The 143,306-nt window shown below is 43.1% G+C and overlaps 6 protein-coding genes across 12 annotated transcripts; 5 read left to right on the top strand and 1 right to left on the bottom strand.

Annotated features, from left to right (window-relative positions):
• The first annotated feature begins 2,300 nt into the window (after nt 1-2,300).
• On the top strand, nt 2,301-26,336 carry crfa4 (cytokine receptor family, class I receptor 4). Its single transcript, XM_084347479.1, has 9 exons — nt 2,301-2,445; nt 15,104-15,219; nt 19,707-19,845; nt 20,374-20,543; nt 22,855-23,033; nt 23,323-23,476; nt 23,574-23,661; nt 23,863-23,932; nt 24,206-26,336. Exons 2-9 carry the CDS (start codon nt 15,123-15,125, stop codon nt 24,875-24,877), a joined length of 1,569 nt encoding a protein of 522 aa, XP_084203605.1. The 5' UTR covers nt 2,301-2,445; nt 15,104-15,122; the 3' UTR covers nt 24,878-26,336.
• A 4,248-nt stretch (nt 26,337-30,584) lies between these two features.
• Nucleotides 30,585-39,551, top strand: dusp27 (dual specificity phosphatase 27). 3 transcript variants are annotated; one of them, XM_084347460.1, is made up of 6 exons: nt 30,585-30,626; nt 31,918-32,057; nt 32,922-33,049; nt 34,602-34,833; nt 34,915-35,132; nt 36,386-39,551. In XM_084347460.1, exons 2-6 carry the CDS (start codon nt 31,939-31,941, stop codon nt 39,154-39,156), a joined length of 3,468 nt encoding a protein of 1,155 aa, XP_084203586.1. In that variant the 5' UTR covers nt 30,585-30,626; nt 31,918-31,938; the 3' UTR covers nt 39,157-39,551. The 3 variants fall into 3 exon arrangements, with proteins under 3 accessions (XP_084203586.1, XP_084203587.1, XP_084203585.1); XM_084347461.1 differs by having other exon boundaries at nt 30,586-30,626; nt 31,915-32,057; nt 32,922-33,040; XM_084347459.1 differs by having other exon boundaries at nt 30,586-30,626; nt 31,915-32,057.
• A 7,938-nt stretch (nt 39,552-47,489) lies between these two features.
• On the top strand, nt 47,490-55,573 carry znf513b (zinc finger protein 513b). Its single transcript, XM_084347478.1, has 7 exons — nt 47,490-47,628; nt 47,894-48,120; nt 49,570-49,692; nt 50,392-50,526; nt 50,760-51,248; nt 52,543-52,736; nt 53,046-55,573. The coding sequence occupies exons 2-7, from the start codon at nt 48,081-48,083 to the stop codon at nt 53,658-53,660; spliced, it is 1,596 nt and encodes a 531-aa protein (XP_084203604.1). The 5' UTR covers nt 47,490-47,628; nt 47,894-48,080; the 3' UTR covers nt 53,661-55,573.
• Nucleotides 55,574-56,223: 650 nt separating this feature from the next.
• Nucleotides 56,224-60,528, top strand: plaat1l (phospholipase A and acyltransferase 1-like). Its single transcript, XM_084347505.1, has 5 exons — nt 56,224-56,312; nt 58,526-58,655; nt 59,075-59,163; nt 59,241-59,405; nt 59,813-60,528. The coding sequence occupies exons 1-5, from the start codon at nt 56,304-56,306 to the stop codon at nt 59,876-59,878; spliced, it is 459 nt and encodes a 152-aa protein (XP_084203631.1). The 5' UTR covers nt 56,224-56,303; the 3' UTR covers nt 59,879-60,528.
• Nucleotides 60,529-61,242: 714 nt separating this feature from the next.
• Nucleotides 61,243-70,282, bottom strand: ephx2 (epoxide hydrolase 2, cytoplasmic). Its single transcript, XM_084347477.1, has 18 exons — nt 69,726-70,282; nt 68,601-68,679; nt 68,340-68,502; nt 67,538-67,728; nt 67,339-67,461; nt 66,946-67,017; nt 66,690-66,785; nt 65,763-65,841; nt 64,787-64,821; nt 64,672-64,698; nt 64,499-64,584; nt 64,310-64,421; nt 64,141-64,215; nt 63,977-64,019; nt 62,344-62,446; nt 61,941-62,010; nt 61,734-61,814; nt 61,243-61,650 (listed from the first exon to the last, which is right to left on the bottom strand). Exons 1-18 carry the CDS (start codon nt 69,827-69,829, stop codon nt 61,504-61,506), a joined length of 1,686 nt encoding a protein of 561 aa, XP_084203603.1. The 5' UTR covers nt 69,830-70,282; the 3' UTR covers nt 61,243-61,503.
• Nucleotides 70,283-71,377: 1,095 nt separating this feature from the next.
• LOC311253451 (uncharacterized protein) lies at nt 71,378-135,584 on the top strand. 5 transcript variants are annotated; one of them, XM_084347433.1, is made up of 24 exons: nt 71,379-71,446; nt 74,371-74,397; nt 74,904-74,958; nt 76,265-76,702; nt 76,836-78,474; nt 79,799-80,062; nt 83,421-83,855; nt 90,196-90,624; nt 91,064-91,492; nt 99,089-99,517; nt 99,854-100,288; nt 100,727-101,149; nt 102,599-103,021; nt 103,451-103,870; nt 104,200-104,622; nt 129,227-129,649; nt 129,851-130,114; nt 130,234-130,488; nt 130,594-130,842; nt 130,977-131,234; nt 131,343-131,645; nt 132,096-132,365; nt 132,556-132,639; nt 134,542-135,584. In XM_084347433.1, exons 4-24 carry the CDS (start codon nt 76,312-76,314, stop codon nt 134,606-134,608), a joined length of 8,313 nt encoding a protein of 2,770 aa, XP_084203559.1. In that variant the 5' UTR covers nt 71,379-71,446; nt 74,371-74,397; nt 74,904-74,958; nt 76,265-76,311; the 3' UTR covers nt 134,609-135,584. The 5 variants fall into 5 exon arrangements, with proteins under 5 accessions (XP_084203563.1, XP_084203559.1, XP_084203562.1 ...); XM_084347437.1 differs by lacking the exon at nt 129,851-130,114 and having other exon boundaries at nt 71,378-71,446; XM_084347436.1 differs by lacking the exon at nt 130,977-131,234.
• Nucleotides 135,585-143,306: the final 7,722 nt, after the last annotated feature.

Here is a 143,306-nt window from a genome sequence, read left to right as displayed (position 1 = left end):
TGATTATTTTCGTCTCTGTGGGGCAAAGCTAATACTGATGTGAGCTGACTGCTCTTTCACACGTTGTATAAGGCTGACGGTGCTGCTGCAGGGTCCAGGTTTTCCTAAAAACCACCAGCAACACATAGTGATTCATCTTGAAACAACTTTTAATGTGTCTGACTTGGGCCATTATACGTCATTACAAGTTTCTAACCCCATTAAGGTTTAAAAATAGCCGTATATATGACATTCATTTGCCAGTTTTCTTGGGTCATGTGATTGGCCGAAAGATTCTTTAATGAGAAATGCCATCATTGAAAAACAATATATATTTAAAAAAGGGTATTTTAAAGCAACAATTGTTATTTCCTGAGTTTATTTTGACCTTGAAAACACTGACACCTGAGGAAGAAGTCTCACCACAATCGGTCTATTATTAGTAACCAGTGGTGCCCAGGCCTCCCTGAGGAGATCAGACTGGCAGGCACCAAAACCTCTCCTGAATCCCTCTTTAAAACATATTTGTATCAGTGTGTGTGTATCAGTGTGTGTATCAGTGTGTGTGTATCAGTGTGTGTGTAAGGTTATTAGGTCAGTTATTACCTCCGCCAAGGAGTTTATGTTTTCACCTGTGTCCGTTTGGTCGGTTGGTTGGTTGATATGTTGGTTGGTTGGTTGGTTCATTAGTTGATGTGTTGGTTGGTTGGTTGGTTCATTAGTTGATGTGTTGGTTGGTTGGTTGGTTGGTTGGTTGATGTGTTGGTTGGTTGGTTGGTTGGTTGGTTGGTGCGTCGGTTGGTTGGTTGGTTGGCTCATTGGTTGATGTGTTGGTTGGTTGGTTGGTTAGTTGGTTGGTTGGTTGGTTGGTTGGTTGATGTGTTGGTTGGTTGGTTGGTTGGTTGGTTGGCTCATTGGTTGATGTGTTGGTTGGTTGGTTGGTTGGTTGGTTGATGTGTTGGTTGGTTGGTTGGTTGGTTGGTTGGTTGGCTCATTGGTTGATGTGTTGGTTGGTTGATTGGTTGGTTGGTTGGTTAGGCTTGATTGAGTGGACTGTAGGGCCTTGGGAGAGGTGTGCGTGCTACTGAGTGCCATTCTAGTATCTAATATTGTGTAAGAAATTATTTTATTTTGCTTATTTTACTCATTTTGCTTCATGTTGTAAAACCCTTAAACTTGTTTTTTAATCATTCTCTACAAATGTATTTTGTATATCGAAGCACTTTGGATTATTTATTTAATAGTATTCATTCATTCATTTATTTTGAATATTGGCCACTTCGATGTTCCATATTCTAGGTGAAATGACTGTGACTGTATTAGACAACAACATGTGAACACAAGATTTTAAGAAAAGGAAAACATTCAGCTTTCTAGGAACTGCAGCTGATGAATAAGGCACCACAGTAGTTGTTAAATCTTTCTTAGAAAACCGGACGGACCGGATTTCCCCAGGTTCTTTAATTGGAAACGAAGTGGAGACAACATGACCCCAATTACAAACAAACAGAGGTTAGAAAAATATAGATGCAAACACTAAATTATGAGATATAATATTAAGATTGATTCACTAATTCATAATGACACAATTCTAATTATTATTATTATATAAGTTTTTTCCCCAACATTTTAATTTCATCACTACTATTATTTTGACTTAGAGACAATATTTTGAGATAATGTCGACCTAGTTTATTTTAATATTAATTTAGTGTCATCTTGTGGTGTAGATACTGAACATCTCACCTTCCACTGTGGTGGAAACATGAAAAACACAACAGGCTCTTCTTCTTGTCCCTTCTGGGCTACCGTAGGACGTGGCACAGGCCCTGCTCCCTCTGTAGATATAAAAGGTTCAATCTGAGGTGAGGAAAATGATTCTTGGTGATTTTACGCTCATGAAAACACAATTATTATAATATATTTAATTTCTGCCATTGGATTCCCCTAAAATAAATCCTACACACTGGACCTTTAAAGGTCATAATTTAAGTTTTTTCAATTAAAAAAAAAGATTTTGTAACCAAAGCCAATAGTTTAAAAGCAGGATGAGAATATTTATTTTTGGACTTACATCATGTTTTACATTTTGTTTTTCTTCAGTGTTGATCTTCCATACATTCCTCCTCCAGCAGAGGAGGAGGTTGGCCCGGGGCTCCAGCTGGTGATGACGCGGGACCAGGTGGAGGGAAATCTCCTTACAGAGGAGGAGGAGGAGGAGGAAGAGGAGGAGGAGGAGGTGCATAGAAATAGGCTTCAGCGGCGGCCGTGAACGCAACACTGCGCTGGCAGCGGCTCTACCAGCAGCTCCGTCTCCTTCTCGGGGAGTTCACCCGGACTACCGGCTGCATCCACCGGCTCCCGGCCGGTCCTGGTCCCGGTGTGGGTCTACTGTCGGTGGGTCTGCCTTCAGGAAGCGTTAGCTCGTCTGCAGGTGGATGTCAGAGCGGTTCGTTGACTTCACAGGTAAGATTCATGTTGTATAACCTCACCTGACGGAGCGCTCGTGCGCAGCTGCGCCTCAATTAACCAAACTGCTCATTAAGAACAAGTCAGCGACTACAATAATAATAATAATAATAATAATAATGATAATAATAATAATAATAATGATAATAATAATGCTCATTCAGTTGTTGTTGTTGTTGTTGTTGTTTATTTGGACTGCAGATTTATGATTTGGAGTGAAGTGAAGTCTCCTGAGAACAAACTTAATCTTTAATCTGCTGTTTTGTCTGATCAAGGATCAATGAAAGCAAATCTGGGAACTTTAAAGAGGCCTATCTCCAGAGACTAAAGGGCTTAACGGGACGATTAAAACAAATTAATTGTTGACTAACCTGAGTCTGTCTCCGTGTGGCTTGTACAGTCACCTGTGCACCTTCAGGTTGTTGACTTTATTAACTTTACTGAACCTGAATCAAAGGACAAGTGCTCAGTTTGTCAGCACATCTGCTCAAAGACGTAAACAGACAAAAATAAAGTTATTCCACACCCTGAGGACACAACAAGGACTCATTACCATCGTTTAAAAATACTCTATTACAAGTAAAACCCCTCGATTCTTGAGTATTGAGCTGTGTTGTTCTATTTTCATCACTAACAGAACATTTAATGTCACAGTTTGTCAGTATAAAGTATATATTTACATGCCTTGTGTTCTAATATAGTGTGAAGTCAGTGTAGTGGAGTAAACTGAACCGTTTACATCAGAAATAGGGAATTAAAAATGTGCAAACCAGCAATCAGACGAGCAGCAAAGACATTAAAAAGTGTCTTGTTATAAATTATGAATACATGTTTAAAAACAGCAACAACAAAAACTGTAACTTAATTTTAATTTAATTACAAAAATGTGATTTGTAACTCAAAGATACAGACTGGGATCATATTAAAGCCTCAGTGTGAGTCGGACTTATTAACATCATGTAACTTGATGTTTACTTCATCTGTTCTTCAGCCTCCTCTGATTAAGCATCAAACATTAATCATGTCAGTGGTTAAAATAATTAAGGCAATCAACTCTAGGAATTGCTTAAAATTGGAAATAAAATGGAAGTACTCGAGTAAAGTACAAGTATGTACGCGAGTGAGTTACTTTCCTTCGCTCGATGTTCATAGAGGCTCATTATGACTAGACTCAGTGATGCTAACGCTCTTTTATAATCCGCTACACGCTGAAAATCTAATCATTAAAATGTCATCTAAATAAAGATTGCGATAGGAAACAGTGAAATGTGATTGTGATCTGTGGTTCACGGTGCAGGGCTGCAGAGAAACACTTCTTTTTTATGTTTTGGGGCCAGTTTCTGAGAGAGAAAGTGGTTTAACCCTGCGCTGCTGTGCCGAGGACACAGCCTCTGCTAATGGGGCCCAACACATGGAGCCTGTAGTGAGGACTTTCAGATGTCTTGGAAAGTAAAGTAGTGCTGTTGTCTGTCCTTGAACATGTCTGTGATAATAAGTTGCATGTCATGGTTAGTCTGTACTCTAACCGTCCTCGTCCTTTGTCAGCGGTAACCCCACAATGCCCACATGTGTTGTGACAGATAAGAACGGCGAGTCGTGTAAATGAAACCACACCTAGGACAGAAATAGGACAGACGACACGTCCTCAGTGGCTGTTTCTCTCAAATGCCTCCGTCATTAACTGTCGACGAGATGAAGCCGATGGCAGCGAGGTACAGCTGGAGGAGTGTTGGGTGCAAAGAAACGTGAGCGCACCCTCGGTCCCTGCCGCTGCCGGACTTTGAAGGTTTTCTTGTTTTTCTCTCCGAGCGACGTGCAGCAGCAGCACTTTCACAGCACAGTTGGTGCGTTTGAGTCTGGTGAAGCAGATAAATCATTATCCCGCCGGTGGGTTTCTCTCTCCTCGTCGTCTGCAGGCTAACAACATGCAAAGTGTTTCAGAACCTTTACAGTCAGAGCTCCAGCATGAAAACAAGAAGTGTGACTGCTGCCGATCAGATTGTTTAACCTTGTTATAGAGTCCAGTCACAGGTAAATTAGTTGGTTTAGGGAACAGAAATTCTGCTTTCATGAAGGAGACAGACGGACTGACAGCAGTAGGTTTACTTTCAGCAGTCAGAGCACAAGTAGAAAACTTTACTCGTATAGGTAACTGGGTACGGACAAACTTGAACCTCCCAATGCAAATCTTCATAGAGAAAATGGCTAATTTAACACAGAGAGCAACACTTGTCCTTTTTTTGGGCCAGACAGATTCAATAAACTGATGACTGATTAACTTATGATGCAGACATTTTAACAGCAAGTGTACATAACAATCAGCTGATCTCATGTAACCAAACTACAACCGTTGACCTCGCAATACAAATCTTCATAGAGAAAATGGCTTATTTAGTGCAGCATGCGCATCCTGTCCTTTTTATTTAGGCCACACAGACAGACGGACCAAAACATGTAACAACCGGGTTAAAATGCTGTTTTACTGTGAAGCTCCAGAAGTGTTTTGTGGACTAAGAAACTTCACCTGACTTTCCATCAGCGTGGAGGGAGGAGACGAGGACTGGATGCTTATTTTTGGGTGAACCATGTGGTGAAACAGACCTGATCCTGGTTAAATCAGCTCAGTTCTTGTTAGTTCGTTGCCTCTCGTTATCTTAAAAAACTGCTTTACGTCACTTATGAACCCTGTTTTATGAAGTAAGTAATACATCAGGGTCGAGCGGACAGGAGGAGCTGCAGGGTGTTTCTCTGTGCTGCAGTGTTTAACACTATCAGCGTGGTAGAGTATTTCCTGTCTGCTGTACGCTGGAGTGGATCATTTATTTAAGCATATACACGGAGTACAGTACGGCTGATCGTGTGTCACACGACCTTTAACATGTTCATTATCTGAGCAGAAGGCTTCGGGCCAAATGTTGTCTCTTTACAGGCAGAGATGATTTAATTAATTACACGTTGAAGGGCGAGACGGAGAAGATGAAAGCTGTTCTTGTGTGGCTGCACGTCCAGAGGTCTTTAAAGCGTCTATCCTTCAGATATCAGTGCTGGTCGAGTGGCGACACCTGTGGTTACTGGTGGTAACTGCAGGTGCGTGTTGAAGAGGGTGATTGCGGGACATTTGGAGGATGTTGTTGTCCAAAGAGACACTGAATGACGATAAAAAGCTTTAAAATCTTGGAAATAAAGTCTTAAAGTCAGTAACTTCAGCGACGGTTGTTAAATTAACACAGTGTCCGTTATGTTTCTGAGTGTCGGCATGTTCTCGATATGATTGCTGTCTGTTAATTAGTAACATATCTGCTGGATTATATAAGACTGCTGTGTTAACTCCAAGCTGGCGTCAGTCTGTGACTGCGTGTGTGATTGGGTTTGCATGCAGCGGTGCATGTGACTCCCTGTGGATCGAATGCTGCTGTCTGTTCAGATCTGTGTTTCCATCTGTGCGTGTGTGTGTGTGTGTGTGTGTGTGTGTGTGTTGCCCGAGGCGGTGTGTGAGCTGTGATGGCTGGATGCTCTGACCAGTGCTGGAATGGAGCGACTGGGCAGCAGCAGCACATCCTTCAGATGAGACTTATCTCTGCTCCATCTGCACATGACGGTTGAAGACGAGGCCGCTCAGTCCAACAGTTTGTCTGACGGGAATGTTTTTCTCACCGTCACATGAAAACTGTAACATTTAAGAAAGAAAAGAAATACGATAAAGTCAGATTTTCTATTTTGTTAGTCACATATTCAGCCCATTAGAGATTAGATCAGATTACAGACACTTGTGGCGCATTTGTGGTCGAAGCTAACTGAAGCTCATATTAATATAGTTCACAGACTATTAAAGTTAAAGGTAGAGTCAGTAGGATTTCTCCCAGCTGTTCCTGAACTATAAAAACTTAATTACTGTAATTATACAGAACATTACTGGTTAATAACTGCAGTAAATTCACAGTAGTACTGTAATTATTTTACAAAAGTAAAGATACTAAATCACAGTAATAAATTGTGTTTCCACAGCAGCCTACAGTATGATCATGTAAAAAGAGATTACAATACTGTCATAAGAATCTGTAGTTGCTGTAAATATACAGATTTATAGCAGATTTACTGTAATTTTACAGCAGTATACAGTTATTGTATGTTAACCCGAACATATTGCTTGTTACCTGTTAGCATCTGTACCTTGTTGGACCACTTGTATGCCTGTTAGTTTGTTGTTAGCATGTTAGCCTCTTAGCATGTTGTTTGCCTTTTAGCATGTTAGCATGTGTACCTTGTTGTAAAACTACAATATTTTATTGCCCAATCATGGTGCTGTACCCTAATTACAGTATTTCCTTGTAATGCACAATTTTGTCAACTCATTGTTCGGGATCTTATTCGAGCTGCAACGATTAATTGATTAATAATAATTAATAATAATTCTCTGATGTCAGTTGGTGAAATGTGAATATTCTCTGGTTTCTTTCCTCCTCTGTGACAGTAAACTAAATATCTTTGTGTTGTGGTCAAAACAAGACATCTGAGGACGTCTTCTTGACGTTTCTTAACATTTTCTGACATTGGTAACACGTAGAAGTTGGTCGATATAGTAATAAACTTAACATATCAGTCTGAATTTAACTTGTTTGAAATTAAGCGAAGAAGATCATTGACTGAAAAGACAAAGAAACCAACATCATTTTATTTCATTCATCATCAACAGTTTTCTCTATAAAAGCCACAAAATGGTTCGATAAACAGTCCAGAACCAGAAATACATTCACTTTATATGGATATAAAGCAGATAAAAGCAGATAAATACAGATTTTGTTGAAGTCTAAACCAGAACATTAATTAAAATGATATAATTGATCATCACCTGACAAACCAAGTGGAAAATGTTCCTTTCAGTCTCTAAATCTTCTCGTGTTTTTAAACCAGTGTCTGGTTTTAACTTGTACATGAGATTCTGGATTGTTTCTACGAGACTACGACCACGACGCTGCACGTTGTGGACCAGTTATTACAGTGACACAGTGATATTTTGATTCATTATAAAACGTGTTTTGTTTTGTCAGACTGAATGCAGTAATGAATTCAACTGAATGTCATCTTCCTCCTGTTTTTTAAGTGACTGCGTTCCTATTAAGCCTCTTCTTCCTGTTTGCGTGTCGGGGTTTAATTAGAGTCTTTGTCGTTAAAGGTCAGGGACTCGCCTGCGGGGACAGCGCTCTTTAAATAAGCCTTATCTCTTATTTTAAATAGCTAAATAGATGAGTTTTGCAGACGCGTCGCCTGGGACAGAACTCCATATACAAATCTGGTTGTTTTTAGAGTAAACCAAGATGAGCATTTAATAACAACATTTACAGAAATACGTCAGGTCTGAGTGGACACAGAGGGAACTGACAGGGAACGCTCAATATCTCTAAGTGCCAGCTGACAGGGAAGCTGCTTAAGAGGTCTCACTTGTGGCTCAACTGAGATCTGATCGACTGTGTGTAGGTGTAGATTTAACGTCAGCACTGCGAGGGTTTAATTTCTATTTAGTCAATTACAGCTCCCACAATTTGCTGACCTTTAAGGGACATAAACAGGAAGCATAATGACGCCATGTGGGCTACAGCTTGAGCCCTGAGATATTTATTTACATTTTAGCAGCATTAAAAGTTAGCAGAATGAGCTGTTAGCACTTCCTGTTTGCAGTATACTCATGGTTGTACAGACAACTGTCACTGGGTTACTGTGATACTGAAGAAAACTTAAAAACGTGAAGATTCTAAGGCAAGTTCTGCATGTATGAGGAGCGTCTTTTTATTATGGATTCTAAGTGGATTCTGGGATGTTTTGATGATTTTTTCTCATAATGTTTCAGACATCAATTCATCAGGAAAATAATCATTAGTTACAACTCTACTGTTTACGCTCTGCTACCACCTGCTAGCTGCCAACTGGCTGAACATGTTGGCAAAATCTGCATTAAAAGTTAGCTGAATTAGATGTTAGCACTTCCTGTTTCCAGTGTAAACATGAATGCATAGAAAGCTATCACTGGATTACTTTGATACTTCAGAAAACCTAAAAACTGGATGTTTCTCAGGCAAGTTCTGCATTGGTTTTCCTACCTGTCCCTCTGCTCCTCTGCTTCAACACACACTTTGAACATCTCCACATGAAATGGCCGTTTTGATTGGCACTTAACAGATCAATGAGTAGACATACCCCGTTGAGTGCTCTCATAATGACTTAGATTATCTTCTACATCTGCAAATTATGAAGTAAGCCATCGAAGGCGGTGCCAATTATCTGTCCTTCCCGCTGTGGGTCAACAAACTGGTTAATCAATGATTATTTGTGATATTTGGTCGTTGATGTGTGTCGGTATAGATTAACCTGTCAGCCTCTGGACCGTCACAAACCTGTAGCGCACTGTCATTGATCAGCTGTATTAGTAGGAAGCCGGTCGTCACGGCAACAGGTGAATCACATGTTGTGATTGGCTGTGAGGATCTGACAGGAGGGATGCTGCATTCATGTATCAGATTAACCTTTGCCGAGTGATTATTATTAGAGCTGCCGTTGGGTTTGTGATGGCATTTCCGTTTGGCATTTGTCAGCTGCGGCGCGTTTTCTTTCTCTGTGACGGATGCTTTTGGTTAGTTTGTGGGTTTTTTTGTTGGCTGGTCGGTTGGTTAGTCGATCCGTCAGCTGGTTGGTTCGTGGTCGGTCGGTCAGTCGGACGAGTGGCTGGTAGTTGGTTGGTTTGTCGGCAGGATTTCAGTGAAACTACTGAACAGATTTCTACCAAACTTGGATGAAGCATTACCATACTAACATAACTTCAATCGATTTCATGTCACATTTTTTACATTACATTAAATATAAAATGCAAAATAATATATATACGTCTATGTATGTGTATATGTATGTGTAAATGTATATATATATATATATATATATATTATATATATATTAAATTCGCCGCTGACCTCAGAAAAATGAAATGAAATTACTTTTGACCGGACTCTGCATGTTTGGATCTAATTACAGACAGGAGGTATTTCCTCCTGAATGTTGATGAAACATCATGTGAAGCTACTTGATCTAATTTTTGTTGGAGAAATTATCTACATTTACGATCAGGAAGCCATGCAGGGTCAGACGGGGCTCGATTGAATGAGATTAACTGTTGGTATGATGAATAATCTGTGAGATGTGATATAAGGCCTTTCCATGACTCCCTGAGAGAGACAACAGGCCGGCCTTTGTTGTGCTAAGCTGGATTTAGCCTGAGTTAATGCTGCCAAAAATAGTTTCCAAAACACTGTTTATCAATTCTGGAAAGTTGTCAGAGTGTCAAGAGTGTCAGCCGGTCACAGAAAGGCCGTAAAGCTCTTGAAATTCAAGGTATTAGGTAGAAGGTAGTATGGAGGACTGGAACTGCCAAAATCAGATCAATAAATAAATAAATGGGTGCCATTAAAAGCACCAAAATAACATGAAAATAGATGTAGGTATTAATTATTTTATAAAATGTGAAATCAACTGATGTTTCTGTTTTATTTTACTTTTTTTATTTATTTACCTCTGTGTTATTTCACATATTAATTTACTTTTCCATTTAATTTATTCTTCATTTCAGTTGTTTTAGTATTATTTTCCACTGGTTGGTCAGTTGGTTGGTTGGTTGGTTGGTTGGTTGGTGCGTTGGTTGGTTGGTTGGTTGGTTTGTTTATTGGTTGGTTTATTGGTTGGTTGGTTGGTTGGTCGGTTTGTTTATTGGTTGGTTGGTTGTTGGTTGGTTGGTTGGTGCGTTGGTTGGTTGGTTTGTTGGTTGATTTCCACCAAACTTGGATGGAGGATGGGTCTCAGCCCAGAATAGACCTCATTAACTTTGGGTGCAGATCCAGATAAATCCAGGATTTTTTTCTTACTTTCTTTAACATTGTGATAGAGGCCTTTTCCCCCATTGTTGTTCATTTCTCAGAGAATAATGGATCATGATGTTAACAATCTGGCATATTAAGGTGCATCGTTAACTTGAGTAACATTACAGATTTCTCCCGTTTGAACATTGTTGTAAACATTTGGGATAATGTAAGAACACAAGTCAACAGTGTCATTTTTGGACATTTTAATGCAGAAATCTTCAGCCAAGGATCTGCAGGTTGTCTTCAGCCAAACTAATTATACAGTTTCACTCTGAACACATTTCTGCTCCAGTCCTGAATCATTTCTGTCTCAGTATTACATTGTGTTCTTACCTAAAGGACTTTGAGATGTGCTTGTGATAAAAAGTTGCTTAGATGACTTAATAAAGAGCACACAGTCACCTGCCTATCTTTGAAAGCCATCAGGTGTTAGTAGGTGATAGTTTACCACGTGCACTGTGCAGTCTGTCAATAAGTAATCACCAGTGTAAACAGTCATAATCCAGCTGGATGTAAGTGAAGTTACATCGAGCTTTACTGGGGCAGTACATTGCTGGAGTAAAAGTCTGACTCCAGCTGCTGCATCAGATGCCTTTTTTTGGTATTTCTGCAGCATGAATAAACGGCAGTAGACATTCCTCAGTTTATGTCGTCCCTCTGGGCTGTTGGAGGCTGTTCAGTGTGACCAAAATAAAGAGATGTTTTCTCATGGTCAGAGGAGTCACATGCACAAGACTTTACCCTCGAGTGAGATCGTTTTCTTCAGACAGGAAGTTGTGATGAAGCCGATAACCGGGGGGCGAAGTGTGAAGACTGAAGGGGATCTAACAGCTCATCCCCCTCGTGTCCTCAGTAAAACACATGAGCTGACACGAGGAGAAACGACGACAGCGAGATGAGGCTGCCACCATTTATTTATCCTTTCTTTGTTTTTCACTAACAAATAAGATGTGTCCTCTCTGCTTCGCAAATACAATTTGTTTCCTAACTTAATGTAAAGTTAATCGAGTGTATAGTCATGCCACACATCGCTAGAAAGCTTAAATTGTCTTGATTATATTCATGCAAACCATCTCAAGATAGAAACAAATCAGCAAAGTACACTCAACAAACAATCAAGCTAACAAACTAGCGTGTACAATGTTTCGCCAATTCACTACTGAAGTGTTTGTGTGTTTCAGTCGAGCATCAAACTCTTATTCGCAAATGTCCATTAGATCCATCTCAGTAACATATTTCATCCAGAACACAGTTCTCCATCATTAAATGGTGACGAATGCCCGCCCTAGAGCCTACAGCGGCCAATGAGTGATCGTGTAGACAGGAAACCCACTCTCTCCTCTTCCTCCTCTCTCCTGAGCCACTTACACGCCAGCGTCCGGATGATTGATTCATCATGTAGCCAATGAGATTTCAGATCCAGTAATATATAGTTTAAAGCAGTTTTTAAAGCCCTAAACTTGGAAATAATGCAAGTTCATGTAGTTTTATGCTCTTTGAATTGACGTTTTTTTCCCACCTAATCACTTGTTTTTGATTATTTTATCAGCACAGAGAGTTTTTGCGCCTGTTACTGTCAGACGGGGATTTTGAGGTCACAAAGTGTTCATTCTCAGTGATATTGTTATTAAATTTGAGCTTTGGACCATGTAAGACGATAAGATGTGGGCCCATTGTGTTTTCCAGCTGACAGAGGTCCTTACAGGCCATCTGCAGGCTGATTTTTGCATTTGGTTCAACATCAGCTTTAATTTACTTTAGACTAGACTGGGACAGACGTTTAGGATATTCACTGTTATTTATGCTTTTCCTCTTCTTCTTTTAGGGGATCGATCAAAATCAAATCGTGGCAGATCATGTTGTGATTAAAGTGGTGATTTAAATACTCAAGGATCATGATATTGGTTATACAATCTGTTAAGGTTCAATCTAAGCTCTAGTTTTGACCTTCACCCATAACTTAACGCTTGGCTGTAGGTCAGATGTGTTGGTTCTGGACTGAGGAGGGCGGGACAGCAGATGTTGAAGGATTAAAGACGTGGACCTTGTCTGCGTGTGTCAGGTGATGTGGTTGAGTCACTGCTGTTGGTTTAGACTATGATCTCTCATGTTGTGCTCAGTTTGTAGGATGAGCAGCTTTTTTTCCTGCACTTTTCATCTTGTATCATCGTTGCTCGTGGCCTGTGCTGCGTCAGGGTGAACTGAGGCTTCAGGATAAAGCCCAACAAGACCTTTTTTGTAATCCTCCTGCAAGATCAAGGCAGGAGATTATTCACTCTGATTGTTGTCTTAGCGCTCGCGCTCGCCTGCTGCTGCTGTTTGTATGTCAGCTCTGTTGTCCTTCCCCTCATGAGAGCAGACTTTTAAACCTCTAAGCTCCCATGTGACTTCATTAATGTTCAGTTTGCAGAATCTTGTTGTTTGCATACAAGGATGACGTGTGTTTTTTTTTGTCATGTTTTTTTTATTTCTGGTGTTCTTGACCTTGGACGACAAACTTCATCATCATTTGACACCGACAATGTTGCAAACTTCAGTGTAGTGTACGTTCTTTTCAACTAAATAGTCTTAAGAACGAAGACAATGGTGATTAAGAAACACAAAAGAAAGGAAAACTTTATTTCTGTAAGCTTCCTGACTCGTTTATTGTTTTTTTTTCCACGTCTTCAGGTCTCTGAAAGTCCTTCAAATCAAACGATCCAAGACCAAGAAACTAGTGATAGATGGAAAGATGTACTACAGCGTTTGCTAATTGGGAAAACGTTGGCAATTGTTGACATCTCGCCATCGTCTTCCCGATTAGCAAACGCTCCCCATACTACGTCTTTCCCACGTAACTCACATCAATGTTTGATATTGGGGCTGTTGGTGATATAACACACATTAACCCAAAATGTTAAAAATGTTAAAACTGAGTTTAGATATCAGTCTTTTAATCTGAAAATCGATCTGCACACCACTACTTCCTGATGGCAGTGGTTCCTCAGCAGGAAAACGCACCATACAACACCACAAAAACTGCTCAGGAAGGGCCCGAGAAACGTGAAACTCAAGAGCTCAACGTGTCGACCTGCACACCCCTGATCCCCGTCCGGTCAAGCATCTATGGGATGTACCGGAAGTCCAATCCATGGAGGCCACACCTTGTAACCAACAGGACTGAAAGGATCCAACGCTCTGGTGCCAGACATCACACAACATCCCCAGAGGTCGATGTGTCAGATCCGAGCCACAGTGGGGCCTCCCTGGATCAGACTTGTTCTGGCTCGTTCCACGGATGCTTGATTGGATTGGGATCTGGGCAATTTGGAGGCCGGGGCTTTTCAGTGAGTGAGGATGCACAGTTAAAGTCTCTTTGTGATTTAAGGATCCAAACCCCAAGAAAATTTGACCTACACCAGGAGCAGAGACATCTTACAGCTCAGGGACTACATTTAGACCAGGACTCGGCTAGATCCTGTGGTGGAATTGATCTATTTATATTTGTCAGGTAGTTTCCTGATGTCTGATGCTGTCACAAAGCCCTCAGCTGACGTAGAGACTGGTTGAAGTAAATTTAGACAGAGGTTCCTTGAAGGGCTCGTCAGGTTCTTCCTTGAAAGGTTCCCGAGCTAATTTATGTTTCCTGCAGTCATTTAACAAACAAACCTTACAAACCTTTTTTATTTTCTTTCTACCAATAGGACGACAAGGACAAGTTCAAGTTCAAGTTCAGAAGGTAGCGAATTGTTTCTTCTTAAGAAGGAAACCAGGCAAAGTCAAGGCAAAAAACTAAACACCACCCATTAACCCACGTCGTTTACCGTGTGCTTTAATGGCGTTTCTTTTCATGACCGTCCAGACTCACATGCTCAATCGTCTTGGTCAGAGCGGGTCACCGCACTAAGCTGATCAGACTAATGAGCTTTCAGCAGAACCTGAAAAGCCCAAAGATCTACAACTGTTTAAATAAGATGTGTGTTGTGTGTCTGCGTGATTGGCTGTTAAAATGCTGCGTAACTGTGAGAAATGCTGAAATAATCTCCACAGTGTTTATCTGGTCGAGTTTTGTGTTCATGAGATCATCCCCTTGAAGATAAAACATAAAAACACAACATAATTTATCATTTTGATTCCTGCAAAACAGCTCCTAGAAATCTCCGAGGTTTTGTTTTAAATGCTTTCAGACTGAAAGCGATGAATCGAACACAAATCAAACTTTGTCGACAAACAGTTACAGTGTATCCTAAACCATGATACTGCGAAAAGCTTCTGATGAAATAAAATGGAAATGGTGAAATTTTGCATTTTTAAGTTTATTAGATTTTCCACTTTTAGATAAAAACTGAAAAACAAGATATTTTTCCAACTGAAAAACCAAAATCTTGAAATCTTGAGACCCCGAGAATCAAGTGGAACGACGTCCCAGCAGTAAACTTCTATTATCCACTTGTTTCTTAGAAAATTGATGTTATCATTTTTATGAAATGCAGTCGCTCTTTCGAGGAATTGTGTTGTGCTGCAGCAGAGGAATGATTACGTGATGTCGTCTCATGACTGGAGGATGTGACGCTTCACCGCTGCTGCTCAGTGTTTGGACTCAAAGAGCCGCAGGGCGACTGCGATCATCCTGCTGCCCTTTAAAATATAAACGTCCAGTTGTCTTCGGGTCACATGTTCCTGCTGCTGGACTTGGACACAGAAACTTCCCCACAGTTAGCAGAGCGCTGTGGCGTCTTGACGTGTGTTTTACGCTGCTTGTTCTGCGTTGGCAGGTCGACAGAAGGCGGCAGGATGCTGTGGAGGCTGCTGCTGGTGTGTCTGCTTCCTCAGGTGAGCGGCAGCAGACTCGTCAGCCAGGACGTCGTTTATAAAGGAGCACACGGCCACGGTGAGTCAGAGGGTGTGACTGTTGATTCATTTGTTCACAGTGACTTGATCTTCTGAGCTGAGAGTGAATCAACACGTTAATTCAGTTCTCCTGATGCTTTAAATCAAAACCAAAACACCAGCTCCAGATGTTGCTGCTGAGCCGGCACTGATCCTCCTCCATGCTCGGCTGAGTCTAGACGAGCTTCTGCTTTCTCTCTCGTCTCTTTTACTTCCAAAGCTCTTCGTCCATAATCGAGTTCTCGCTGTTGAATGATTATCAGGAATGCATGTGGTTGTCTTTCACCCAATTTGAATCTTTCAGTTTTAGTTTCATGTCTCTTTGTGGTTGTTTCATGTCTCTTTGTGGTTGTTTCATGTCTCTTTGTGGTTGTTTTGCATCTCTTAATTGTTTTGTGTCTCTTTACATCTCTTTGTAGTCGTTGTTTTGCATGTTTTGTAGTCGCTTTGCATCTGTATCAAGCTATTTGTAGTCATTTTGCGTCTTGTAGTCTTTTTGGATCTTTTTGAAGTTGTTTGCACTTCTACTTTTGTGCGTCTCTTTGTAGTCGCTTGTAGTCTTTTTGCACCTTTTTGTAATCTGTTTTTTTGTCTCTTTGTAGTTGGTTAGCATTTCTTTTTTAAGTTGTTTGTTCCTGTAGTCTTGTTGCATCTTTTTGTAGATGCTTTGCTTTGTTTTTATCAGAAGCACAACGAGCTGTGGTTGTAAGTCATCAGGTCTTCCACGGCCTACGTGTTCGACACCTTATCTATACATCAGGATCGATCGGTGACAACTCACCCAGAATTCACAAAGACAGAAAAATGATGGAAGTTTTTAAACTCTGAAATAATACATGTAAATTGAGCAAGGACTAGAAATTGTCCTTTCAGAGAGTTTTGCGACCATTTACAAATAAATGAGTTGCGTTGCAGCTGTGAACTGTCTGACAGAATCGGGTGCAGGCAGACAGCAGCCAGCTGTGTCGGCTGTTTGATTTCCGCTCAGCTGGACGTGTCGGCAGCTCGTCGATGCCTCCCTGCTGAGCTCACAACGCTGCTTCTCTCGTTTCAGAGATGATTCATTGATCACTTTGATTTCCTTTTTCAATATCAGTTCATTACAACCAGTTCAGACCTGCTCTGTATCAGCCCTGTTCGGCCTTTTGATTAATGTTTTTAAGGGAACATTCGAAGATGATGATCCATTCTTCTGATGTTTTCATCAATGTTCTGATGAATCTGGATCTTAATGAGACTTATCTGGTTTTGTTCCACATAAAAGGTAATTAATGCTTTTGGCAATGACAGTAATTCTGACAGATGTCACAGTGAACATGTGTTTGTTGCTCTCTGTCTCTGTGTGTTTGTTTAATCTGCATCCAATTATACGATGTGCTCGGAGTTTGTAATTGCTTGACACATAATTTCTGTTTGTCTGTCTTGATTTGAAGCGTCTGTCGTCCCTCCAGCTCCACAAACTGCAAAGATACAACAACCTGAACCACACAGCAGGATTTGCTGAATCATAAATGCGACACGTCAGAGTTTGTTCACGCCAACGTCGTCTGACAAAGAGCAGCAGCGTCACATGACTTCATATCTGCCTTTAGTCTTTGTTTTGGTCTCTTCTATCGGTGATTTCCATCATCATCCTATTTGTGAAACAAAAAAGTGGACAAGACAAACGACAGAACCGTCACAGATTTTTAAACTTAATAAACATCCTGTATTATTTTGTCAGAAAATGTTTAGTGTCGAGGGGAAGACTGGATCCACGTGGCCTCTAAAGGGACAGAAAATACACAGATTTATTTTGAAGCTGAGGAAATTAAATCTGCAGTCGCCATCGTGGTCAAAACCACTTCCAGATGTCAACCTCACTCGGCCTTTGCTGATAAGCAACGCATAAAAAAACACACAGCGGTCCAGTTTTATATCTGTTCATGTCTTTTTTATAGTTGTTTCTCTCTCTGTTGTCATTTTGCAGCTTCCTCGTCATTGTTTTGTATCTCTGTGGTTGTTTTGTACGTCTTTGCGTCTCTTTGCAGTTGGTTTGTGTCTCTGTGTTTTTTGTATCTCTTTCTGGTCGTTTTGCATCTTATTGTGGTGTTTTTGAAGCCGTAAGCGTCTTTCTATTTGCTCAGAACGTCTTTTGTAGTCGCTTTTCATCTCTTTGTCGTCTGTTTGCGTCTCTTTGTAGTCTGCATGTCATTGTAGTGTTAGCGTCTCTTTGAAGTGGTTTGAATCTCTCTGTAGTAGTTTTGCGTCCCTTTTGTAGTTGTTTTGTGTCTCTTTGTAGATGTTTTGCTTCTGTTTGTGGTGAGTTTGCGTATCTTTGCATCCCTTCGTGGCTGTTTTAGGTCTGTTTGTTTGAAGTCTTTGGATCGACTGTTCACTTCAGAGGCCCCCTGGACCTGCACATGGCAGGCCCATTCAGTAATCAATCCATGGAGGGTGCCATTTTCTCCTGATAAAGACGACTAAATACCCACTTTTTAGTCAGTCTGGAGTTTAATGATTGAGATAAACATGAGAACTTCCCTCCCTCCTGTTAAACTGTGTCCACTTGGCGCCTTGATGCAATTAAACCCTGACTTGACTCTCTGTGAAAACAAGCTCAGCAGCTCTACAGACTCTGTGCAGCGTCTGCAGTAATTACACTCAGGCCAGTCTCGTTTGCCGCAGGTACGAATTAGTCGAGCTTTATTAGCGCGCAGCGTGCGCCTTTTCTTGCTTTATTTCTGAGAAGTGGAGGTTGTTGACGAGAAAGTTCCTGCAGCGTGGCTCTCTGATCTCCTTAGAACATACACAACGGGCCTTTGTTCCCCTGCTGCCCTCAGACTGCGGCTCCATGCATTCTCTCATGGATTAGTGCTCACCTCCCACTGCTGTGATCTGTGGAGGGCACATGATGTCTCTGCTTCACTGAGGGTTTCTTCTCTTGCATGATCTGGAGAGGGTCTCTGCATTGACACAGATGTCGCCGCAGATCTCACAGAGAAGAGGGAGTTTTGCAATGTGCACTGTGTCGCGGGGTGACGTTTCGGTCCATTCGCACAAACTGAATAATCTTCTGTACAGAAATGTTCAGAGGTCGGTGTCACTCCCACTTCTCTGCCTCGAACCACGTGTTTTTGTTTTTGTGTTGGTCTGGTGGTCAGGACTCTTCTGACCTCCTGCCGTGTAGGGACGCTGATCAATTTTCCACCGCTGGTCTAGATCTCTGTAGTCAGTAGTGTGTTTGTGTGCGTTTGTGTGCGTTTGTGTGTGTTTGTGCGTTTGAGGCAAATCAAATTAGAAAATGGATTTTGTGGAGGTGAGTGAGAGGAGAGATGACTGCTGAGAATCGATTGTTTTACCTGTAGTTCCTGTGTGTGTGTGTGTGTGTGTGTGTGTGTGTGTGTGTGTGTGTGTGTATGTATGTGGCCTAACATTCTGACTGAATGGCCATTTCGTTATCTCTCCATTATTCAGTCCGTCCTCATTAATCGTTTTCTTGTCGGTGGGATTTGATTTTCCTTCCATCACGCGTGTTCACGTTAACGCTGTGTTAGCCAGTGTGCACTGAACTTTTGCATCTCTTTGAGGTCATTTTTGTGTCTCTGTTTTGCACCTTGTGAGTCTTTTCCATCTCTTTGTGGTCGTTTGTTTTTTGTGTTTTTTTGTTTTTCTGTCTTTTTAGGGTTGTTAAGTATCACTTAAGTGGCTTTTTACGGTCGTTAAGTGTCTGCAATCACTTAACTGTCTTGTTACAGTCTCTTAGTGTCTCTTTACGGCTACTTAGTGTCTCTTTACGGCAACTAAGTGTCTCTTTACGGCTGTTAATTGTCTCTTTATGGCCACTAAGTGTCTCTTTCCCAGTGCTAAGTGTCTCTTTACGGCTACTAAGTGTCTCTTTTTGGCCACTAAGTGTCTCTTTACGGCTGCTAAGTGTCTCTTTCCCAGCGCTAAGTGTCTCTTTCCCAGTGCTAAGTGTCTCTTTACGGCTACTAAGTGTCTCTTTTTGGCCACTAAGTGTCTCTTTCCCGGCGCTAAGTGTCTCTTTACGGTTGGTTTGTTTACTCTTTGTGTTCACCTGCAGTCTTTCTACTTAAGTCTGTTATTGCAGGATTGCATTACATGTGTTGAGTTTAAAAATACAGCTGTTGTCTCTTTAGGATGGATGGATATCCAGGGGTTTAGTCGGAAACGTTTAATTATTTCTTTGCTAATTCAAAACAAACAAATCTCATGTGCAGAGCCCAAAAAAATGTCATGTACACCTCGTGATAAACTTAAGAGTGAGGAATAAAGTGTGTGTGTGTGTGTGTGTGTGTGTGTGTGTGTGTGTGTGTGTGTGTCAGCAGCACAAACGTGAGTCTCTCACCTTTAAGTCCACCTGTGTGTGTGTGCGTGTGAACCTGCACATGCATGAAATCGCGTTACTATTCAGCGCTGTTGTCATGGTGACGGGCTCACACTGCCTTGACTGAGTTGTTTTGTTTGGTTTTTTTTTTCTTTTCACAGAAGAGGTTGCCGTGACGACGAGGCCCCACATCTATAACTGCCGCTCGCCCAACATGGAGGTCTTCACCTGCTGGTGGCATCCGCTCGACAACCTGACGGACGACGAGCCGGTCACCTACGTCCTCACCTACTCCAAAGAGTGTGTATACACAACACACACACGCACACACACACACACACGCACACACACACACACACACACACACACACACACACGTTGAAAGAAGAACGGCACAAAGTTGAACACTGTTGGTTAAAAGTCTTAAAGTTCCCCTTTATCAGGAGAAACAGCCCCAGATTAAAGGTCCACTAAAGTTTCTGGATGGTGTGAATAATCCGGTTTGATTTGTCGCGCTCCACTCGGGCGTAAAGCTTTCAACGTGTCGATATGAAGTCCTGAACGCAGCCTGACGTGTCCTCGGGCCGATGCCAGGCTGCACACACGGAGGGAATCTGCCCGCAGTAATCAGAACAAATTGGATTGTGCTTTTGACCCGACCACAGCTCCATCGATTGTTGGAGGACCACTTATGTAAATCTGGGATCGTGTGGTAAAAATGACAACAACAACCTGGAATGAAAGAGTTGTTGAAAAGAGAGTTTACATCCGAGAGATTAGATGTAAAACGATAATAAATCCTCTCTAACTTCTCTCTCATGTTCACAGTAAAGGGCCCAAACACGAATGTCCAGACTACGTGACTGCCGGCTCCAACAGCTGCTTCTTCGACATCAGCCACACGACCGTGTGGAAGATCTACTGCATGAACGTGACCGCCGTCACCTCCCACGCGAACTACACCTCGCAGGAGAAGTGCCTGGATGTGGCAGATATCGGTAAGATATCAGCAGATCTGCTAAAAGGAGATTGATTATTATATTTATTAAGTTTATTATCTGATTTTTTTCACCCACACATTTGGCACCAATCCCAAAAACGTCACTTTTTTCAATGAAGTTTGGTTCAAAATGAAACCAAGGTTTGGTGCAGGTTTCTTTTAATATCAGAGGTTTCTTCTTTTCCCCACAGCTGCAACATCATAAGCACCGATTTGCTCTGATCCTAAAATCGTCACTTTTTTCAATGAAGTTTGGCGCAAAATTAAACAGCAGTGTTCTCATGCAAATCTTCTAATGCCACAGGTTTCCTCTTTTCTTGTTATAAATGATTAATCTGTATTTTTACCAAACCAAATAAAGACAGATCTGTTTGGAGAAATGATCTTTAAAAATCTGTAAACACTAAAATGTAATATATGGTTTCATGGAGCCCAGCAGATCACCTGCCTCTGCTTGTGGCCGAAGACAAGAAGTTCTTTGTTGTGTTTTATGTAAGTCCACGTGGGCGAGTTACTAATACAGCGACTGTTAAACACTCGAGTACCAAACAGTAATAAAACTGTATGAACAGTAAAAAGTAATTCATCCCGACGAGCCACCACTTTATGGAAGATACCAGAATCTGATTTTCACTTGAACACTTGAAACATCCGGAGGACCGAAACTGCCAAAATCAAAAATTAGTTATGTTAAAAAATAAATGAAGGTGGGAAAAATGTATTTATTATTAATTTACATATAGATTTTTTTCCTTTTGTATTTTTTGCGAACTTATTACCTTTGTTTATTTGGTCAGGTGATTTTTTTGGAGGGTTGGACACAGCTACATTTTATTTGTTTATGTTTTGTTTTGTTTTACGGGTCAGGAGTCGGTTGGTTTCTTTTTTTGTTTGTTTTTTTGATATTGTTATTGTTTGTCAGTTTTTATTCTATTTATATTTTTTGAAGGTCAAATGTTAGTGGGGCAGTCAAACTTATGGGTTTTTTGTATTTTATTTGTTTGGTTGATTTGATCTATTTTTGTTTTTTTTTTCGGGGGGAGCTGGCTTTGTTGTTTGTTTTTTTTGGTTGTACATTTGTTTGAATTATGCATATTTGTGTGGGGGGTTGATTTAAAAAAAATTGGTCGTCAATTTTTTGGGGAGGTTGCTGTTTTTTTTCAAAGTTATTATTTATAATTTTTTATTATTATATATAATTTGATCTTGGCAGTTTGAGTCCTCTGTAGAAGCACTCGTTATGACCTGTAAATAATTAAATGTTGGAGATTGTATAAAAGCACTTGAACTATGCTCTTATTTTGGCGGTGATTCTGCGAGTCTCCTGCTCCTTTATCTCATTTATTAGGGACACAGTGTGTGTTATTAACCAGACGCTGCAGATCTGGACTCTACTTCCTGAGCTGCTGTGTGTGTTTTTGTGTGTGTGTGTGTGTCATGTGAAGGAGCACAGGCGTGTGTGTGATGTATCAGAGCTAACATGTGTGTAAAAAAGCCTTGTGTGTGGGTCCATGTGACTTGTGTAGCAATCTTCGTCGGCCTCAGATGTCAGGGACGTCGCTGTTATCTCGCCCCTGCAGGGAGTGCAGACACAGCGCGGCGCAGGGCGGAGGCCTCGCCATTAAACACGCTGCTGCGTGACAGAAGGTCATGAGCTCATTGACAGAGACCGTTTACACTCGAATGTGACGTCGCTGCGACACATTCCTCATGTGTTCATATGAAACGACTGCAGAGCTGCAACTACAGTTTTAGAAATAAGAATAAGAAAAAAATGCATTTTTTTTATGAAGTTTGGTGCAAATTTCTTTAATTGTAACAAGTTTTTGTCTTTTCTTATGATCAGTTCAAAGATCCTCTTTAAACGTGCTTAAATATCATTTCGATGTCACTTCGTCTGATCGCTCAGAGAGCGGATCTGTGTAAGGATGATTAGTATCAGCTTCACAGTGGCACCACGAGTATGCATCAGATTATACACAGATTAAAATTAAAAATGTGGACGTGTATAAAAATCTGTGTAAGATGAATAATAAATGAAGTTCGTGCTGCATGAATAATACAGGACGTTATCTCGTGTTAACAAGCAGAGTCCTGCTGTGTTTGAACCGTTCTGATTAACATGTATGAATTAATAATCATAAAACATGCGACTCAAGTTCACAACTGATTTATTGCGAGCAGGTGATTAGCCCCAGTGCATTGTGGGCCGGAAGACGTTGAGAGTGCCGAGCCCGAGGCAGGAACATTTAAAGGTGTCTTTTGATCTGGAACATTTCTCGTCATGTTTCTGTGTGTGTGGTCCACAGTTCAGACCGAAGCCCCGGTGAACCTGACCCACAGGCTGACGGACGCCGGCGGGGACGAGATGGGTCACAACGTGCTGCTGTCCTGGTCGTACCCGGTGCCCTCGGACCTGCAGTACGGCTGGATCACGCTGCTGTACGAGCTGCAGTACAGACGGGTCAACGAGCCCGACAACTGGAAGGTAAACGCACGGAAATCCAGAAAATACGTTTGTTCACTGCTGAAATGAGCCGTTCTGCAGAAAGATGTTGTTCACTTTGAATACTTCAGGATTGTTGGGATGTTTATTCTTTTTACTTTGGTCAGAGTAAAGATTTGAACGCAGGAATTCAGATGGACGCCACAGAAGTGGTTCATTTTAATTGTCACCTCACTATGAAAGTAAATAATACTTCCATGAAACTCCTCAGAGAACAGTGAAGCGATCAAACACCGGCTCATTATGAATATAAATGATTGGCTGTCCTCAGGTGAAGCTTCCTCTCCGGGAGCCCCACGTGGAGCTGCTCGGCCTCCCTGTCGGCGACTACGTGGTGCGAGTTCGCTGCCGCTCGCACAACTACGGCCTGTGGAGCGAGTGGAGCAACACGCTGCAGATGAGCATCCCCGCCAGGCCGCCTGCAGGTACGCAGCTCGCGGTTGTTGCTGCTCTGTTTTCTTTTCCACAAAAAGCTCCTGTCGACTGACGACTGATGAAATGTCTGTGGTTGAACGCGTGCAGGTAAACTGCTGGTGAGGATTCTGGTGTCGGGAGTCGGCGTCGTGGCGCTGCTGATTATCGCCTTCGGTGTCCTGCCACAGAGCAAGAGGTGAGAAAACAGTCGGCTCGTTAATATCTCAACTTTCTCCTCCTCGCATTTTCAAAACAGGCTCGTTACTTTAGTTTGAAATATGGATTATTTTTAAACCTCAAACCACAAAAAAATGATCTAATGATGTGTAACAGTGTAACAGTCACAGGGGACATTTTACTGCAGTGACCTTCAATGCGTTTATGTTCGTACTTTCAGAATAAAAGACTACTTCCTGCCGCCCATTCCAAAGCCGCGGATCATCGGCATCGACCCGCTGCTCCTGAAGGTAACTCTCATTTCCTCTCTGTTGTTTTCTCTCTTCCTTCTCCTCTGTGATCTCGACTTTCTCTTCCCTCCTTCCTCCTCTGTTGATTTCTCTTCCTCATCTTTTCTCCTCGTTTGCTTGCACTCATTTTCTTCTCTCTTCCTACTCCTTCCCGTCTTTTTACACCTTGCACTGGTTTCTTTCTCTCTTCGACCTTCGGTTGCCTTTTTCTTGCACCGTCCTGATTTATCTTTTTGTTTGTCCTTCTGTCTGTTCCCTTCCTTCCACCTTCAGAAGGGGAACTTGGACGAGATCAACCATCACTTCAGTAACTTCCACAGCTACAGACCTCCGAGCTACACCGAGGAGGTTTGGGATCAGGTCAACGCGGACGCCGTCTATCTCACCACGCCGAGGGCCTGCGGCGTCCCGGCCGGCCCGACGGACAGAGATAAGGACGCCTTGATGGTTCCGTGCGTCCTGACGCCCGTGGCCGCCCATCATCAGTTCACGACCCAAAACCCAACGTCGTACATGCAGAGCCTGTCGCCCTACTGCTCCTCGACTCCTGAAGGCTTCGGCCTGGCGCAGGACATGCAGTCCCCGTGGCCGAGGCCAGAGATCGTGTCGCTGCCGGGGACGGAGTACAGCGTGATGGGACATCCCGGCCTCTCCAACGGCGTCCCCGTTCCTGACGCCAACCGCTCGCCACAGGATTTCTACACCTGCGTCCAGCTCATGAATGAAAGCGGCGAGGTGCATCTGGTGCCGTGCCTGCCGCCGGCGTACTGCCGGGAGTTCCCGCCTCTGCCGAGGGTCGACTTAGACGCAGAGGAGAAGAAGAAGAAGCTGGCCGACTACCACGCCAGGAAGAACGGGATGAAGCGGACGAAAGATAGCGCCGAGGCTGAGAGGAACGAGGCGGCGGACCCTCTGCTGCTGGCTGCTGTCGACAACCAAGGCTGAGCAGAAGAGACATCCACAAACACACAAATACTGTGAAAGCTGAATGTGCTGAAACACGGAGGCTGACGCCGTGAGAAACTGACTTCCTGGAAAACAGGAGTTGAACCTGCAGGACGTCAGCTTTGAAAAGAAGCAAAAGTACGAACCTCACACTGCAAACACGTCACAAACGGATGCTGTTTTTTGTGGACAAACAAAAAAACTATTCAGACTCTATGAAACACAATTCCTGGTGCAGTACACAGCATTGTGTTTCTGTGACAAACTCTTCTTTCGTATGTGTAAATGTTCCTCTGGACGTCGACTTCTTTCTGTGTTTGGTAACCTGCCCAGGAACTGTTGTGTACTTTAGGGAACCAAACCGGTTGTTGTTGTTGTTGTTAAAGCTGCAGGTGACGAGATCTGATTTTAAAAAACACGATATGAAATAACCTGAAGAAAAGCAGGTCCACACGTACGCCGGTGTTCATGGAAGCAGTTCTCTGTCCAGACCAGCGTTTTAGCACCTTTTCACTGATAATCTTCATCCATATTAACACACCTGAAACGCATATCTCTTCACGTGCACTGTGCATGGATGCAGATTGTAAACTTTGTGATTGGTTGCTTAATTACAGAAAATACAGCCCAGCTGCCAGGAACGTTAGCAGTAGACATATTTGCATTACCGTTGCGTTGTGGAGAAAAGAAATCATTTTGACGGGAACTCTTTTTGTGCCGACAAAAAAAGAAGTCAGGCCGCACGCAAGCCGTGTTTTGATTGACAGGAAACAGATGTTTTTTATTTGACTTTGGTTTTCGTGCCCACAAAAAGCTGATATTTTTGACAGGAAGTCAGGCCCCCTACAAGCCGCGTTTTTGTCTACAAAAAAACGTGCATATCTTCGACGGGAAGTCCATTTTTTGTGCCAACAAAAATGTGTATGACAAAAAAAATTGGACATTTCAAACATGAAGTCCGACCACCTGTAAGTCATGTTCTTGTAGACAAAAAATGAATATTTGTGGCAACAACAACACGTTAGATCACCTGCAATCTCTGTTTTCAGCGACCTGTAACACTATATGTGTGAATGAAGAGCCAAAACACTTTGCTTTTAGAAATGCACGTTTATGTGAGGATAGGGCCAACATTTCTGCAATTAAGCACCACATGATTTATGGGCAAGGAAGTGATGAAGGAAGGAGTGCGCAGGTGCTTTGTGCAGCTTTAAATACAACGAACAAGAACAAACTGCAACATAAATACCACATTACCACATGCTGCTCCTCCGCAAAGCTTCACATTCAGGACGTCTTTCTCAGGACAATGCCATTTGATGTCGACGGGTCTGCAAGAGAAAGATTAACTGCTGTTTTTACTTAGCATTCGGACCATCTGTTTGTGTGTTTACATGCACTAATACTCCAGATATTAGCCTTACCTCGTTCTTGTTGAGATAAAGCGTTTCACACGAGACCTAAAGCTTATTTGCACATTCTGCAGTTTTCCTTTTCTTGTCGATGTTCGAGTTTCTACACGACTTTCATATTTATTAAACGGGCTAATGTCATTATTATACATCCAACAATATATATATTTGTGCCAACTCATTAAGGTAATATTTGATTATCCTGAACATGAGTGGAATATTAATCTGCATGTAAAGGCACTGAATCTGAATCTGTCTCATTATCTCCGTCTCACCCTTCAGTACAGTCCGAGCGATGTTTGACCGAGGAGCTTCAGAAGTAGTAACTCGTACAAGTAGAAGTAACTCTCGCACCCTCAGGAAGATGTAAACTGTGAATTTAAGCTCCCGTTTCAGAATATCTGTGGATTTCTGTCCGTCATACTCAGGAGGTTTAATCTCTACCATCGCTCCCAATATATCTCACATGTCGGGCACAGTGTGGCTTTCTGAAAGACATCGTTTGTTCCAGAAAAATAAGAAGAGCTTCAAAACAAGGACCAATATTTAAAAAGTTGTAGTCCTGTTTAACAAATTGACCATGATTACGAAACGTATATATTGTGTATATTTTAGAGACCCTAAATGACCTCAGAGGGTGTTTATTTTGAAAATAGAAGGTATGCATTTTGGATTAAAGAACCAGCACTCAAAATATAACATTCAGCCAACAAACTCAATATCTGTACAACTTATGTGAGAAGATCTGTCCCTGTACTTGGATCTCTGAGGTGTTCATGAGAAGGAGGTGGCAGGATAAGATTTTTAAGGGTAACTCACACCAACATTAATGTAATGACATTAACTGGACGTCTGCCAGTGGCTAGTCTTTGGTGCCATCCATTTTCTGCTGGATCCAGGTCATGGTGGCTGAGAAAGGTAGCCAAGACATCCCTCAGTCCAGCCACATCCTCCAGCTCGTCCTGGACAGATGGGACGGGACTCTGAAACAAAACGGACAGATTCTTCAACCTCTTTCTCCAACTTCCTCCCAACCTGAAGGGTGTAATCCACCATTTTTGGTCTCAGACTTTCCTGAGATCCTAACACTGATCCCAACCCCTCCCAACCCAACGTACTCTGGTGGCCTGAAGTCTTTTAACATGGTGGTTTCTTGTTCCCCGTTTCTCAACTTGTACGGGAAACTGGAAATCTTGACAGCCTCGGTATATCTTGTAGAAACGGTGGTATCTCCAAGCACCAAAGACGAGCCATTGGCAGTTGACCTGTTGGGTACTTCTTTTGGAACATTAGCAGTTGGGCATCACAATAATTTTGGTCTCTTGAGAAAGACTGTAACCGCAGACCCTCAAAAACTAGAACCTCTTTGCCTAAGGTACCAAGTTGCTTCCCACCTGAAGTGAACAATCCATAACGTTTGGTCTAACTGGGACCTTTACCCCAACCCTATGCACATCCAGCTTCCCCAGTGTCCTCTGGTGGCCTAACAGTGACACTCTTCACATCCCCTACCTCTCAGAAGTGGACAGTTATAGTTCATCTTCCTTCCTAAAAGAAGACTTACAAATGGTGGTATCTCCGAGCACCAAAGACGAGCCACTAGCATTTGACCAGTTGGGTGCTTTCTGTTCACCATTAGCATGTGTGCATCACAATCATTTTGGGGTGTTGTAACCACAGTGTTGACGTACCTTCAATGTATTCACTCCCTTGAAGTATTCTTAATATGACTGTCATTCTTTAAGTGTCATGATGCTGTGTGTAGCTGTACCATGTGACCTGTTTATCAAATCGCTCAGAGGTGGATTGTTATAAAAGCAATATTGAAAGAAGTGGACCACTAACTGTAAAACACTTGTCATCTTATGCTGATGTACGCCCACAGCACTTCCTTCCCTCACCTCTGTAACTGGGAAGACAGCTGTTGTTGTGCCGTCACTGTATTTTCCTCATTGTTGTTGCAGTTAGATGTCGTCCTGTTATCTATTTTTGTGCCTGTACGTGCCTTTTTTCTTTTACAGAGCAGTAATTGTTTGCCATTCATGCTCTGTTGTGTTCTCAGCAGATGGCCTCGACCAGCCGACATGCAACTCCTACACACCTTCATGTGAGGAAGAGTAAAGAGTTTAAATGTCTAAGACCAGCTCAGTGTTTGTTAAATTTTCACCTTTTATTGTGGCAAAACCACTAAGCGAGGTTTCATTTCAACGTGAAACTTTGGGACTGTCGGAAAAAAGCACTTTGGATTATATGCAATAAAACGTGAAAAGGCAGCTAAAAGTGTCGTGTTTATCATTTATTACATACGCACCACATCGTGTAAACAATTTGAGTAGATCAAGAAGGTATAACTGATGAAAAATCTGTATTATTGCTCGTTAGCTTGTGGCTAACTGTCCCCTTTGGCTTAAAGGTCAGTCTGGTCTCCCCAAAAATGTCTGTTAGCATTGTTAGCATTTTTTATCTCAACTTAGTTGCTGTGATTATCCACGTTTATTTTAACATACTCGCAGCTTAAAGTGAACAGTGTGAGTTAGACGTTTAAAGACGAGACCAAGACAGTAAAACCGATCAAGAAGTTTGATTTTTGCTTGTTAGCTTGTGGCTAACCGCCTTGTTTGAAGTCAATACTATCATGGAAAAATAGCCAAAAAGGATAACTGGCTAAAAGTTATTTATCTGTTAGCATGTTTGTGATCCACAAAAAAGGCTTGTTAGCATTGATAGCACCTTTATCTTGATTAGCTAGCATTATGTTAAGCCACATGTTACAAGCTTGCCACAAAGAAATGTCAAATTTGTTGTATGTTGCACTAAATGTATATCATATTTACCACAGTATGACGATATAACGTACACAACAAACTAAAAATCATGTTATGGTTTTGCTTGTACACATGAAATTTATAGATGTGGTTTAAATATCAAAAGGCTTTTTAATAATATGTAAAGCTAACTCATCTTACATGTAGGATGCTCAAAAGAGGGATAATTAATATTATTTGGCTTTGGGAGAGAGAGAATACTAGCGTCAGTGGCTAATGTTGCTACTTGTGGATGTTTAAATGGCACCTCAAAGTATGTGTAGACTTGAAGAAGCTCATCAGTCCACCCTCACTGGACTTCATTTTGTAGTCATCTATTACAAATAAACAAAACGCCAAGTGACCTCACATCGGTGAGTGTGTGACTTAAATTAGCTGCATTCTGAGGTTATAAATAGCCGAGACGATTGTCAGCTGACCGTAGATAAACACACGAGCTGCGTTCAAGCTCAGGAGACAAAGTCGTCTCTGTGGCCGTCTGACAAGATCAGCTTTGAAAAGGCAGAAACGTAACTAAAAGTGAAGTGACTGCGTAACCGCTACCGTTTATTTTATAAATCAAATGTGTCCTGAAATGCACGGTGTGTAATTTCTGCCACCCGGAGACTCGATGTCAGTGACGTGGCATCATGGGAGCTGTGGTCTTGATTGTTGGACTACGATCAATACTGATGAAGGAGAACGTTCACTGTAGAGGTAATATTTAAAGGTGCAATAACACTGAGAGCTGGTAATGAGACTCAAAAATCAACTTTTCTTACAAAAAGCACCTTTAAAACTTTTATTCCCGTCATGTTTTGTTTTCCTCCTCATTCTTTGAAACGCAACGTAAGTTGTGGATTTCTCTGGTTTGAAATTTAGGATAATGTCAGTACACAAGTCAACAACATGTAAGAACAAAGGTCACACAGGTCAAACGTTTTAATGCAGAAATGTTGCAAATTATATCTTAAATGTCTCAGTTCAGTTAACTACAAAAATCAGGAAGGCTGCGTACGACACAGAGAAAACATAAGACTTACTTTGCTTCTAAAAATGCAGTTTTTTAATGTTTCATGCAGGAAAAATGAGTCAAAAAAGTGAAAAAAGGACAAAAAGAAGAGTAAAAAACTAAAACAGGAAAAGGAAACAAGGAAAGGTGAAGAAATAAGGAGAAGGAAGGATGGACAGATGGGATGAAGGAAGGAAAGAAGCAAATACACTTTAATAATGAAGGAAAAAGGGAGAAAATCAGATTTGATTTGATGCAAAATGTTTTAAAACAGGACGAAGAAAGAAAAAGAGATACAAGATGAAGATAAAATCCAACATGGAAGATAGAAAAAGGGAAGTGCAGAAGCAGATAACTTCAGAAGTACTCTACTCGAGTAGAAGTACTCAGTTACCTGCAGCCCTGGTGTCGGGTGTCTCCACAGGCCTGGTGGGGGGAGGTGGGTGAGGGACTCTCTCTAACTTTAGTGTCAGTGTGTCCACCGTCAGCGCCAGACTGCGACCGACGGCCTCGACACCGAGGTAAGAGCACACACACACACACACACACACACACACACACACACACAGTTTTATATAACGCTCTCCTGTTTCGGTGAGTTTTCTCACTTCTGATGAGTGTTGATGTTTGTGTGTTTTAAAGCTCGGAGCTGTGAGGCCGTCAGTGCCGCTGATCTCAGGCCTGACAGGCTCTGACGCAGCTGTCGCCCGGGTTAAATATAGAGGAGCTGGAAGGCCTCAGATCACACACACACACACACACACACACACACACACACACAGATTTACAGCAACACTGGTCAGATTTTTTAACACTTTAACTTTAGATTTTGGGAACAAACAACACGAGCGGACAAACAGATTTCTCCAAGTTGAACTTGTTTCTTCAAGGTTTCTCTGAAGACACTCGGGGAGCCACAGTCACTTGTTTGTATCTGAGTTTACTCTGTTTGACACCACCCTCACAGCAGGTTAGCTTAGCTCAAAACCTGATAAACAGCTGGACGTTTGCCATCCAGCTTCTCTAAAGCTTGTTGGATCTCTAAGTGTGAAGATGTTTTATGTGTCGGAGTATTTCTGAGGATCAGATGTTTAAGTGGTTGGTTTTCTACAGACTCAGCAAACGACGCATGAGCATGCTAGCATATCTTGTCAGCTAACGCTCAGAGAGAAAGCAGAGGACTGTACTGCCAGAACATCAAACTGTAAACTATCGACTTGTTTTTGGACCGACTTCTTGTCGTTTTGTCGCATTTTGCTCAAAGAATTGAGCCTCTCGGATAAAAAGATCACTGTGAGAGTGTGTGGAGCTCATTGTTTCATTAAATCCTCCTCTCGTCATCAGGTTATTAGATCACATTGATTTTCTAGATATCACCTTTAGACTCTGGAAGCTGTCCTGTCTCTGAGTGCGACTCACCGAGCTGTGACGCATTTCTCTCCTCTCTCGTGGTCGTATTTCTAAACTGTTACATCCCAGATTTCTGCTGTAAGACCCGTTCTTTACTTGTTTGTTTTGTACTTCCTGTCACTTCTTTGTCTCCTAAAGCTACAATTTGATAGATTTTTAAACTTATTTCTCATGAAGTCAGATTAACTGTCACACGTGGTGAATGTGTTTCATTCTCTTGTTGGATTCTTTGTCTTCAGTCTCATTTTTAATATCCTGCTGTGTAAATTATAATAATTATAGGCAGCAGTCATGTGAATGGTGCATTTTTCCAGCTCAGTATAAAACTCATGTAAACTTTAAGATAAGATTGAGCTTTGTTGTAGTTAATATAAATCAAAGTGATTTTCTTTCTCTCAGCAGGAAGGCAGGACTTTGGTAGCCATGGCGTCGACCAATGAGAGCGGGGAGCCTGGTGATCAGACAGTTCCTGTCGGAGACGAGGAGGACGAGAGGAGCGTCCAAGGAATCCAGTCTCGTTACCTCCGCTGTCCGTCCCCCAGGTAAGAGACCACCTGAACAGGCTTCGGACACAAACGCTCCAGATTCATGTTCAAATGTCCCGACGTCTCGATAGAAATATCCAGTGGTTTCACAACTACAGACATCTCAAACAGCGGCCTCACGCTTCGCAGCCATCTTGTTAAAATGTCCAGCGGCTTCATACTTACTAATGTTGAAAAGCTCCCTAAAACAGTGGTCTCTCACTTGGCAGCCATTTTGTTACAAATATCCAGTGGTTTCAAACTTAAGAGCAGTAACACATTGTCTTGAGTAATGGTATCTCACTCTCACTTGGCAGCTGTCTCGTTAAAACTATCCAGTGGTTTCATTCTTAAAATTGTATATAAAAAGCTGTCTCAGATAGTGGTCTCTCAGTTGGCAGCCATCTTATTAAAAATGTCCAGTGGTTTCACACTTAAGAGTGTTGACATATTGTCTTGAGCAATAGTATCTAGCTTGGCAGCCATCTTGTTAAATCTATCCAGTGGTTTCACTCTTGCAAATGTTTACAAGCTGCCTCTAACAGCGGTCTCTCACTTGGCAGCCATCTTGTTCAAAAATCCTGGGGTTTCAAACTTAAAAATGTTGGCACGCAGCCTGAGCAGTGGTCTCTCACTTGGCAGCTGTCTCATTAAAAAAATTAAATGGTTTCACTCTAAATATTTGTTATAAAGCTTTCTCGAACAGTGGTCTCTCACTTGGCGGCCATCTTGTTAAAAATATTGAGTGGTTTGGCACTTACAAATATTGAAATGCCGCTTCGTAAGGTATTACTGAGCAGCAATATCTGGTTTCTCGAGCAGTGGTCTCTCGCTTAAAACTGATAAGTCTCTCTTTCCTCTGTTCTTCCTTCTCTCTTTCAGTTTCTCCATGGCGTCGGAGTCCAGGTTCTCCATGATCTCAGGCTCGGACGCTGCGAGCATCTTCATGGAGCCCATCCACCTCTCGTCGGCCATCGCCGCGAAGAAGATCATCAATGAGGGTGAGACAGGTGAAGAGGATCCTGTGTTGGTGGCAGCTTTCTCGAAGCTTCATGTCCTTAACGTTGCTGCTGAGATGTTTGTCTTTGTGTTCATTGTGAGAAAGTAGCTGTCCTCAGATACTTTTAATTTAATCAGGCTGTGTCTAATAGGTCGTTTTGTGGCCACATTCTTCAACTGGAAGGACTTAAACACCACTGAGATGTGTTTGTGTGCACGGAGTCTAAAATCCCCCCTTGGTCACTGCTTCTTAATTGTAACTCATTATACAATTTGCACTTAAGTAGCACATGAGTTTAGTTGCATTTCCTGCGATACGTCTTCATCTTGTGACCCCGTCCGTCAGCCTCGAGGTCTGTTTGTTTTGTGTGTTTATTCCTATGAAAAATTGTTGTCTGACTCGCGTCCTCGTTCCTCAGCAGCTGACTGGATCGACTGTCAGCGACTCCCAAAACGAAAAAAAGGACAAAATGATGTCAAAGACTCTCCTGAGAGAGTCTGGACTGTTATCAGACTGATTTTAAGCCGCTAAATGACATTAGTTGACGGGCTTGAACCATTTTGAGATCTTTAAAATGAAATTGGACTAAATTTTAGATCTGCAACTGTTATTTTTATTAGCAATTAGTTAATAATTCTCTATATAATGTCAGATATCCATCAGATCCGTCCTCAGACTGTTTTGTTTGACTGATTGTCAGATCAAGAAGCAGATCTCTCACTGGAGAAGCTGTGAAGGTTTTGTTTTGCTGAGGAATAGATGGGTCAACCCTTCACCGGCTCATTCTCTCTCTACCGACGAACAGATGCAAGAAAACTGAATTTTCTAAAGTCACATAAGTTTTGTCTGAAATTGAGAATATCGAGGCTTCATCTCTCCTGATGGACGACTCAGCGGAGATCTGACTTCTCTTCGGCGCTTCAGCATTTGGAATAATGAGCTCTAAGTCCACATTCAACGGCTCTAATTTGGCAGAATAATCTCCAATTACTGAGAGTCGGCATTTCATTCCCTCGGCTCATTACCGCAGACAGAGATGCTCTTGAGTCGTGCTGATTGAGGAAATGAGCTGGTATGACAAAGATCTGCTCCTGTATCCCACTTCTCCTCCCACATTACATTAACAGCAGCTTAATGGACGATGTATGTTTCATCTGCAGGGCGGACGATGCGGCCGTGACAGCCGCATTAATGAAGTGATTGTTGTAAAGTCTGGTGATCTGTGAAGCTTCACAGCATTCAGAGAGCGATTTCGCTTTAACATGCGTGTCTCAGAGAGTAACCCAGGGAAGATGAGCTCTTCTTTGTGGGGTTTGAAGGAGCAGCTCACCCAAAAAGTCAGAGTCAGTCATCATCTCCTCCCTCCATGTTGATATAAAGTCAGGTGAAGTCTCGTAGTCCACCAAACATTTCTGGACCTTCACAGTAAAACAATTGAAGCAGCTGGAGACTTGATTTAAAATGTAAAACATGCCATTTTCAGCGTGAAGGTCGCTAGCTCGGATAGCAACAACTAAATCTTTCCAAGTCGGTCATAATCGTTGATCTGCTTCCCCCCTCAGAGCTGCCGCCTCGCAGCGTGCGTGCCGAGTCCGTCCCGGAGTCCATGCTGGAAACCGCCGAGCAGCTGATGGTTGAAGACCTCTACAACCGGGTCAGGGACATGATCGATGACCGCAGCCCCTACAACACCCCCTGTGTGCTGGACATCCAGAGGGCCATGGTGCAGGACCGGCTGGAGGCTCCCATCAACCCTGTGGACGAGGTGTGGCCCAACATCTTCATAGCCGAGAAGTGAGTCTGGACATCGATGTGTGAAGATGTTTATACAGGTTTTCTCTTCCTTGTCAGTTTACGTCTGAGTCTCTTCTTCAGATCTGTGGCGGTCAACAAGGCTCGCCTGAAGCGAATGGGCATCACCCACATCCTCAACACCGCCCACGGCACGGGGGTCTACACGGGCGAGTCTTTCTACACCGGCATGAACATCCAGTACATGGGCATCGAGGTGGACGACTTCCCCGACGCTGACATCTCCGCTCACTTTCGTTCCACCGCCGAATTCTTGGACGAGGCTCTGCTGACGCACAAGGGTGAGAAGCGTTTTGTTTTGTCGGTCTCGTGAGTGAGTTCAGTTAAGTTTCAGAAGCCCAGAGAAGCTTCACTGTAGCTGCTGAGCTAAAAGTGTTCGATGAAAGTTTTTGAGGGCACTTCCTCGTTGAATTTAAAGACCAGCGGACCTTCTGTGTTATTTGACTTTGGGCTCGTGATGAAAGCATTTAGATCATCGATTCGATTATTATGATTCTTGATTTCTTCAAATGTAAGTTTCCACCCCAATCTCTAAAAAAACTCATAAAATTATGAAATGAGAGATTTCTTTGTGTACTCTGGTGTCCTGTGGTGTTTCTGCCCTGTCGTTATTTATCCGTTGACTAAACAGACACAATAGACAACTCTTTCATTATGGAGCTGAAAGCACATTTTTCATCCACATGTCCCCCGGGGGTCCACGGTGACACGGTAGAAAGACACCATCGCACTTCCTCGCGGGAAGACGTCTCCGCACTTACACAACATCACAGTTTCTGAGAAGAGTTTTACGGACACACAGAGCAAATCTGTGTTCCTGGAAGAAGAAGATCATGTAACAGTCGCAGTGTTGATCGTCTCTCATTCATCCAGACTGCAGCTGATTCATGAAGCGATGCCAGCGGGCGTCAGCAGCGAGTCTCATCGCTTTGTGTAATGAAATTCTTAAAGCCACATGTCATTTATATTTGATCAGCGCAAATCAACTGTTTTTACTGTTTTCCTAACAGACGATCATGAGATTTAAGTCATTCCCACATGTTTTCACTAATGATGTAATCAAATGTACATCATAAATTTTATTTTTAACTTTCATTGAGAGTTTTGCTTCCTGACTACGGAGAATGTTTCAACTGCAACAAGAGCCGGACAATTTCAATTAATCATTTAACTTCAAACCCCCATATTTAGCATTTAACGTCCGATTATAAACATTTAAGAAATGGATTTTAACACTTTAAAGTAGCTGTAAACACACAGTTAATGAGGGCTTTTTTAAATACATTTTGACAACATTGTGAAGTTAAAAGTCATAAATATGAGATAAAAACTAGATATGACATTCAAAGTCATAATAATGAGAAAAAAAGGTCATAAAAATGATGAGATAAAAGTTTAAATGGTTTAACTGGTGGTATCAGTGGTACAATAACGTGAATATTTGTTGATGTGTTTGTGTAAATTAATGAAATTACTATAAATCCCTTTATTGGACTCACTCGGGCTAAAATCACTGTTTTGTTTATCATTGCAGGAAAGGTTCTCGTGGTTTCCATGATGGGCGTCAGTCGCTCTGCTGTCCTGGTGGCGTCCTACCTGATGATCTTCCAGCACATGAGCATCATGGAGGCGCTGACGTCCATGAGGAAAAAGCGCCCCATCAACCCCAACGAAGGCTTCCTGAAGCAGCTGCGAGAGCTCAACGAGAGCCTGATGGAGGAACGCGACGACGATGATGACACGCTCAGCCAGTGCTCTGTTATCGATGCACGCGCACGTGCTCGCATCTTCGGCGAGGGCGGGGATGATGATGATGATGATGATGATGATACTGATAAAGAGGAAGAGCAGAGTATGATTGGGGTGAAAGCACAGTCCATCATGATGGAGGAGGAGGAGGATGGACAAAGCGTGATGAGCAGCATCGCCTCTTCAGCAGCTGCTGCGGCGCTCAAGAGCGGCACGATCGGAGCGCAGAACAGACGGGACAACCAGGGACCGGCCCACAATCAGGAAGAGATTCTCCTCGAGCGGGAGCGCAGAGAGGATGGCGAGGATGATGACGGTCTCGACAGCATGATCCGCGAGTGGCAGCGGAGGAACGAGAAATATCAGGACGATGACTGGTGGGAGAAGCAGCTGAACAGCGACGGTGAGGATGTAGAATCTCTCGCCGAGGGTCGACCAAAGAAGACGAAGGAAGACACCGATGTGGACAGTGTCACCAGCGAGGACGTCCGAGCTGTGAAAGAGCGACTGAAGCGTCGCAACAGACGTCCCCCCTCAGACGCGATGTCCACCTCCAGCTGCACGAGTTACTCTGATCTTTGGAAGCAGCGCTTGAGAGAAATTGAGGAACAAGCTGCCACTCGCTACCGCAAGAAACAGGACGACGAAGGCAGCGAGAGCACCGCAACGGAAGGTGGCGAAGGACAGAAAAAGAATATTGATGATGAGATGGAGAGCCTCCTCTCTGACACCACCTCCATGTACAACTTCTGCCAGAAGAACAAGGAGAAGATGACGCCTCTGGAGCGTTGGCGCATCAAGAGGATCCAGTTCGGCTGGAACAAGAAAGATCGAGAAGACGGAGAGAAAAGTTCTGTCGGAGACGGAGAGTGTGGTGACGGCGAAGGAGAAGCGAAGACGCCAGCATTCAAAGATGTCAACCTGACGGCGTATCAGTCGTGGAAGCTCAGGCAGCAGAAGCGTTTTGGAGAGGAGAACAAGGATGAGATTTTGGAGATGAGTCGGGGCGAGGACTCTGCAGCGATCAAAAGGAGGCAAAGACGCGAGGAGATCCTGGAGCGTTCGAAGAAAAATTTAGAGGAGAGTCAGTCCATGTGTGGCTGGGAGAACGAAAGCTGCGTCAGCGGAGGGACGATACCTCTGTCCGCCTTCTGGGCTGGAGCTGGAGTGAATGGAGCGCCGAGCGTCGCCAACGATGACAACATGTCCATGCTGAGCGGCAGGTCGTCTGTCATATCCTCAGTTTCACAGCCTCGCAGCATGAGATCAGCGCAATCCTCAGTCCAAGTCAACCCTCCAGTTCCTCCCATCCTCCCAGTTCCTACTGTCCAGGGCCCCGGAGGTGAACCGATGGTAAATCTCTCCAGCATCCAAAACTGGATCGCTAACGTCGTCTCCGAAACGATCAAACAGAAGCAAAGCGAGATGAGCCTGCCTCCTCCGTCACGTGCTGGATCAGAGCTCAGCTACGGCGGTGCAGCGAGCGTGCTTTCAGGTCGCGGCATGGATGACGACAAAGCGTCCTTGATGAGCGGCGCCTGCTATTCCAGTGCCCTGTCTCAGGGTCGTGGCAGGGCAGCGTCAGTCCTCTCAGGCGGCGGGTCGAGCAGCATCTCCGGTCTCACTGGAAGAGGCTCGGCTTTGGGCTCCACTCTTGACTCCACCTTTGGTTCCAGGAAGAACAAGATCACCACCACCAGCGTGCCTCTTTTCAGCCTCTTCCAAGACCAGGTCGACATGGGCAAACTGGACGCCATGGACAAGGAGATCAAGTCGGAGATGAGGGGCAAGATGGCCACTTACGAAAAGAAGAAGATCCTGGAAGACAACAAGCGCAGCACCCTCTACAAGAAAAAGAAACCGAAGGAGGACGAGGATGAGGAGGAGGAGAGGAAGAAGAAAGAGGAGGAGTTTCTTGAGGAGACAAAGAAAAAGGAGAAACCAGCGAGGACTTATGGCCTCTCTGGGTGCCTGAACCTCAACCCTGCCCTGGAGAAAGCGAAGGACACCAGCATCGACGACTGGCTGAAAAGCGTCAGGCCTCCTCCGAGGAAACCGGCCTCTGGAGCCGAAGCTGAGGATCCCTACGACGATCTTGATGCTTCCGCTTCCGAGTTCGACTTTTCAAGCCGCAGGGCCTCGTACGCTGTTGATGAAGAAGAGGAGGAGTCTTACGGCGTAACCTCCAGATACAGATCGAGGTTGCGCGAGGATCTAACGCGCGAAGATGCTGAATATTCCTGCAACGGGTTCCACAGCCGGGCAGGGAGATCGTACGGCGCTTACGGCGACAGCGACGAGGCAACTGAGAGCTACGCCGACCTCTCTACGAAGAGAAAGTCCGCTTATCATTCACGATATGAAAGCAGCGAGACGGAGGGGAGGAGGAGCAGGAGGGAGGAAGCCAACGAGGAGGAGGATGACATCGCGACGTTCATCGCCCAAACCAGGCAGAGGGTCAGAGCTCGGGCCGCCGCTGAGGCCGAAGACGACGAGGTGCTGGTGGCGTGGAGGGCGCAGCAGGAGGCGAAGTCACAGAGCAGGAGCGAATCTTAGAGGAAACTACTGATGCAGAAAATAAGAGTTGAGAAGAATTCATGAAAAGTCAAATCTTTTGTAAAGGTAGATCACGTTTTTTAAATCGTAGACGTCGATAATCGAGAAACAAAGCCAGTTTATATCAGTATCAGTAGGGAGAAAAAGCACTTTTGCCTCATCATGCATCAAAAGCTTTATACAGATGATTGTTTAGAGCCTCGTTATTAACAAAGACTTTAAATAAAAGTAGGTTTAAGGCTTTGGTTGCACTATGGTTGAATGTAATATTCATTTTAACACATTATTTAGCGCCTATTTTCATAAAAGATGACGTGAAACTCCTGAAAAATGAATCAAATCCCATTTGTACTGTTATATTATTTTATTATTACAATAAATGTTCTGAAAAATGATGACATGTGTTTGTTTATTTCATATATATGGAGAAAATAATCACTTAAGCAAATATCTCCAAAAGCTAAATATGTTGCAGGAGAATAATGTGTTTTTACATTTATGTTACATTATATTGTTTTTATTATATTACAATTTATAATCGTGTCTATATAAAGTCATAGGTTATGGACGGAAACACTTCTAAATGGTAGATTTATAATAAACATATGTTAATAATTATTTAACTGCTAACAACAAATAAAATGCTTTACAAGCCATTTTTTAAGGAACTGTAAAGATTTATGAACATCAACTGCAATGTATTTCCTTTATATTGACCATTCAAATAATGTTTATAGATAATATCATATATAATATATAATAAAGTATTATATATTATATATATAATAAAATATAATGTTTAAAGATGAACTACACAGTATTTATGAACATTTACAAAGGTTTATAAACTTGACTTGACACTTGAAAATTGCTTAATTAATTGTAAATAAAGCATTTTATTGTTTGTAAACGGTGAAATAACTGTTAACTAAAGGTGAATTAATTGTAAATCTACCATTTTAATGATACTTGTTGATATTTAGTTAACAGGTATATATTTTATATTATCGATTGACTGACTGTAGAGGCAATAGATTAGACATATTTACAAGAAAATAATAGTTATGTTTATTACACATTTTATTAATTTGTGTCTTTACTGGTTCAGATTTAAATATTTAAATGGAAAACTGACTTTTGAGTAAGCGAAACCACTGAAATACTGTTTTCTGTACACCAGAGCCGGAGATTTTATTTGATGTTTAATGCTTTAAATAATTTAATATATTTATTTTAAAGAATAATTCATGGAGGCAGTTGATGTTCTTTCCCATCTGTCTGGGGCCCCCTAGTGGCAGGAGGCCCGTGATGTGTGTCTACAGCTCAGATTATATCTAAAGTACATAAAATCATAGGGTAATGTAGGAAATGAGCAGGAATATGATGTTTACGAATACATTTTAATTGATCGTTCCTTCTTTTCTGCATTGCAAACGCAGGCAGAGTTGGATCCAACCATGGTTCAACTCGTGTTCACTTGTTTTGTGCAGCAGAAAGCTGAAGAGATCTTAAATCACAGTTCCTTTTATTTGTCCTGTAAAACAAGCCGAGAAGAGCGTTTCCTGGAAAAGTGTCTCATAATTCTGTTAAATTTGGTTGTGAAAGACTGTTTTGTTCTCAGAAACAGGCCGTTTGTGTTGATTTGTGCAAATCCAAGTCTCTCTAATAAAAACTTACACCACCATCTAGTGGACAGTGGCAGCAGTGCTGTTGATATGTTGAGATTTGAAGATGTGAGGGATATTTTCAGAAAACTAATAATTATATAACTAACATAGCTGTGTACCTGTTTGCATAACACCCATACATGTGAGACTTTAACACTCACTGCAGCTTATTGTGAAGCTTTACATACCACGGCTGGATAAACCACTACGGGAATGTTGATCTTCAGCTGAAAGAAGAGTGAGGTAGTTGGTAATTATCAGGCAACATTTTCATCAAACTTCTATGAAAATAACCTCAAATGATCACAATAATGACCTCAAGATGTTTTTACAAATAACTTATTTCATAATAACATTCTGCTATTTTGTAACAAGCAGTTAATAAATAGTTGCTGATATCTTTATTACAGTTTAAGAACAATTTTAACTTGTTTCTGTCTGACTTTTTAAAAAAACATTTACATTTTCACCAATTTTTATCACTCCAGCAGATCAGTCCAACCTCTGGAGCAATGTTCCTGAATGACAATTTTGGTTGGATAGTTGATTGTTTTGTCTGTTGGTTGGTTGATAAGTTGGTTGTTTGGTTGGTTAGTTGATTGTTTCATTGGTTGGTTGGTTGGTTGGTTAGTTAGTTTATTTGTCTGTTGGTTGTTTGGTTGGTTAGTTGATTGTTTCATTGGTTGGTTGGTTGGTTGGTTGGTTGGTTGGTTAGTTAGTTTATTTGTCTGTTGGTTGTTTTGTTGGTTGGTTAGTTTATTTGTCTGTTGGTTGTTTGGTTGGTTAGTTGATTGTTTCATTGGTTGGTTGGTTGGTTGGTTGGTTGGTTGGTTAGTTAGTTTATTTGTCTGTTGGTTGTTTGGTTGGTTAGTTGATTGTTTCATTGGTTGGTTGGTTGGTTGGTTGGTTAGTTTATTTGTCTGTTGGTTGTTTGGTTGGTTAGTTGATTGTTTCATTGGTTGGTTGTTTGGTTGGTTAGTTAGTTTATTTGTCTGTTGGTTGTTTGGTTGGTTAGTTGATTGTTTCATTGGTTGGTTGGTTGGTTGGTTAGTTGATTGTTTCATTGGTTGGTTGGTTGGTTGGTTGGTTGGTTAGTTGATTGTTTCATTGGTTGGTTGGTTGGTTGGTTGGTTGGTTAGTTGATTGTTTCATTGGTTGGTTGGTTGGTTGGTTGGTTGGTTAGTTTATTTGTCTGTTGGTTGTTTTGTTGTTCTCATACGTTTATTTTTAAAGGTTGATGCTTATCGTTGTCATTACTACTACTGTATTTTTTTGGCAAAAGTAAACAGCAGTAGTGTAATCAGTAATGGATTACTGTACACATACAGTAATATTGTAAAGACTCTCATTACTCTCAAATGAAAGTAACTAGTAGTATGTAATACATTACAGTTTGGAAGTAACTTGCCCAGCAGTAGTCAGACCGTTGGCTGACCTCAGGCCTGTGTCATGGTTCTGGACCCCTCTGGACCATAATTCAGGCCCGTTACTGGGCCGGACCAACTCTGCTAATCATCTCATTATGAGTACTTTTACTTTTAATACTTGAAGTGGCTTTCGCTGATTGTATGAGTATACATTTAAAACAAGGACTTTCACTCCCAACAGAGTATTTTTTACATGATACTGCTTCTTTTACTTTCAGTGAGACTCTGATTTCTTCCACAAAACAAAAATGTGCACTTTTATTTTAAGAGTGGAGTGAAGGCGACAGCTCACACATGACAGATTAAAGTATTACAAACCCGAGGCTGAAAACGTGGCCTTCAGGTCACCAGACTGTGGATTGGGAAACGACGTGTGCTGTGTGTCTGCCAGTCGGCATTAATCAAATCCTTTCTGACTGAGTGTGAATGCTTTCATAACATGGACGAGCGGTTGTGAACACGTTCCTCAACAACAGTTTTCTCTCATTTCCAACATCATGGCGAGCTGGTGGACGACTGAAGACATGTTGGACAGCCTGGACCTGGAGGAAAACTCGATAGTGTCGCGGGTTATTCAGGCAGTCGGGCTGTTTGGAGATATTCTGTCGTTAGAGGACACGATGGAGCCGATGATCTCTGAAAACACTGAAGGGACTAAATCAGGCGAGGAGAAACGAGAAGCAGACGACAAAAAGGTAGAAGAAGAAACGATGGAGGAAGACAGAAAGCAAGAGGATGAGGAGCTGCAACAAGGAGAAGACGAAGAAGTGCAGAAAGAAGGTATGAGTGATGGAGATGTTGTAATTGAGAAAACAAGGACAAAAGAGGAAGTGGAGGATGAAGAGGAGGAGACTGAAGGTGAGAAAGAAGAAAAGGCAGACGTGGAGAAAGAGGAAGTGGAGCAAAAGGAGGTGGAAGAAGAGCAAGGAGAGGCAAAGATAGAAGAAGAAAAGGTGGAAGAAGAGGATGAAGAGCGAGAGAAAGGACATAGGGAGGAGGACAAGACTGAGGAAGAAGAGAAAGTGACTGAAAGACAGGATGAAGAAGAGATGGAGAATAAAGAACAAATAAACAAGGAGGAAACAGACGCGGTGGGGAAAGAAGAAAAGGAGATTATAAAAGATGGAAGTGACGATGAAGAAAAGGAGGAAGAGGATGACTCTGAGAAAGAAGCAAAAGATGGTGAGAGAGATGAGGAGCTGAAGACTCAAGAAGAAGAAGAAGAAAAGGAGGTTATAGAGACGAGTCCTGAGGAAGAGGAGGACGAAGAGAGAAAAGAACAATCAGAGGTGAAGGAAGAAGAAGAAGAAAAGGAGACTGTGAGGAAGAGAAGAGAGGATGAAAGAAAAGAGAAAGAAAAGGAGGAGGAAGAGGTAGATGAAGAACGTCACGTCAAGAAAGAAGAAAAGGAGGCCGATAAAGAAGAACGAGAGCAACAGAGTGAGCGTGAAGCAGAAAAGATGGAGGACAACAAAGAAAAGATGGAGGAAGAAAAAGAAGGGATGGAGGACGAAGAAGAAAATGAGGCAGCAACCAAAGAACAAAAGAGTAATGAAAGAGAAGAAAAGATGGAGGACAAGTTGGAGGAAAACAAGGAAAGTACAGAGCAGATGTTGGAGGAAGAAAAAGAAAAGATGGAGGTCAAAGAAGAAATGGTGGAGGAAAGAGAAGAAAAGATGGAGGACAAGTTAGAGGAAAAAGAAAAGATGGAGGAGACGGAGGAAAAGTTGGAGGAAAACGAGGAAAGTACAGAGGAGAGGGAAGAAAAGATGGAGGAAGAAAAAGAAAAGATGGAGGACAAAGAAGAAAAGGTGGAGGACAAGGTAGAGGAAAAAGAAAAGATGGAGGTCAAAGAAGAAAAGGTAGAGGACAAGGTAGAGGAAAAAGACAAGCTAGAGGAGACTGAGGAAAAGATGGAGGAAGAAAAAGAAAAGATGGAGGACAAAGAAGAAAAGGTGGAGGACAAGGTAGAGGAAAAAGAAAAGATGGAGGACAAGTTAGAGGAAAAAGAAAAGATGGAGGTCAAAGAAGAAAAGATGGAGGACAAAGAAGAAAAGGTGGAGGACAAGGTAGAGGAAAAAGAAAAGATGGAGGACAAGTTAGAGGAAAAAGAAAAGATGGAGGTCAAAGAAGAAAAGATGGAGGTCAAAGAAGAAAAGGTGGAGGACAAGGTAGAGGAAAAAGACAAGCTAGAGGAGACTGAGGAAAAGATGGAGGAAGAAAAAGAAAAGCTGGAGGACAAAGAAGAAAAGGAGTCAGTGCCCAAAGAACAAAAGAGTAATGAAAATGAAGAAAAGATGGAGGACAAAGACAAAAAAGAGGCTGATAGAGAGGAACAAGAACAAAATATTATTGGAGAAGCAGAAAAGACGGAGGACAAAGAAGAAAAGGAGGGAGAGAAGGACGAACAAGAACAGATTGAAGAAGAAGACAGAGAAGAAAATGCAGAAGAAGAAAGGTGTGAACCAAACAGTGAGCTGATAAATCCGCTCATCCAATCAGAGTCCCAGAAATCAGCACCTTCATCAGGTGCACAGGAGTCTGAAGTGTGTGAACCGCTGAGTCATGATGAGGCAGAAACAGGAAGTGAAGCTCTCAGAGTCGTCGCAGATGAAGAGAAAGACTCGGCCGCTGCCAACAAGCACAACGAGGACGTTTATCTCACATCACCGAGCAGCGACAAAGAGCCGGAGGCAGCTTCAACCCAAGCTGCTCCTCCAACAGACACAAAGCTGCAGACTGTGGACGCTCGTCTCCTCCTGAGGGATCACACACAGGTGGAGGTACAGCGTCTGGAGGCCGAGACGTCGCCGGCATCACTTCCTGCTCCAGGTGAAGCAGCTGAGGACGACGGTCGAGATATTACAGCTGATCTACAGACAGGTAACCAGACTCTCAAAGTGCTACTGGGTTTGTCTGTTTCTAAAGTTTGCTCATACTGCACTGTAAAAAAACTGAAGCTGTGAGCCTTAAAGGGTGAACTGTTCCTTTAAAGCTGCAATATGTAGGATTTTAGATGAAAACATGAAAAAATGAACAAATGATCAACACAACATAAAGAAATGACTGTTTTGGGTCATTGTGTCTATGTGTTATGTTAGCATGCTAACCAGCTAGCCTGAGCATGAGCTGCACGGCTAACTGAGCTAACTAGCTAACGGCAGCTACAGTTAGCAGCCGTTAGCAGTTACACTAGTAATATGCTGTACCCTTTTTGTGGTGGTAAAATTCTTACATATTGCACTTTTAAGATAGGAAGGGATGGCGGACCCTGCCACTAACAATGTGCGCTGTCATATGGAGGTGAAAATACAGAACGCAGACGATATATGAGATTTGAAAATGAGGTTTGATTTAATTTGAATCATATATGTTTTATTTTAAGATAAAAAATATAACTGAGAAGGCTGCCTCAAACTTTTTAGTGAGTTTAACAATGGGGGGGAAGCCAATTCAATGTTAAAGACAGTTAACAAGAAAATAACTAAGCTTAATGAAGAAATATTCCAATAGTAAGTAATTATAATGATGTATAAAATTAGAATTATGAGAGGAAAAAGTCAAAATTATGAGATAAAACTTAAAAATGTTTTCATGCCACGACATTGACCATGAGAATTTTTTTTAATTAATCAAAGTTTTCATAATTTTTGGTCTTTAACTATCAGAAATGAGCTTCCATAACATCCTCCTCCTCTGAACTGAAGTGTGTGGTGATCAGGTTAAACATGTTTCGTTCATCTTATTTGTATCATTAACATCAATAATACTCATAACATTAAGAAATGCATTATTTGTGATTACAGTAATGGTTGTTGGTAATGTGTAAATGAGTATTTTGCTGTTTTCATGGGAGCTCAGCTGTCTCTGGCTCTCACATAACTTTAACGTATATGCACGAGAGCAAAAAGCTGCTGCAGCTCTAAAACCTCCTGAAGTTATTTGTTGCTGTAAGAGCTTCAGTGTCCTTCTGAAAGTTGTTTGCAGTGCAGAGAGGAGCTTACATAACTGCAGCGATGATTGGCTGGAACACAATTATCCCACAGTGGAGTTAATTCATTCATTAAAATCTAATTAAAATTCCACGAAGATGACACTCGCTCAATAATCAGAAGCAAATGATGATGGAAAAACCTAAACAGAGCCAATAACCTTTAGAAAGCATTTCAATGAAACAAAAAGTCACACTTGGTATTTCCACCTCCAGATCTACAAGCCTCAGATTGCAGGTCAGAGGAGAAAGCGACGTTGATGGATGCAGCGGCTCAGTCGCCTTTAAGGGCCGGACCAGGAAGCGACGAGCCCGGTCCGACCCAGAACTCAACCAGCGAAGCGAAGGAGGACAACGGAGGCAAAGAGGAGGGAGGTGAAAACTCAAACAAGATGAATGGCAAGGCGGAGGCAGCGGACGACAAGAAGGATGCATCCAAGTACAAAAGTGTGTCCTACAGGAAGATCCGAAGAGGAAACACCAGGCTGAGGATTGACGAGTTTGAGTCCATGATGAACTTGTGATTAAGCACAAAATAGAAATTCGAGTAGCTTGCAGATCATATTAACATGGTAAGATATACAGAAAAGTAGTGGAACCAGGATAGAGCCTTGTGGGACACCATACGTTGTGATGAGTATCAATATAATGTATCATCTAGAAAATAAACACAACTGCTATATTTTTAGTGCTATATTTTCTAGTTAATGTAACTTCACAGGCTGATAATCACCATGTGTGTATATTTATAATTGAATTTCATGATATTAAAGGAGCCTCATACAGATTTTTGTTTCGTGTAAGTTTTTTCTCAGGTACCGCTGTATAGACACAGGATTATATTTTTGTTTTTTGTTGTTTTTTACACGATCAGCATGGACGGTAGTAAAAAATGTATGGGTGCCTATTATGTTATATACAGTATATGTGTATATTTAAATAAATAACGAGAAGAAAAAAATACAAATGAGATTATACAATTTTACTGCAAAAAACATTGTATTTAAATCTCTCCTAAATCAGATTGTTATGTAGCCTACAGGACATTATGTAAGCTGTAAACACGTATAAGGACTACAAATCTTTTTGTTTTTATTTTGTCACGTTCACACCATACAGTTCTCTTCAATCAAAATTATAAAACTGAAAAAAAAAATAAGATTCATTTTAAAAGTGAAACAAACCTTGATTAAAGATAAAAACAGTAAAAGACAAACAAAGGACTACAATCCCCACAACCCTCTGCGCCTGTCAGTGACGTCACGCGGAGCCCGGACCCGGCGAACCTGAGCCAGCAGCGGTGTGTGTGCGTTCAGCAACAAAAGACTCGTTGTCAAACAGCTAGCGACGTGTTGTCGACGGCTTTATATTTGTGGATGTATCGCAGGTAGGTTCATCAGCGGCGGGACGCGCACACACGCAGGTTTTACGCTCAGTTTGTAGTTTTAACGGATTAATTTGTCCCGCTGAAGTTGAGCAGCTAGCTAGGTGGCTAACAAGATGGCTCCGTCTTACTGCGGAACAATAACAAAGAACGACTCGCGCAGTGTTAGCTAACTTTAAAGTGGCAGTTGTGTGTTTTACACTGTAAATACGTGTGTGTGTGTTTTACAAAGCCGGTTTAATTGAATTAATTAAACTGTGTTAATCAGCTGCTCGTGATGACACCGCCGCCGCTGCTGTCCGTTGGAGGAAGAGGAAGAGGAAGGAGGTGATGATGATGACATGCAGTTAGCTGGCTGCCTGGCTGGCTGACGGACGGTCGGACGGACTCGAGCCCACGGTGTGTGCGGTGTCGCCCCGCAAACAGAGCAGGATCCGCGGGGACGAGGGGCGAAGATGCCGCGGAGGAAACAATCCAACCCTCAGCCGGTGAAATGTGAGTTTAACGGGTTGTTCCAGATGTTGACGAGCTGCTGCTCCTCAGACCTCAGCAGCAGCCCAGTTCAAGGAAATGCTTCTTTGTTTGTCGCTGTTCACATGAAACACTGTAATTTACCTGTTTTAGGTTTAAAACCGCTCTAACATGTTGTCTTCATCAGGCTCGGCCTCTTCCTCATTGTCTGTGAGAGAGGAAGACTGCCGGAGACATGTTTGTTATCTCATCCTGAGTGTTCACTTCCTCTCTTCCTCCTCTCTGCTTCCTGTCTCCACTTCCTCTTCGTCGACCCGTACCTGACCTCCCCACGCTCCCTCCTCTTCTTCCCGTCTTTCTCCCCCTCGCTTCCTGTTTGACCTTTTCTCTCATTCCCTTCGTTTGGACATCTCGTCTCCTCTCACCAGTTTCCTGAAGGAGAGCTTCTGTCTCACCAGGCAGAAACAGAGACGTCAGTTAAAAGGAAAGCGTCTTGACTGCGGCTCAAACAAACACGAGGTAGCTTCTGTAAGTCACGATATGACACGTGACCGTAAGATTCAAAGACATTCGCACTGCAAGGAGGAAAAAAATCAGGAAGCAGCCTCTTCAATCGCTCCGTTCAAAGTATTTCATCACAGACGTGGTGAATCATCGCGAGGAGAGCGGTGCTCAGTCTCTGACGGTCTTTCTTCAAAACACATTCAGCTCTTAATAGCAAAAGAATAACGAAATTTGTGTGAAAGAACGAAGAGAAGGAAAATCAATCCCAGCACATGTTCACACCTCTACGCTGCTCATGGATAAGATAAGTTCACACGTCAGGATTTGAGCCTGATTTAAGAGGCGCTGACAGCTGAGCGCCGAGGACGTTACAGAAGTCAAAATATGACATAATAACAGAGAGTGGGAGGCGTTTTTCATCCTTAATATCCCCAATTCTCCATCTTTGTGTTGGGAAAGAGCTTTCGATGAAGCATGAGTGGATATCGGTGCGTTTGCTGCTGCTGTGTTGTATTAACCGTCACAAACAGCCATTGAAGTTCATGAAAGTGTCACGTTCTCTCGCCGTTTCTCTTCTTTCACTCCTCTTCCTTTTCCTGACTCAGCCCTCGACTCTTCTTCCTCCTCTGCACTTATCTCATCCTCACTGGTTTCCTTTGCTTGTCTTCTGCTCGCCTCGCTCTCTCGCTTCCTCTCCGCCTCCGTCACTCCTGTCCATCTTCTTCTGTTACTTTTCCTCAGCACAGATCTCGATTATCAATTGTGTCTACAGACACACGTTACACCAGAAAGATAAATACTTCATCCTGCTCTGTGACACGTGCATGTGTACAGAACTCCCTCCACTTTTCAAGGAAATTAAAAACTGTTGTGTAAAGCAGCTGCTCGCCGTGTTTGTCTCGTGTTTAGACGTGTATTTGATGTGTTTTTTTACATTTAATCATAGTAACTGTTTGTGTGTGTGTCCAGTGGAGTCGGAGGATGGGGCGGTGGTGTGTGAGCCGGGCTGCCTCGTCCTGGAGAGCGACTTCCTGCTGAGCGGAGAGCTGGAGTTTGGAGACTCTGAGATCATGGGGCTGGAGAGAGAGGCCGGTCAGTAACACACTACTGATTCTTTACTCCAGTAAAAGTAATAGAGTACAGGCTCTGACATGTACTCAGAGTATCAGAGTAAAACGTCTCCCTCTGAAGGACATTTGTGGTCAAAGCTAACTGAAGCTCACGTCATATTAATATAACTCAAAGACTATTAAAGTTAAAGGTAGAGTCAGTAGGATTTGTCCCAGCTGTTCCTGAACGCACCACAAAGATAGTTGATGGTTGACATCAACATTTTCTGTTTCCAGCCTCTTAAATGTGAGGATTTGCTGCTTTTCTTTGTGATTTGACAGTAAATGAAGAGACTTTGAGTTTTGGACTGTTGGTCGGACAAAAGAAGACATTTAAAGATGTCACTTTGGAAAATTATGATCATATATTGTCATTATGATGAAATTCAGTTGAGCAGAGGTTAAAAAATCTGTTTTTGCTCGTACTGAAAAACATCCACAAGATGAGGTTAATAAAGCTGCTTTTTTCAGAAGTCTGACGTCAAAAAACTCCCATTAAAATGACACATTCAGACGTGAAACATGTTCAGACAGTCATGTTTATTTTTAGGTTAAAAAGAGGAAACACCGCCAACAATCTACATGTATTACTAATAAGGTAAAAACAGGCACACACACAGTGAAAGTAGATGAGTAGAAGAGCAACGATGTGTAAAGACTTTCTCCTTCTGTTCTTCTGCAGGTATGACGGTCTTCTCTCTGAGCGTCGAGGACGACCCGTCGGCACCGACAGACTCCACCTTCCCCGCCTTCCTCTCCTGCAGAGGATGTGGTCAGCTCCTGGGAGACACGCCTCTGGGGGCGGGGTTCGATCTGGGTAACTGCTGCACCATTTCACTTTGGTTTGCTTTAGAAAACATACTTTATTTATTATTATTTATTTCGTGTTAGGAACATCCCTAGATTTAAGACAGCACCTTTCCAAATCTGAACATTTTAGTGTGTGTTAGTAGTGTTTGTTGATCATTTTGTGATCTCCACCGAGCTTTAAAGTGGATCGCTGGTGTGACGGATTAATGACGCTGTGGTTTGTGATTTCCTTCGTGACAGGTGTGGGCCTCGACCTGGGGGCGGAGCTTTATTGTCAGACCTGTGAGGACGGCTTCCAGCACGAAGCCTCCATCGACTCCTCTCAGCTGAACCTAGCAGACAGATCCATCGGCAGCGACTCCGACACGAAGCCTAGAAGTCAGGCGGACGGAGCCGGCGACCTCCCTCCCAAACTGTACTCCTGCTCGCTGTGCGCCTTCACCTCGCGCTACTCCAACCATCTGAAGCGCCACATGAGGACCCACGACGGCCAGAAGCCGTACCGCTGCCCCGTCTGCCCCTACGCCTCGGCCCAGCTCGTCAACCTGCAGCGCCACGCCCGCACCCACACCGGGGAGAAGCCGTACCGCTGCCACCAGTGCAGCTACGCCTGCAGCTCCCTCGGAAACCTGCGGCGACACCAGCGCATGCACACGCAGGAGAGGCCGCAGAGGAGGGAGAAGGAGAAGAGACGAGGGAGGCGGAAAAAGAACGCTGAAAGTGAAGAAGGTAAAAAATTCACACGAGATTTATTATCACCACGAGAGCACTGAAGTAAAGACGTGTTGTTTTATAGAAGAGGTGAGGGACCTCTGTGAAAAATAATGACCAGATGTTTATCAGGTTTGACTTTCTGACTTTGTTTCTGAGAAGTCATCTAGTCATATTTCTGAAGAAAAAACTCGTCCGTAGATTCCCATCGTCGTCCCAAGAAGTTAAAAATTAGATCAGAGTTTCTCCAGTGTCTTCATGAACACAATCAGCTCCTCCCCCTAATGTTTTCAAGGTTTGGAATATGAGTTAGGTCCTGGAAAAGTGCTTGATTTTCCTCAACTTAAACTGGTGTTTGGTCTCCGTTTCGTCATCTTTAAACATTCGACATGAAACAATCCCGTCACCATATTTGTTTGTCTTCTGCCGTTGAAATACACAAGAATTAAATAATCAGAGTGAACATGAGCGGCTGGTCAACAAAGTGACGATGTGCATTGATTTCTGAGGATATGAAGGAATTCTGTAAACTTCTCACATTTGTATTTATAGAAAAGATTTAAATGCGACGATGAAAGGACTTCTTATAACTTCAGCAAACGTTCTACATTAAGTTCTGTCTTTCTTTGTGTTAGAAACATGTTTATTCCTGCTCTGTGTGTGCGTGAGGAGCGGGGAACTAAGATGTGGTCAAAAGCAAACGAGCGTTCGACTGAAAGATCCATGAAATAAATGAAAATATCTCTGAGCGGGAATGTAAATACGCTTGATTCTTGGGGGGTTTATCAATTCCTTTTTGTAGCCCACAGGGGAAAAGGTTATTTTTGGAAGCGCTGAGCAGAAAAGAGGAACCACGAAGTTGAAAATGAGGAAGAGACGTTCTCTCTGGTCGAGTGCTTACAGATCTGCAACAAACCTCCAGTGAATCCACCTGCGTTTTTAAATCAAATCCTGACAATTTACATCATAATTATCGAGAATAACTGAGTGAATCGAGACTCAAACTGATTTACAAACAAGGTGTCAGTCAGAAAGGAAGTCGAACTGAAGAAAACAGAACCAGCAGGGAGTTTTTTTATTCAAATGTTATAAGTAAAAAGAGGAAGTTTGAGATAAGTTTCTTATTATCAGTAAAAACCTGCAGCGCGTCACTTCGAGGACTATTCTTAGTGGGGTTTTCTAACGCTTTTCAGGGTTAAATGAAAGAAAATGCAAAGTAGAGTTTGAAAGATCAGATCGGATATTTTCAGAAAAAAAACCCCAATTTAATTTGAAGAAAACACATTTTAAATGTTGTGTCTTCCTCCTGCAGTCATGTCAGACCTGACCCTGCGAGTGTCCCAGGACTCGGGTTACCTCCAGACGTTAGGAGGCCTCGGGTCTCCCTCCGCCCCGCTGCCCGTCCTCCTCTTCCCCCTGTGCTGCCGGGTGTGCGGCCTCACCCTGGAGGAGGCCGACCTGGAGGGGGAGAAGGCCGAGGGGGATGGGGAGGGAGACGGAGGACAGGTGTGTCTCCCTGAACTCTGGTTCTGTTCTGAATCTGTTGTTTTTCTGTTGATTATTGAGTGAGTGATAAAAATGATTTAAAAACAGATTAAAGCTTTAAAACATTCAGCAACAGACGCTAAATATGAAAAAGATTAAAATAAAATGATACAAATATTTATATAATTACATACAACTAGGTGTTGACTCGCTCTTCACACACGTGGAGAGCAACAACAGCTACAATCTGTGTGTGTCTGTTTGCGTTGCATCAGTCGTCGGTCCGTCAGCAGACTCCCTCCTCTGACGTCCACTCTGTCTGACTTTCAGGTGTGTCGTCGCTGCTCGTTGGACCTGCTGTCTAAAGATGGATCCGGGCCTCCCTGCAGCCCGACCGTGTCTCGTGGATCCCGGCGAGGCCAACGTGGCACCAAGCTGTACCACTGCCCTCACTGCCCCTTCCTGTCCCACTACCCCAACCACCTGGCCCGCCACGCCCACACCCACTCCGAGGAGAAACCCCACCGCTGCCCGCACTGCCCCTACACCTCCTCGCACCTCGACAACCTCAAGCGCCACCTGCGCGTGCACACGGGCGAGAAGCCTTACCAGTGCCCGTCCTGCAGCTACGCCTGCGGAAACCTCGCCAACCTCCGGCGGCACGAGCGCATCCACTCGGGCGCCAAGCCGTTCCACTGCGGCGTGTGCGGCTACTCCTGCAACCAGAGCATGAACCTGAAGAGGCACATGCTGCGGCACACGGGCGAGAAGCCGTACGCTTGCGCCGAGTGCGACTACACCACGGGTCACTGGGACAACTACAAACGCCACCAGAGGAAACACGGACACAACACGGACAGCTGGGACAAACACGCCCCCATCAACGGCCTGAGCTGGGGCCGAGACACTCAGGAGAGCCAGGATCAGGGCCAGGAGCACAGCTAGATACTGTGTGTGTGTGTGTGTGTGTGTGTGTGTGTGTGTGTTGTATACACTGGTGAACCTCCGGCTCAGGTTGGAGCTCGACTCAGGTGCCTTTGACAGACTGAACGACTGTAACGCTGCACTGACTTTATCACGGGGCATTAATATGTGTGTGTGTGTGTGTGTGTGTGTGTGTGTGTCTGCTTCACACACACTTGTCTTCAGTAAATGCAGTCGACAGCCTCAGATGTGCTGATCTCAGTCAGAATGTGACTTTTCTAACTGTGTGCGTCATGAAGCCGATCTGATCCTGATGAATTTGAAATGTTTATTTCTCCTCTACAGATGATCTATATTTTGTAAATGTGGATGGTTTTTTTTTTTCTTTAGCAGCAGGACAGATCATCATCATCTCACAAGCTTTAAAGTTCTGGGCGGGGATTTGAACCCGGACCCGTGCAGTTTTTCAGCGGGGTTCCTGTGCAGCTTCAGTCTCACGTCTCTGATCTCTGTGTTTTTGTAGCATCACACTGGTTCAGACGGGATTTTTTAATTGGATTTTGGATTTTCACAGAAAATAAACACAAGTTTATGAAACTTACACGTTTTGTTCAGTAAGATGATCTTCACAGATCAACACAGATAACATCTCTAGCTAATGTTAGCAGGCCACATCACGGCTCCACTGTACTGTACACATTTTACTATAAACTGACCAGTTTACAGGTTTGAGTCTGAATATTTGCACCTAAAGACGGACTAGTGAGTAGATGAGTCTCTGTGTTTGCTGTGATGTCCGTGACAACCTCTGTAGTCTCATTTAGACACTTGTTAGCAACCGCTAACCGTTTTTAACACACGTAAACGCTTCAGAGTTCACAAGCGGGGTGTTAACTGATGCATTTTATAGACCCTGACCACTGCGATGGAAGTCAAAGATTCCAATATTTATATATCAGCCACAGTTATTGTGGAAAATTATGGGCCGTCCACACCGAAAACTAAACTATAACGATAATTACAAAGATAACAATGTGAACGACAACGTTCAACAGCGCCAAGCACTCGCTGAGCGCTCCAGCTGTGTCAGCAGGTCAGGAAAATGTATATGTAAGGGGACGTCAGTAAAGACTGTAAAGTTCGATTGGTTGATACGTCCGCCGTCCACATCAGTTGGAGCGATGTTCAAAAACATCTACTTCTAGTTGATGTCAGTTATCGCTGTGTAGCTGTACTGAGCATTAAAAGAAAATGATTTAAATCAACATAATGACTGGACATGTTGTTCAAAGTGACGCAAAACACGTTCAGTGCCCTTAAATCGTGACATTCTTAAAGGAGGTTTTGAGTTGGAAATGCACAGGAGCCCTGCTCGACAGTAGAGATCAGATTTCATGCCTTTTTTGTCGCTCTTGCTGAGAATCTTTTAGATCCGTATCCTGAAATTCAAAGACAGACGAGGAGATTTTATGTTATAGCTTGTTTCTCTTGTTTAAGGCCGGATGTTGTGAAAGTCGGCCTTTACCTCTCAGACGTCAACAAATCAGGGAAGACACAGAAAGAACTGCGTCATGGATGAACTCTAATTTTATTAAATCCTGACATTTTCCACCAAACACTGAGACACATGCTCTTTCTTTCAGCTTGTTTTAGTCATTCTTCAGTAAAGTGTGAGACGTCGGGTCAGATTTAACCAGAAGCTCTGTCGGGGATGTGAAGCGCAGTTTTTCAGGCATTATTATTCAAACTTGTGTGTTTTAATAAGCTCTCAAATCAAGTAGCAGTGAATCCAGCGTTGGAGAGCAGCTGCGCCTCAGTGACAGATCTAAATGTCAGAACTGTGAATTTCTCAGGCTGTGCTAGAAATATGATGGAAAATGTGAATGTTTGAACTGGCTCGAGGGATTTGTCACATTAAAGTCAGTAAAATTCAACGTTTCTATAAATCTGCTTATTTGTGTTCTTTCCTAAATGAAACTGTTTCGTGAATTAGAGGAAGTTTTTTTTTTTTTTTGCCGTTTCCATAACTTTTCTAATGCTAAGGATGTTGTTAGCTTAGCTTAGCTTAGCATAAAGACTGGAAGCAGGGGGAAACCGCTAGCCTCTCCCGGTCGAAAGTATTTCTTCAAAGATGACCACCGACACCACAATACTTATTTTATTCTATAAAGAAGTGTGTAAATGAGTGTGGTGGTCACGGTGAGGTTGCCAGGTTTGTTGTTCTCGGCGCCTTCACGTCTGAATAAAACGAGTCAGATCGAAGCTGAATTGAATCCACTTCCTCTTTTAGGCTCTGTGTTTAGGAAACACCTGCTACACACACCCAGAGGTGGCGAGACGAGGTCACCGAGGGAGACATGAGGCTCAAAAAACTGCTGAAATGTCCCTAAAAAATCTCCCCGACCCACAGAAAACACCTGAAGTGAAGCTAAGACGCACAACAACACACAAAAACACAAACACACCAGTTTTAATGGTGTGTAAGTGTGATGAAGGGCGATGGGGGGGTTGGGTCGAGCTCAGTCTTGTGTGACTGTGACAGACTGATGCGCTTGAAAATCTCATATCAGTACGGGCCGTATGTAAAGCAGATGGGGTTCCTGTGTGTGTTGTGGATTTAATTTCACAAGCGACTGAAGAAAGCACCCGTAAAGACCTAAACCCATGGGCCTGGTGAGTACGATGGACACTTTCACATCATTTCATCTTTTATTTCAATGTTTATCTTCGCTTTTGTCGCTGATGGTCGCACAGAAAAAACAGTTTTTACTTTTAAAAGTCCAGATGTTTAGTATCCACCTTTAAATGAGCGTTTTCAGTGTAATCATCTGAACATAAACCATCAATCAAAACAACTTTCAGGGTTGCCGACGTGAGGAATCGGACTCTTGCCTCGTCTTTTTAGCTCTTAAATGAATCAGAGAGACGCTGAACACTTCAGGAAAGTTGTGAAGTATTGCCACTAAATTCCATTAATTAACTTGTTGATTTTAATGCTTGGAAACTATAATTAACTGCTACAAAACAATTAAAAGTAACAGTGACTTCTTACACAGTCTGAAATGACACCTTCTGTCTGAAGTGCACCAACATTGTGGCAATTTTTCTTCAAAAACTCAAAAAAATTCACTAAAAACAGACATTAACAGCTTTTACAACCTCTGCTTCCTCTCAAATTTTGTTTTCATTTCAGATATAATATAATTCTTCATCAAAATGTCTAAAAAGCAACTCGACCTCTTTTATGTGTTTTGCTTTGTTGTATTCTTACATTATCAAAAATATTACCAACAATAACATCAACACGTTTACTCAAGGTAACAGTGCATTTCATGTGGTCGCTTGTCGCTTCAACCTCTGGGGAAGAGAAATCAACGAACAAGACGAAACATCGACAAAACATTATCCCGTCAGACTCGCGCCTTGTTTATCCACTGCAAACGTCAAATTGCACATCAGCGAGTAGAGTCGACCTTCATTCAGATCTCAAAAAATCGTTGAGGGCAAGTCGTCATTTCCAGTGATGTCGAGAGAGCAAATAAAACAGAATAGGAACATAAGAATAATAACCGATAAGAAACAACATGACAGACTACAAATAAAAATAAAAGATAAACAGCAAAGAACCAAAATGTTTAACTCAAGTGTGTGAAGCTCGGGTCGACTCTGACTGAACTCAGCACTCAGCAGAGACTCTGGTTCTCTCTCCTTCCCCCCTCTCCTCTGTAACGTTACGTTCACCTCCGGATCACTGCTGCAGTCAGGTTGATAAACAGGACTGAAGATAAATCCACTTAATCCCACAAGTTAATAAGTAATCTCTGAGCTCTCCTCCCGTCGGATCAGAGCAGAAGCTGATGTGAGTTCAGCTGTTTGTTCATCCAGAAGGTCTGGAGCTCAGCATTGCTTTTGTTTTGTTAGAGAGCCCCCTAGTGGCAGAAGTTACATATTTTAGGTTTAAATTGGAAAATCAAACCTCGATGACATGAAATTCACTTCTGGCGATCCTGAAATTCTAATGTCTACAATGTAACTCGGGGCAGGACCCAGACAAGCTTTAAGAGTAGCCGGCAAAAACTGGCAAGCGATTTTAAAACGTTCATGCACGTGTAAGCCAGTGAAGAGCTGCTGCATTCTGGGTGAGTTGGAGACTTTTGGTTGATTCCTGTCAGGAGGGAGTCGCGAATAAGTTTTTCCAGGATGGAGTCGTGATGGTATCTCTTTGTATACAGTATTCAAGACGGTGATGGTAAAGCAACTTGGCGCGTCTCGGTTTGACTAGTGGAAATATGAATTTTTAAAAATGAGAGATTCTTTGTTCCAGTAAAAAAAAAAGGCTTCCGGTTATTAATTTAATGACTGTAAACATTCAGCAACAACTATTTAAATGAAAACATGTTGCCAAGTTTCCTCAGGGTCTCCTGGATGTTCAGCACAGATTTCAACCCAATCCAGTGAAAAATAAGTGATCGGTGCAGAAATTTAGCTCAGAAGACCAAACTTCAAACATTCATGACGTCTTTGTGGGATCTTCTTCATCTCATGAATTTAAATAAAAGTGAAAAGAAAATCCCTGACATGACCCAGGAGGCCCTCGGTGTCCTGCCACAGGTATTCTTATTAATCGTTAGTTTTGTTTTTCCAGTTTTTGCAGCAATATAAAAGAAATTAAAGCAGATATCAACTTTAAAAATAATAGAAATACAAGGGAATGTTTTAAAGCTGATGTGATGTTTATACAAATGCTTCTCATGTTGTGGCTTCCTGTTCAGAGAACTTCAGGTTTTTCTTGTGGTTAAATTTAAAACACCACCTTCAACCGAACATGGAGGCCGTCGAGCTCACTTCCTGCCTCGTGACTTGATGATCTCTTCGTGTCTCTGCAGAAAAATTCCCACCCCAAGTTGTTCCCGGGGGACATCGTGGAGTATCCCAGGAACAAATACTTCTCTCATTTCGCCATCTACTACGGAGAGAGGGACGGCGTTCCCTACGTTGCTCACCTGACCTGCCGAGGTCGGTGTCTTATCTTTAGTCATGTTTTCTGTTATTTACATATTTAATTATAATGTCTCCGGTCAGGAGATGGAGACTAGGTTAATGTGGGGAGACTTATCTTAATTCTTTAATTTTCTGACTGTGACTGTCCTGTTTATTTACATTTTCAGCAGAGATAATGTGAGAAAGAGGGATTAAAAAGAGGAAATTGTATTTATTCTGCATTTTATCGACAGATTTTATGTTTTTATTTCTATCATGAAGGGTTAGGGGTTAGGGTTAGGGTTATTCTTACTGCATTTTTTTTACGCATTTTAAAGAAAATAAATAACACAAACGACTTGATCGTTTGTGTTATTTGGGTTTTGAGGATTTTACAAATCCAAGACTTTTCCAGCACTCTCCATTATTAAACTGAATTTTTGTTTGTTTGTCAGATTCAGACACCAAGCTGCCGCTGTATGGTCGAGCTCTGAGGTCAGAGGTCAAACTGGATCCACTGGAGATGCTGGGGAAAAAGTACAAGGTAACTCAGAGAAATATGATCAAATCAGGAATTATTGTCGCGATAAACAATGATGACAAACTGATGACGTGTCGCAGGTCAACAACATGTTTGACGAGTCGCTCCCAGCCAGAGACTTCCACAACGTGGTGAAGCCGTCGATCGATGACATGATGGGCCGCGAGGTGACGTTCGACATCCTGTTTCATAACAGCGAGCACCAGGCGACGCTCTTCAGATACGGAGTCAAGAAATCTGAACAGGTAAATTGACAGACGATGTTGTTTCATTGATATCAACTCATTTTCTTGTTGATGTCATTTTTTTTGGTTGTTTCACCGTTTTAAATCATCTCCAGCTGCTTCAGTTGTTTAGCAGAATGCTGCAACTCTGTTTCACTGTGAAGCTCCAGAAATGTTTTGTGGACTATGGAAAACACAAAAGCACATTTTTGATTGGTTTGAGGGTCGGCCAGCAAAGAACAGTCAGAAATAAACATTATGACATAAAACATGAGCAACAGCGAATCAAACGAGAGCTTTTTAAACAATTTTGATTCACAGGAGTCCCACCTGGATCTATCCTCGGTCCACTTCTCTTCAGTTTATATATAAATGACAAGAATTCTCACATATTTAATCATGTAATGACAATTATCTGTGTGTTACAGATAGAGAGGATTTATGCGCACATCATGCCGGCCTGGAAGAAGCTGTTTGATGAGAAAAAACTGTAAAAACTGCTTAATGTTCAGTTCTCATCTCAGCCACTGGAGGGCAACGTCATTCCTCCTGGTCCACTCTCTTTATTACGATGGAGTGTTGTTGTCCCGAAGCAAAAAGGTCGACTCATATAGTCATAATTTGAAAAATAAAGTTTGCATAAAAATGTTGTATTTTATGTTTGGACTAACAGATTTGACACAAACACATTTTATATTTTATTAGTGTTTGATAATGTCAAATTTCATGTACTGCAAAAAATTTAATACAAGTTTGGGGGTTTTAAGTACTTTTGCTAATATTTTAAATCAGGGGATTTAAACAATAACCCAACTAACGACTATTTAATATTTCAGTAATTTTACCAAAATAAGGTCATAATTTAAGGATTATATTTTATATTGTTTTGTTTTTTTTGCATGTTTACTGCATCGTTTATCAAAATGTTTTTAGCTAAAAAATAAAAGCTACCAGCTAAACTCCTGCCAGCTTCACTTATTCCAGTTTTCATGTTTAATTTTATAACATTTTTGTTTATCATTTTATCATCTCGCTGTTTGGCTTTTCTGATCGTTTCATTATTTGTTTGGTTGCTTTAACTTAAATAAACCAGCAGTTCATTGTCACAGAGATCATTTGTCAAATCTTCACTTTATAAATAAAGTTATTTGAAACATACAGTGAGTGAGTCTTTGGTCTGATGACATAAAAATAACCCGAGTCTTTGTTTCAGTTCACAAGATGAATTTTTTAATTCTGCTCAACTTCATCAGGTCGTTTCATCAGTTATCCCTCCTTCCTTCCTTTCCTTCCTTCCTTCCTTCATTCAATCCTTCCTTCATCTGTCGTGTCTCGATTTCTTACTCTTTGTTTGTTCAAAAAGGTTTTTCAGAGTTTCAAAAAGTCACCAATAAAAATGAAATCATCTCCAGGAGTCCTCCAAAGCTAAGAGATCTCACAGACAAAAGCTAATCAAATAAAACCCAAATCCTCAATACAAAATATACTCCTTATATTCACTAAGACGGGGGCTGGGCGCCGTGGTTTATCCAATCCTTGCTCTTTCTTTTGTTTGTGTATCAAATTTTGCTGACTCTGCCCACCCATGCCAACATTTGGTCGAGACAGCCTCCACACCGGGGATACACTTTGAAGTCCCTGTGCAGCTGGTACCCTGGACTTCCCCTGCACGTCTTATCTACTGTGTTGCCACTTTGCGGCCTTGCCTCCGCTGTGCTGCTGCTGTGAGACTGTTTTTCTAACTCTAGGTCTCCTCCATCATGTGTTCCACTGCCCTACTGACTGCATTTCTTTTAATAATAATAATAATAATAATAATAAAAGTGTGGTATGTTTGGTTACATGATTTCACTCCAAGTTAACACAATTCAGTAGTTTAATCATCAGTTCAATCAACAGGTGCATGTTCAACTTCAACTAGTGCAGAGCAGTACATGTTTTTACCATTCATTTATGATTCCTTCACATTTTGATTAGATTCTTTAATATCTCAGTACCTGTTACCAGTAGTCATTAAGCACTAACTACTTACTTGGTTGGTTATATAGTTATATTACACTACACATCCTTCCTCCTTCCCTCCTCCCTCCCCTCCTTCCTTCCTTCCTTCCCTCCTCCCTCACAGTTTGGGGGACACACTAACTCCTCCCTCCTTGTTGTGAGTGTCTTTCAGCCATGATATCAGGATCTTGTTTGTCTCCTCTGGTCTGTCCATCTGAGTCCAGTGTCCACACTCCTCGATGTGTCCTCTGCTCAGTTTCGGGATCTGCGATCAATAGACAGTCACATCAGATTTGTTTCCAATCACCTGTATTGATCAGTCGATCACGCCGCTGCTGGCTTTCTCACCATGTCCTCCATTCCTTTGGAGAAGGCTGGCAGCAGCACCTGGTCTTTACCTGCCGTCACCATCAGTGCAGGCATCAGAAGCTAACACACACACACACACACACACAATGGAAACCCTGTTTTAATGAATTCCAGGTTTTTCCAGGATGTGAAGTTTCTATAACTTTTGTTTCTGTTTCTTCTCTCATGAGGTTTTCTGTAACAAACCTTTGCAGTGGGACGAGAACACATCCACCTCCAGTTCACATCCCCGTTACGGTACCAGTTCAACGGCCTCCTGTGACACGAAACATGAGACGATGACTTACCCACTGGAGGGTTATCAGTATATCAATAATCGTAACGGTACGGAGGCCATACGATATGTTGGCATATAAATACTCTGTCCCAAACCCACTGTCTAATACAGGAAGAGGATTCAGACCACTATAAAAGAAGTTTGGACTCTCAGAAGAAAATGTGCTGCTTCGGCTCCGATGCAGCATGTAATCTATAAAGTAACTAGTAACTAATAAATGTAGTGGAGTAAAAGTATACAGTTAGGAGGAAATGGAAATACTCAAGTACAAGTAACTGTGCTGAAGTTCAGTACGTGAGTAAATATACTCACCTGAAGCCTCGCTCTTTGTACTGGCTGACGTAGTACTGCAGGTCGCCCTGCGTCAGCATGGAGCTGCGGGGAATCTCATCTGGCAGACCCACAAACAGACCACCTGTAACACAAACAGACCACCTGTAACACAAATAGACCTCCTGTAACACAAACAGACCTCCTGTAACACAGACAGACCACCTGTAACACAGTCAGACCTCCTGTAACACAGACAGACCACCTGTAACACAGTCAGACCTCCTGTAACACAGACAGACCACCTGTAACACAGTCAGACCTCCTGTAACACAGACAGACCACCTGTAACACAGACAGACCACCTGTAACACAAACAGACCACCTGTAACACAGACAGACCTCCTGTAACACAGACAGACCACCTGTAACACAGTCAGACCTCCTGTAACACAGACAGACCACCTGTAACACAGTCAGACCTCCTGTAACACAGACAGACCACCTGTAACACAGACAGACCACCTGTAACACAGACAGACCACCTGTAACACAGACAGACCTCCTGTAACACAGACAGACCACCTGTAACACAGACAGACCTCCTGTAACACAGACAGACCACCTGTAACACAGTCAGACCACCTGTAACACAAACAGACCACCTGTAACATAGACGGACCTCCTGTAACACAGACAGACCACCTGTAACACAAACAGACCTCCTGTAACACAGTCAGACCTCCTGTAACACAGACAGACCACCTGTAACACAGACAGACCTCCTGTAACACAGACAGACCACCTGTAACACAGTCAGACCTCCTGTAACACAGACAGACCACCTGTAACACAGTCAGACCTCCTGTAACACAGACAGACCACCTGTAACACAGACAGACCACCTGTAACACAAACAGACCACCTGTAACACAGACAGACCTCCTGTAACACAGACAGACCACCTGTAACACAAACAGACCACCTGTAACACAGACAGACCTCCTGTAACACAGACAGACCTCCTGTAACACAGACAGACCACCTGTAACACAGTCAGACCTCCTGTAACACAGACAGACCACCTGTAACACAGACAGACCACCTGTAACACAAACAGACCACCTGTAACACAGACAGACCTCCTGTAACACAGACAGACCACCTGTAACACAAACAGACCACCTGTAACACAGACAGACCTCCTGTAACACAGACAGACCTCCTGTAACACAGACAGACCACCTGTAACACAGACAGACCTCCTGTAACACAGACAGACCACCTGTAACACAGACAGACCACCTGTAACACAGACAGACCACCTGTAACACAAACAGACCACCTGTAACACAGACAGACCTCCTGTAACACAGACAGACCTCCTGTAACACAGACAGACCACCTGTAACACAAACAGACCACCTGTAACACAGACAGACCACCTGTAACACAGACAGACCACCTGTAACACAAACAGACCTCCTGTAACACAGACAGACCACCTGTAACACAAACAGACCACCTGTAACACAAACAGACCTCCTGTAACACAGACAGACCACCTGTAACACAAACAGACCACCTGTAACACAGACAGACCTCCTGTAACACAGACAGACCTCCTGTAACACAGACAGACCTCCTGTAACACAGACAGGACTGTGACTGTTACCTCGAGCACAGACTCCTGCGGTGCTGATTGCAGGACGCTTCACCTGAGAGAAGAAATACAAACATGTGATCATTATCATTATCATTATGTCATGAAGGTGATTCTCCTGCCTGTACAGGTGTGTTACTGTGTGTGTGTGTGTGTGTGTGTGTGTGTGTCCTCACTGCCTCAGCACTGTTGAAGAAGAAAATCTTGAACGTCCTCTCCAGGTCCTTCTCCAGCTCGGCCTCGGCCACGCCCTGCAGCAGCACACACACACACACAGGACTGACTGGACTTTTCTGTGTTGTATCACCTTGTGTTAGCATGTTAGCATGCTGCAGGCAGACTTACAGGTGTTTGGAAGTAGAGCTGGTAGTCAAATATGGGAATATCCTTCAGTTTCTTTTCAGGAGGAACAGACGGGTCGGCGGGGAACAGAGGAGTGTTCAGAGACGCCACCGCCCTTCATAACAAAACACAAACACACATTGTAGTACAGTTTGAAGTATCTGAGGCGTCGCTGAGTCTGTGTGTGTTCACCTGACTCTCTCGGGGTAAAACTGAGCCATGGTCCAAACCAGAAAGCCGCCCCAGTCGTGACCGATGAGGGTGACCTGAGGGATGGACTGGACAAGAGAATGAGACAACCTCCTGTATCTGCTCAGGTATCTTCATTAAAGAGTGTGTGGCTGAGGGAAGTGTGTGTAGCTCACCATTCTGTCCATAAATGTGATTAAATCCTGGAAATAAAGAGGAAACAGTTTATTTTTATCATGGAGATGGAGCACAATCGTCCTGAACAGCTGAAGTGTGTTTAATAAAATGTACCTCACAGAGCTGCTGCTGAGAATATTCCTCCACGTCTGTCAGACACGAGTTAAAGACAAGTAAACATATTGAGTATCCAGCAGAGGGCGACACAGACCTGCGTACACCAACTACAGACATCCTTTCACAATAAAACAATCTCACACTGCACATTCATTCATTCATTCATGACAACAGCGTTGTGTTCGTGTGTCATCATGTCTCAGTGTGTGAGAGCATGTTGTGTGAACAGCTTCGAATAATATCTGAACAAACAGATTTAATATCTGAGACCGTCAGAGATCTGTAGCTGAGTGATGTCACATTTTTTTGATTCTGTTAAGTTTTTGTGAATTTGATCTCAACGTGTTAATTTATTTGCTTTTATTTTACATCAGTGTTTCCTGAAGAAACAACCTTGTTCTACTTTGCAAGACTTGTGAAGTGGGCACCGTACTGCATATCACCACATATCATGTAACTAAAAAAAATAATAGATTAAAAGAAAATCAAAATGATGAGATAAAAAGTAAAAACAATATGATTTAAAGTCAAATTTATGAGATCAAAAGTTGAAATTATGACAAAAAAATGTAAAAGATGGAGTTAAAAAGTAAAAAATGATGTTATTTTTATTTTATGGTGATACAACAACTACACTAACACTTTGGTCTCCATGTTGACTCCATATTTCCACGATCACCCTGTTGTTGTCTTTGAACGGGACCAGAATGTGGGTCAGTACTGAGCCCACTCTCGCTCACATGTCGTTCATCAGGAGGGGGCGTGGCCTGATCAGAGTTCAGGTGTGAGTCTTTTCACCACCTGCAGCAGAGACACGCTCTCCTACAGCAGCACCAGCCGTGTTTGCTCCTGGACTAAGGTTTGTGTGCTGATGGTGTGTTTGGTGATATATTTTCTGTTTGTGCAAAAAACAGCTGATATAATGTGGCTCCTATAATGTGACACACACACACACACACACACACACACACACCTGTGGGCGCTGTGGACTCTCCGTAGCCCTTCATGTCCAGAGCCAACACCCTGAATCCTGCTGCTGCCACAGCTGGAATCTACAAACACAAGGTTCTTATCAGGTACAAAGTACAATTTCAAGGTACTTATACTTTACTGAAGTGTTTCCATTTGCTGCTTCTTTACACGTCGACTCCACTACATTTGTTTCACAGCTTTAGTTACTAGTTACTTTGCAGATTACATGCTGCAGCAGAGCCGAAGCGGCACATTTTGTATGTACAAATATTTACAACTTACTTCTACTTGATACTTAAGAACACTCAATATCAGATACTTTTACTGCAGACTTTTGTACACAGAGTACATTTGTACAAGTCAAATTTCCAATGCAGGACTTTGACTTGTAACAGAGTATTTCTACAGCGTGGTATTAGTACTTTTACTGCAGTAAAGGATCTGAATACTTCCATCATCTCTGTCTTTTAGTATTAATACATACACATGTACTGAATCCCTGTTGAACTAAACACTTCTGCTCTTTGTTGTTTTGATAAATGTTGGCAGACTTGTGCGAGAACAGGAAGTGAGGATGAAGTTTGACATATGAACATACCTGATGAAAAAAAGTCAAAATTATGAAGTCAAAGGTCGAAATTATGAGATGAAAACGTGGTAATTTAAATGATATCAATTCAAATTGAAGAAAGTATTAAATTAATTAGAAAATTCTCGTAAATTATGAGACGAAATGTCAAAATTATGAATTTTAAGTCAATAAAAACCTGAAAACTTTACATGAAAGGTGAAAATTTTGAGATGGACAGTTAATTATGAGAAGTTATGAGATGAAAAGTTGAAACAATGTCAAATATTTGAGATCAATTATGACAAAAGTTCGAAATTAAGAGATGAAAAGTCATTATGAGATAAAAAGGTTTGTTACCTGGTACCTCCAGGAGAACCAGCTCTCAGGGAAGCCGTGACACAGCAGAACTGGTGGACCTGAGCCCATTTCAACATAATGAGTCGTCACACCAGGCTGACACACACACACACACACACAGACACACACACACACACACAAAATATCATTAACGTGACGAGAAAACAAGATGTCATCTGCGTCTTGTTTCCATAAAGTCCTGCAGAGACCACAGGTGGAGAAACCTGGACTGACTGTGATGCAGGAGACAGATTACCCTGATGGTGACGTATCCATGAGACACTTCATCAGGTCTGCAGGAGGGGGGAGGACTCTCTGCTCCAACAGCCTGAAACACACACACACACACACACATTAACATGTGTGCTACCATGCTAATGCTAACAGATGAGCTGCATCAGGGGAAAAAACATGGTGGAGAGCAAAAGCTGAATGAATGTGAGGGATTCATGGGGGAAAGTTCTGCATCAGAACATCCGGACTCAGAGGCTCAAGTCCAGTTCATGAAGAAGATCATCCTGCTCAACGGCTTCATGTCAGTAGAGCAGGATGGCCTTTTGTATGGAAGCCCATAAAGGTCAAAATTATCATACAAAAATGACAAAATTATAAAAATGAAAAGTTGAGATCAAATCGTTCTGGTCTGAACCTGAACTCCTGTAAAGTCTGCCAGTTTGTTCAGCGCCTCGTCCAGATTGTCCACCAGGATGGCCTTCATCCCTGCGGCCTCTGCTGCCTTCACCCCGTCCTCATCTGCATCCAACCACAGAGCCTGAAACGAGACGGACAGGTGTTTCTACCTGTGTTTCCAGGCCGTACAGTGATATGTACGTGACCGTGTCGTCTACCTGCTGTGACGTCACTCCCAGCTGCTGCAGAGCGCAGCTGAACATGGACGCCTCGGGGACCCTGTGACCTGAGCGACAGGACTGGAGGACCAGGTCAAAATGGCCGCCCAGCAGAGAGAGAAGGCGGGCCGGACCATCTGCAGCCGGACTGTCATCCAGCCAGTGATTGGCCAGCACGGCCGTCAGTAACCCTGATGGGAGGAGAACAACCTCAGACTTCATCTGGTGCCTTCAGGCTTTAATCAACATATTCTGGGATCATGAGCCGTGTGAGGACCTGAGCACTGATGTTTGAGATTATTATTCATGATGCATAATCCTCAAATTCAGTCACATTTTTTAGAGGTTAAAATGCTCAAATGCATCAAAAGCGCTGAAAATGTAGATATTTTATGGTTTTTGTACAAATGGTAAAACGGCTCAATGGCGCCCCCTATGAAATGTCAACGAAGCAGCGCTCATGCTACATTTCACCTGGATGTTTAAACCTGGCAGGCACAGGTAACATCTCAACACGTAAAAACAAGTCTCTTGGTGCCGTGAGCGTAACCAAACAGGAGGTCAGCCATTTTGAATTTAGTGGCCAATTTTAGCTCCTATTGCGCAGTTTTTTCAACAAACTGCTGAGATTCAGGCCGATCACCTTCAGACCTCTGAGAGTGAAAGTTGTTCACATCTTAAGTTTTTGATAAGAGTTCCCGCCTGACGACGTCTACTTGCCAATTTTAAATCACAGTCAGAGCGCCACCTGCTGGCGACAGCAACAGTTTTCTACTTTAATTCCGACGGTCTGCATACAGACCACTGTGTCGCAGGCTGGCAGCTGTCTTCAGCACGGCTGGTCGGACGTCCATCATCGCCTCTCTGAGCTCCTCCAGCAGGAGTCCGAAGGACCAATCGGGCGGCAGAGTCACGGCCTTGACCTGGGCCTCCTGCACACACTCGGCCTCCAACGCTGGGATCATCTGCACACACACAGTTTCATCATCATCATCACCAGTTTCATCATCATCATCATCATCAGTACCAGAAGACAGCAGCCGAGTGAAACAAGCTCGCCCACCTGAGAGAGCGTCGTCTCGCCTCGCTCCGCCCGGCTCATGGCGCCGTCCTTCTGGGACGCCACACTGGACAGGAAACCACTGGAAACCACCGAGAGACAAAGAACCAGATTAAAGACGCTCTCACTGTCAAAACAACACAAGAAGGTGGCCAAAAGTGTGTGGACACTGAGTATATTACATCACATTCACATTCAGCAGACGCTTTTATCTACTGCAGCTTTCATTCACATCATCAGTGTTGGTGGGTGATGAAGATCCTGCAGGCGTGCCAAGAGAGCTCTTTGTATCTCATAATTACGACTTTTATTTCACTATTGTGACTTTTTATCTCATAATAACGACTTTTATTTCATTATTGTGACTTTTTATGTCATAATAATGATGTTTTATGTCATGATTCTGAATTTTTATTTTTATTATTTCGACATTTATCTCATATTTTTGACTTTTTTATCGTAATATTGACTTTTTATTTCATAATTTTTACTTTAAATCTCACATTTTTTACTTTTTATATAATATTTTTGACTTGTATCTCATATGTTTGACTATTTATCTCATAATTATGATGTTTTACCTCATTATTCTGAATTTTTATCTTATTATTTGACTTTCATCTCATATTTTTTACTTTATTTAATAATTTTGACGTTTATCACATCATTTTTACTTTTTTCTCAAATGTAACTTTTTAATTGATAGCTTTAACTTTCTGAAGACTTTCTGAAGACTTTCTGAAGACTGTGTTCAGACAACAAAGTGAACTCTGATCCATGTAACACAGAAACAATCATTCTTTCTTTAACGTGTTAATCTTTTGCATTCTTACACTGCACGTAGTAACGAGGAATATAACAGCGTAGTGCTGAAACTCAGTGTTCATCTGAACTCTTTTGCAAGTCAAATCACGTTTTCACTGCTTCCCAGAAACACTGAACAAAACATGAACCTGGCCTACTTAGATAGATTAAACTCAGATGACCCTCCTGCCTACAGATGATTTCACACGTCTTACACAGTTCAATGACACATGCATGAGAGTATTTCAGAGGAGTAATGCCTCTCATCTGATCTGGACAGAGAACATTGTTTGACAGAGCAGAGGTGGTGTAACAGTCTCTCACCCTGGCAGGTTATGCAACTCCTCCAACTTGTGGAAAACAGCATGAGGTCTGGAAGAGACGGTGACTCCCCACAAGTTGAACAAGACGGCTTTCTTCTGATCCATCTCCTCTGAGTGAGTGAGAGAAGCTGTGATGTTTCTGTCTCTGTGGTCCAACACAGTCTGTCTCTGTGGTCCAACACAGTCTGTCTCTGTGGTCCAACACAAACTGTCTCTGTGGTCCAACACAGTCTGTCTCTGTGCTGCTGCAGACTCACGCAGGAAGTTGACCTGTGTACAGACTGACAGAAGCTCCTCCCACTGTCCCTGCAGGCTCACACTCGACCCAGAGAGACAAAGAGAGCAACAAACTGTGAAAACTGTGAAAGATGAAGTGAAACCTGGAGAGCAAGTTCACATTCAGTGTGACGCTGGGAGAGACCGCTGTGCATCAGTAACACAAACCTGAAGTTACAACTTTATTCTTGAAATGTTTTGAGTTTTTATTGAAAAAAATGTACTCTTTTAACATAATCATGGCTTTTAATCTAATCTTTTAAGAGGAAGTGTCAGCGAGGATGAGGAACAGGATCAGTACCATCCTGGATGTTCCTCTCAGACCGCTCTGTGACACTTTGTCGTAATACAGCTTCTGTGTTTTGTTGACGTTCTGGTTCTTTAACTTTTCGTCCAGCAGTATTTTTCCTGCTGTTCTCAGCTCTTAGATTTGCATTTTGTCACCGTCGGTTAACGAGGTGATTTTTAGTAAATAAAAGTAAAAAAGTTGCCAACTCAGCTCCAGTCTGTGTTGTGAGGAACGTCCCAACACTCATGTTTCTCCTGTTCTGCAGTGGTGGAGAAAGTACTCACATCCTTCACTGAAGTAAAAGCAGAAAAACTGCAATCTGAAAATATAACGAGTCAAAGTTCTGCATTCAAAATGTTACGTAAAAGTCCAGAAGTATCAGGAAAATGTCCTTAAAGTATCAAAAGTAAAAGTACTCGTGCACAATATTATTTAGTACATGTAATATTATTATTATTCAGTTGTTATTACTGACAAATACATTTAATTTCACCCACAAAGAGTCAAACAGAAAGCTTTAAATGTTGAAACAAACCATGTGCCGCTCTGAAACACTGATTCTTTAATGATGTGTTGTATTTTCCAAACTGTTACTTAACATCTGTACACACCTGGCTGCCAGTTATCAGGCAGACCAGCCCCGAGCTGACAGTAATGCAGTGTGATACAGCCGTCCTACAACACAGCGTCCCTTCATCAAGGTCTAATGTTCAGTCATTGTTGAGAGGAAATGATTCAACATGTTGCTGCAGATTGTGCTGCTGTTGCTGCTGGGAGTCGATTATTTTATATAATATTTAGTATCTTGTGATCAGAAGTGAGAATAATTCAAATTGTCATTAGTTTGACCTTCAAAACACAATTATGACTCCAGGATAACTTGTTTCAGACAGAAGTCCTGCTGTCAGGCTGGAGGGCATCCCTCAGTTTGTGATTTGTTGTCCAGCAGTGACATCTGGTGGATGTTAATGCACATTACATTACATTACATTACATTACATACATTACATTAAGAGTTCATACAGGAAGCAAAAGTGAAAGTAAGACACACCGGCAGCAGCAGCAACGTGTCTGAAGCTGTCAGGATTTATACAAACACACAGAGAAACCTGCTGATCTAAACCTCTGGAGGACAAACTGCTGTCTGTGTCACTCAGGTGAGTTTAAGGAAGAAAAAGGTGGATTAAGAAGGAGAGATGAGGAGGACACGTGTTGTACTGGACACGGATCCAGACGAGGCCGACCGTTTTCAGGACTTCTGTCTGGTTTTGTTGTGTATCATGAGGCTCTAGCTCATGTTTGACTGAACATCCCAGACTTCACTCTATGAAAAGTCTTTATTTCTGTTTAAAGAGATTTAAAACTGTCAAATGGCGCCATGCATAGTTTGTCATGTAAAGTCGGCGTATGAAGTTCATCTGGGCGCCATTTTGTCACCTCCTGTCAGAGCGGGCGTGTTTTATTTTGAAAGGACCCGGTCGGATGTGACAGTAGAAGTTCAGTACCAGTAACGGTACCTGACGGAGCTCACGGTGTGTGTGTTGAATGAAGACGGTGTGACAGTTTAACTGGTGTTCATTTTAACTGGCGAGGGTCCCAGATGTGCTGCAGGAGTGGTTTGAGAATCCCGTCTCGAGAGGGGTCCTCGGCCCTGTCCGCTGACCATTTAGATGTCTTGTATAAATGTAAAATCCTTCATCTTTATACTGACAATCTGACGATGATGGTGAGTATCTTGGGGAGCTCTGAGACTCGTATGTAATTGCGAAGTAAATGGGGTCTAATTATAGCTCTTTGATCGCATGTGGCGCGATTACATAAACACACGTACATGTATATAGAATCGGGATGTACATTAAAATGCTTGTGTTTTGACTCAATATTAACGGTATACTTTTTAAATACTCATTTTAATTTTATCACGGATAGTCCACAACCGGCGTTGATGTATGACGTTTCAACTGTGCGACAGCAGTGACGTAATTAACGGCGCCTGATTAGTCAGGTGATCGGAACAGTTGTCGTTGTATGACAGAGTACACAGTTTTTACATCGACTTGGCGTCAGCTTAATAACGATGTATAAACTGGGACCGATGACTTTAGTCGACCATTTGAAATCCCTCAGATTGTCCCACCCACCAGCTGTATGGGAGTACAGACATTCACGACAACCATATAAGACCGACAACATGCACTTTTGAACGATTTATTGACAGTTGCGTTTTTTTGGACAGGCATCGACACAGTCACCTATACTGTCACTGTGTGCTCTGTAGCGCTCGTTGTGAAGTGGCTTGCAGGCATGGATCTAATACATCCATGCTTGCAGGTCGCAGACTCCGGCATCTCCGTGTGGGATAGTGTTGTACAAGCCACGTCAACATTAATACGCATATACATGACTTGGATCAATGAGCAGGGTGATCGGAATGTTCTTCCTGGTCAGCGAACAGGGCCGAGGACCCCTCTCGAGACGGGATTCTCAAACCACACCTCCAGCACATCTTGGACCCTCACCAGTTAAAATGAACACCAGTTAAACCATAGACATATATACGTATGTATATTATGAGTTAAACTGTCACAACTGTGTGCAGAGGTGAGTGTGGCGGTTCTGCCTCTGACAGGATTTATTACACTAACAGGATATTTGTGAGTCTTTAAAGCTGACTGTTATTTGACTGTTAGCTAACTTTGTGTAGCTGTTAGCAAAGTGTGTGTAACTGACGGCGGTTAACGTCAGGTGACTTTTATCTTTCTGCTTTGTAACAAGCTAATTATGACTTATGACAAATTATGACTTTTATGACAAATTACAAAAGAATAACATTGATGAAACATTTATCACATCAACCCTTCAGTTTAGTTTCGCTGTGGACTGGACACAAGTCTGAGTGTTGAGGCAGTTCAGCACTAATTTAACATCACGTTAGCTTCCTTCTTGAAGGCAGCGAGAAGCTAACAGCTTCCTACTCTGTTCTCTTTTCCTTTTGTTTTCTTCACTGCAACATATTTCATATTTTTGACTGTGTATGTGGTAGTCTGTTGTATTTTTCTATACATGGAGAGGGTTTTATTAGGTTTCAGTGCCATTATCAGTCAGATTTTATTCCTTTATTGATTCCTGATCAGTTTTAGTGGAGCTAGCCGCAGCCTGAGAGCTAACAGTCCGTCTGCTATCATGGAAAATGAAATGAAAAAATATCTGTGCAGCATTTGTTGGAAAAAAATCTGCTTGTTTTGGGCTAATGTTATTTTAAACAGGATATTTATCCTCAGTAACGTAACACAAATAAATTCACAATGCACAACTGTCAGAACAACGTGCTGTTCTCAGTAAAAGGAATTGATAAGTTCAGGAGTGACGCCGAGATCGAAAAGTGGCCGTAGGTATGTCAATTGCTGCTCAGCGGCATACCGATCCCTGGAGTGGTGTACCGCTATTATGCCGTTGGTATTCCAACGACACATGGCGATATATGTCACTTGAGACTGTTATGCCATTGAAAGACTATTGGATGGGTACCGTTGACTAATCGATAGCAGAAACTTTGAGCTAACCAACCAAACAATGCTTACTGACAGGTTTTCTTTATTAGGAGAGCACAATAATGCATTACTTCAAATAAAATCTATTTCACGGAACATTAACTATTGTGGCATATTATGTATCATAGTCACTGTACTTTGAATGACCGAAATAAGCCGCTAATAACGAAAAAGGGATATTATATGGGATATTTTCTGACACCTGGTAGTTTTACTGTTTACTGTTTTACTTCTGGCTTATTGTGATAAAAAAGTAGTGATCCAGCATATAAGCCTTCGGGCATCGATATACCAACTGATCCAGCAGTATAAGCCTTCGGTTATTATACAGGCTAAATTTGGTTATACGTCTTTTTAATTGATTCATCTTTTCCTTTATTAGCGGCTTATTCCGGTCATTCAAAGTACAATGAACATTATACATGATATGCCACAATGGTTAATGTTCCATGACATAGATTTTATATGAAGTCATTTTAGATTATTTAGATTACGTATGTTATAACTTTTCTCTTTTTCATCTTTTCCAGAACATAATGAAGAAACAGATGCTTGGGGTAAGTTATCATGATCATTTTTCCAATTAAATGAACAGTAAAGAAAGTAACAAAGTTAAAGTTAATTGTTAAACTGTAAATTGTACTGCCTCCATTACATACTGTATGTATATTATCTATCAGCTGATATATCTGTCTGAATTTTCTTCAGGCTGGACACACTGGCATCAATCGATGCTGCAGCAGTATGTCATCTAGGAATTCAGAGTCTCGCTGAATTGCACCGGCGAGACTACCGGTGAAAAATCCAGTATCTGTGAGGCTCTGCTACAATTTGGATGGATCAGACAATTTATCACTGGTTCTCAACGGTACCTGTTCTCAATACCCATCCCTTGCTCTATTTAAGGGTTAATAAAAGTAAATATTAAATACTAAACCTTTATGGTAGTCAATCTCAGGATGTAGCCCCACCAACTAATCAATCATGCCATCTTTATCTGGGACTCTCTTCTGACTTGATGATATTATGTGACTGTTCTTTGTTCTTTTTTCTTGGTGATCAGGAAAACCTCAAACCAAAGACACTGAATGGAGTCTATCATCAGCAGAGACCTCTGTGTAAGTGTCTCTCTCTGATATACAGTCTGCTTGTGTCTGTGTATGATGTGGTCTCAGCAAATAATCATTTGCTGTCTGTTTTCTTCGTTAATGCACTATGAATGTTGTTCAATCAACCAATCAAACTTTAAATGTATAGAACTTTAACACAGCAAAGTAACACAGTGTTTCACTCTATGAGAACAATAAAAAACAATATCCCTCCATCCCCCACACAGACAGACAGTACAGTACATAGACTAATACACTAACTTGAGCAAGACACAGGACCAAGAGACATTTATTAAGTACTTAGTTTAATGCTATAATTAATACAAAATTATTTCAGTAGAGTCAAAACGTCTGAGACCACCAGTCAGAACACCCCCATCCAGCACATGTCCCAACACCACCCTCTCCACCACAAGCCCAACAATCCAAGCGAGAAGCCAAATCCCCGAGAATTTAAAAAGAAGAACACCAAACTCAAAGACACCACAAAACCCATGCACTCACCCCGAAAGACTCAACCTCTACCCATACCACCATCTGCAATGGAAAAGACAGCATCACATCTGAAACAACTGCAAAACAGAAGCCTCCAGACCAGCGGTCACCGACTCTAATGCTCATTTTCAGGTTCATACTTTTATTTGGGGGTCCTGGTAGAGTAAGTTTTCATACTTAAATCTCCAAAAAACACATTATTTTTCTCACATGGTGCATTGCTTCAGCATCCCTGTACACACAGTTTCACTGAGTCATCTTGACTCTGTTCAGTCTTTGATGAGAGTTGCACATGCGCATTACTTAATGGGCAGGATTATTTTATAGTAAATATATAAAAATATTTATTTTTATATAACGCCTGTTACATATTGACGCACATAAGTTACAGAAGTAAAGGCTCGACTCCAAACCAGGCGTTTCAGGCAGTGCAGGAGTGATTTCTGTGGGAGACAGTAACTCCCTTTGGCCTAGACTTTGGGCTTTTTCACTTTGCAGACCTTTTACATGCACAAAAATAAAGATAACACAATAAAGAAAAGGCAAAAATGCCAAAAAGCAGAATGTGACCTCTTCAAGTAGGTCTATAGTGAAGAGCTGAATAGTTGAGAGAGGTAGACACTGCTGCTGAAAGACAGTCAGTAAGATGATTATGTAGGATGTTTGGGTGGAGTAATACTATTAATGATGTTTAGACAGTCCTGCAAAAACATTACTGGTACTCTGAGAGATTTTAGACATTTAATGCAAAAGTTAATCCATCACAGGAAAAATAATTGTTGTAATTAACATTTTCTTCAATGTGGTTTTTGTTCTCCAGATCATTGAAGTTGGATCTGTGTGCAGAATATACAGACATCAGGACACATGGCTTGTACAACACAGTCTGCCTTAGAGTACGTCAGAAGTGCCAGAGTCCACCTTGTGAGAGAATTAAAGAGTCTCTCAGTGATTGTGGAGAACTTGGTTCAGCAGGAAGTTTTCAATGATGAAGAGGTCAGTGAAATTCAGGCAGAGAGAACTGACTTTAATAAAACCAGGAAAATACTGGACTCAGTCACAAAAAAAGGAGAAGCAGCCTGCTATGAGTTCCTCAGGACTATTGACGTGACGAGGAAGAGGACCTTAGGGAGGCCGTCGCTCCTCCCTGAGAAAAATAGTGCAGCTTCTTCTGAGACCAAGAAGTTTGACCTGCACCGCTGGATCAGCTGCTTTTCTTTCAAGGAAGACACACAACTGGATTCAAACTACTTACAAGGTGTTTTAATTTACATTTTTATTACCTTAATGTGCCAAGTTTATATAATGCAAAAATCTAGCTATTATTTAGAGCAAGGCCACAGGATTTAATTCATGATACATTTATTTACTCATGGTTGTTTGTGTTTTAGGCTCAAGGCTGTGCCACCAATATCAGGCAAAGTTGAAGTCAAAAGCACAAAAATTATCTAACGAGTTTTGGAAATCCAACAAAAATCTGTTTGGAGAAAACAAGCCTGATCTGTTGTACACTTCACTTGTTTTAGACACACAAGGAAGTGTTTCTCCGTATAAAATAAAGAAAATCAAGAGCAAGAAAAGCAGGAAGAGTCGCCCTAAAAAGATGAAGACATACATCCCTGAGGACAGATCAGAAACTTCCCCCAGTGACCTGCTGAAAACAGATAAAAGCATACTCCTGGTCGGTAAACCTGGAATCGGAAAGACAGCGCTCAGTCATGAACTGTTGAAACTCTGGGCAGAAAGAGACTCAGAGGAGCTGGATTGCATGTTTTACTTTGACATGAGAGAAACATCACACATCAAGAAGGACATGAGCTTGGAGGATCTTCTTTTCAATGTGTTCAGTGAACCAGATGAAGGCAAAGAAGAGGTCTTACAGGATATAAAGAAGTATTCTGACAATGTTACAATCATTTTTGATGGCGTCACAGATCTCTCTTCTTCAATGGTGTGGAAACTTGTAAAAAATGATCTTCCTTTTGCCAAGGTCATCGTCACCTGCAGACCAGATGATGAGGACCTTTTTTCTGAGGACTTTCTCAGAGTGGAAGTGAAAGGCTTTAGTGAGCAGACCATAAAAACATACTTATCTCAGTTGCTAGGTGAGGAAAAGGAGAAGGTGTTGAGCAACTTGGAGTTGTTAACTCTTTGCCATGTCCCAATGTATGCACTGATGGTGGCTGCCTGCTTTTCATCTCAGACACCAGAAGACTCTCCACAGCCAAACAGTATAACTGAAATCTACATCCATATCGTTCGTTTCTGTCTTCAGATAAACAGCAACAAAACAGCAAACAAACATCTGAACTCCTTCATCAGCAACAAGAGTGAGGAAATACTGTCTTTGGCTGAGGCGGCTTTTCATGCAGCTGAAGGAAAAACTGTGAACTTGACAGAACTTCACTGTGAAGACAGCTGTGTCCTTTCCTTCCTGAAACCACTTGTTAACAAAGTCGGGCCCACTAAGTCAAAAACCACATATGCATTTCTTCACAACACAATGCAGGAGTTTTTTGCAGCACTGTGGCTCCTGAAGAATCCAGATAAGATCAAGGATGTTTTTCAGCAGTGCCTCACTGAGGAGAAGAAACACATGAAACATCTGATCCCTTTCATGTGTCGGTTGTTGACTGAGAAGAGCCCCAGTTTGATGAAGTGTCTGATTCCAGCTGAGCAGCTCAAGAAAACATCTCAGTGGTTCTTTGAGGAAATGATAAGCACATTTTGTCCTTGTCTGTGTGAGAATGATGAGTCTGATACTGAGGACAGTGGGCTTGATGTGGACATACTGTTCTTATGCCAGTGCTTGTATGAGTCCCAGAGTCCTGAAGCATGCGTCTACTTTTTGGACAAACTGGACTACGATCTTGATCTCAGTGGAGAGATTCTCAGTCCTTACTCCTGCTGTGCTGTGGCCTACGTTGTCAGTCAGTCGAAGGAGAGAAAAGTATCTCTGAACCTCGAGGACGTCTTGGTGTCGGAGCAAGGAATGAGACGACTATCTGGATGCCTCCAAAATGTCCAATGGTATGTGTGAGCACTTGTCAAATTACTTCTGAGGTGTCAACATACACCCATCAGACAAAACATTAATGCCACTGACAGGTGAAGTGATTAACATTGATCATTTTGTTACAATGCAATGTTCTGCTGGGAAAACCTTGGGTCCAGGCTTTGCTTTGGTTGGCACTTCACACACACTGCCCATTCAACACTGTTGCAGGCCAAGTACACCTCCCCATTGCAACTGCACTCCCAAGTGGCATTGGCTGGGCAGCAGGGCAATGTGCCCTCCCACACTGCAAAATCTGATTTGAATGGCCCAAAGACCCTCAGGCCTCTACCTGGTCTCCAAATTTCCTAGGTCCAAGGTTTTCCTGAATGAACATTGCATTGTAACAAGATGATCACTGTTATTCACTTCACCTGTCACCTGTCAGTGACTTTAATGTTTTTGTTAATTGGTGTATCTAGTAGAGCTGAATTGTTCTTCTCCCTTTGAAACAACTTATTTTATTTATGAATCCAAGAAGTAAAGATAAAATAGGATAGGGTCTTGGGGTCACCATGACCCTAATGATGGATGGAAAAATGTTAAGGGAAACTACTTCTAGGGGTGTAACGGTGCATGTATTCTGAACCAATATGGTGTGATGCATGCAGTCACATGACAAACACTTATGTCATATGGTGAGAGTGCATGTCAGTGGGCAAGAGTATAACCGTTCTGATCCACACTCCAATCCAGTAAGTAGTGCTGATGCTCCTGAAAGCTGTTGCCTTTAAACAACAAAGCAGAAGAAGTAGAAGACACAAACAGAAAAAACCTGTCGGCTTCCTTCAAATCAGATGTGTGGGAAGGCTTCAGAGAGCGAGTGATGGATCAGATGATGGTGGTGTGTTGGTGCATTTCCACAGTTCTTTGCAAGTGGAAGCACGTCAACATGTTATATTAGATGCTATCACACAAATCTGTCATCAGAAAGACGCACATAAAGTCCAACACTGTAACCCTGCTGTTTCTAAGCAGCCTCAAGATGTGAAAGCAGACAGGACCAAAAACAGTAAATGATCATCTATATCATATTTATACTTGTTTTTTGATAAGCAGCTGTGTGAATGAAATAAATGAGAAGAACCTTTTTTTCCCCGTTTTACTGAATTGGTACTGAACCATTACTCCTGTACCAAGGTACGTGCTGAACCATGACTTCTGTGTATCGTTACACCTGTAGTACCTCTGCTGTAGCTTCTTTAAACTGAACAGCCTTTTGTTATGAAACTTCACTGTTGCTCTACCCTGCTACTTTTATAATGAGGAAATGTTGTCTCATTGTTGTTTAAACTATAGGTGTGACCCTCTGCGGCTACAGCTGTGGGAGATTTTCCTACTCAGTGAAGGGCAGATGGACCACATCAGCTTACTCGGTCTTGATGGAAATCAGTTGCACCTTCCAGTTGTGGGTAAAAGGCGACTGTTTGAAAGAGCAGTTAAAGTCATGCAGAAGATGGCGTCGAAGGTTAACGTCTGCCTCCACTGGGATAAATCAACTGGCATCTGCCAAAGTCTGTGCGACTCCCTCTTTGAGGCGTTGCCATGCCTCAGCTCACTCAGGTATGTAGCTTTTGTTTTGTGTGATAATGATTCCACATTAATGTTTAAATCCTTCTGTAAAACTGTCAGTGTAGGAATGAGTACCAACCATGTCTTACTCTCTTGTCTAGAAGGTGGCCAAATGGCACTCCACAGTTAGGCTAAACATTGGGGAGGGAAAACCAGAATGTTTACTCACAGTTTCACAGATTCACAACTCATGGCTCGATCAAAGAGCTTGATTGACTGATTGAGCTTGCTGGGTTTGTCATATTGTTCATTCATCAATCAGAGGCTTTAACCCGCCTCCTGACTTTTGATGAAGGAAATTGACAGATCTATTTATTTTGTTGCAGCAAGTTACACAACAGATCAATAAAAGTATGAATACATACACAGACCCTTTCCAAAAAATTAGAATATCATGGAAAAGCTTATTTTCACAATTCCATTCAAAAAGTTAAACTTTCATAGGTTATAGATTCAGGGCCCACAATTTAAACGATTTCAAGTATTTATCAAACAGAGAAGATTCAAGAATCTGGCAGAGATCCAGAAAGAGTGGAATGAGGCGAGTCACAGCTTCAAAAACCACCACATTCAGACGCATCCGGGAGATGGGCTACAATTGTCGGGTTCCTCGGATCAAGCCACTTCTGAGCCTGAGCCAACGTAGGAAGCGTCCCAACTGGGCCAAGGAGAAGAAGGACTGGACTGTTGGCCAGTGGTCCAAGGTCCTCTTTTCCGATGAAAGTAAAGTGTGCCTTTCGTTCGGGAATCAAGGTCCAAGGGTTTGGAGGAAGACGGGTGAGGAACAGAACCCAAGCTGCTTGAGGTCCAGTGTGAAATATCCACAGTCAGTCATGATTTGGGGTGCAATGTCCGGTGCAGGTGTTGGTAAACTCTGCTTTCTTAAATCCAAGGTCACCGCAACAGTCTACCAGAATGTTTTAGAGGACTTCATGATTCCTTCTGCTGAGGATCTGTATGGAGATGCAGATTTCATCTTCCAGCAGGACCTGGCCCCTGCCCATACCACCAGAAGCACCAAAACCTGGTTTGATGCCCATGCCATCACAGTGCCTGACTGGCCAGCCAACTCGCCGGACCTAAACCCCATTGAGAATCTATGGGGTATTATCAAGAGGAAAATGAGGCGCACCAGACCCAAAAACAAAGAAGAGCTGACAGCAAGCATCAAGGAAATCTGGCCTTCCATAACTCCCAGGCAATGCCACAGGCTGATTGCCTCAATGCCACGGCGCATCGAGGCAGTGATTAAGGCAAAGGGATTCCCAACCAAGTATTGAAGATTGACATATCGTTTTGAAAGTACCATATTTTGATTGATTTGATGTGATCCTAATTTCTTTCTTTTTTTTCTGCAAAAACTGAGAAGTAAATGGTGATTTCTTCACAGTATTCTAATTTTTTGAATTCCTGTTTTCGTGGGTTTTATGAGCTGGAAGCACAAATTATGTACAAATAAACAAATAAATACTTTGGCTCCCCTCTCTCACCTGTAATTTAAACAGTGGCTAATACATCAAAGCCTGTTCACTGTTTAACAGTCAGTAGTTAGCAAATATTGCATCTATATAGACACCATAAACCTTAAAGTTAAAATAAATGTCTAAATATTGGTTCCAGTTGTTGACACAGTTATACGTGGATGACACAGTTGTATACACATCTGATTCTGATGTAACTCAGATTTAATGCTCTGTGTAATCAGGATTTTCTTTTGTTCAAAAATGTTTGTTTTTTTTAAACAATCTCATTTTCACTAAGAGGAAGTCTTCTTTGTTCTTAATGAGACATGATCTCAATCATTAATCTGCTGAGTTGGCTATTCATTTTACTGATGTGTGAATTTCCTTTTATGCCTCATATTGATTGTATTAGAAATAAAATATGTGCTACTCTCAACACTATTTTTTATAAATGTATTGTTATACCTAGGGATGCTCCGATCGATCGGCTGCCGATCGTAATTGGCCGATATGGACCCTAAACAGGGTGATCGGTGGGCTCTCAAAGTGCCGATCAGAAAAGCCGATCGCATATAAAAACATGGATTAAAGTTCTCCGTCGCTACGACGGATTTCCGTCATTCAAACTTAACAGAGGCGACTTGTGAGATCACTGTAGATCAGAGGAGAACTGTTGGCTGATGTTTATTGACAGATTGTCACACTGTACAGCCAATGGTATCGTTAACAGCGTGCTCGCCTGACCAATGACAGTGCAGTGACCCACACAGGGCGGGATCTCAACACGGAGCGGCGATAAAGTTTAGCTGCTTAGCTAGCAAGGACTCGTCGCGCTTCTGCGTTATCAGTTGAGTTTAGTCAGCATGTGAGAACTCGTCTGACACGGAGAGTCTCCTGTTGTGTGCTACATGTGTGAAATAACAACTATAGTCTGGACTTTGTCTGCAGTGTATCTGTGTAAACGGCTTCATTCAGCATCTCTCCCTCCCCTCTGGCTCCATTAGTTACCATGGTTACAGGACCGCCCAACTTTATAATGATGATCAATAAGAAGTTTTTGGTTAATTTGACTGTACAGAGTCATGAATGTTGCCTGATTGTAGCTCAATGCTGAAATCTTGTATTATAACATATAGAACAGCCTCAGAGCTTCTTTGATTATTAACAGTCTGTTAGTGATGACAGAAAGGTGATAACTCGCCATCAGACTGACAAGGCTGCAAAAGTTGCTGCTTGTATGATGTATTTTTCTGTTAAACGATAAGAGACTCACTTTAAACAATATTATTATTAATAATAATTAATGATAATGATGAGAAGAAGAAGTAGAAAAATAGTGTACTGAAAAGTTCTGTAGATGGTTGATTATTTGTTTTGTCCGTTTGCAAGACATGCAATGACAATTTAATACAACTAACCTCATCTGCCATTTGAGAACGCGCCAAACAAAAATCCATTCTGTGATCGGTGATCGGTATCGGCACCCAAAAATGCTGATCGGAGCATCCCTAGTTATACCACTGAATCATATCTTCATCCCTTAATGTAGTTGTGGTTTGGGATGGTGGGAGAGCCTTTATGTTCAAGTCTGTGTGGATGTTGCTGTGTTGTTCTATTTTAGGTTTTGTTGTAATTTGCTTGTATAAATGTTTGTTAACTTTTATGTTTTGTTTGTGAGGATGTCCTCCAAAACGAGATGATGCATCTCAGTTTATCCTCTGATTCAATTTTGATATTTATAGACTAGCAGAGTTTCTGTAGTTATGCATTGATTAATCTTTGATCTCTTGCATCACCACCCAGTTTGTTTTCCTTATTTTATTATACAGTCTCAGAAATTCTGCAAAAGAAAACACTGTTTGATTCATCTGTTTGTTATCGTGCAGCTCCAGGATGACCTACAGAGGTCTACGACTACAGGAACAGGACCAATGCCACGAGACACCAGAGAGGGAATCAAAGCAACTGTTACTGGATTTGTGCCTGAAAGCAGCACTTCACAAAGGAGAAAGCTTTCACGATGTAGTGAATACTCTCTTCTCACTGTTTTCTGTTAACACTGACTTAAATAACATCCTTCTGGATTTGTATCAACATGTTGTGAGTGGAGGGTTTTTTAGTGTCATTCCAAAGCTGATGACACTTTTCCAGTCAGCTCCTGCAGTCTGGTCCATAAACCTCTCAGAGAGAAAGAGCTCCATCCTCCTGGAAGTGCTGAAACTCACATCAGAGAAGAAACAAGTGAAGCTGACAGGCTGCTCACATGAAGAGAGTGAAGTGAGGAGTTTCCTACAGTGTCTGCCTCATATCTCACAGCTCAGGTAAGTCACACTAATAATGGACATTTAAAAATATTTCATAGCGACTTCAGAAGAGTTTTCTCTCTTAATAAATCCAGCTCATAATCGCCAGTGATTCAGAAAAGTCTTTATGAATCGTCATTTACAAAACAAGAAGCACGTTGATAATGATGCAAGTATTAGTTACAAGCTAATATTTTCCTGATTGAGTTGACACTTTCTGGGACTTCATAAATATGCAACTGTCGTGACATTTAACAGAGATATGGGGCAGGACTCGTGAAGTCAGATGGAAAGTTAGCATGTTGAGTTTGTGGAACAGGCGGTTGAGCTGCCAAGTAGTAGAACAGCCAGTAAAATATTTTGCTGGGATTTGTGTGTTAACGGTGAATGGGCCAGTGAAGTACTTGATTTATTAGAAGAGTTAAGATTGGAAGAAAAGTACCTCCACAAAGTTAATGTGGAAGTGGAGGAAGCCGGGCTCAATGCTCACAGTCATTGCCTCTGAGCAAGACACAACTAAGAACCTATTGATTTAAGAAAGAGCATCAGTTTGTCTAAAAGTCAGAGATGTGTGGAGTTAAGATGTGGTATATTACCACCGCACATTGAAACAGGAAGATACAGAGGTGTGCCAGAAGATGAAGGACCTGTGAATACTGTGACCTGAATGAGGTGGAGAATGAAATTCATTTTATTTTATATCATGATTTATGACAAATTGTTTAAAGAGATTAATGTTGTGGATGTAGATCTGATAGGTATTGAGGATGGAGCCCTGACTGAAAACCTCTTTGATAATGTTTTTAAATCCTCTGAATGTCTCCAAAGCAGAGGACAGGAGGAGGACAGTCACATACGACAGATATATTCCTCTCTTTGGACTGAAGATGTTTGATTGATGAACTGGATTAACTATACAGGGTTTGACACTAATGGATGCAGATGTAGTTTTAGTTTGTTTAGTTTGCTTCAGTTTGATTTGATTTGTGTTTTGCGTCTGTGTTTCGGGGCTGTGTTTGTGTATCTGTTCTTTTCTTTTCCCTGGAATGATTTTGTTTGTGGAGGTCTGTTGAGTTGGATGATGTCTCTGTTGTGATGTTGATGTCTTGTGCTACGAGATGATGGTGGGTCAACATGCTGGAAAGTTTGACTTGTTGTCAGTTAGTGTGTCCGAATGATTCCCTGAGGGATGAGTCATGTAAATGACCAGACACAGAAATAAAAGATGTATTCATTCAGCTGGTTAGTCCACAACTGTTACTGTACAGAGTTTCATATATGATGCTGTGTTTTTCTCCACACACCCCAATGTATTTATTCCTCATTTACATAGAGTAGATCTACTTTACTGTATTTGAACTATCAATACTGGAGATGACATCTCTTCTCGTTTCTTCGTCCTACTTTGATAATGTAAGGACCAAAACAATCTACCCCTGTTGAGTAGAAAGCCGGCTTAAGTAGCCGGAGTCTGACAGTGGGCAGGTCGGCCATTTTTGACAGCCTCTCGTCCCAGTATCCCAGTAAGAACCCAGTATTTCCGCCGTATTTCAGCAAATACCAGCTCTGCACCTGGATGGTTTAGTTGCCGGTCGAAGGCTTGGATGATTAACTGGGTGACTTTGTGCTTGGGGTCAAGCACCACAGGATGAATGGTATCTGTGTCAAGGGAGGAGGTGTGGCGTAGACGGCCGCCCACACGATTCAGCTGTGCGGCATCATCTAGGACTGGAGACAGTCTGAGGAGACGGCTGTTGCGTGACAGTGGTTTACCTGTCCTTAGCTGTTCAAGGTCCACTGAGAAGCAATCCTGTTGCACCCGCTGTAGGAGGCTGTTTTCTGCTTCACAGTAATCATCTGCCGTGAGTGTTGGTTTTGCTGCCCTGTGTAGGGCCTTTGCAGTGGCTTCAATCAGGTCCTCGTAGGTTTTAAACTGTCTGACATCAGGCGCTAGTGAGCTTGAGAGTGAGGGTACTGTGGTGAGACTACAAAAGGCTGCTGCTTTCCTTTCCTCACCATCAGTGGGAGCTGGTTGTGGGTGTGGTGCTTCCACTGGTCCAAACTATCATGGAGAAAGGATGGTCCTCGACCCCACTGGCTCTGCGGGGTCAGTTCTGAGAGTGGCTTCCCACGTGTAATATCGTCAGCAGGGTTATGGGCTGAGTCCACGTAGCGCCATGACTCTTAGTCAGTGAGTTCCTGAATCTCAGCAACCCGGGTGCCCACAAACACTTTAAATCTGCAGGAGTCTGATTGTAGCCAGCTGAGCACAGTGGTGGAGTCTGTCCATAAGGTGAAGTGATGAATGGGAAGGGTCAGCTCCACACGCAACACTTTAGCCAACAGTGCCCCTGTCAGCGCTGCACACAGCTCCAGGCGGGGGATAGATTGTTGCTTCTTTGGGGCGACCCTGGAACGGGCTGTGAGGAAAGAGACCTCCACTTCTCCGCTGGGACTCTCTGTGCGGAGGTACGCCACTGAACCATATGCCCGCTCTGAGGCATCACAGAAAACATGCACCTCCCTCTGATTGCCTGGGGAGTCCAAGGGCAGATTCTTGGGTGTTGTGCTGGCCCTGTATGATCCACAGCTCCGCACTGTCTGACCGGGCCTCTGATGGTAGGTGAGAGATGACTGTGGGTCGGTTACCTGCCCACTGCCGCAGCTCAAAGCCCTCCTTTGCTAGCACCTGCCGTAGTTGATCAGTAAGGGCCCTTGCCGCCTCCTCTGATGTCAAGCTAAGTAGACAGTTGTCTACATAAAAAACCTTCAGGATTGCCTCCCTTATCGTCTCACCAGGTTGGCTGTGATCTATAATGTGCTTTTGTAGGGCATATGTGGCACAGCAGGGGCTGCTGATTGTACCAAATAGGAGTACTCTCTTTTCATACACTGCTGGAGGTTCATCTCTTTTTAAGTCCCTCCACAGGAAGTGGAGGAGTGGTCTATCTTCTGGAAGGAGTCTCACCTGATGGAACATGCCACGAATATCACTGCTGATGGCCACAGAGTGTTCTCTAAATCTCAGCAACACTGCCAGGAGAGAGAGTCCCAAAGTTGGCCCAGGCAGCAGGCGTTGGTTCAAGCTCTCACCTCTGAATTGGAAAGAACAGTTGAAGACCACTCGGTTCTTTCCATTATGTTGGACCATGTGGTGTGGTATATACCAACTTATTGGTGTGAGTTCACTGCTTGGCTCCAGTTTGACCACATAGCCTGCTTTCTCCAGTCTTTGGATTTCAGCTATGTAGGCCTGGGTCCCTGGCCAGCCTTCTCTCTGTGTTGCGCAGCTGGGGGAGCACTGCCTCCTTTGGGGCCTGTAGCTGTGGGATGTTTTGTGTCCATAGTAGGGGTGTGGCATATCGCTGGACTCCATCTGCTTCCACAGAATGGGTTTTAGTCTCGAGGAGACATACAGCCTCTTTGTCTTGCCGTGAACGGGTGCTGGCCTTTTCATTCTGCCAGGGCAAGACATCCATTTGCCATAGCCTCCCTACCTGCCGATAGAGGTCTTCTGGTGGGGGTAGGGTGGCTATGAAATAACACTGCTGCCTTAGACTGTATGCTGGGCCCTGTAGCGTCCAGCCTAGGCGGGTCTGGTTTGCTGCCTCCTGGTGGCCCTAGGCGCACTGGTTCCACTGGTGTGATCAAGTGGGGGTGATCTGAACAAATGAGTAGGACAGGGCAGGCTCCTTTAAAGGGCAGTAGTGGCAAATCTTTCAGGTGCCTGTATCTTTGCTGGAGGGTCTCCACCGGCTGTGTGTGCTCAGCCAAGCCCAGTTGCTTGGCTGTGAAGGCTCCTTTAATCTGGAATACTCTGTGTGGTTCAGCTGCAGAGGCGATTGAGAAGGAGACCGTAGCACCTCGTAGGACTTGAGGCTCTTGTCTGATTGTTCTGATTGGGAGATATTCAGGCTCACCTTGTAGGCCCAGTTGCTGGGCTGCTGGATGGAGGAGAATGGTACGTTCTGAGCCATCATCTAAGATGGCAAATGTCTCTAGGGCCCTTGTTCCATTCCTCAGTATCACTTTGCAGACTTTCAGCAACACTGTGCGCCCCTCTGGGGGCCTGTCAATATATAAGATTTCTTCTGTTATGTTGAGTACAGAGGTCTTTGAAGGCACCGTATTTGACGTCTGGTATCTTGATTCCCCCTTTTCTGTCTTCTCTTGGGCCCTTTCGTTTATGTCATGTAAGACAAGCAGGTGTCTACTGTTGCATGTTTTGCAGGCCATTTTCAGGTTACATTCAGCCACTCTGTGACCTCTCCCACAGCGCCAGCATCTGTTGTTAGCTTTCATCCAAATTTGTTTCTGTGTTGGGCTGAGCAGTTGGAAAATGAATGTTTAGTGTTATCACAGAAAGGGCAGTATTTCTTGGTTATCTGTATGGAGTCTGGAGCTTGAACCAGTTCACTGGATGAGGTGCTCTCTGTGTTTAGCAGGACTGTGGAGGGCTTAGTGGTCTGTATCCAGCTCTTCCGCTGCTCCTTCACTTTCGCCACTTTAGGTTCTCTCTGTCCTCTGCTGTCAAGGTTGTCCTCTTGAACTTGCATTTCATACTCCAGCCAGTCAGCAAAGTCGAGGAGAGTAGGGATGGGCACTCTGTGGGGGTGTATGAATCGGCGAAAGCTTGATCGCAGATCATGAGGCAGTTTGCTGAGCAATCTGGTCACGTGGGAGCCACACTCCAGTTCAACGTGGCCCTTTCTTCCCAGTTGCTCCAACATGCTAACCAGGGAACGCACCCGCAGAGCCAACATCCTGAATGCTTTCCCATCACCACTGACAACACTGGGGCCATCCATTAGCTCCGCTATTCGCTGTAATGCCAACTGGTGTGGCTGTCCATATTGCTGGTGGAGCGCAGCCATTGTATCCGTAAATGGGTACCTGGAGTGGCAATATGAGTAGACAGTCAGCAGGGCCTCTTCTGATTTGAGATGGTCAACCAAGATTTGGTACTTAAATCTTTCAGACGCATTGTGGGGGACAGGCACGTGCACACATAGGGCCCCCTGCCCTTTTTGCCTCGTATTAAAAAGTGCCCTTTTTGTGTGTTATTAAGGCTTGAAAAAAAAATTGGCACACAGTGCCCTTTTCTGACTTTGAGCCCCTGCCCCTCTATAATCATGTGCACGTCCCTGGTGGGGGAGAAGTTTTTCCAGGGCTATCCGCAGGCGAGAGAACTGTCTTGGACTGGGGTGAGTCATTGCTGTCACAGTAGGCGTGGGCCCCCTGTAGATCCGCTCCTGTCCACCTACTGGGCTTGGCGTTCGGTGCTGGGAGTGACGGTGCTCTGGGGTGAAGTCACGCCATGTGCATGAAAAATCTTGCTCTGTCCTGCGGTGCCTCTCTGCATAGTCGTCCTCGCGTGCTCGGGCATGACGTGGCTGGAATGATTGGGGAGATGTGTAGTGGTGCTCAGGCAGATGGGCTCCATTCCCTACATAGCCATACTTGTGTGGTGAGGCGTGACGGACGTTATATTCTGCACTTGGAGTGTAGTCATATGGCGATGAGGCAGCCTGATACGCCTCACCCCCTGATCTGGTCATCTGCTGCTGCCGTTGGACCAGAGTTGGTGGACTACAGGTGGGAGGTGAGCCGGGTTTCGATGGATTCTGCATGGCGACTCCTAGCAGCTCTATCTGTTTACGCAGCTGGTCCATCTCGAACACACTCTTGCATTTCAACTGCTCCAACCTTAGCTCATTCCTCTTATTTTGCAAACGAAGGGCCTCATTCTGCAGTTTCAACTCCTCCACGGTTGTTAGCAGATCCTCTTGTCTATCCAAGTCGTCCTCAGGGGTTGTCCACTGATCCTTCACCAGCCATTTGTGCATCCTCCTGGCAGCAGGGTGGAGAATTTCCATCTTCCTCCTCACTCTGCATGCATGAGGCAGTTTGTTGTGCTCTGGCTTGGGGCACACTTAGGTCATGGACCTCAGGGGGTGAGGGGAGCGATGGCAACCTCCTGACACTCACATCTAGTTCTTCTGACCTGAACACACTCATACTATGGTGGGCTCCTGATCCGGCTCGAAGGACCATGAACTGAAGGACTAGCTGATGTGGCACACGCACACCGTGCTGTAGAACAAAGGGTTGGCTGTGTGGGTGAGGATCAACTATATAGGGGACAGCAGGTGGACTAATTGGGTGCAGTGCAGGTAACAATGGCCCATCCCCCGGACTATACCATTGTTGTGGCGGAGTCTGAGTGTCTTTTGTACAGTATTATTCTCATCAGCAGGTATCTGAAGACTTTTAGCAGATAAACTCCATATCAGTAATACATGACTGTGTTTTTGTTGTTGACATCAGGTCATAACTAAATGTTCAATTCTTGTTCCAGTGTCTCTGACAGGTTTAAAGGTGAAGTCCAGTTCTTTGTGAATCTGTTCTGTGCAGCAGCAGAGAGAGAACAGCAGACAGGAGAGAAGATACTGGAGCTGTTATCATCAGTGTGCAGATATGAAACATTCCCTTTTGATGATGATGATTATGATGAAGAATATCAGAGTGGTTTCCTGCTGGATCTGTACTCCCACCTGAAGGACTATGAGACTAAAACAGGCCTGAGTGTCCTTCCATCATTACAGTCAGTTTTCCAGTCAGCTCCTGCAGTCTGGTCCATAAACCTCTCAAAGAGAAAGAGCTCCATCCTCCTGGAAGTGCTGAAACTCACATCAGAGAAGAAACAAGTGAAGCTGACAGGCTGCTCACATGAAGAGAGTGAAGTGAGGAGTTTCCTACAGTGGCTGCCTCATATCCCACAGCTCAGGTAACTCACACTAATAATGGACATTTAGAAATATGTTGTAGCGACTTCAGAAGAGTTTTTTTTTTTTCTTTCAATAAATCTAGCTCATAATCAGAGTGATTCATAAAAGAGTTTATTAATTATCATATACAAAATAAAAATCTTGTAGATAATGATGTAATTATTAGTTAGCTGCTAGTATTTTCCAGATTGAGGTAATACTTTCAGCTGGTTAGTCCACAACTGTTACTGTACAGAGTTTTATATATGATGCTGTGTTTTTCTCCACACACCCCAATGTATTTATTCCTCATTTACATAGAGTAGATCTACTTTACTGTATTATTCTCATCAGCAGGTATCTGAAGACTTTTAGCAGACAAACTCCATATCAGTAATACATGACTGTGTTTCTGTTGTTGACATCAGGTCATAACTAAATGTTCAATTCTTGTTCCAGTGTCTCTGACAGGTTTGGAGGTGAAGTTCAGTTCTTTGGGAATCTGTTCTGTGCAGCAGCAGAGAGAGAACAGCAGACAGGAGAGAAGATACTGGAGCTGTTATCATCAGTGTGCAGATATAAAAAGTTCCCCTTTAATGACAGAAACATTCATGAGAAATATCAGTGTGGTTTCCTGCTGGATCTGTACTCCCACCTGAAGGACTATGAGACTGAAACAGGCCTGAGTGTCCTTCCATCATTACAGTCAGTTTTCCAGTCAGCTCCTGCAGTCTGGTCCATAAACCTCTCAGAGAGAAAGAGCTCCATCCTCCTGGAAGTGCTGAAACTCCCATCAGAAAAGAAACAAGTGAAGCTGACAGACTGCTCACATGAAGAGAGTGAAGTGAGGAGTTTCCTACAGTGTCTGCCTCATATCTCACAGCTCAGGTAAGTCACACTAATAATGTACATTTGAAAATATTTTGTAGTGACTTCTTATAATCACAAAAAAAGTGAATTGACTGCCAATTATAAAATACATCAGATGAAGATGTAATTGTTAGTTGGATCTAATATTGTCCTAAAGTAATATGCTCATTTGATCAGCCATGTAATTGTAATATCATATGGTAAATATGTTTATTAATTATAGTAAATATCTTGCTTGTTAGCAGGTATCTGAAGACTTTTAGCAGATAAACTCCATATCAGTGATTCATGAATGTTTCGCTGCTGTTGACATCATGCCATAACAAAATGTTGAATTCTTGAACCAGAAACAAATAATGTATATGTAGAAATATGTTGTAGCGACTTCAGAGGAGTTTTTTTTCCCAATAAATCTCGCTCATAATCAGAGTGATTCATAAAACGATTTATTGATTATCATTCACAAAATAAATATCTAGTAGATAATGATGTAATTATTAGTTAGCTGCTAGTATTTTCCAGATTTAGGTAATACTTTCAGCTGGTTAGTCCACAACTGTTACTGTACAGAGTTTTATATTTTATAGCAACTATCCTGCCCTCCTGTAGTCACTCTGCATGGGAGTGGGAGACTGTTTTTACGTGCTCAATAAATGATTGTCCATGCCTGATCCATGTTTGGGTGAGGTTCCCATTTAATTAACAAACATGATTACTACAAAACATAACTTGATTAATGCAAAAATAAACTAATAAAGTGATGCGGCTGGAAACAAAGGAGTGAGGTGATGTGAGCGTGGCGAGCGGTAAAAACCGCATGATCCTCCACCCCATGCGTCACCTGATTGCCTGCACCCGTGATAATAAAGAAAACGCTACACTGCCACCCGTGGAGACCTGGCTAAAACCCCAAGAGACAAACAAATAAACAGATGTGGCTCCTATACACCGGCCCCTAATAGTGATGATAGAACAATTATGTCAAGCAAAAAAGGAGTCACAAACTAATCTAATCTTCTGTCTTCTTTCTTCTGAGTCAAGATCCTCCAACATGTGTGACTCAACGTTGGGTCATGAACTTTACACTGCTTCTTGAAGCAAGAAGAGCTTGGATATGGGCCGCTCCAAATGCCCTGTCTTTGTCTTCAACTGTACTGCACGTACAAGTCCTTTTTTGTCCGGGTAGGTCTTTGTTACTTTTCCCATAATCCATGAACCACGAATAGCTGTTTGGTCCATAACAATAACAATGTCTCCAATCATGAAACTTCTAAGAGGCTTTGTCCACTTTTGCCGTTCCTGCAGTAGAGGCAAGTATTCCCTTGTCCACCTCTTCCAAAACAGATCTGAAAGGTATTGAACCTGTCTCCATCTTCTCTTGATGTAAACATCCTCCTCTTGAAAGAGGCCAGGAGCAAGAGTGGGTTTACCTTTGAGCAAAAGGATATGATTTGGAGTGAGAGCTTCCAAGTCATTGACATCATCAGAGACCTTGGTTAGGGGGCGGTCATTGAGAATAGCCACTTCACACATGATAGTATGCAGGCTTTCATCATTCAAAGATTGTTGTCGCAGAACCGAAAACAAGACCTTTCTAACCATCCCGATGAGTCGCTCCCACACACCGCCATGATGGGAGGCGGCGGGGGTGTTGAACATCCAATCAATGCCCTTTAGAAAACACCTTTAATCTTGCTGTGGTCTATGGCAGCCAAGGCTTCTCTTAACTCTCATTCTGCTCCCACGAAGTTTGTGCCATTTCCCAACCTCAAACTGGACACTTGACCTCTGTGACACACAAATCTTCGTATGGCATTAATACAGGAGTCTATGTCCAGACAATCTGCAACCTCCAAATGTACGGCGCTGCTTGCCATGCAGGTGAATATTACTCCATACCTCTTGACCATAGCACGTCCTCTCTTGACCTGAATAGGCCCGAAGTAATCCACTCCTACGTTGGTGAAAGGAGGCAGGTCTGGAATAATTCTCTCCCTTGGCATGTCGGCCATTTTCTGCTCACTTGGCTGTCCTCGATACCGTCGACAAACCACACATTCAGATATTATTTTTCGACAGGCAGAGTTAGCATTTGTGATCCAATACTTTCGTCGCAAGGTTGAGAGCATGTGATTTCTCCCAGCATGGCCAAGTTGTTGATGAACATGTCGCAGAATGAGATTGGATACATGATGATTTTTGGACAGTATTACAGGATGTTTCAGCTCCTCAGGTAAAGCTGACCTACTGAGCCTTCCACCCACTCTCAATAAACCATCCTGCAACACAGGATCCAGCCTGTAGATGTCACTGGTTTTCTTTACACCTGCTCCTCCACTCCCCAATGAAGTGATTTCCTCCATAAATGCTGCCCGCTGACAGAAGCCTAGAATGGCAGACTCTGCTCTGGAGAGGTCACTCACAGAGAGTGATTGACCTTCAATAGCATCTCTGGCCTTTCTCATCTCCTCTTCAATAGGTTGTCCGGGCGAGCCAGCAAAATATGCAACAATTTCCTTCCTTTTTCTCTTAAGCTCCAGGAGAATAGTTTTGAGCTTGAGGAGCCAGGCAACTGAGGTCTTGAGCTTAGTCCACACAGAAAAGTGATGAATAAGTTTTGTGGTGGCATCCTCCGAGCCAGAGATGATGACATTTGCCCTTAGGTCCCTTTGACCTCTGGATCCTCTGTCGAAACAGGCTGTGGAGCAAAAGGTTGTGGCCCACTTCTGGCTTTCGAAGGAGCACCTCATCAGCAGGATTGCTCTTTGAGCTGACGTACCTCCACTGAACCACTTTTGTTGCTTCTCTTATAGAGGCCACTCTATTTGCCACAAAGGTGTGAAATCTTTTGGTGTCATTATTGATGTACTTCAGCACAGTCTGACTGTCGGTACAGAAGCAAGACTCCACCAACTGCAATGACAGTTCTTTCCTGAGCATGTTGTCAACTTTAACTGCAAGCACAGCAGCAGTAAGTTCAAGGCAAGGGATTGTTGTTTGTTTTAATGGTGCAACTCTAGCTTTGCCCAACACGAATGCAAGATGTATCCCTTTCTCCTTGTTCTCCAACCTCAGGTAGGACACTGTGCCGTAACCATGGTCGCTAGCATCTGCAAAGTGATGTAACTGTGCATGTATGGGTCCTCCAAAGTCTTTTGGTTTGATGCAGCGATCCACCTTAAACTCCACCACTTTCTCCAGGTCCATCAGCCATTCTGTCCATTGCTGTGAAAATGTGGGGGGTACAGGCTCATCCCATGACATGCTATTCCGACACATTTTACTGCAACATCATCTTTTGTAACAAGGTGAGTGGTGACAAAAATCCTAACGGGTCATAGATGGAACTGACGATTGAAAGAATACCTCTTCTGGTATGTGGTCTCTTTTCCACCGCAGGCTTGAATGTGAAAGCGTCACTCTCAGCACACCAACTCAACCCCAGCGCTGTCTCCACCGGTAAGTTGTCTTGTTCCAAGTGCAGCTGCCTGGTTGTTTTGGACCGCTTTACCTCTGGGATAGATGACAGCACCTTTCGACTGTTGCTGGTCCACTTTTCCAGCTGAAATCCTCCCTTTGCACAAATGTCAGCAAGATCAACAACCAATGGCAGTGCATCCTCTTCTGTTGGCAAGGATTTCAAACAATCGTCCACGTAAAAGTTGTTGTAAATAGTGTCAGACACCTCCACTTTGAAGTCGTCCTTATTGTCTGTTGCAGACCTCCTCAAGGTATAGTTGGCACAACTTGGTGATGAAACTGCTCCAAAGATGTGCAGTCTCATTCTGTGCTCCACTGGACTCTGTGACGTGTCTCCCTTTGGCCACCAGAGGAAGCGAAGAAAATCCACATGCTTCTCTGACACCCTCACCTGGTGGAACATAGCTTGGATATCAGTCATCAGAGCAATGTTCTCCTGTCTGAATCTTGTTAAGACACCAAAGAGAGAATTAGTGAGGTCAGGACCTTGCAAAAGCTGACAGTTTAAAGAGGTTCCTCTAAATCCTGCTCCACAATCAAAGACCACTCTTAAGGTTTTCTTCTTTGGGTGATGGACTCTGTGATGAGGGAGATACCACACTCTACCCTCTCTGCCTTCCAACTGGTCTTGAGGAACCACCTCTGCATATCCACTGCCAATCATCTCAGTGAGAAACGCTGTGTACTCCTCCTTATAGCTCTTATTCCTTCCAAACTTCCTCTTGAGACTTTGAATGCATTGTTCAACTATGCACCTGTTGTTCGGCATGGTGATGTCATCCACTTTAAAGGGAAAGTCCATGCAATAATGACCTTCCTGCATGCAAATGGACTTTTCCAATATCTTCATGAATCTCAGATCCTCCCTTGACATCTCCTGCTTTTCCTCCATGATATTCTCACTGAAGTCCTGGTTATACTGAGACACCAACAGCTCCTCCAGTCTGAAGATGGATATCCTATTGGCATATATGGTCGAGGAGCTTCTCTGACGACCATTGTTGCCACTTAAAGGTCCGTTGATGACCCACCCCAATAGAGTCTTCAAGGCGTAAGGTCCATCACCTTTGCTGTTGATTATCTCCCATGGCTCCATGAGTTTTGGTGCATTAGTCCCAATCAAGATTTCAACATCAGCTTCCAGTTCTGGGATCCTAATATGTTTCAGGTGTTCCCATCTTTCAATATTTCGCCGAGTTGGAATGTTGTTCTTTGGCACAGGAATTGCTTCCTGTGTGAATGTCTATGGGAGCTCCACGAATAGGTTATTGTCCAGCCTTGACACCTCCAGTCCTGTAAGAATTTGACTTTCAACCACCTTTTCTTGGCCCATGGTGCGCAACATAATGCGAGTCTTTGTGCCCTGCAGATTCAACTTCTTCATGCAACTGGTGGTACAAAAGGTGGCTGTACTACCAGGGTCTAAGAAGGCATAGGTCTGTAACACCTTATCTCCTTTCACAGACTTCAACTGTACGGGAATGATGGAAAGAGTACAGTCTTGGTCTCCGGCCCCAGCACAACCACCTGCTTGCAGGGAGACAAGTGCACTACTCACTGATGTTTCTTGAGTTTTGCTGCCTTTGTCTTTATTGTAGATATGCAGAATAGTTGGGTGCTTTAGATTGCATTCATCACATGACAGACGACTTCTGCATTTCTTGCTCATGTGGTCGACCTTTAAATATCCTAAACATATTCCTTTACCTCTCAGAAACTCAATTCTCTACCTTTGAGGAATTTTTCTTCAGTTTTGAATATTTAGATAACAGATGTGGTTCTTTACAATAAGGACAGGCCTCTGATGACGGCTCTTTGGATGTTATGGGCTGCCTTTGCATCTTGTACACTGTGGGCTTAGGAGGTGCATTGTGGTTGGTAGCTGCAATGGTTGTTGCAAAGCTGCTTCCTTGATGTTGCTCCTGGTTAGCAGCTTGCCCCTATTAACAAGCTTTGTTAATGTGCTTGGACGTGGATCTGAAATATCACCAAAGAGTGGATGAGACAAGATCTTGACTTGATTCTCCAGAAAGCTCACCATATCAGGAAATGTAGCTCTGTAGCCTCGTCGTTCTTGAATGCCACAGGCTGCAGACCTCCATCTTTCCCTTAGTTTGTATGGCCACTAGGGCTGTCACTTTTTCAAAAAATCAAGTTCGAACAAATTTGAAATGACACGCAATTTATTAGAATATATTATATATTCATTGCCGAAGTGTTCTTTCAAAAGGCCTTTTGCTCTTTGATAACCTTGTTGTGGGGTCATATGAAGACAACTTCTCACCAGGTCTTTGGGCTGCCCCCTGGTGTATTGCTCTAGAAAATACAGACAGTCTTGATAACTGCTGGTCCTCTCTTCAACACAATGTTCAAAAGTCCTAATAAATGAAGTGCATTGCAATGGATCACCATCAAAAATTGTCAAAAATTAGCTATTTGTGCATCAATGTCCAGCTGCTCTTTAATTTTCGTCAGTTTGTCACTTTCCTGTCTGAGTTTCTCCTCTTGTGCCTCAAGTTCATGTCTCCTTTGTAGAGCGGCAGCTTTCTCCATTAAAGCTGCTTTCTCAGCCTTTGTCTTTAAGCATGCAGATGAAGTACTACAGTAGATGTGGTTGTTCTAGAATGGCTTCTCCTGCTTGACCTTTTACTTGGCACATTAGACACACTGTCCTCAGGATTAATATCATCTTGACACTCAGACTTTTTTATCAGCATCATCATCATTTTCGTTTTTATCAACATCACCATCATCATGTGAGATTCCATTCTCTTTCAACCATGTTGATATTTCTTCAATAAACACATCATTGTTAAACCTTTTGGACTGAAACCATGTTTCCTGCTTTCTCTTGTCCTCTTCTGGGAGAGAAAACTGAGTGAGGAATGTGTTATGAAACTCAGAAGCCTTTTGACATAGTTGTTTGAACCTTTTTAGATCATATTGAACAGCAGAGACATTTTCCTTAGACACCAAGAGAGTTTTGATTTTTGTCTTTAATTTGCTTGCCTGTGCAAAATGATCTTTCCTTTCCTTTTGGAGCTGTTCAATAACAAACATGATTCCTTTAAAGGTAGGTTTCCTTGTTCTTTTGTCCCGGACATCACTTCTCACAGTTGAGTTGGTTTCAGCATTAACACATTTCATTTCATTCATTTCCAACAAGGGCGTATTGACGCTTTGAAGAGAAGACGCTTCAACAGAGTGCTGCGCTATGCTGGAGTCCTGCATGCACGCGGCCTGCGCACCATCGTCCATATGACACAATCACAGTCACACGAGTTGAACGATTATCTGTTTTCCTCCAGGTTTCATGAATGCACACGTCCTCACAATGAATAAAGTCTTGCATGAGAAACATCAAAATCAAAGCGGCCGACTGCCGTATCAGCGCAATGCTGTTCCAAATGAGCGATAAGCATCTGTACAGGTGAGTGTACTAACCGGACCTCCAGGTGTTAGTCGGTGTCCACAAACTTTTCCTTCCTTTCGGGATGGCGACGATGGAATTGCGGAGTGCCAAGATGTTGTCCAGGAAGCTCCAAGTCTCCAGGTGAGATCAGGTTTTTACTTGTATAGCAACTATCCTGCCCTCCTGTAGTCACTCTGCATGGGAGTGGGAGACTGTTTTTACGCGCTCAATAAATGATTGTCCATGCCTGATCCATGTTTGGGTGAGGTTCCCATTTAATTAACAAACATGATTACTACAAAACATAACTTGATTAATGCAAAAATAAACTACTAAAGTGATGCGGCTGGAAACAAAGGAGTGAGGTGATGTGAGCGTGGTGTGCGGTAAAAACCGCATGATCCTCCACCCCATGCGTCACCTGACTACCTGCACCTGTAATAATAAAGAAAACGCTACACTGCCACCCGTGGAGACCTGGCTAAAACCCCAAGAGACAAACAAATAAACAGATGTGGCTCCTATATATATGATGCTGTGTTTTTCTCCACACACCCCAATGTATTTATTCCTCATTTACATAGAGTAGATCTACTTTACTGTATTATTCTCATCAGCAGGTATCTGAAGACTTTTAGCAGATAAACTCCATATCAGTAATACATGACTGTGTTTCTGTTGTTGACATCAGGTCATAACTAAATGTTCAATTCTTGTTCCAGTGTCTCTCACAGGTTCAAAGGTGAAGTCCGGTTCTTTGTGAATCTGTTCTGTGCAGCAGCAGAGAGAGAACAGCAGACAGGAGAGAAGATACTGGAGCTGTTATCATCAGTGTGCAGATATGAAACATTCCCTTTAAACGACAGAAACATTCATGATGAATATCAGTGTGGTTTCCTGCTGGATCTGTACTCCCACCTGAAGGACTCTGAGACTAAAACAGGCCTGAGTGTCCTTCCATCATTACAGTCAGTTTTCCAGTCAGCTCCTGCAGTCTGGTCCATAAACCTCTCAGAGAGAAAGAGCTCCATCCTCCTGGAAGTGCTGAAACTCACATCAGAGAAGAAACAAGTGAAGCTGACAGGCTGCTCACATGAAGAGAGTGAAGTGAGGAGTTTCCTACAGTGTCTGCCTCATATCTCACAGCTCAGGTAAATGAATTGTACTTCACATGACGTCAGTGTAAATTTGTGAAGTTGAGTAATTATATTTACAGCAACTCATTTATTTCTGAGGTTATGTGTTCAGTCCATCTTTACATGTAAATATTACTTTGCTGTGTAAAGTTTTATAGTAGACTTGCTGTTTGATTCCCCACATCCAAATTTGTTTATTCCATGGTTACTGACAGTTTATCTCTTTCACTGTATTATTCTCATCAGCAGGTATCTGAAGACTTTTAGCAGATAAACTCCATATCAGTAATACATGACTGTGTTTCTGTTGTTGACATCAGGTCATAACTAAATGTTCAATTCTTGTTCCAGTGTCTCTGACAGGTTTGGAGGTGAAGTCATGTTATTTGGGAATCTGTTCTGTGCAGCAGCAGAGAGAGAACAGCAGACAGGAGAGAAGATGCTGGAGCTGTTATCATCAGTGTGCACATATGAAACATTCCCTTTAAATTACATATATGATGATGATGATGAGGAATATCAGAGTGGTTTCCTGCTGGATCTGTGCTCCCACCTGAGGGACTATGAGACTGAAACAGGCCTGAGTGTCCTTCCATCATTACAGTCAGTTTTCCAGTCAGCTCCTGCAGTCTGGTCCATAAACCTCTCAGAGAGAAAGAGCTCCATCCTCCTGGAAGTGCTGAAACTCACATCAGAGAAGAAACAAGTGAAGCTGACAGGCTGCTCACATGAAGAGAGTGAAGTGAGGAGTTTCCTACAGTGTCTGCCTCATATCTCACAGCTCAGGTAAGTCACACTAATAATGGACATTTAGAAATATGTTGTAGCGACTTCAGAAGAGTTTTTTTTTTTCTTTCAATAAATCTAGCTCATAATCAGAGTGATTCATAAAAGAGTTTATTAATTATCATATACAAAATAAAAATCTTGTAGATAATGATGTAATTATTAGTTAGCTGCTAGTATTTTCCAGATTGAGGTAATACTTTCAGCTGGTTAGTCCACAACTGTTACTGTACAGAGTTTTATATATGATGCTGTGTTTTTCTCCACACACCCCAATGTATTTATTCCTCATTTACATAGAGTAGATCTACTTTACTGTATCATTCTCATCAGCAGGTATCTGAAGACTTTTAGCAGACAAACTCCATATCAGTAATACATGACTGTGTTTCTGTTTTTGACATCAGGTCATAACTAAATGTTCAATTCTTGTTCCAGTGTCTCTGACAGGTTTAAAGGTGACGTCAGGTTCTTTGTGAATCTGTTGTGTGCAGCAGCAGAGAGAGAACAGCAGACAGGAGAGAAGATACTGGAGCTGTTATCATCAGTGTGCACATATGAAACATTCCCCTTTAATGTCATGGATGGTGAAGATCAGTCTAACTTCCTGCTGGATCTGTACTCCCACCTGAAGTACTATGAGACTAAAACAGGCCTGAGTGTCCTTCCATCATTACAGTCAGTTTTCCAGTCAGGTCCTGCAGTCTGGTCCATAAACCTCTCAGAGAGAAAGAGCTCCATCCTCCTGGAAGTGCTGAAACTCACATCAGAGAAGAAACAAGTGAAGCTGACAGGCTGCTCACATGAAGAGAGTGAAGTGAGGAGTTTCCTACAGTGTCTGCCTCATATCTCACAGCTCAGGTAAGTCACACTAATAATGGACATTTAAAAATATTTCATAGCGACTTCAGAAGAGTTTTCTCTCTTAATAAATCCAGCTCATAATCGCCAGTGATTCAGAAAAGTCTTTATGAATCGTCATTTACAAAACAAGAAGCACGTTGATAATGATGCAAGTATTAGTTACAAGCTAATATTTTCCTGATTGAGTTGACACTTTCTGGGACTTCATAAATATGCAACTGTCGTGACATTTAACAGAGATATGGGGCAGGACTCGTGAAGTCAGATGGAAAGTTAGCATGTTGAGTTTGTGGAACAGGCGGTTGAGCTGCCAAGTAGTAGAACAGCCAGTAAAATATTTTGCTGGGATTTGTGTGTTAACGGTGAATGGGCCAGTGAAGTACTTGATTTATTAGAAGAGTTAAGATTGGAAGAAAAGTACCTCCACAAAGTTAATGTGGAAGTGGAGGAAGCCGGGCTCAATGCTCACAGTCATGGCCTCTGAGCAAGACACAACTAAGAACCTATTGATTTAAGAAAGAGCATCAGTTTGTCTAAAAGTCAGAGATGTGTGGAGTTAAGATGTGGTATATTACCACCGCACATTGAAACAGGAAGATACAGAGGTGTGCCAGAAGATGAAGGACCTGTGAATACTGTGACCTGAATGAGGTGGAGAATGAAATTCATTTTATTTTATATCATGATTTATGACAAATTGTTTAAAGAGATTAATGTTGTGGATGTAGATCTGATAGGTATTGAGGATGGAGCCCTGACTGAAAACCTCTTTGATAATGTTTTTAAATCCTCTGAATGTCTCCAAAGCAGAGGACAGGAGGAGGACAGTCACATACGACAGATATATTCCTCTCTTTGGACTGAAGATGTTTGATTGATGAACTGGATTAACTATACAGGGTTTGACACTAATGGATGCAGATGTAGTTTTAGTTTGTTTAGTTTGCTTCAGTTTGATTTGATTTGTGTTTTGCGTCTGTGTTTCGGGGCTGTGTTTGTGTATCTGTTCTTTTCTTTTCCCTGGAATGATTTTGTTTGTGGAGGTCTGTTGAGTTGGATGATGTCTCTGTTGTGATGTTGATGTCTTGTGCTACGAGATGATGGTGGGTCAACATGCTGGAAAGTTTGACTTGTTGTCAGTTAGTGTGTCCGAATGATTCCCTGAGGGATGAGTCATGTAAATGACCAGACACAGAAATAAAAGATGTATTCATTCAGCTGGTTAGTCCACAACTGTTACTGTACAGAGTTTCATATATGATGCTGTGTTTTTCTCCACACACCCCAATGTATTTATTCCTCAGTTAGAGTAGATCTACTTTACTGTATTATTCTCATCAGCAGGTATCTGAAGACTTTTAGCAGATACACTCCATATCAGTAATACATGACTGTGTTTCTGTTGTTGACATCAGGTCATAACTAAATGTTCAATTCTTGTTCCAGTGTCTCTGACAGGTTTAAAAGTGAAGTCAAGTTCTTTGCGAATCTGTTCTGTGCAGCAGCAGAGAGAGAACAGCAGACAGGAGAGAAGATACTGGAGCTGTTATCATCAGTGTGCAGACATGAAACATTCCCTTTAGATGACAGATATGGTGAATCCCAGTGTGGTTTCCTGCTGGATCTGTACTCCCACCTGAAGGACTATGAGACTAAAATAGGCCTGAGTGTCCTTCCATCATTACAGTCAGTTTTCCAGTCAGCTCCTGCAGTCTGGTCCATAAACCTCTCAGAGAGAAAGAGCTCCATCCTCCTGGAAGTGCTGAAACTCACATCAGAGAAGAAACAAGTGAAGCTGACAGGCTGCTCACATGAAGAGAGTGAAGTGAGGAGTTTCCTACAGTGGCTGCCTCATATCTCACAGCTCAGGTAAGTCACACTCATAATGGACATTTAAAAATATGTAGCGACTTCAGAATTTTTTTTTCTTTCCTTAAATCTAGCTCATAATCAGAGTGATTCTTAAAGGGTTTATTAATCATCATTTACAAAATAAACATCTTGTAGATAATGATGTAATTATTAGTTAGCTGCTAGTATTTTCCAGATTGAGGTAGTACTTTCAGCTGGTTAGTCCACAACTGTTACTGTACAGAGTTTTATATATGATGCTGTGTTTTTCTCCACACACCCCAATGTATTTATTCCTCATTTACATAGAGTAGATCTACTTTACTGTATTATTCTCATCAGCAGGTATCTGAAGACTTTTAGCAGACAAACTCCATATCAGTAATACATGACTGTGTTTCTGTTGTTGACATCAGGTCATAACTAAATGTTCAATTCTTGTTCCAGTGTCTCTGACAGGTTTAAAGGTGACGTCAGGTTCTTTGTGAATCTGTTGTGTGCAGCAGCAGAGAGAGAACAGCAGACAGGAGAGAAGATACTGGAGCTGTTATCATCAGTGTGCAGATATGAAAAGTTCCCTCTTGATGATGATGAAGAATCCCAGTGTGGTTTCCTGCTGGATCTGTACTCCCACCTGAAGGACTGTGAGACTGAAACAGGCCTGAGTGTCCTTCCATCATTACAGTCAGTTTTCCAGTCAGCTCCTGCAGTCTGGTCCATAAACCTCTCAGAGAGAAAGAGCTCCATCCTCCTGGAAGTGCTGAAACTCACATCAGAGAAGAAACAAGTGAAGCTGACAGGCTGCTCACATGAAGAGAGTGAAGTGAGGAGTTTCCTACAGTGTCTGCCTCATATCTCACAGCTCAGGTAAGTCACACTAATAATGGACATTTGAAAATATTTTGTAGTGACTTCTTATAATCACGAAAAAAGTGAATTGACTGCCAATTATAAAAAACATCAGATGAAGATGTAATTGTTAGTTGGATCTAATATTGTCCTGAAGTAATATGCTCATTTGATCAGCCATGTAATTGTAATATATTATGGTAAATATATTTGTTAATTATAGTAAATATTTTGCTTGTTAGCAGGTATCTGAAGACTTTTAGCAGATAAACTCCACATCAGTAATACATGACTGTGTTTCTGTTGTTGACATCAGGTCATAACTAAATGTTCAATTCTAGTTCCAGTGTCTCTGACAGGTTTAAAGGTGACGTCAGGTTCTTTGTGAATCTGTTCTGTGCAGCAGCAGAGAGAGAACAGCAGACAGGAGAGAAGATACTGGAGCTGTTATCATCAGTGTGCAGATATGAAACATTCCCTTTAAATTACATATATGGTGAATATCAGTGTGGTTTCCTGCTGGATCTGTACTCCCACCTGAAGGACTGTGAGACTGAAACAGGCCTGAGTGTCCTTCCATCATTACAGTCAGTTTTCCAGTCAGCTCCTGCAGTCTGGTCCATAAACCTCTCAGAGAGAAAGAGCTCCATCCTCCTGGAAGTGCTGAAACTCACATCAGAGAAGAAACAAGTGAAGCTGACAGGCTGCTCACATGAAGAGAGTGAAGTGAGGAGTTTCCTACAGTGGCTGCCTCATATCTCACAGCTCAGGTAAGTCACACTAATAATGGACATTTAAAAATACCATGTTTCTTTCTTCAGATGAGGTGGAAATAAAACATCTGGCTCACAACAGCCTGTGTTTTGAAAAAAGTTAATTAATTGGCATTAAAAACAACATCATGTTGTGACGATCACCCAAGATGATGTTAAATTAATGTATATATACTGTATATGTGTGTGTGTGTGTGTTTATATATTTATATATATATATATATATATATATATATGTATATATATATTTACATATATATATTCGTTTTTCGTTTATGAATGAACTGAACTGGAGGGAATTTACTTAATTACCAGAAATCTCGAAGTGGAGTATTTTTTTTGTGTGGACTGAACAGAACTGAACTTTGGCTTTTTCCTTTTGTTTGTTAAACTGAACTATTTCTGAATTGAATTGGTGGTGGGATTGAATTGCTGATATTGTGTGCTAATTGCACCTGCTCTGCTATCTGCTATACTGTGTTTGTTTTCTTGAGAATGCATACAGGGGCATGTGTGTCCTTTTGTGGGGTTTGAGGTCAATAAATTAATTACATTTGTTCAAACTGCTACATAAAAAAATGGCGCCCAACGACAAAAGAACCCAAATAAACTTAAAAACGCCAACTTGAAGTTGGAAAACAGAGAAACTACTAAATATAATTAAATAAGACTTACTAATCAAACAGTGTAAGAGACCAAAAAAGAGTATAACAAGATATCGCCTTTTGGTGACTTTGTTTTTATTGTAAGGTTAAAAAACAAAACTAACTAACTAAATCAATAAATCAATCAATCAATAAATAAATAAATAAATAAATAAATAATAAAAAAAACAATCAAACAGAAAAATGGCTTCAGCATTGAAGGACATCATGGAGAATCCCTCACCAGGACACAATATAGGACCTCATACTGAAAGCTCTGTGTTGGACAATGGAATGATAAGGGAATCTCAACAGATCGGCGGTTCCCCAAGAACAAATTATTCATTACTGGACATGGATTTCTGTACAGACTCAAAACTGGCGCTCCCTCTGCTGGCTTTGCCACAAGATGGTGCCTCCTCAAAGGTCAGTGCTTCTTGTGAATTTATACGGACGGCACAGGGATCTCTTCATGGAAGATACAAGAAGAAATCCAGTCACTTGCAAAGGAACAGTGCAGCCACAAGGAGGAGCTCAAATTCGCTTTGACTGGTTTCTCAAAGGACATCACCACACACTATAATGACCAAATGAAACAGTTAAAGGAAATAATGGATGAACGATTCAACTACATTCATGATCAATTCAAGGCTAACTTAAACTGGCGGTTTATGAAGGGCATGAAGGGATGACGGAGAGGCAACTGTGTTCACCTAATAACTCTCCCATTTCAGTAGGTGTGGAATGCAAATTCATGGGGAAATGTCCTCTTAAACTACAGTTCCCTACCTTTGGCAGGATGGAGGACAGCTCAGACCCGTTATTGTACTTGGAGAAGTGCAACGACTTTCTGTCTATTAATCCACTGGCTGATGAGGAGTTAATGGTAACCCTCAGGAACGTCCTGTATGGTACAGCCAGGGATTGGTGGGATGTCACTCGTGGAAATACACATTCTTGGGCGGACTTCTGGTCCAAATTCCTCTCTGCCTTCCTGTCAGAGGATTATGAGGATGAGCAGGCAGAAAGAGTACGAACGCGTGTACAAGCGGAGGATGACTTTGCTTATATGTACCGCTCTTTGTGCTGCCGCTGGAAGCCAGACATTACAGAAGAAGCTGTCATGAGACTCATCCTCAGGACAATCAATCTTCGAATGGCCAGCCAACTGCAGGGTAGGGTGAACACAGTGGAGGAGCTGGTCCGGTTAGGACAACAGCTGGAGAAAGACAAAATGAGCAGTATCAAATGGAACAGTATCAAAGCATCGGAAAACCACACTGAATCAGTGGACAGGCATTCCCTTATACCTGGCAAATGGGAAGCCGGAGCATCCTCTTGGATGGACGGATGTGGAGATATGCCTGCATGGGAAAACATGGTCAATACCCATGGTTGTGCTGTCCCCTCAAGCACTGGCATTCTCTGTAGTGCTGGGGTTGGACTTTGTGTTCTTCAGTGGTATGCAAATTGATGTGGCAGGGGGCTCTTACTGGTTTCGTGGGGAGACGGGGAGGTACTATTTCCAAACCAATCAATCAGGCACACCAGAAGGGGGCGAGCCCCGCAACCATGTTGCTCTCTACTTGGCAAATGCACCTTGGTCCATACAACCTCCTTCACCAGTGTCAGACCTATTGGAAAAGGCAGCTCAAGATTCACACCTGGAAGGAGGAATGAAAGAGAGGCTGAGAGAGATGCTGCACTACAATAATAATGTCTGCACCACCGAAGTAGGACGCACTGGTTTGCTCAAACATAAAATATTTCTGACAGATGATATGCCAATAAAACAGAAACCTTACCGACTTTCACCGCCAAAACAAAAGGTCTTAGGAGAACTTAACCCATTTAAGACCGGGAGAGCATGTGCGCATTTCTACCTTTGAGGCCGGGGGCGCTGTTGCGCATTTCTACCTTTGAGGCCGGGAAAGCGGATACGTCATGTTGTAGTTCTCAGTACATTTCATCTAAGGATTTCATCTCATAATAAGGAGGGTGATTCTTACATGTGCTTCAGACAGATTGTAAACAATGGCGGAGACAGAGAGCTTTACCGGTAGCTGCACCTCCGGGCTGAGGCCAAAATTGCAGCGGGTTGCTCTCTGGATGTGCGGAGACACCGAGTAATCAGCCGTTGGATCTCCGCACGGGGCAGCCGGTACTTTGCCTGGACAGCCCGGTCTGACAGCACGTCCAGTGTACGTGCACGTATGCATTTATGTAAACCGTTTGGCTTCGCGCACGGCGATGCTGTTGGTTCGCAGCTAGAATGTGCTGTATTGCAGCCATGGTTTCTCACACGCGCGGACTTTGGCAACGCATTTATATAGAGTAGCAGGTGAAGCCTCTCTGGATGAAGTTCAGCTGAGTTTAATTACATCTGTTCCCTTGATATCTGTGAAATGCCACAGGATTGTTGTTTTTTATGTGTAGTACTATAAACCCATATGCAGATGTGTGTGGAAAACTTAAACGTGTAATTCAATAAAAAGTTTTTTTTTCTTCTACTATTGGCCTATGTTTCTTGCGCCAGTGGTACGCAGCTATGAGCGCATTTCAACATTGAGCATTGTTTTATTATTTCGAAAAGTGGAGGATATAAATTTCCCTGTTAAGAGTGGGTCAGCTCGATCTTACATTTCCTTCTTAGTGAAAGATCTTCTTAAGCTAAGAGCGACTCTGGGAAACACATCTTTCTTTCACAGCGTTCTTAAGAGCGCTCCTAAGAAGATCTTAGCACTTAAGAGCTTCTTAACGAATCTGGGAAACGCGGCCAATGTTTTTTCTGACTGCACTTTGAAACTGGTAAAATGTAAAGTGCAATATATGTTTTATTACTATGATCTATGATAATTATAGGACATTTTGATGATGACAGTATACTTATTCTACATCCTAGATGTAAATGTAACTTTTTTTTCTATTTTTTATTTGTTGTTACACACTTTGCATCTGTTTGACTTGGAAAGTGCTTTGTAAATAAAAAGTTTATTGATAAGAAATAATAACTAGAGAGATTTGTCATTTATTTTATTGGTTTTATTGTATTTTCAACTTTGTAATAGTTTGTGCAATGTTTTAAATATTTTGATAAAGATTTGCACAAATAAAACATTATTCTTGTCAAAGCCACAGGTGTAAGCTCTCAAATTTTTAATTTTGTTTCTATCTCCTACAGATGCTGAGATATCAGCTTTTTAGTAGACGTTGACACCAGGGTGCTGTTTTCTAGAAAACCTCAGGTTTTAGGGGTTCTTTCCAAAATCGCCCATAGGTTTTACAGGCTTTTTTTTTTTTGGCATTTTAGGCCTTAATGGGTTAAAGGATGCAAGAGCTTTGTATACTTGGATGATATAATTATCTATTCTGACTCCTGGCAGCAACATTACAAGGATGTCCAAGCCATCATGGACAAGCTTAGGCAGGCAGGCCTCACTGTGAATGTGAAGAAAAGTAAATTCTTCCGTACTTCCCTGACATTCCTTGGACATGTTGTATCTTCAGATCTTCCAAAATTTTCCAGTGCCCACCAACAAAAAGTCTCTTGAGCGGTTCTTGGGCATGGTGGGATGGTACCATCGGTTTGTACCAAAATTTTCACAAACTGCGGAGCCTCTCAATGCCCTGAAGAGGAAGGGGGCTAAGTTCTGTTGGTCACCTGAATGCCAGACCGCTTTCGACACTCTTAAGGAGCACTTGATAAATCCTCCTGTTTTGGGACATCCAAACTTCAATCTTCCCTTCCTGGTATACACCGATGCCAGTGAGGTCGGCCTGGGTGCGGTATTGGTTCCACGAACAGAACTAGGCAATGAAGAAATCCTGGCTTATGGCAGCCGCAGTCTCAACCCAGCTGAGAGGAACTACTCTGCTACAGAACTTGAGTGTCTGGCTGTGGTTTGGGCCGTGGAGAAGTGGAGAGTTTACCTGGAGGGACGCATTTTTAAAGTGGTGACGGACCATGCATCACTCTTGTGGGTGTTCAAAACCACAAAACCCAGCACCCGACTAATCAGATGGGCTCTCAGGCTCCAGGAGTTCACCTTCACTGTGGAGTACAGAAAGGGCAGATATAATACAGTGCCAGATGCCCTGTCTAGAGCTCCAAGTGACTGTTATGAGTCTACTCACGGTCCCAATTGTGCCACCATTGTGTCTGCCATACCGAAGGCCCCAAAGGATCTACCCATCTCCATTGATGTAGTGTGGAATTCCCAGCAGAAAGATCCTGAAAGTCAAACACTCTATCAAGACATTGTTGAGAAGGGTGAAATACAGGTGAACACAAATAGTTCTTATAACATCATTAAGGACTTAATCTACCGGGTTGTGAAGTTGCCTTATAAAACCATGTATCAGATATACATACCTGAGAGCCTTCGAGCACAGCTGTTGACATTATTCCATCAAGACCCTCTTGCCGGCCATCTTGGAAGGTCCAAGACTTACAGAAGGATGCAGAGTCTTGTTTACTGGCCAAAACTGAGCTGGGATGTCAAACAGTTTGTGACAAATTGCCAAGCCTGCCAACGTTACAAACCCGAAAGCTGTAAGCCAGCAGGAAAACTGCAACAAACTAAAAAACAACATCATGTACATGAAGACTCAGTTATTGGTTACCAGCTAGTGTTTTGAAGAATCCAAGTAAAATATTGAAATGATCACATTATCCACATAAACACAGAGAGGTGTAGGGATGATGTATCTTTGTAGGCTAACCCTGAAGTTAGCATCGCCCTGGTTCCCTCCACAATAAGCTTATGGGGATTTTTGCATTGTATTTTGTAATATTGGTGAAAATAAGCTGAGTGACAAACACAAGTTTCTGATACTGACACGTTTTGTTCAGCAAGATAATCTTCAGACGGACTAGTGAGTAGATGAGTCTCTGTGTTCGCTGTGAGGACGTTTAATGTCCCCGACAACCTCTGTAGTCTCACTGAGACACTTGTTAGCAACCGCTAACTGTTTTTAACACACGTAAGAGCTTTATAATTAAACTGTGGGACATTTCATGATGGATTTCATGTTGTAGAACAAGACATGTAAATATCTTCAGCCTGTGGTAACCACACACCTTATTTCACACCTTTAACTAAAAACACATTAAAAACTGTATTTTGTTACAGTGTAAAGTTTTATAGATGACAGACTGTGTTAAAATAATTCTGCGTTCATTAAGAACTGGAGGAAGGAGATCGGACTCAGCTCATAGTTCAAACAAGGGTTTTAATCTTGTACAAGAGGAGCATTCACAGAGCAACACGCAGGTCAGTTACAAAGTGAAGACTCAATTTCTAAAGAGGAAATCAGGGTATTTATCTCTCTCTCTCTCACTCTGGGTGTGTCATCACTGTAACAGATGCTTATTCAAGCCCATTTACAGAGAGGAAAATGTTTATCTTTAGTGTCTGTCGGTTCCTTTCTTAGGTCCTAAACAAGTTTCAAGGCAAGACCATAGAAGAAGTCACAAGTCACAGTTCACAGTCTCTAAAAATGGCTGTGTAACATCAATTCACATTCTTCTAGATATAGCACAAAATTCTCATCACATATCCCTCCTGTTTATGCTGATTTTAAGCATAATTATTACATGAATTTTGTCGAGTGTGAAGGTGAAAACCTTATCAGGCAGTTCAAAACATTCTAGTTTACCATTTTCCTTCTAGATAGGGAAACTCTCTCACGGTTCCACTGCCTTGGCAACCACACACAGGTACTCCATCAAGGCACAGAAGTTATAAGAATAAAGTTCAAAAACTTTTACTACAATGTTACCCCTAAAACAAAACATAAGCATCCTCACCAAGCTGGTCAACCCATCGTACTTGGATAAGGACCTGTCCTTACCTAACTAAGCCATCCCTTGCACGTAATTAAATAAATAGATGGGGTTATTTTCAATATGTACTCGTAGATTATTCTACTAGATATAGTAGAATAAACACATAAACAGCAATTATCCCTTAAACTGTTGTATCCTCATCTACATCAAAGAGGTTACCATACATATCATCATCTGTCAAATCAAATGTAACATATTCTTGTGCTGTGCACTCATAGTCCCCTTGGTTGTCATCAATGGTGGGGTCCCTTTCATACAGCATCGTCGTTTTGGTCACAGTGGTGTCAATGAGTCTCTGTAACAGTCCTCTCAAACAAGGATAGAACAACATCCACAAGTAGTTAGAATAGCAATCATTACAGCTACAGATAACATCATCAACTTTTATAAAACCTGCCCATTTTCCAAATATATCCTGGAACCATTCTGTCAGAGCTTCATCGAAACCATCATTTTCAGCCAATTCTACAGATAGGGAGGTTAATCCATTCAATACCTTAGTGGTGCTGCCATCAGGTGTTGTATTGTTATGAAAAAACTTACAACACATATCTCCAAACATCCTACTTCCAGCCAACAACATGTCTAACACCATCCTATTCTGCCATGCCATTAAACTAGTCTTATCCAAGTGTTGATGTATGGCCCAATTGCCTTCTCAGTAAAATTAAAAAATCTCTCTTGATACTTACAATAAGGAATGCAATCGTGGTCGTACATAAAACAGTTATTACACATAGTTTTAATTTTGCATGGTGAATTTACCTGGCTCTAGACATAATCGACCTGGAGCATTTATGTTTAGAACATATTAATCATAAAGCACACATTTTTTTATAGTAATAAAATGTTCTATACCATCCCTCCTGTTGAGACATGGATATTCCCATGACTCAAAATTTAAGCAAATCTTAATACATTTCATGATTTTTCCTTTAAGGCTCTACCAAATACCTGTTTGTCTCTTTGTGTCTCCTTTGTTTCACCACGCAAGGCCATAGAAGAAGCCACAAGTCACAGTTCACAGTCTCTCTAAAAATGGCTGTGTAACATCAATTCACATTCTTCTAGATATAGCACAAAATTCTCATAACAGACTGTTTGGCCAGGGGATGAGGGGAGTAACATAGTTAAATAAAACCAGAGTAAAAGAAAAAGGAAAGACAGGATGTTGGAGTTTTTTGGTTTTTTTTAACTTATTTTTTATTTAAATTTTCTTTCAACAATTACAGTGTCAAGTTTTACAAACTCCACAAAGCAATTATTCACATATCAGTGTCCTTATTGTCCAGTGGTGAAGGTGGTGTCCTCTTGCTGTGTTCTATAGTCTGTCCATTTTCCCCATTTTTCCTGAAATTGTGTCTCTTGTAATCGTAGTTTGTGTGTAATTTTTTCCATTACAAATATTTCTTCCACAGTGCTCGCCCACTGCTCCACGGTCGGTGGTTCTGCTTTATACCATAACCTTGTTATTGTTTTTTTACTTGCCAATAGCAGAACTTTAACAAGATACTCATCCTCTTTTTGTATTATGTCTTGTGTCAAATTTCCCAAATAAAGTATCTTACAAGACTTGGGTATCTCGTACCAAATTATTTTTATTAATCCCCGCCATATTTTATCCCAATATCCTATTATCTTTTGGCAAGACCAAAAAATATGCATATGGGCTACATCCATATGTCCACATAGTCTCCAGCATGGTTGCTGGTTACCTACAGTTTCCTTCCTAATATTTGGAGTTATAAAAAATCTGACCAAATTTTTCCAATTGAATTCTCTCCAAATCCTGGAGCTAGTGGCCGTGCACTGCGTTTTACACATACTGAACCATTCCTCCTCAGTTATTTGTTCCTTCAACTCTTTTCCCCATTTTTCTTTGATATAAAGAGAGGAAGTCTTCCTGCATGACAACAAACCTCTGTATAGGGTTGAGATTTCTTTAAATTTTTTTCCCTCATAGGCTTTCAAAAACACATCAATAACTTCATTATCAGTGTCAGTTTTTATCTCCTTCTCATAATAATCCCTTATCTGCCAGTATCGATATTGTTCATGTTCATCTAGTCCAAATTTATCCCTTAACTTTTCAAAACTCTGCAGCTTCCCCCGCTCGACCATGGTACATATCGCTGTAATGCCTTTTTTCATCCATTGCTTAAACCCTTTATCATTCGTACCAGGTACAAACCTCGAATCAGATGCAAACCAACTCAAAGTTTTTGTCTCTTTCTCCAATTTATGTCTTTCAACAACCTTGTTCCATATTTCAACTGTAACTTGCGTAATAGTCCTTTGTGTGCTATTAAGTTTCGTATTTCAATGTCTTTTTGCCATAATTCTATATTTTTCCATTTTGCAACATACTCATCCTTGCACCAATATATCAGAGGTCTTATTTGTGCAGCGCAAAAATATTCCCTAAGGCTTGGTAAAGCCAGGCCTCCTTTATCCTTTGGGAGCTGCAGAGTTTTGTATCTGACCCTGGGTTTCTTTCCTCCCCATATAAACCGCGATATCCACCTATCCCATTCCATGAATTGTTTTTGTGGGATCATCACTGGCAGTGATTGGAACAGATATAAAAGCCTTGGTAGAATGTTTCTCTTAATTATCTCTATCCTTGAGCTAAAATCCAAACTAATTAGTGACCATCTCTCCAAGTCCCTCCTAATTTCTCGATTTATTTTTGTGTAATTCGCATCATAAAGCTTATCTAATCCTTTTGTGACATCTACCCCTAAATATTTTATTGATTTAGCATTCCACTTAAAATTGTATGTTTCCTTTATCTCCTGAGATGGAGAATAATTTATTGACAAAATCTGTGTTTTTGTGACATTAATTTTGTATCCTGAGTAGATTCCGTAGTTCTCTAATAGTCTCATAATTTTTGGAAAACTTTCATTAGGTTGTTTTAGGAAGATTAATATGTCATCAGCAAATAACCCTATCTTGTGCTCCTCCTGTCCTATTGTCACCCCTTTAACTTCTTCCTCCTGCCTAATCATCTGAGCTAATGGTTCGACAAACAGTGCGAAGAGACTTGGTGAGAGGCAACAACCCTGCCTCGTTCCCCTTCCCAGATTGAATCGATTCGTCAAATTACCATTTATTTTGATCCTTGCCGATGGTTCCTGATATATTGACCTAATACAGTTTACAGATTCCTCATTAAATCCAAATTTTTCCAATACCATATATAGGAATGCCCAATTCACGCTATCGAAAGCCTTTTCCGCATCTATGCTTACCACAATTACACTTTCTCCCTTCTTTTGTACCTTTTCAATGAAATGTAGAGTCCTTCTTATGTTATCTTGTGTTTGCCTTTCTTTAATAAAGCCAGTCTGATCCTCATCAATCAAATCCTGCATAAATGTCTCTAACCTCTTGGCTATAATGGAGGTGTAGAGTTTGTAAACTACATTTAAGATTGATATTGGTCTGTAATTACAACAATATTCTTTATCTTTACCTTCCTTTGGAATGACAGAGATATTAGCTTCTTTCCATGAGGGAGGGATCTTGCCTTTCTTAAGACTATAGTTAAATGATTCACATAATAGTGGGGTTAACTCCTCTTTAAATGTTTTATAAAAAGAGGCACCCGATCCATCAGTTCCTGGTGATTTCCCTGAATTTGCACGACTAATTGCCTTTTCTATCTCTTCTACTGTTATTTTTGAGGTCAACGTCGCATTCTGTTGTGTACCTATTGTTGGCAAATCTAATTGGTCTAGAAACTCCCTTAAATCCTCTTCATCCACTGAGGTAGGCTGTGTATATAATTTGCTGTAATATTCCACAAATATTTTTTCTATTTCTTCTGGTTCATATAGGACTTTATTGGTTGCAGGGTCTCTTATTTTATGTATATTATTTAATGCTTGTTGTTTCTTTATATGTCTAGCAATACTTTTAGTGGCTTTAGATCCTCCCTCATAGTACGTTTGTTTTATAAACCTAGCTTTCCTTTCCACCTCTTCCAACAGGATATCATCTACTTTTTTCCTAACTTCTTTAACCTGGTCAAGTATTACCGGATCTTTTGTCTGTTTATGTTGGTGTTCCAATTCTTTCAATTCTTCAATTCGTTTCTGATAAGTTTCTAATCTGGCTTTTTTAGCGAAAGCTGTGAATGAAATCAGCCTCCCCCTTATTACAGCTTTAAGGGCATCCCATAAAATTGTTGGATCTACTTCCCCATTATCATTTTCCTCCCTGTATCTAATTATTTCCCCTTTTAATTCTTCAACTTCATATATTTATTAACTTGTTTTTTGCTTCTCTTCATACTTGTCGTGTCCAACCTGTAGTTTAAAACCACGTTGAAGTCCCCGCCACATACCAATGTCCCTTCCGTTTCCAAATTTATAAGATCAAATTGTGAGCCTTGGAGCTCACAGGAAGGGCAGGAAGGAGGCAACAGTGCGGGATGAAGGTGGTGACAGTTTTATTTACCAGCCAGCAGACAAGGGTGGCTCACAATCATACACAAAACGCAAAGGAACAGCCGTCGCGGCTGAGGGTAACGCCCGCCTGCCGTCTGCTGTCGTCGGTGCGGTGCTCGGTCCTCTCCCAGGACCCAGCCTACTGCAAGAGACCAGAACCAGGTTACAAGCGTGCTTATATAGGTGATTGATTACCTGATTCTGTCCAGCTGTCTGAGCACCGGCTGAGCCACTCCTCCCTCTCCTCCAGCAGCCGGCGCCTCAACCACACCCCACTGCCACATACCCCCACCGCCCGACTTAGGCCGGGATCCCGCCGGCCGCAAGCCCACTCCCCCCCCCCTCCGCCAAGCGGGAGAGGAAGTCAGCCACAACCATGCGGTTACCCGGCCTATGGATCACTTTGAACCTGAAAGGCTGTAATGCTAGATACCAGCGAGTGATCCGCGCGTTGGCATCTTTCATGCGGTGGAGCCACTGGAGCGGGGCATGGTCCGACCAGAGGGTGAATGGGCGCCCCAGGAGGTAGTAGCGGAGGGCACCGACCGCCCACCGTATGGCGAGGCACTCCTTTTCCACCGTACTGTAGTTCACCTCCCGCTGAGCCAGCTTCCGGCTAATGTACAGTACGGGGCGGTCGACCCCCTCCACCTCCTGGGACAAAACGGCCCCCAGCCCACTGTTCGAGGCATCGGTCTGCAGGATGAAAGGGAGAGAAAAGTTAGGAGTGTACAAGAGTGGCTCCCCACAGAGGGCTTGTTTTACCCTCTCAAACGCCAGCTGGCACGGCTCCGTCCACTGGACCGGATCTGAGGCACCCTTTCGGGTCAGGTCGGTTAGGGGGCTGGTCAGCTCGGAGAAGGCCGGAATAAACCTCCTATAGTAACCGGCCAGCCCCAGAAACCTCCTCACCTCTTTTTTCGTCCTGGGTATTGGGCAGGCCGCAACCGCAGCGGTCTTTTGCACCTGTGGCCGCACCTGCCCGCCGCCCAGGTGGTACCCCAAATACCGTACCTCCCTCCGTCCCACCGCACACTTCTTCGGATTGGCCGTGAGCCCCGCCCGCCTCAGAGACTCGAGCACTGCCCCCACCTGCTGCATATGCTGCTCCCAGGTCTCACTATGAATGATCACATCATCCAAGTAGGCCGCAGCATATGCAGAGTGAGGCCGCAGCACCCGGTCCATGAGGCGCTGGAAAGTGGCTGGGGCCCCGAACAATCCGAATGGAAGCGTGACGAACTGGTACAAACCGTACGGAGTGGAGAAGGCCGTTTTTTCCTTGGACTCTAGCGACAAGGGAATCTGCCAGTAGCCCTTGGTCAAATCCAGCGTCGTATAAAAGCGAGCCGTGCCCAGCCGATCCAGGAGTTCGTCAACCCGGGGCATTGGATAGGCATCGAATTTGGACACCTCGTTGACCCTGCGATAGTCCACACAGAACCGTACTGACCCATCGGACTTGCGAACCAGCACGATGGGGCAACACCAGTCACTGTTGGACTCTTCTATTACTCCCATCTCCAACATGGCCTGAAGCTCCGCCTGAACAATTTTCCTCTTGTGTTCTGGCAGCCGATAGGGTCGTGACCGGACCGTCACACCCCGGGGTGTTTCTATGTGGTGGTGTATGAGGCGGGTGCGTCCTGGCAGGGGAGAGAACACATCAGCAAAACGCTGCTGCAACGAGGCCACATCCGAGAGATGGTCATCAAAGGGGACCGGCACCGGCTGGCTTGAAGTAGCCAGCTCCGGTCCCAACTCATCCCTCTCGATCACCGTGGTTGCCAGAGAAACAGGCGTCACCTCCCTCCAGGCTTTAAGGAGGTTGAGGTGGTAAATTTGTGTGGCCCCACCCCTGTCAGAACGCACCACCTCATAGTCAACATCCCCCACTCGCCGTGTGACCACAAAGGGCCCTTGCCACTTGGCGAGTAATTTGGAGCTAGAGGAGGGGAGCAATACAAGCACTTTATCTCCCGGTGCAAACTGTCTGAGTTTAGCCCCTCTGTTGTACAGCCGTTGTTGACGCTCCTGGGCCTGGAGCAAATGCTCACGTGACAACTTACCCAGTGTATGGAGCTTTGCTCGCAGGTCCAGGACGTGCTGTACCTCGTTTTTGCTGGTGCTTGGACCCGTCTCCCAGCTTTCCTTTACCAGGTCCAAGACACCCCGGGGTTTTCTGCCGAACAGGAGTTCAAAGGGGGAAAACCCAGTGGAGGCCTGGGGAACCTCCCGCACTGCAAACAACAGAGGGTCTAACCATTTATCCCAATTACGACTATCCTCGTGCACGAACTTACGAATCATGTTCTTTAGTGTCTTGTTGAACCGCTCCACCAGGCCGTCGGTCTGGGGGTGGTATACACTAGTCCGGATTGAATGGACGCCCAATAACTCGTACAGTTCGCGTAGTGTCCGTGACATAAACGACGTGCCCTGATCAGTCAGGATCTCTTTCGGGATCCCGACTCGGGAGATTACCTGAAACAGTGCCTGTGCCACACTCCTTGCGGAGATGGTGCGCAGGGGCACTGCCTCGGGATAGCGCGTTGCATAGTCCACTAGGACTAACACAAAGCGATATCCCCGTGCGCTCCGGTCTAATGGCCCGACAAGGTCCATGGCAATTCTATCAAACGGGACCTCAATTAGTGGTAAGGGGCGCAGCGGCGCTTTTGGGGTGGCCGGCGGGTTGACCAGCTGACATTCGCGGCAGGACGCACACCACCGACTTACGTCCGCCCGAATGCCCGGCCAGTAAAATCGGGCCATGACCCGGCTCAGTGTTTTATCATAGCCGAGGTGACCTGCCATGGGGTTGTGATGAGCCGCCTGGAAAATTGTTTCCCGACGGCTTTGGGGCACCAACAACTGGGTGAGCTCTTCTCCGGTCCGAGCGTCACGTGTCGCTCTGTATAATCTGTCCCTAATGACAACAAAATAGGGGTGAGTGGGTGCTGTGCCAGGGTGAACCTGGCAGCCATCAATTCTCATCACTTGGTCAAAGGCGTGACGGAGGGTCTCATCCCGAGACTGCTCGAGTGGAAAATCTTCCATGGAGGCGATCTGGGGGCCCCCCGGAGCCAGCTGGGCTGGCTCCGGTGGCCCCGCGCCCCCCCCGGCAGCGTCAGGACGGGGCACCCCCGCCTCACCACTGAGCACAGCACACCACTCACATTTCCCTGACATACGTGACTGCACCCTCATAGTTTCCCCCGCTAAGCTAGCGAACCCCGGCCAATTCGTGCCCAAGATTAGAGGGTGCAGGAGGCGAGTGCTAACTCCAGCCCTGACCTTATGCTTCTTCCCTCTAAAATAAATTTCCAGAGTCACCACCGGATAATCGTGAATATCCCCATGCACACACCTCACCTTCACCCACGATGCCTCTAGCAACGCCCCTGGTCGAACCAAGCGCTGGTGGATCATGGTCTGTTCACAACCAGAGTCCAGCAGAGCTTGGTGTGTACCCCCCTGTATACATACCGGTATACGATACGTCCCTTCCGGACCGGGGGAGGGGGCCGGCGGTCCCGCAACCCAAACCACTTGCCCCACCTCCATGAGCGGGCACTCCGCCCGGAGATGGCCGGGCTGCCCGCACCGCCAGCACCCCTGCCCAGGCATCTGAGGAGCCCCCCGGGGCGCCGGTCGCTCAGACACGTAGGCCGGGCCCTGCGGAGCAGGAGAGAGAGAGCGATTAGTGTCCCGGAGCGGTGCATGCTCCGGGGGAGAGTGTGGGTATGTGTGTGTGTGGGTGGGTGGCGCCGCTGCCGCCGGGAATCTCCGCCTCGGGGCCGGGGTGGGACGGCCCGCCGGGATCGTCGCGGGTCTCGCCTCCTCCTTCATGCTCCGCCGGGGCAGGGAGAGGTGGTCCTCCGCGAGGACGATCGCGGCCGCGATGTCGGGGGGTCGGTGGCACTGGACCCAGTTGGAGGTGGAGGAGGGCAGCCCGGCGACGAACTGCTCCAGTGCCACCTGGCCGACGATGTCCTCTGCGGAGTTCGTCGCCGGCTGGAGCCAGCGCGTCGCGGAGTCGAGGAGCCGCTGCGCGTAGGCAAAGGGGCGGCCGGCCTCCTCAAAAGAGAGCCCCCTGAACCGCCGCCGGTGTCCCTCGGGTGTGCTGCCCAGAGGGTCCAGGATGGCTCTCTTCAGCAGCGCGAAGTTTACACGGGAGGCCGCCGGCAGGCTGTGCGCGGCCAGCTGCGCTACCCCGGTGAGCAGCGGAAGAAGCCGGACCGCCCACTCCCCCTCCGGCCACCCACACGCCTCCGCCGTGCCCTCGAAGATGTCCAGATATGCCTCCGGATCATCTTCGGCGGTCATCCGTTGGAGGGCCAACGGCGGAGGCCGGCCCCGGCCGGGCTCCGCAGCCGGTTCCGGAGCGCTCAGGGTGGCCGGGCGCTGCAGCAGCTCCCGCAGGAGAGCACGATCGTCCCGCTGGGCCGCCGCGATATCCACCAGGGCCTGGGACTGCTGCTGCTGGAGCGCGGTCGTGCTCTCCTGCATCGTCGCCAGGTGCTGGAGAGCCAGCGACAGCGGCGTCTGTGCGTCCATGGTCCGGTCCCTGTTCAGGCGCCAGATGTGAGCCTTGGAGCTCACAGGAAGGGCAGGAAGGAGGCAACAGCGCGGGATGAAGGTGGTGACAGTTTTATTTACCAGCCAGCAGACAAGGGTGGCTCACAATCATACACAAAACGCAAAGGAACAGCCGTCGCGGCTGAGGGTAACGCCCGCCTGCCGTCTGCTGTCGTCGGTGCGGTGCTCGGTCCTCTCCCAGGACCCAGCCTACTGCAAGAGACCAGAACCAGGTTACAAGCGTGCTTATATAGGTGATTGATTACCTGATTCTGTCCAGCTGTCTGAGCACCGGCTGAGCCACTCCTCCCTCTCCTCCAGCAGCCGGCGCCTCAACCACACCCCACTGCCACACAAATATTTTCTGAAAAAATGTTTTCCCACTTTCCGGAGGAGCATACACATTGAATAGTGTCACCAGTTGTTTTTCTAACTTACCTTTAATCATGATATATCTTCCCTCCTTGTCAGCAACTTCCTTGATCAATTCAAACTTTATCGTGTTAGCAATCAGTTTTGCCACACCCCTCCTATGATTTTGTCCAAAGGAACTGGCAAATGAATTCCTGTAGCCTAATTTTTTAAACTTTTCATGCTCCTCTCGCGATAAGTGTGTCTCCTGTAAAAAAATAATCTGCATCTTCTCTTTTCTAAACTTAGTAAAAGCTTTACCTCTTTTTTTTTTATTATTCAAGCCATTGATATTCAGCAACACCACCATTATATCATTATATTGCATTGTTTATATCCCTTGAAATGATTCCTAACCCTTCCACTGTAATATTAACAACCCACAATTTCCTACAAACAAAATATGAACAAACACATAAACTGAAACTGAACTCCCAAACAAAAAAGGGCCTCATTCCCCATAGGCCCTGTCTCCCTGTTGGTGGGAGTGGGGGATAACCTTTTGTGTGTAAAGGGCCCCTGCTAGTAATTTGAGATAAACCTGAAATAGGTCTTCCCATCCTACTAGATATGTCCAACAGTCACTAGCTTAATAGGTCTCCTTGTCGATTCTTATGTAAACATTAGAGAAGTCTTGTGCTTCTGGGGGGAGGGGGGGGGGGTTAAATTCCCCATTTTGAGTCCGTTTCAGTGGAACCCTTTTTATTATACCGTCCAACACATAAATAATATAAGAATCAAAATCACAACACAGAAGTTAACTATAAATCAAATAGTCCCCCTATAAACAACCTCTGTATTGTCTAAATAAATTGGTTATCTGTTCCGTTTTAGTGGCTCTGTTTACTCACCTAACCACTGTAGAAGCTTTAACTTAAGAACAGGAGACATTTAGTTCTTCTGGGTTCCCTATTTTTTTTCCCCCTCATCTTGTAAACTCTTGTAGCCTTTCCCTCGCTCGGCTCCCTGCGTCTCGGCGTCCCTTCTGGGCAGTGGTGCCGAAGTTTATCCCCGACTTCTCTCCAACGCGTTGCCATGAAGAGGTCCTCAGGATACGCTCCTCCAATGGGGGGTCGCTGCTGCGCCTCACCAGTGCCTCCAGCCCTCTGCTCCTCATGTCCCGCGTTGCTTCTTCAGCATTGTTGTAAGTCTTGGGACCCTCCGACCAGTGGATCCTTATCTTACTCAGTGGTGTTTGGAAGCGGATCTTTTTGCTTTTTAGAGTCTTTTTGATCTCCGAGTAGGATTTACGTTTCTTCATCACCTCTGTGGGATAATCGTGGTCAAAAAATATCTGTCTCCCATCGATTTGTATTTTCTCTTTCCAGGCTTTAGACAGAATATTTTCTTTGGTCTCGTATTTCAAAAAGTTGACTACTATGGACCTCGGGGTTGCTCCCGGTGGTGGTTTCTTCCCCAGGCTTCTGTGTGCCCGCTGTATGTGCAGATCAGTTCCCACCGGTAACCCGAGCTCCCGGCGCAGGTGCCCGTCCACTAGCTCTGGCACAGATTCGTTGTCCTGTTCAGCCACGTTATAAATTCTCAGGTTGCAGCGTCTTCCGTGTCCTTCCACTTCAGTCAACTTCTCTTGCAATTTCGTTTGCTGTTTTAATAGAGTAACAATGGCCTCTTTAGCATCCATGTTCCACTCTTCCAGCTCTGAAATCCGTTCCTGTGTCTCAGTAATATCCTTTTGCTGCTGTTGTATTTCCGCGATGTTTTCTGCCATTTCGCGGTTAGTTTCCTCTGTGAAGCCAGCAAACTCTCTCCTCACCTCTTCTTTAAATTCATCTTTGAATTTTGAGAGGTCCTCTTTCATTTCCCTCTTGAGGTCTCGTATTTCCTTCGTGATACTTGTGAGGCCTTCTAATACTGAGCGGAGTTGTTTAGGGTCGCCATTTTCGTCGTTGGCTAACTCGCCTTCAAATTCGTCTTCTTGGTCTTTGGATGTCATTTTTTGCCTTGTGCTTCTCGATTTTCGTCCCCCACTCATTTCGTGTCAGTGTAGAAATTGTATTTTCAGACCTTTCATAGTTCTGGGGGAGTTATTGTTTAATCGACTCAGGAGCTCTGCTCTACTCTGCCATCTCGCTCCGTGCCCCCGGAAGTCCCGGGAATCCGATGTTGGAGTTTAAACACAAAAGATTTATTTACAAATGAAAATAAAAGTAATTGGGTCAACAACATACCAGTGTCTTCAAAAGGAAGATGGCGGTCATCCTACAACAGAAGAAAACACAACCAATGTTATCAATGTTTTAAAGCTGAGAGCAACTCCAGCGCTAAATGTTGGATCACTAATCAATAGAAGAAATCACCTGACTGGGGGCGTGGCTTGGCCGCAATGGAGTGAGCTGTGTTCAACGTGAGCTCCCGTTAAGCCTCTATTTTATCCGAAAAACGTAAGGTGTAATATTTGTCATACAACAGCAAACTATCACTAAAGTCCATCGGATAGTGGAACGGGTCCACGGCGGTGCCCTAATGGACACGAGGCTGAAGAAATTTAAGTATACTGGATCCTCCAAAACAAGGCCCAACACCTCCTCGGACCAGAGTACTACCAAGAGCCCAGCTAAAGTGACCCCGCCCTCACCTGCCTCGGGAGAGATGGACGTTGAAGGCCTGAAATCAGAAATCCTTCTTTCACTAAAAGCGGACATCTCTACGGTGTTAAAGTCAGAGCTGAAAAATGCTCTCGCGGATGACTTCGAAATGCTCAAGAACGAGCTGAAGGCGGTGAAAACTGAGATAATGAACAACACCGCAGCGCTGAAGTCCGAGATCGACCAGGTGAAAGTGAGCATCAAGGAGGTAGAGGGGGGCTATCAACATGGTCAGATGAAGTGGCTACTTTACAAAATACTGTGAGTGAGTTGAAGGCAGAAATGGCAGAACTGAAAACGAAGTCTGAGGATATGGAAGGGCGGATGAGGAGATGCAACATAAGGATCATTGGAGTACACGAAACTCCCGACTCCAGCACTACAACCTCTGTATCAAAGTTGCTAACCGAGGTGCTACAGTTGGATAAAGAGCCGATGATCGATCGGTCGCACCGGAGCCTAGGGCCGAAGAAGCCGGGCGGAAGACCTCGCGCCATCATTGCTAAGCTACATTATTATCAAGACTGTGTCCAGATACTGCGACGTGCTCGCACTCGAAGTCCGCTCCGTTTCAACGGGGAACCAATTACCATCTTCCCGGACTACACGGCAACTGTGGCTAAAGCCCGGGCTGCATTTACAGAGGTGAGGAAGCTGCTTCGCGACCGTCAGGGAGTCGATACGGGATTCTGTTTCCAGCGCGATTTCGGGTCACGTACAGAGGGGAGGACAGGGAGTTCACTGACCCGGACAAAGCTATGACTTATGTCACGAAGAACATTATCCCATCCATGGAGGCCGCGGAATGAACGTGAGTCTGATGATCTCAACTGAACATGATACCTCTGTCGACCTAGGGGTATGTTGAACATTAGTATATCACTGTGCCAGATGTCACCAGGTACCAATTCATAACACAATGTTTTCAGTTTCTTTAAACTGCTCCACTTTCTCACTGTCGATGATGACCAGCTTGAACTGTGTGCTCATGGGTTGACATACTATTTCATGTTCAGCTTAGTGTTCCTACTAAAGCTATGGTTTGTCGTTTTGGCTTAAAGGTTATCTCGAGTTGAAATGAAAGACATGCTGTTACAGTTCCTGATTATCATTATGGACTAACTGAATCAGCCACTGTTGGCTATTTGTTAGAGACATTACACTTGTTGCAATGTTAAGGAAGTTAATGCTGTATAGTCTTGATACTCAGCATGATCTATATATTATTTCCCAAGAATCATAACTTTACTGTGCATTACACCTAGAATTGTATTATTTTGCACTTTACTACTACTTATTTTCTTTATGTTGGAGGCTTGATGGGAGCCCCGAGTGCTTAGCTTTATAGTTCCCCACCATAAACACTTAATGTGTGGATTTCTCTCTGAGGGTTGTTGTAATCACCTGGTTCATGTGGGTGATTGGGGGTGGGTAACTACTGGACTTATCTACGAACTGATGCTACTTTTTTATTCTTTTTTGTTGTCGTTTTGGTCTGTTTTTGTGTTCTTGTGTTTTTGGGTTTCATATACGGTACTCTCTTCTCTGTATACACAATATGGCCAGTATAAATAATACAAGAGGTTACAATGGCTGCCCTGCTAACTTCATAAGTTGGAATGTTAAATCACTTAATCATCCAGTGAAATTTAAAAAAATATTCACACACCTAAAACAGCTCAAAGCAGATATTGTTTTCTTACAAGAGACCCATATACGTTCTTGTGATAGTTCTCGCCTGGTTAGGGGATGGGCTGGCCAGGTGTATCAATCTAATTTCTGCTCAAAGACTAGGGGTGTTGCTATTATGATAAGTAAAAATGTACAGTTCACGGCATCTCATGTGCAAACTGACTCTGCAGGGCGATACGTCATTGTGGTAGGAAAATTATTCTCTCTCCCGGTTATTTTCGCCTGTATTTATGCCCCGAATTGGGATGACCCTACATTCTTCACCAATTTTTTTTCTCGCTTACCAGACCTGACATCACATCATCTTATACTTGGCGGTGACATTAACTGTGCACTTTCTCCTCTTTTAGATAGGAGTATTTCTAAGAGGGCATCCCTGTCGAAGTCAGCACACTCTATTCAGCTCTTCCTGAAGACCTATGGTGTAGCGGATGTGTGGCGGTTTCGCAATCCCACCTCTAGGGCGTACTCTTACTTTTCCCCGGTTCACAAGACGTATTCACGTATTGATTACTTTTTCCTGGATAAAAGAATTCTGCATCTCACGAAAGAATGTGATTACGGGGCTATGGTCATTTCAGATCATGGTCCCTTAACCATGAAAATGTATATTCCTAATACACAATCTACATACCGTTCATGGCGGTTTAACCCTTTGCTTCTTTCAGAAGTTGAGTTCATTAAGTTCATATCGTCAGAAATTAAAATGTTTCTCGACATCAATCAAACCCCAGGGACCCCATCTACTGTTTGGGAGTCGTTAAAGGCTTATCTAAGGGGTCAAATTATTTCTTACTGTGCGAATAAAAAAAGGGCTAGCACTGAGCGTATTAAAAAATTAGCAGATGAGATATTGGAGTTAGACAGGCTGCATGGCCATTCCCTATCAGCAGATCTAATTAAAAAACGCTTGTCGTTACAGACAGAGTTTGATCTCCTGTCCACCCGACATGCTGAATACCTTATTTCCAAATCAAGACATGGTTATTATGAACATGGGGAAAAGTCCGGCCGAGCACTTGCTCACCAGCTGCGCCAAAGAACTGCCAATCAAACCATTCCTGAAATTAATGACGATTGTGTTTTAAAATGCACTGACAATGAGAAAATCAATTCCTGTTTCAGGAAATTCTACCAATTATTATACACTTCAGATGTGCCCACCAATCCTGCTGTCCTAGAAGATTTTTTTAAATCCCTGAAAATGCCTTCTGTAGATGTAGAACTCTCGGCTGAACTGGAAAGGGATTTCACAGTCAGGGAGATAGTGTCAGCAATCAGAGCCATGCAAAGTGGCAAGTCTCCAGGGCCAGATAGTTTCTCGTCCGAATTTTTCAAAAAGTTTTCTGATCAGTTATCTCCTTTGCTATTGTTAGTATTCGAAGAGTCTTTAGTCACCAATTGTTTGCCCCCAACCATGCGTCAAGCAGTAGTCTCTTTATTACTTAAGAAGGATAAAACCCCCCTTAATTGCAGTTCATACCGCCCTGTTTCGTTGCTGAACACAGATGCAAAGATTCTTGCCAAGATTTTGGCACGTCGCCTTGAAAACATTATCCCCTCTATTATCTCGTCTGACCAGACAGGATTTATAAAAAATCGTTATTCATTTTTCAATATCAGGCGTCTATTTAATATCCTTTATTGTCCCACTCCGCCCGATCCTGGGAATATTGAGGTGATGCTGTCACTCGACGCTGAAAAAGCGTTTGATCGGGTGGAGTGGGACTATCTTTTCAAGACTTTAGAAGTGTTTAATTTCGGCCCTAAATTCATCTCCTGGATCAGACTCCTATACACGCTCCCAGTGGCTGCGGTACGCACCAATAATAACTTATCCACCTACTTTGAGCTGAAGCGGGGCACAAGGCAAGGGTGTCCTCTTTCACCACTTTTATTTGCTGTTGCACTTGAGCCACTTGCATTAGCCCTGAAGCAGTGCCCCACCATCAAGGGGATACACCGGGCGGGTTCAGAACATAAGGTTTCACTTTATGCGGATGATATGTTGTTATTTATGTCGGACCCCCTCTCAAGCCTTCCTGAATTATTGACTCTACTCACAAAGTTCGGAAGAATATCTGGTTATAAAGTTAACCTTCAGAAAAGCGAACTTATGCCTATCTCCTCTGTAGAAAGATCATACTTTGGGTCAATCCCTTTTAAATTCAGTCCTAAAAAAATAAAATATTTAGGTATATGGGTCACACGTAACCACAAGGATCTTTTTAAGGCAAATTATCATCCCCTCTTAAGTAAACTTAAACAAGACCTGGAACGTTGGGACCCTCTGCCTCTCTCCTTAGGAGGGAGGATCAATACGATTAAGATGAATGTTCTCCCTAAGTTTTTATATCTATTTTAATGTCTTCCTATTTATCTAACAAAATCTTTTTTTTCCAATTTAGATAGTCAGATTTCATCCTTTATATGGCATAAAAGGCAGCCAAGGATTAATAAAAATATATTACAGAGACCTCGCGCATTGGAAGGTATGGCACTTCCAAATTTTGTGTATTACCATTGGGCCGCTAATATAAGAGCACTGCTGTATTGGTTGAGAAATGACTGCACAGATGTCAATAGTACTGAATGGACGGTGTTGGAGAGGGCATCCATTGGATCTACCTCCCCAGCAGCTTTATTATGTTCCAAATTACCTTTCAAACAGCCTATTTCAGCCTTCTCCACCAATCCAGTTGTTATCCATTCAATTAAAACCTGGAATCAGTTTAGAAGGACCTTTAATCTCACTGCTCTTTCACCTGTTACACCATTGATTAAGAATCATATGTTTGTTCCATCAATGATGGATGATGCTTTTAATATCTGAGCAAGAAATGGAATAGGTACATTATCTGACCTCTACATTGAAAATAGGTTTGCCACTTTTATACAACTGCAACAGAAATATGGTCTTCATAAATCACATTTCTACAGGTATTTACAGGTTAGAGGTTTTGTGGCTTCTAACTCTGACTGTTTCCCATTGAGTCCTCCTGAATCACTGCTTGAAACAATTTTAAAATGTGAAGTTAATATAAAACAAGTAATAGGCAGAATTTATACAATACTCAATACACATAACGATTACAGAAGAAATATGGCAAAAAATCATACAACAAATCTACTCTTCCTCTATATGCCTCAGACACACTGTGGTTCAGTTTAAAATGGTGCACCGTCTTCATTGGACCAAGGATAGATTGTCCAAGATTAAGACGGGTATTGACCCTACGTGTGATCGGTGCAGGCAGGCTCCTGCCACACTCCTGCACATGTTTTGGTTGTGCCCCAAGCTACACAATTTTTGGCAGTCCATCTTTGAGGCATTCTCTGGAATATGTGGAAAAACAGTACACCCATCTCCTTTGATTTCATTGTTTGGTGTGGCTCCGATTGATGCCACTTTTTCTGGGTGCCACCTGAGCATGATGGCCTTCTGCTCTTTGTTGGCTAGGAGGCTTATTCTGTTTAAATGGAAAGATGCTCTCCCCCCAACATATGGCCAGTGGATTAGGGAGGTCATGAGTTATGTTCATTTAGAAAAGATTAGATACACTGTAAGAGGGTCCACTAAAAAAATTTATGACATTTGGCAGCCATTTATTTCCTTTGTAGAAGACACAGCAGCTACTAACATATCTATGTAACCCAATTGTGTGTGCGTAATTTTTTATTTTTTTAATTTACTTATGTATTTATTTTCTAACTATTATTATTTTTCCTTTATTATTATTTATTTATGTTGTCTTTTTCTTTTACTTGCCTAGATATTTAATATATATATACTGTATATGTATGAATCTGCAAACTCATATTTGAATGTGTCAGGATGTATGGAAATTTGCTGAGGGTCCAGTATTTGTGGGTGGGGGGGTACAGGGAAGTTGGTTGGTTTGTTCGTATGGACAGGAACTAGATTTGATTATTTCATGTGTGAATTGTATATCTTTTGTTTGTTATATCTGAAAAATAAAAAAGACCTTGATCAAAAAAAAATAAAAAAATCACCTGACTGCTCAATATTGTGGCTCATGCAGCACACTGCAGCCACCTGCCCCTCTGGCCCCATTGTTAGTTTACACAGAGCTTGTAAGTCACCATGGCCTCATGGTGAGGGAGCTCAGGTGTGATCCTCCACTCATAGGCAAGAAGGAGGAGAGGGCGTCACCTGGAGGGGAAACTAACACCAGAACACACAAACACAGGTGCAACACTCGACCGTAACAATCTACTTTACTGTATTATTCTCATCAGCAGGTATCTGAAGACTTTTAGCAGATAAACTCCATATCAGTAATACATGACTGTGTTTCTGTTGTTGACATCAGGTCATAACTAAATGTTCATTTCTTGTTCCAGTGTCTCTCACAGGTTCAAAGGTGACGTCAGGTTCTTTGTGAATCTGTTCTGTGCAGCAGCAGAGAGAGAACAGCAGACAGGAGAGAAGATACTGGAGCTGTTATCATCAGTGTGCAGATATAAAAAGTTCCCTTCAAATGGCATGGACAATGAAAAGCAGTGTGGTTTCCTGCTGGATCTGTACTCCCACCTGAAGGACTATGAGACTGAAACAGGCCTGAGTGTCCTTCCATCATTACAGTCAGTTTTCCAGTCAGCTCCTGCAGTCTGGTCCATAAACCTCTCAGAGAGAAAGAGCTCCATCCTCCTGGAAGTGCTGAAACTCACATCAGAGAAGAAACAAGTGAAGCTGACAGGCTGCTCACATGAAGAGAGTGAAGTGAGGAGTTTCCTACAGTGTCTGCCTCATATCTCACAGCTCAGGTAAGTCACACTCATAATGTTCATTCTGTCTTCAGTATTTATTCAGGAGTATTTAATACCGTGTGATATTAACACACAGTTATATTATTTCATCCTGTCTGTTTTCTAAATGTCACTCTCCATGAACAACATGGTCCATCAGGTGGTTTGTGATGCAGCATGTGTTTCTGTTTTCACTCCTCTTCCATGATGTTGTTTCAGTGGTGATCCAGAGTTCTTCCAGCGTGTGTGCACATTAATCTCTGTGAGATCCAGAGAGGAGGCCGAGCAGTTGGCCTCTCTGCTGCAGCTCCTGGGCTTCACCCTGCAGCTAACAGGAGAGTTGGGCTGGAAAACCTGCAGGTCTGTGGGAAGAGTTCTCAGACTCTGTGGTTCTGATGTGGATCTCGTCCTCACAGCCAGGAGGATGTCTGTCAGAGGAGCCTCCCTCCTCTTCAGACACACAACACAACTGCACAGTCTGAGGTTTGTGTTTCTATATTTAATGTTGTTCCTGTAACACCATCTGGTCCAGTTTGAATGTGCAGTTCGTGGTGAAGGTCATGATGTCACAGCTGCTTCTTCTCTCCCTCTCTGACCTTCAGGCTCTCCAATGGTACGGCCTTGTTTCTGTCTCAGTGGGTGAGAAGAAAGAGAGTGGCCTGTCTGTTGGCTGTTGAGGAGCTTTCTCTCGCCCCTCAGACAGGCCGACCATCAGAGAGACTTCTGTTGAAGGTCGTCAGTAGTTTGGCGTCCCTGCTGAGATACTGGACAGTCAGCCGGTTGGACCTGACTGAGTTCTGTGTCCCTGCTCAGAGTCTCATTCCACTGCTGCTTCATGATGGTCCTCTAACAATCAAGTAAAAGTCTCTGCTGAGCTTCAGAAACACAATCTGATGAATGAAAATACAAAATGTATGAATCATTTACTTCTCTAAGATAAACTCAAACATTTCTATCTGCAGACTGAGTGAGAAGATTTCCCAGGAGCTCCTCTTCCTCCTCCATGACATCCAGGACAAGGACTTGACCTGCTCCTTGTTGAGTAAGGTTGGTGGAGACCTGAGCTCGTTCTCTCTGAACTGGGAGGTTCTTCACTATCTGCTGCAGCAGCCGTCAGATCAGACCTTCACTGTGAACCTGAGGAAGAACCGCTTCTCACAGGAGAACATCCCTCGTCTGCTTCCCTTTCTGGACAGGATTGTATTTAAAAGGTTCTTAGTTTTTAACCTTTTTACCAGATGCAGACGTCAGTTTGTCTCATTGAATCAGTTGCATCATGTGTTACATCAGTTTGTTGATTCTTTGACTGATCAAATTGTTCTGGTGAACACACTTTGTGTTTCAGAGCCTGTCCCAGCTTTGTGTTGACCGTCATCACAGAGATCTATAACGCTCGTGCCAGTCCCTTTATACCCAGTTTACTGAGGTCACTGGATCGTGTGATCAACCTGACCTGCAGAGAGATGAACTCTGTGGACTGTGATGCTCTGCTCTTCACCCTCCAACACACTGACAGAGTTAAACTGAAGCTCCTGTGGACCTCCATGCCAACAGAGGACATGGAGTCCGTCCTCTTTACACTGGACAGAGTTTCTCAACTCAGGTAAAACATTAGTGTTAGTTTGTCAGTGTATCTGTCTTCTTCAACACACAGGACATAATGCATAATATTTGTTAATTTAATGTGTTATTTTTCTATCTATTTCCTCAGTGTTGACAGAAATCTGCTGCTGAAGTTGATCCACTGCTGTGCTGCCTCTGACGCCCAGCAGGGGGCAGCAGTCAGCCTGCTCAGGACTCTGCAGCACAGGCTGGATCTGTCCTGCTCCTCCTGTGTGGAGCTGCAGCAGGAGGCTCAGAGTGAGACTCTCAGTCTGACTGATGAGGACTGCAGGGCCGTCTCCACCATCCTGAGACACAGCAGCCAGGACACTCAGCTCAACCTGCAGGACTGTGAGGTGGAGGACAGCGGGCTGGACCTGCTGCTTCCTGTCCTGGACAGAGTCCTCCTCAGGTGGGAAAGACAACAGAGTGACCTAAACCAGAGAAGAAACTTGTTTATTTTTATGTTCATGCAGCTTAAAGCTTTGTGTTGAAACACCTACATCATACTCTGACTCACACCTCCCCAGAATTGTACCGGCACATTGTCACAACGCAGATCGCAACGACTGATTTCTCCACTTGGTAGCATCACGTTTCTGGCTCCTCCTCTGGTGCTTAGTGGCGGTACTAGTACAGGGCATTGTGACCTGTAGTTTCCCCAGTAAACACACCGACCTCTGTTGCTCTTCTTGGATTATACAGCTCCTCAGGAGCAGCTCTTCACTGTCCGAGTGCACATGTATAAATGTTACAACGCTGTAAGCCCCATGCGTAGGTTACACCGCGGCTCTGCGTAGAATCTACATTCAACCATAAATCAGCTTAACAATCAGCTCTTTGCTCTGATTCTCCTGTTCAGAGCCAGTAAGACGGTCGTCCTCCAGCTGCTGTCCCTGGTTCCTGTGAACAGTGCCAGAGACACAGTGAGACGGGCAGTGTCCCTGTGTGGAGCCCTGGGTGGAGAGCTGGACCTCAGTCACACCACACTGGATCAGAGGGCCTGTGGAGCTGTGGCTCGGCTGCTGGACGTCTCTGAAGGGCTGACAGAACTGGACCTGAGTCACTGTGAGCTCACTGACCAGCTGCTGCTCACACTCCTCACACATCTGCACAAAGTACAAGTCCTGGAGTGAGTATCAGTCTGTCAACACACACGTGTTCATGTGACAACATGTATGTAATTCTAGTTATGTCCTTGACCTGTGTCTGTCCCTGCTGCTGTGTGTTGGACAGTAGCTGTACTGTCTCCAGCAGCAGCAGGCTGATATAACTCACCATCATAAATATCCTCTGTGTCACTTCCTGTGTTTGTGTTACAGTCTGAGTCACAATAAGATCACTGATGCTTCAACTGACATGTTACTGGAACTGGTCTCCATCAACCCCTCCATGGACACTGTGCGGTGAGCACACATTCATCACTGTACCGTTCATTTATTAAAGGGGACATATTATGCAAAACTGACTTTTTCCTTGCTTTAGTATGTATATTTGTGTATCCGGAGTGCCTCCCCACCCCCTAAGCATGAGTTTTGACAACTAAGTCAATATTTTGTACCTGGCAGAGTCAGGAATTGAGTCTCTAAACGAGCCGTTTGGATTTCGACCGGATTGTGACGTCACAATCCGGTCTTTTGCATACTCTTTGCGTATCTCCTCCCACATTACGCCAGCTACCTGAACGAGGATCCGCCATTTTTTCCCCTCGCTAACTTGTACGTGACAGCCTGACCGCTACCATGTACAACCCGAAAGCCGAGCACTGCTGCTCTGTCGTCGGATGCACGGATCCTCATGTTTCGCTACATCGCCTCCCTACCAAAGAGGATATCAGAGCGAAGAGGCTACTTTTTATTTATCAGGGTCCCAGCTTCAGTGAGCAGAAGCGTTATGGTCTGTGCCAGTCACTTCACCCCGGACTGTTTCAGCAACCAGAGTCAGTACAACGCTGGACTGGCAACGAGATTTTCCCTTAAAAGATGGATCCATACCCGCTGTCAGTGATGGAGCTGTAAGTATTTAAAAAACAGTATAGTTTGTGTTACTCTGGCCGTTTAGCACATGAGCTAACGCTAACCGTGGGTGTAAATATGAGGCTGAACTAACATTACATGTGAAGTTGTCAACGTTGGGCTTACAGGCCGGAGGATTCATGATAATGTTAATGATACGAAGCGTTAATGTGTCATATCAGCACTCTTTAAAACATGAAGGTGAATTGAGAAAATGAATTGGGATATTGAGATTTTATCGCTTCTAACCGGCCGGTGAACCACTGCTCGGCCGTGAACATGGGGAGGAGACGGGGTGAAATGTCTCAGTTGTTCGCGGACAGTGAGCTGCTGCTCTGCGGTGAACAAACAGAGGAGACGGGGTGAGATCGCCTCAGTTGTGTGTGTCAGTTGTTCGCGGACGTTTAGCTGCTGTTCCGCGGTGAACACGCAGAGGAAACGGTATGAACTGGTCTGTTATTCTCGGCCAGTGAGCTACGTTCATTCATTAGCATGTTGTGCTAAAGGACAGTGTGTAAGCAAACTTCTAGAAGCGTGTCTTGTCTGAATGCACTGCTGACTGTGTGACAGGCAGCACGAGGAGCTGCTGTAGTTTGGCAGATGTCATGGCTCTGGGAGACTGTCCTCTGACCGTTTTCCTGTGTGTTGGTATACATGTAATACGTGTGTAGCGTTAGCCGTAGCATTAGCTGTAGCGTTAGCTGCTGGCATGAGAGACCAGACCTGAGAGTATCAAAACGTTATCTGCAGTAAAGCAGTCACTACTTTGTTTTGGAGCTGGAGACAGCGGCTACCTGCTACATGTCTGCTGTGCTACTATCAGTCATATGCAGGCACGGACACTGAAAAGCTGCGTCGCGCTGTGTATTGCTCCTTGTTTTTTTTTTGTTTTGTTTTTTTTCCTCAACTTTATTGAAAGTTGCTGTGTAGTGCTCGTTGCCATGGTCCCGCGATGCCTTCCTCACGTCTTCCGGTCGGCAGGAAGAAGTGGGCGGCGCACGCAGTAGCTCATTAACATAATGAAAAAAAGTCACTGAATCCGGCCGCTGAGAGCAGGGCTGTGAAACTGGTGTGTAAACAACCCTGCTGTGCTCAATCCTTCGGTTTTTTCGACCAAAGCATGTAACTATCATTTCATTTAGACATCAAGGACCCATGTCAACAAGCAGAAATGAGCATAATATGTCACCTTTAAGACATCTGTACTTCATCATGTCAGATGAGTTAAGTTAATCCTGTCACATGTTATTGTGGCTGAGTGAGTGATGTTTCTCTCTGCTTTGGTTTTTCTAGACTCTTCAGGAACAACATCGAGGACAGAGCTCCTTTTAAGAAAGACAAGCGGTTTGAAATCTGGTGAAGCAGCCGTCAGTGTGGTGGTAATGTGCTGATCAGGGAGTCGCTGATGTCTCATGATCGTTAGATGAAAACATGACTTTGGTACGATTACTTGTTACTGTTTTGGTGGTGGACAGTTTATAATACGGGACCATCATGTTCCACACGGTGATCTCTGCTTCACAGATGAGAACATCATGACTCCTGCTCTTTGTTATAGACTGATTCAGAAGGTTGTCTGGAGGCCAAGAGCAGCCAGCAGTGTTTGATGATAATCATCTGGAGATCATGACTCTTCTCTTGTTCATGATGCTGTAGATTTGTCTTCAGCGTGTTTATATTTATGTGATAACTCTCAGGTTTTACCCATCAGGTTGTTCTGTTGGGTCCACGATTACATCCTTTTTTTATTGTAACAAAACAAACAGGCTGTAACTGTTCCTCGATTTTATGAGTTGGCTCAATTTATCATTTTGTATTTGTTATATTAACTGAATTTACTTTTACTTTGTGACAACTATATGTTTGTATTTTGGGATGAATGTTGAGTTCAACGTGGAGAAGTATGACTCTATAATGATGTCTCAAAGTAATGATGCAGTCATGTCAAAGTCATGTTCAGTAAATTATCTCAAGGAAATGATGTTAAAAATGTAAATGAGTATTATATGAGTTTTGTTTTTATTTCACATTTTAAATAGAGTGATGCGTGATCTCTGTTTTCTTCATACAAACATTTTCTCAGCTTTTCCTCATTAAAACAGTGAATTGACTGTAAACGGCAGTAAAAGTGTTTCCTGATGAAAATGTGTTTAAACCCACTAACAGCTGAGTTACTGTTCCAGAGAGAGACCCGGTTCTGAGACCCGGTACAAAGTCTAAGAACCAGTTCTTCCACCAAAAACACTTTTAATACTTTCTGGAAGTACAAAGACTTTTCTAATATATTGTTAAATGTACAGTTGTAAATATACTCAATAAATATATTTTACAAAAGAGCCAAAAGCTTGTTGCAACATTATTCTGTGATGTTTGTGTGATTTACATTTATTACAGTTACCAAGTTTTAAAGCATTTCTACAGGTTTTCTGTGATGAGAATTTTGTACTTCATGTAGAGGAATGTGAATTGACGTTTACACAGCCCTACTGAGAGAGACCACACTTCAGAGAGGAGGTTAACACCTGATTTCTTGTCTCGATGTCGAGGAAAGGCTCCTGTTAGTGATGTAACTGCGGTCTGACCAGCAGAAACCAGTCTGACCAAGAATCAGTTCTGAAGTGTGTTCTGTCGTGTTCTGGAGGCATTTCTTCATCAGAAGTCAGACGATGTAGATGTGTTGGGTTTCAGCGAGTTTCTCCATCATCTCCCATAGACTTCAATACAGCTGACACCAGAGAAAAACTGAATTTGACATTCAAAGCTGATACGGAGAATCGCTGCATGATTCCTGCACTGAAAGGGCTGAACGGGGCTAAAGAGACACGTCCTCTTCGTCGACATCAGAAGTTTGTAGAAGCTCATTTCTGCCAGTTTACAAAACAAGAAAGAGCAACTTCACATTCAGTATAACGCAGGGAGAGACTGCTGTTCCACTTTATTCTTGTAATATCTTGAGTTCTCAAAAAAAAGACTTTCATAATTCTGACTTGTTATCTCATAATGATGATTAACAATGGGATTCAATTTTTTTATCAAGGCTAATTTTTTTGCTTTTTTTTTTTAACTGGTGGAAAATCTTCCATCAACGTCTCATCAGCCTGGAAGCACTGTGAGGATCATGTTCTTTGATTTCTCCAGTGCTTTCAACACCATACAGCCGGCCCTTCTGGAGGACAAGCTGGAGCTCACGGGGGTGGACCAACACCTCACATCCTGGATCCTCGATTACCTCACCAACCGGCTACAGTATGTGAGGACTCGGGACTGTGTGTCGGACACGGTTGTCTGCAGTACGGGGGCCCCACAGGGAACAGTCCTGGCCCCTTTCCTGTTCACCCAGTACACTGCAGACTTCTCCCACCAGTCACCCCACAGCCATCTACTAAAGTTCTCTGACGACTCTGCTATCGTCGGCCTCATCAGGGACGGGGACGACAGAGCCTACAGAGAACTTATTCAGGACTTTGTGGACTGGTGCCAGCGGAACCACCTCCAGCTCAACGCCGGGAAGACCAAAGAGCTGGTGGTGGATTTCACTCAGGTGAACATCCTGGGAACAGACATTGAGATGGTGACGTCTTACAGGTACCTGGGAGTTCACCTGAACAATAAACTGGACTGGACTGATCACACTGCAGCAACATACAACAAGGTCAGAGCAGACTCCATCTGCTGAGGAAGCTCAGGTCCTTTGGAGTGCAGGGGGCGCTCCTGACTTCTTTCTATGACTCTGTGGTGGCATCAGCCATTTTCTATGGAGTAGTCTGCTGGAGCAGCAGCATCTCGGCAGCAGATAGGAAGAGACTTGATAAACTTATCAAGAAGGCCAGCTCCATCCTGGGATGCCCTCTTGACCCAGTGCAGGTGGTGGGAGACAGCAGGATGATGGCCAAGCTATCATCGCTGCTGGTGAAGGAGTCCCACCCCCTACAGGCCACTATCACAGCACTGGTCAGCTCCTTCAGTGACAGGCTGATACACCCCAAGTGTGTGAAGGAGAGGTATCGCAGGTCCTTCCTTCCTGCTGCTGTCAGAGTCTACAACCAGCACTGCTCCCAGTAGACCTCACTGTGCACTGTACAATAAAAAAAAAAAAACTCTGCACATATCCACACACTTTCTGGTTTGCACAAATTGGACAATTTTTAATATCCATATTTATTATTTATTGTTTGTAAATAAAAATACCAACTGTTTAAACTTACACTGTCCATATTATAAATAATAAATACTATGTCATATTGTAAATACCAATTTCATATTGTAGATATTATGTATATACCAGTTAAATTCTATTTCTTATCTCTTATTATATTGTTTATTTTTTACTTTTTATTATTGTTTTAGTGTGACACTGTCCTTTGGCTGCTGTGACTAAGAAATTTCCCCATTTGCGGGACAAATAAAGGAATTCTGATTCTGATTCATGATGTCCATGTGGAAAATATTTAAAATGGGCATTTTTATCACCGAGGTTCAATCTCATGGAGGAAAAACTGTTTAACTTGTTTCACCTCACATAGAAATAAATGGAGTCCGGCTCAGTGAAAGTCCTTCTCTGCAAATCCACCACAGGTAAGTTAAAACTACACCTTTCTTATGTTTAACTTTAGGTTCAGTTCTCTGTTCTTGCTCGTCACCACACTGTGCTTATGGTCTGTTGGGTTCAGACTCTTTGGTTGGGACGAGGAAAATATTTATTTGAACATTTAAAACACCTGTTTGGTCGCCATGAGCACAGTTATAGATGGACCCCACTTCCTGTCAGAAACATCCAGTTTCTGTCTCCACAACCATGACTGGAAACTGTCCCGGTGTTGTCTCCACAAACACAGCTGGAATTGTCCCGAGGTCTTAAAAATGCTGAAACACAGACTTCATCAAAGGCAACAGGGACACCACCTGCTTTACATTAGTTTTAGTGGTCCAGGGAGATAAACACAGAGTCTCATACGACCAGCGAGAAAACATGAACACAAATGTCGACATGTTGTTACAGAAGTTCAATATAAACTTAAAAGAAAAACACATCAGGTCTGTGCATGAAGTATAAATGAACCTGCATTGTTCACGTTGTGTAATGAAACATCCCATTTTGGGGGTATTTCCTATTTCATTGTCGTAAGACGTGTAATTGTTCCTTTATCCAACTTGTACAGTTGTAACAGTCAGAGTATAACGGAGCACTACCTGTTGACGCCACACGTTGGCGCCTCCTTTTTGTTAGGTCACTTGATATCACCTTTCTCCCTCAGTCAATCCTTTTGACCCGAGTAATGTGGACGCTGGTGAAGGCTGCAGGACAACGAACTTATCTGTCCTCTCTTTATTCTTTCATTGATGACTGTAGTTTATGCCATGAGACCTGGCTTGAATGGTCTGTCTGTGAAAATAAACGTACAGTGTGGAAATCCCTCCACTTCGTTTCCAGCCTCAACTTTATTCCATGCTGGAGCTATGCTAAATAGCATCCGTGGCTAGGCCTTCCTCCAGCCCCACGTTACACAGTGAACATTGAAAAAGGAAGTCGAGTGTCGGAAACAGCCTTCAAAGTAAAAGTTGAGCGTTTTGAAGCGTGTTGGCCGCAGCTGTCAGTTTAGAGCAAAATTAAATAAATACAACCTAACAACAAATAGCTTAAATAATTTAGATAATTCATAACTGTTATACAGTCATACTTCCGCCACTTTCCAACAACTGAGAGAGATAATCTCCGGGATTTTCAAAGTAAACACACCGTGTTTGAGACGGAGGCTGAGCCGCCGCTGCTGCTGCAGCTGCTGTCTCAGTCTCATGAAGTAAGTCAAACTTTTATCCACCAAACGTCTCCAACCAAACACTGTTTAAATGTGTTGACCCGCCAGGAACGTTGTTAGCTGTTAACTTCAGAACATATGCTAACAATGCTATTTTGTTTGCAGGTAAAGTTGCTAGCTGTTGTAGCTAAACAGCTGTTGTAACGTTATGCTTATGTTACTCATTTGTTATTATCAGCTGTTTTGCACGTCATTTTAATATTTGTCCATCTAAGTCTGTGTGAAATGCCTACAGTTATGCTAGAAGTGAGTTAAAGCAACACTAGGTAGTTTGGACTCATTACTGCCCCCGACTGGTTGAGAAGTGCAATTATCTGTTACCAGTGTCGTAAATACTGTAGCTGTACGAGCATCCCTGGGGAAAATGAATACACGTGAATTTGTTGACGGAGCCGGCGAATCACGAACCCTCGTTTGGAAACATCAAAAACATGAAACCTCACTCGAGTGCCAACAACAAGCTAGATTCAGAGATAGCAGTTGGTAGTTTGTTAGCATAAAGGCTGCACAGCACATTAGCATGCTAGAGTTATTCTCATACCGAGTTGGTTGTAGTGATCGCACCGACTAAGTTACTTCCAAAACACGACGCTTGGGCGTGAATGTGTTTAGTATCCCAGCAAACATTTCCTCGACCTGCATTGAGATGAAGACATCCAATCGACGTCGCGTCACGTCGTGACTTTAATTAGACTGTTTTTCAACATGATAAAATAATATCTGGGCAAATATGACATAAAAAAATATGCATTTTAGAGCAGGTTAACTGATTAAATACTGCTAGCAAACATTTTCTCAATCCGCGTCCAGATGACGACATCCAGTCGACGTCGCGTCACGTCGTGACTTTATTTAGATTTTCTTTCGACATGATAACATTAGGGGGGATACGATCTCAAAGAAAACATATTTAACTGAAAAAACACTGCCAAGAATGATTTCATCTACCTAAGCTATCTGGTGCTGTGTAGAGATGAAGACATCCAGTCAACGTCCAGTCATGTCAGGACGTTGATTTCACGTCTGATTAACGTCGGGCAGGCAGGTTGATTTGACGTCTACCTGAGGGGCTGAGATGACCGCGGATGACTGACGTCATTTCAACGGCTCTTAGACGGCATCGATTTACGTTGTTAAAAACTATTCGAAATGATGGAAATATGTTTGTGAATGGAAGAAAACAATGTAGTATCATCATGTATATTGGCAATGTGGGCTTAAATGTTTGTTATTCTAGCATCCATCTAGGAACTATTTTTCCTCAGGTAGTTAGCGCACCTGGTTTCCGACGCATGCGTCATTATACGTTAAGACATTATACGTTCATCAATTACATGTTAAACTTCTGACTTTGTTGTTGCATCCTGTATTGTTACAGATAGTTGGTTTTTGCTGTTATTCCTAGCCCCATAGCCGGGGGGCGACACCCATTCCGAAGGACCGCCATTCTGACGGTCCGCCATTCCGACCAAAAAAAATGCCCCGCCATATTGGTGCCCCAGGCTTTATTGATAGCGAGAGGAATGATAGCTTTTGCCCTTTCACGCTAAATGGACTAGCCGGCTACGTGAGGCTAGGCCTAGTCGGAGATTCTGTTTGTCCGACTAGGCCTCGGGGGCTTGAATGATTATGAAGATTTTCCCATCATTGCTCTTGTTATACACAGCCCCTATATCCCCACATCAGCACAGCAACTTAAAATGGGGGTGGGTGGCTCTTAGGGTGTTTAGGTTGTTTACATCCCACAAAACCTCAATTTTTTTGTCCACAGACAACAGCAGACGGTTTTTCAAACATGCATGTAGGGATTTGTTTACTTCAAGCAGGCGTACATCTTTGTAAAATGAGCTAAAACAACATCCACTACGGTAAAGAGTCACACTAATCTGGCGAGACTTTTTAACACTGTCTGAGAGCTCATAGGACAACATGTCTGCTTCCTTGAAGTGAAAGTACAAACCACTTGGAGCATGTTTGAAGAACCAGGCATGAAAATCACTCACCTTTCGGCGAAATTCGCCATTTTGAAACCAAAATAGATGGCCTACGAGAATCGTGCAGATCCGATACAGTACAGCAGTTTGAAAAGGTCTATGAACTGTTCATGTGCAGCTCAAAATAAAAACTTATCTGGGTTTGGTCTTAAAGAGGAACTCTTCAGGATTTCCTCCTTAAACCTGCTCCATGTGTCCCTTAGCTCCAGCTCCAGAGTCCTAGTGCTGGTTGACATCTGAATAGGTGCTCTGTAAAAATTATTTTTTTCTTGTATCCTCTCTCCAGCGGCTGTGAAGAGATGGAGCATCCAGGCCACTGGATCAACCCTCCATGGCATGATGTTGCCCTCAGGACCTCACACTGTCCCTATGACCTTGTTTTCCAAAAATAAATTTGTTTTCTAATGAATATATTTGTTTTACTTGTATTGTTTGTATATGTTTTCAATATATAGATAACTGGTTAAATAGATCTGGTCCTGAATGCTTTCATTTTCTTATTTTACCTAAGATTAGTCCATGTACTACTTGTATTTTACAGTATAGCCTAGGTGAACATCACTAGGATATTTTTAACCTGAGTTTATTTGCTATCAAAGTTTCAGTCAGGTTCACTATTCCCAAGATATTTAAAAAAACTTAAATTTGCTGACGTGAGTTGACGTCTTGACTTTTTGAACTTAATGCAGTTTGAGCATTTTTTTTGGCTGAAATTGAGAAGTTTATTCAAATAGTTGTAGATTAGAGTTGTAATAGCCGTTGAAATGACGTCGGTCATGACACCGACGTCAGAAAAACTTTCATTTCAGCACCTCAGATCGACGTCGAATGGACCTGCCAAATCGACGTTAATTAGACGTGAAATAGACGTCACATAGAGACGTTGAAAAGTCGTCTATACAGCGTGGATTGAAGTAGCCTAACTGCTCTGTGAGCCGTTGATATGTCGTCTAAATGGCGTTGAAACAATGTAAAATGATGCTGTCTATTAGTCGTTGAAATGACGTGAAAACGACGTAAGAAAAACTTTCAGATCGACGTCCAATCAGCCTGCCACATCGACGTTAAAGAGCTGTTAAATAGACGTCATGTAGAGACGTTGAAAAGTCGTCTATACGACGTAATATTGACATGGGTTGAAGTAGCCTGCTTTGTAAGCCGTTGATATGATGTCTAAACGACGATGAAACAACGTAAATTGATGCTGTCTAAGAGCCGTAGAAATGACGTCGGTCATGACGTCAGAAAAACTTTCGTTTCAGCACCTCAGACCGACGTCGAATTAACCTGCCTGACTGACGTTAATTAGACGTGAGATAGACGTCAAAATGTTTGCTGGGTAACGTCTGACACCCTGTCCTGACATACAGTGACGCGACAGCGACGCGAGCGAGCGAGGAAAAGTGATTATAATGTGTACTTTTCAACAGGGGCGCCGTGAAAAGAAATCTAATTGGGCCCTGGTCCGTGTACGTTTCGTTAGTTTGATTTTTCCTTTAAACCGAACTGTCAAGTAAGCTGGTAATTTGGTTTTCCGTTTCAAACCAAAAACCAAAAAACCAAAATTCAGGCTGGTTTTTTGGTTTTTGGTTTTAAAACGAAAAAACGAGGAAACTAAAATCAAATTACGGTTAAATTTTGATTGTCTTTTCGTTTTTTGATCTTAAACAGCACATTAAGGCCGATGACTGACCGGAAGTGTCTGAACTTCAAAATAAAAGCCCAGGGAATTAAGTTTTAGCCGTAGACAGTAGATGAATAGCCTATAAAAACATTTTCTCTGTAAATGTTGTGTTTTGAGCACATTAATACATATTCAAAGCTGTGTTGATGTTGATGTTGATGTTGATGCGCGACTATTACGCACGGCGGAGGTGATCCCCTCATCTAAGCTGCCAATTAGGCTACACTTAACAGTTACCACTACAACTCCTGAGAGTGGTGGGACAAGAAGTCCTCTTGCCCTCTTGCGCCTGGGTGTAGCTGGGACGATCAGGACAGTAGAAAAGAACCATAAAGGGGCCGCTGCCACCTGCCAAATATGCCCGGGGTTGGAGATCTCAGGGTCGGATTGAGTCAGCACAGTCTATGGCTATAATTCAATTCATTGGGCTTTTATTTTGAAGTTCAGTGTTGTTTAAGATCAGAAGCGGGAGTGAAGCTGACCTCATCCTCTGCTTCAAAGAGGGACAGCCTGTCGGACAGTCTCTGCTCCGTGTCCGGAGCCCGGTTGGGACCGGAGACGGGC

This window comes from Pagrus pagrus (genome assembly GCF_965226575.1).
Source record: "Pagrus pagrus genome assembly, chromosome: 24".
Taxonomy (NCBI): domain Eukaryota; kingdom Metazoa; phylum Chordata; class Actinopteri; order Spariformes; family Sparidae; genus Pagrus; species Pagrus pagrus.
Note: the sequence above shows the minus strand (reverse complement) of the source record. Positions and strands in the feature narration are given on the sequence as shown.

Bases quoted from the DNA above. Each gene is read 5' to 3' on its own strand.
- dusp27 (XM_084347460.1), top strand. From the start codon at position 31,939: ATGGCGTCGACCAATGAGAGCGGGGAGCCTGGTGATCAGACAGTTCCT. The intron at 32,058-32,921 runs GTAAGAGACCAC...TCTCTCTTTCAG, and splicing joins CTCCGCTGTCCGTCCCCCAG to TTTCTCCATGGCGTCGGAGT. The intron at 34,834-34,914 runs GTGAGTCTGGAC...TCTCTTCTTCAG, and splicing joins AACATCTTCATAGCCGAGAA to ATCTGTGGCGGTCAACAAGG.
- ephx2 (XM_084347477.1), bottom strand. From the start codon at position 69,829: ATGGATCAGAAGAAAGCCGTCTTGTTCAACTTGTGGGGAGTCACCGTC. The intron at 65,842-66,689 runs GTAACAAACCTT...TTGTGTTTGTAG, and splicing joins GGTTCTCCTGGAGGTACCAG to ATTCCAGCTGTGGCAGCAGC. The intron at 64,216-64,309 runs GTAAGTCTGCCT...GTGCTGCTGCAG, and splicing joins AGCTCTACTTCCAAACACCT to GGCGTGGCCGAGGCCGAGCT.
- crfa4 (XM_084347479.1), top strand. From the start codon at position 15,123: ATGCTGTGGAGGCTGCTGCTGGTGTGTCTGCTTCCTCAGGTGAGCGGC. The intron at 23,477-23,573 runs GTACGCAGCTCG...GAACGCGTGCAG, and splicing joins CCCCGCCAGGCCGCCTGCAG to GTAAACTGCTGGTGAGGATT. The intron at 23,662-23,862 runs GTGAGAAAACAG...TCGTACTTTCAG, and splicing joins GTCCTGCCACAGAGCAAGAG to AATAAAAGACTACTTCCTGC.
- LOC311253451 (XM_084347433.1), top strand. From the start codon at position 76,312: ATGGCTTGTACAACACAGTCTGCCTTAGAGTACGTCAGAAGTGCCAGA. The intron at 80,063-83,420 runs GTATGTAGCTTT...GTTATCGTGCAG, and splicing joins CCATGCCTCAGCTCACTCAG to CTCCAGGATGACCTACAGAG. The intron at 131,235-131,342 runs GTAAAACATTAG...CTATTTCCTCAG, and splicing joins GACAGAGTTTCTCAACTCAG to TGTTGACAGAAATCTGCTGC.
- znf513b (XM_084347478.1), top strand. From the start codon at position 48,081: ATGCCGCGGAGGAAACAATCCAACCCTCAGCCGGTGAAAT. The intron at 48,121-49,569 runs GTGAGTTTAACG...GTGTGTGTCCAG, and splicing joins CAACCCTCAGCCGGTGAAAT to TGGAGTCGGAGGATGGGGCG. The intron at 52,737-53,045 runs GTGTGTCTCCCT...TCTGACTTTCAG, and splicing joins GGGAGGGAGACGGAGGACAG to GTGTGTCGTCGCTGCTCGTT.
- plaat1l (XM_084347505.1), top strand. The intron at 59,164-59,240 runs GTAACTCAGAGA...GACGTGTCGCAG, and splicing joins TGCTGGGGAAAAAGTACAAG to GTCAACAACATGTTTGACGA. The intron at 59,406-59,812 runs GTAAATTGACAG...TGTGTGTTACAG, and splicing joins GAGTCAAGAAATCTGAACAG to ATAGAGAGGATTTATGCGCA.